Genomic DNA, 144,179 nt, shown 5'->3' with positions numbered 1-144,179 from the left:
TTACAGATGGGCACCTATAACAAAGGAAAATATAGTTCATATATAACATGGGTGGTGCCATTAGAATTCGGTAACATATAAGAGTTTATTTAAAGAGACATTGATTGTAGTTGGGTGCTTAATAGAAATTCATCTTGCTGGTTGACTACAGTTAAAAATAAGTTGAAATAATTCCATTAAGCACTGGAATTAAGGCGCTGGGTGCTTTAAGCTGCTTAACCTTAATTAAATTTGTTCTCTTTAATTGCCTGTGTCGCTCTCCTTCTTGAAGGCTTGTTTGAAGAGCCAGGTTTTAAGTTGTGTTTTGAAAAATTTATGATTGCGCTGAAGTCTGAGGTCAAGGGGCATGGAGTTCCATAATGTGGGACCAGCTAGAGGCCAGTTTTACATTCAGACTAAGACGTACAAACAGCATAGTACACCTCGGTGAAGATTTGATGTCATTTGCAGTGAGGAAAGTCTCACAGAGATGAGATTTCTATTATGTTATCTCACCCTAGCTTGAAGGTACCCTGTTATAGAGTCCATCAAATCTTCACCGATGTGTACTGTGCTGTTCGTACATCTTAGTCTGCATGTAAAACTGGCCCCTAAACCACCACTTCAAACTATTAGCTGGCTCTCCTATAGGTATATAAATAGTTGAATACAGGAAGGCCTCCCCAGAGACTCTCTTTCTACTCCTTTAAGAACATAAGAAATTGCCATGCTGGGTCAGACCAAGGGTCCATCAAGCCCAGCATCCTGTTTCTAATAGAGGCCAAACCAGGCCACAAGAACCTGGCAATTACCCAAACACTAAGAAGATCCCATGCCACTGATGCAATTAATAGCAGTGGCTATTCCCTAAGTAAACTTGATTAATAGCCCTTAATGGACTTCTCCAAGAACTTATCCAAACCTTTTTTTTTCCCTCCCAAGCCCAGTAATGGCCGAAATGCTGTCCGTTGGAGCGCACTGTACTGTATTGGCCCGATAGTGAAGCAACTTCTGGGATCCCTACCACAGAACTCACAGCCCCAACATGTTCAAAGATCACAAATTTCTATCATTTTAAACAAGATATGATGTAATGAGAAATTCATCGGTACCTATTATCTTGATTTCTCTGGTTACCACCAGATCTATTTCTCCAATCTTCTACAACAGGGGGTGGATCCGCTGGGCGCTTCAGGTACTCTTGATATTCCAGATCATCTATTGTGAATCGATGGCCAAACATCTCTTCAAAATTTGGAATGGTATCTGATGTGGCAGTCATCCTGAAATATAGGATATATAAATGTAGTTGCAAAGATAAAAAGTAATTGACATCTTCTACAAGCAAATCTACTGAACATGGATAATTTTATGAAGTAAATGCCTTCCTGAAACTTGTATAAGAACTACTGTATTCTTTTTACTTAAGTTTCATAAAATATTGTATTTCTAAAATATTTAGAATAATAATTCAGAAGTTGCTGACACTTGGTATTGGACTAGATAGTATAAATGATCATCACATATTCCAGAGTTCTTATAGTTAAAGATTCTACAAATTCAGAAATGGAACCATACTGAATTTGTTTGGTAGCAGACAAACCAGGTTCACTATTAAGTGCAGAAAGAACGATTGATGAAGAGTATGCAAATTGCTATTGGTGTCTATAAGGCCAACAGACAGTGAAAACAGGACTTGATTTAAATATTGTGCAATACAGTGTAATTATTAACAATTAACCTAAATACTGTTAAACAGCAGCAGAATATCTGAAAGAGACATACGAGTACTCCAGCACCTGGCAAAAATTTGTAATCTCATTTTGAGCAACATGTGAAACAAAAGCAGACCACGCTCCTTCACCAGACAAACATTCGGCAAAGGAAGATCAAAGTAGTCTGCTCATGAACAAGTTTGAAATTTCCACTCCTCTGCATGAGCAAAGATGTTTACTATCATGGAGTTTTCTTGGGCACAAGATAGGGATGTAAATACAGTTTTTGAAGTATCTGCTTAAATGATTGAAATAAGAGTTAAACCATTAGCAGGATATTGGAAGGTACAGGGCCAGAGTAGATCCAGCAACTGAGTTTAATGGCAAGGTGGCAGCAGTGAAACGGCAGCAGTTATTGTAGTTTGTCATCATGGTGCCGCCCTCTGCTCTGCCAGGCCAGACGTGAGTGGTAGTGGCCCTGCCCAAGGGCAGAAAGCACCAGAGCCAACTCTGGGTTCGCATCACCTTTGCAGCACACAGCACCTGCCTCCATAACACATAGTCCTAGCATCCAGCTCCTGCTGTGGTAAAGAATATATTAAACAGTTAAATGGCAAGGCTCAAGGCTGAAAATGGTAAGATTAAACTCATTGGTTAGCCATTTATCATTTTAAACCTGAAAATGCTGAGAGGAATGCTTTTTAAATAGGTTTAATCCTCCTTTGCCCATGGCTGTAGTGTTTTTGTGGTTCTCAGTCTGATCTGATGACAGACTCTTAACTCCCCCCCCAAAATTGTGGTTTTCAGTCTCAGCAAAAGGCCAAGAAGGGACCGGCTTCAGCTCAGGAATGAGACCTTAAAGAGAGGACAAAAATCAATCAAGCAAGCTGTTTTGCCAAATACCTCTTCACTAAACAAGCATTTAACCAATAAGGCACTTTTTTAGGCCCTTTGCAATGGGCCTAAAAATGGTCTAAGATAGTGGTTCTCAACCACAGCATCTCAAATATTTGACAGAAAGCAAGCCCTTGTTTTTAATAATAGCCATGTGTGCCTGCCAGCAGAGAGCATCACGGAGCCAGATACTTGATCTCTCTCAGGCCAATGCAATATTAGCACAGGAAAAATGTGTGCTCATGACTGAGCACCTGCTTTTCTAACATGCACCCATCCTCCCCTCCTGGGCGCACGATGGAGTAGGCAAATAAGCCGCTGTGTTAAAAAGGAGGCACTAGGGCAAACTGGGCGTCCCTAATGACTCCTCGGCATCAGGTGTCCAGGGGAAGTGGCTGTGCACAGGTTAGGAAAATGGACTTTGGTTAATTGAGCATCCATTTTCCTAACCTGACCACCAACCAGAAAGACTTTTAAAGATTTTTTTTGTTTTTGTTACTCCTTTTTTCAGTTTCTCCAACTTAATATTGCCACAACATTAAGTCAGAAAAGCAGTATTTTCTGCTTTCGTGTTAGCTTTTGGGGCTCATCAAGATTTAACACCAGCTCCAAGGTTGGTGTTAACTTTTGAGAGTAAAAACGTGTCGAGCACATTTATTTTTTACATGAGGAGGGAATGGCTAATAGCCTCAACATGGCATTTACATGTGATGAGCACTAGTACCTACACACATTTTGGACACGCTAATCCCCTTATTACATAAGGGATTACATGGATATGCATCCAAAACGCACATCCAGCCATGGGCTAACGCCAGCACACAGTGTTGCATCACCCTGTCTGACTCTCTCTCAAACTCATAAGCTCTCTAAGGCAGATATAATTTAATACAGTGCATAATGAGGATGTTAATTATAATTATCCTGTCTTCCCCAGGAAATAAATAATAACGTATTAGATGAAGGAGAAAGGGGGGGGGGGGGGGGGAAGAAAGGGAACGTAAGGCAGGGGCTTAACTACAGAAGCATTTCGCTCTCAGGACTAATTTTTTGCCAAATAGTCACTCGGCCTACTGCGATTTACTGTTGCGTACTTCTTACAAGAGCTGGCATATAAAATTTAAAAATAAAGAGAGAGGGGGAGAAGCACCAAACTATTTTTTGAAACTACCATTCATAACTACTTGTTTTAGTCTTTTCAAGACCAGGCTACTTCACTGGGTTATTTGCGCTACAATTGATCTTACTTTGAGCTACAAAGCACGTAAAAAAAAATCTGGCAACGCTGATCGCCAAAGATCAAGTCGAGCACCACTGCTCCGACTAGGCTTGAACTCGAGAACAGATTTAAAAACCAAACGAAAAACCGGAGTGACTATGTCCCTAGCAAAAGCTTTCATCCTAAATAAGGATAAAAATCCTAGGTATAGAGAACGGAGACTAGCATTCGGTGCGCTAGCCCGGCTCTGCCCGAGCAACAGCCATAGCTACCTCCCGCTGCAGAGCAGCAAAAGACGAGAGGCGCCCCCTTCCTTCCTTTAGTGCAGGTACCTCCCGCTGGCTATACGTCTCTCCTGCCTACCTTCTCGGGTTTACCTCCAGCCAGACGTGACCAGCGCACCTTCCCGTCCGTAACACTTGCGGTTCAAACTAGGCCCGACGCGCCGCCGCACCACGCCGTCTACAACTATGTAAGACGCAAGCTACTCCCAAGCAGCCAACCGCAGCTGTTAAACTCCCAGCGCGCGGCGCCGCTCGGCGGGACCCGGATGAAACGGCGTGCGCAAGCGTCGAGTTGGTAAAAAGCCATTTGCGAGCGCAAATTGCCTAGTTCAAAGAATGTTAAATGGTGTGCAAGATGGTACTTTAATTCCCAAGCTCATGTTGAGGTGGTTTTATTACGTGCAGTGCTAATATTAATCACTAGAGTAGGAGAACCGCCCTTACAGGCCAATACAGAGGGGTTGGACACGCAAGCTTTACCCCATATTCATTAAGGGGTAATAGCGCGTCGAAAACGCGCGTCCAACCCCCCCAAGACTAATAGCACCCGCAACATGCAAATGCATGTTGATGGCCCTATTAGTCATTCCCGTGCAATACAGGAAGTAAAATGTGCAGCCAAGCCGCACATTTTACTTTAAGAAATTAGCGCCTACCCAAAGGTAGGCATTAATTTCTGCCAGCGCCAGGGAAGTGCACAGAAAAGCAGTAAAAACTAATTTTCTGTGCACCCTCCGATTTAATATCATGACGATATTAAGTCGAAGGTCCCAAAAGTTAAAAAAAAAGTAAAAAAAAAAAAAGTAAAATGGGCCCGTGGCTCGAGGGTTGAAAACCGGATGCCCAATTTTGCCGGCATCCAGTTTCCCTGTGGCTGTCAGCGGGTTTGAGAACCGACGCCAGCAAAAATTGAGCATCGGCTGTCAAACTCGCTGACAGCCACCGCTCCTATCCAAAAAGAGGCACTAGGGACGCTCTAGTGTCCCTAGCGCCTCTTTTTATCGCGGGCCCTAATTTAAATAAATTAATTTGAATCGTGCGCACAGGAGAGCGGGCGCTTGCCCGCTCTCCCACGATTTTTACTGTATCAGCCCGTTAATACATAAGGTTAGCGTTCGTGTTCTAAGGGGAAAAGCGGGTATTTTGTGGGGAGAATGGATGGCAAAACAAGTGCACTTGCTAAAGACAATTAATAAGAAGCTTTGAATGTGTTGTCAAAGCTGTGGGACAATTTTCAATCCATTTATCCAGATAAAATGACTTGTCTGAACATTTTCTTCTACTCTGCTAAAAGTAAACGGGCATTCATAGTGTAGGGTATAGTTTGACTACTTAATTTGGGGCAAGGGGTATGGAAGTCAGCTTGATAGTATTGGGGGCATGAGTGAGGGAGTTAATGTTATCTCCCTCTCTCCACCCCTTTACTCAGATTGACCATAGTTCCGAGGACACAAACCACAACAACCTAACCTATAAAAAGGCATTACAAATATTACACCAGGCCTTTGAACACCAATGTATCTCTTATTGTAAATGTTTTTAGTTTGTTTTTATCTATTAAGTATGTATGTATGTTGTAAGCTGCTGTGAACTGACACATGGAATATGGGGTTTAGAAGAATTTTCTAAATAAATATTGGGAAATCAAAAAAGTTGTACTGCTATGAATTCCTGCACAGAATCTATTCGTTATCAGAATCCCTCATCTCAACCATACATGCAAAACAGACACCTGTGGCAATGACAGAAGATGCCACAAATTAGAAATAGAAATGTATAGTCAAAAACAAGAATCATCAAGAAACCAGAATCCTCATGCAGTGTAACACTGGAAAAAGAGAACCAGCCAGGTTCTCAGGATATCCCGAGGACTGTGCTTAGAAGCACTGCCCTACTCCACCCTATTCCATTCCATATACCGTCTCTCTCTTGCTCTCTGCCCCATCACCCATCTCATATATACTATCCCTCTCCCTGTCCCCACATCACAGCATATATGTCTCCCTCTCCTTGCTCCACCACCAAAGGTCAAGTGTTTTCAGTTTTCTCCATCTACCCCAGCACCTAATATTTTCAAACTTCTCCTGTCTCTACCCTTCAGTGACCGCATCCCTTACCCCCCCCCCCCCCCCCCCCCCCCGCAGCTGGAAGAAGCAGCGCTTCATAGCACATCAAGCTTCCTCTACTGCAGGAAGCCAGACTGACCCCCTTGTAGCAGAAGACACTGATGCGCTATGAAGTATTGCCTCTTGTGCCATGGAGGCAGACCTGGCCCAGCCCAACAGGTGACGCTGGCAGTACCCGGGATGCACCTCATCTTACAGTGCAGTTGCACAGCTCACCCTGCCATAGTGCACATAGTTATAGCTGGGTTATAAAAAGAGCCATTCCTGTGGGTATGTTTAAGTCAGGCGAGTAAAACAGCCTGCTCACACTTGATTTTCAAATGTGCAGGTGTTATTTTGCCCCTGCTCGGCTACAAAGGGCCAGTGAAGGCATATTAGGCTCCCTAGGCGAACCTTTCTGCCAGTTGGTCAGGGGAGTGTGACGGAACAAAAGGGGTCCTGAGAGCTTGATGGTCATTTTCTCAGACTCAGTTTCCAAAAGTATGCACACAAACAGTGCACACATAGTTTGCAATTACACGGGCTACTTAAAATTTGACCCCAACACAATAAAATGAACATAACAAAAGTCCCCAATAAAAACCTTCTCTCTCCTGATTTGGCCTTGGCCTCAGCACTTGCTACCCCAACAGCATCTTTGTCCTAAGACTTGTTACCCACTCGGGTGCACATAAAGATCGCAATGTTTCTTTTCTAATAAAGCATTTAGCTTTATTAGATTCCCACATAAGCACTGTTAACAACCATGGAGCCCAAACCTCCTCTCGTGGAGACCTTGTGACTTTCAACAGTTCCCAAACTGCAAGGGAACTGATGATCAATCAAATTCCCTTAGCTCCATTCCCTTCCACCAATCAGGTGTAGTTAAGTTTTGCACAGAATTTCACATGTGAAATTTTACTCATGCATAATGAGTTGATTTGCATGAGTTTTCAGCTCATTAAGCGATTTTGTATAAGTTTTGTGAACGGCTTCCCAAACACAATATTTAAAAATAGCAAATTGCATGTGCAAACTTTTTCATGTGATTTTGCACGCTATTTGTCTTTTTTTTTTAAGTGTTTACTTAAGCCATAGGCAGGCAAGGTATCACATAATTGTATAACATTCAAAAGTACAGCACAAACATTAAATCCCCACACTGCAGCAGAAAATACCAGGTCCTGTCCCTTTAAAACTTTGCACCAACAATAACAATTTTGGTAGTAATCACAGAATAAGGGGGGCCCAGTACGGGGCATTTTAACAGGTGAAACCGCACTTACGAAGCTGCTCTGCACACAGCTTCTTTGAGAGGGAAGATGATTAACAAGAATCAGTGTGGTTTCGGGAGCAAGTCCTGCCAGACCATCCGTACAAGTTCCTTTGTGAATGTCAGTCACCATATGGGAAGCATGACTCGATATGGTGAATTGGATTTCACTAAAGAGTTTGATACAGTTGTGCATGAAATAACTGATTTTCAAATTTAGAAAGATGGGGTTTAATGGTAATTGTGACACTGTGAGCAGTCTGAGGTTAGCCAGAGAACAGATTCAGGCTGGACCCTGGCTTTTCTCTCTTAAACTTCTTTGTTATTAACAAGAAAACCAAACACAAGCAGCTCTGCTTACCTTCGCAGTTCACAAATTGACGACAGCAGCATAAGTCACAGTTCAGCAGTATTAGTCTTCTCTAGGCTTCCTTCTCTTCCCTGGGGCCTTGTGTTCTTCCTGGGCCTAGCTTCTTATTCCCTTCTAAAGAGAATGCCCTCAGAGCAGAACTCCCTGTAAGTAGCTTAAGGTGGACAACTAAATGCCTGGTCCTGGCTTTTATTGAGGGTCTAACATACACTCCTTCACAGTAACATATGCAAATGTTGTAGAAACTGGTTGAATGGACAGTTACAAAAGGTACATATTATGTGACAGGTGTCTGTGGTGGGACCGTTGTTATTAGGTATTTTATCAATGAACTGTAAAGGAGTAAACACAATATTGCCATTTTTGCAGATGACAAGCTCCGTCTTATTGTAAATATACAGCAGAACTCACTGATTTTACAAGACTTAGATAGTTTAGGCAGATGGCAGATGAGATTTCATGCGAATAACCGCAGGGTGGTGCATTTGAAGCTCAAGAATGGGCTGATAAAATATAATCTGAATGTGGCAATACTTGCTAACCCTAACAGGGATAGGTAAATTAGCTGATAAACTGGGTGGTGGCAGCCATGAAACCGTGAGGAGGGAAGCAAAGAATGAGGGTGTCATCCTACTATTGCATAAGGTGTTTATCAGAGAACAGTTTAAGTGCAGAATTCAGTGTAGCTATCCTCAAAAAGTTAGAAAAGATATAAAGAAGGGCCAGCAAGGTAATAAAGGGGACTGTATGCTAAGATTGTCCAAACTGGTGTTATATGCATTAGAATAAAATCATTTAAGAGATGTAACTACACTACACATCCTAGGAGCTGGAGGAGGTATGGGTCCTATAGAAATATATTGCACACACAGAGCAACTATGCCATCCAGGCATACTTAATAGCAACCACAGAGTCAAATACCCAAACAGTGATGAAGTGTGAAAGAAAGCGGGCGTAATCAGTCTCCATCCTTAAACTTGGACATGCATTCCAACAAATAGAATGAATGAGAATTTGTTAGCACATGTGGGGAAAGAAGCAACAGAATTTGCAAAACAAGATTTTAAATCTCTTTAAAGTTGTAAGGGTGTCTCCAAAGTGTCTTTTACTGTATACAGAGATCTTCACAGATCTATTTATTTAAAAGATTTTGTATACCGTCGTTTGAAAACACATCACAATGGTTTACAGAGGATAACATAAAAACACGGGGTATACATCAAAGTTTATAAAATAAAATTCTTACACTAGGAGGAGATACAGCTATTTAGAAGGAGATACAAACATAAAGACAACCTTTGGTTCTTGATATTATTGACCTGTCTTTAGATTGTCTGAATAGGCTTGTTCAAAAAGCCAGGTCTTTAAAGCTTTTTTACATTTTTTAAACTCGTTTAAACTTTTAAACGAGTCTTAATTCAGCAGGCATGGTTTTCCAAAGACTGGGTCCTGCAATAGAGATGATTCTCTCATGCACTAATAGGTCTGTCCGCTGCCACCCTCAAGCCCCTCCAGCTCCTCCAGAATGCAGCCATAAGATCACTAATAGCAAAAAAACAGATCACATCACGCCCCTACTCAAACAACTCCACTGGCTACCTGTCCCATTCCGATCTCAATATAAGATCCTCATGCTCATCCACAAAGCAGTCCACAATGACAAGACCAGATGGCAACAAGAACCACTGCACCCCTGCACCCCTACAAGGAACCTCCGCTCATCCAACACAGGTTTACTTACAACTCCCTCCATTAAGGAAGTTCATCGAGGGTCCACAAGAGAACGCGCTGCATCAATAGCAGGCCCCCACATCTGGAACAACCTCCCGGCTCCTCTCAGAACTGACCCCTCTACGCCTTCCTTCAGAAAGAATCTCAAGACTTGGCTCTTTAGGAAAGCATTCCCTCCAGAAAATTAATCCCCGGCTCCCCCCCCCCCCCCTCTGCCATTGTACATAGTAAGTTAAATTCAGAACATATTTACTGTTAGTAAAGTTATTATGTAAAGCAGGTATGTCTTTATATTTACTCGCTTAATCTGTTATACTGTATCATGTCACCAAAAGGCTTGCCTTTAGACATCCTGTTATATGTAAACCGGTGTGATATTTCAAATTGAATATCGGTATAGAAAAATGAATAAATAATAAATAAAATAACGTGAGATGGGCTGTATTTACCGAAGGGATCTGAAGTAGTCCTTTGTATGCCGATTTCAGTGTTCTGTATGGAGTGTGCAGTCGGATACAGATGCAGGATACAGTTCCTTGACACTCCACAATGGGAGGTGTCTTGGCAGGGAGTGTTTTAAGAAAACCATTTAGCCCACTGATACATTTGTCAGCTCATGGGCCTGCCCAGCGAGCTGCTGCCCTCACCCCAGCAGCTGCTCGACGTTGCCAGAGGCCTCCTGTAGCGGCAGAACGGCATCATCGCTGCATGCCGCTGATGCAGCTGTCCCAGCCAGGCCCCGCTCCTCCCCATAGGAATGCACGCTTGCATGTGCACACATAATATAGGCCCCTGGAAACTCTGAGCGGCACATCCCGAGGATGTCAGCCTTATCGGGCTATTTAAATAAAGACCTTGCAGCATTAATTTGCCTCAGCAATGGGTATCCTGCCTAGAGCAGTGTGTGTTGCTCCTGCATTCCTGGTTGTCCTCTGTTCCTGTTTGTTCCTGATTTCCTGGTTGTTCCTGTGTTCCAATCTTGCCTTGCCCAGCCTGACTCATCCAGTATCTCCTGTGTGTTTTCGTCCGTCCTTGGCCTGATCTCCTGGACCTGATGAATGCATATAACACCAGTTTGGTGTAGCTGTGTTTGAAAAGGGATTGGATGAGTTCTTGGAGGAGAAGTCCATTACCTGCTATTAAGTTCACTTAGAGAATAGCCACTGCCATTAGCATTGGTAACATGGAATAGACTTAGTTTTTGGGTACTTTTGGAAAGTTTCGGGACCTCCGACTTAATATCACCATGATATTACCATGGTGATATCACCATGATATTAAGTCGGAGGGTGCACAGAAAAGCAGTTTTTACTGCTTTTCTATGCACTTTTCCGGTGCCCGAAGAAATTAGCGCCTACCTTTGGGTAGGCGCTAATTTCTGAAAGTAAAATGTGCAGCTTGGCTGCACATTTTACTTTCTGTATCGCACGGGAATACCTAATAGGGCCATCAACATGCATTTGCATATTGCAGGCGCTATTAGGTTCGGCGGATTGGACGCGCGTTTTCGGCCCCTTACTGAATAAGGGGTAAGGGAAAACACGCGTCCAGTGGTGGGTTAACAGTGCGCTCCGTTGGAGCGTACTGATCTGTATCAGCCTGTATGTAACTATGATTCTAATACTAAGAAAAATAATATAGCAGTAATCAAATTGGAATCAGGCTGTGGACTGCATGTTTAGAACCTCAAGAACATTTTTTTTAGCAGGTTTAATCCTCCTGCTTTGGCAATTGTTGAAACATCATCATCGTGTTTCCAACAGGAGTGCTGACAGGGCGTTAATCTCCCATATTGTTCAGGTTCTCAGTCTTGATCAAAAGGCCAAGAAGGGATCATTCTCAGCTCATGGTTCACACGCTTCCCTTGGATCTTAACTAAAAGTGCTGAAAAGTGATTGCATAGAGTGACTTCTAATAGGTGTCAGGCATCTGTGGGTGACCTGGGCCTGGCCACCGGCAGTTCAACTGGGAATAAGTATGACACAATAATTGATTCTTCCCACGTGCATATCTGACTTGCAACAACTTGTGTTGCCTTTGTTTTCTAATTGAATCCAGTTGCCTATCTTGCTTCACCGGTTGGTGCTGGCCAGTTTGATTATGAAAATCATAAAAGGGTGTAGCAGACTAGAACATGTGTGCCCTTAAATGTGAGCACTATAATTTGGATTCTGGAGAAGGATTGACTCATCACAGCATGCAACTCAATTTTCCTTTCTGTAATGCAGACAAATGCTGTCATTTCCAGTGTGTGTAAATTAACTTTTATTCTTGTAGTACTAATTACATTCTTCTTACTGCTATTTTTATATTTTTCCTGGAGAGGAATATATATTTTTTTTTACCATATTTTTTTAGTTCGTTTTGGACATTAACATCAGTAGGGCTGTGAAAATGGAGGAAGTGGTATTCTCGGGCATGTGAAAGAATAAGTGTAAGGAACAGAAGGGACTACAGGCAATTAATGCTACTCTCAGGGAACATTAGAAACTGGTGGGAATGCCAGGCTTCCTGCTACTCTGTCTTTGGGGAAGGTTAATAGGCAAAAAGTTGGGATTTTATAATAAATAATTTCTTCAGAGCTCTCAAAGGAAATGGTTGCTCATAGCTCTGATAAAGTGCTCTCAGGTGTGATGATCAAAAAAAGTTTATAAAGTCTGGAAGGACAACGACCTAGAGCTACTGGGAGAAAAAATGCAGGGAAGTCAGATGATGATGGCTGAAATAGCAGAGGTAATGTAATGGAAATATAAATACACATAAAGTAAATGCTTCTTTGCTGATGAGTTGAGATGGATTTTCAAGATGGTAGCCACAGGTAGAACTGAATGAACATATATGCACCACCCCCCACCCTTGGTCTGGACTATATTACCCCTATGCTTGGGGTGGGGAGTACCACATGAGAAATTATATATACTAAACTATTATCTTCGGGTTCCTAGCCTAGGTGGGGGATGAGACAGGGTCTCCGGTTACCTCGATACCACAATTCTATGCCTCCCCCAAACAACCTCTCACTTGTGGCACCACAGACCAGATAAAATCATCACACCAGAATAAAACAGTAAGTAACCCTTTTACTGGTATTGTGTAAGTAGACAGTAAATCCAACCAGAACATTACATGAAGTATAATATAAAGTTACAGTTTTCTTATTTTAAATCAAGCAATACAAAAATAACACTGGGTATGGCCTGTTAGCCAGGGTAACCAATATACTCATATGGATAGCAAAAAAATAGGGAATGCTAATAGAGAAAGGTGGTGGTGTGTGTGTGTGTGTGTGAGGGGGGAGGCAGTGAAATACACATGTTATGTTATGTTAGGCTAACAAAAGAACATGCCTAGTTAAGACAAACAGATAAAATCAATATGTACAGTATTCAATCAAAAGAATTAAAAGCAATTAAAATAACATTAATGGATTCAAACAAAGCTGAACATCAAAATAGAGTTCACATTTTAGGTGAACTCTTTTTATAAAAAAGCGTGAAGAAAAAGAAAAGTTTTTAATTGCTTTCTGAAAAGTTTGGAGCATTGAATCAGATGTAAATCATCTGGCAAACGATTCCAATACTCTACTGCAGCAACAAAGAAGGCACATTTGTGAAACTCCAGTAGTCGTACTTGACAGATACCTCGCCAATCGGACACTTCGTGGTAGTGACTCTCCCGCTTCGGTGGCTGAGTGAGAAATTGCAACTAATGGGTTTTCAGATGTTGATAAGAGGGTCACTAACAGATGTTATCAAAGTACCGACTGAGGGAGGAAAAATATGATGCTGTTCTTCCTGCTGGGTCTTCTTCGAAAGAAATATGGGACAGAACCCAGCCAGGCAGTCACACAGGGTTAGAGAGGGAAGACAGGGTCTTTAGACAGGAATAATTCAGATGGTCTGCAGTTAATTATAAACAAACTTTAAGTGGTAACGGTTCTTTCTCACACTCTACCAAGTTCGCAAAAATAAATATGCAATAACATCCACACTGTCAATATCAACAATTAACACTTTTCTTTTCTTATATTTCTACAGTTATCTGCAACTTTACCTACGAAAAGAACATACTCTTTAATTTAAAAGAGTTTTTATCAGATAAGTTGGCCTCTTTAAAATAAACTACTTTACTCTCTTGTAAAGTGTGTTTCTTTACTGCTTTTCCTTAAAGAAATTGAGTCTTTGTATTTTCTTCAGGTGTTACAGGCATAAAGTATAACCACGGTCTCTGAAGATGGTAAGTATAAACTGTTATTCTCCTTTGTTATTTGATGTTGGTGTCTCTCTTGGTTTGTTTACTTATATATAATGTGTCTTTTTGTCTCTATTGTAGACTGTAACTCTCTGTAAGTGGGGGGTTTTTTCTCTCCTTTATAATATTTGAATCAGGGTTGATAAGTACTATAGTCTCTATTTTTTTTCTAGCATTCCTTGTGTTAAGTATTGAGTTGCATGCACTTAGCTGTTTCCTTTGCTCTGCAGTCAATCTTCGTCCCCTCACTAATGCTTGATAACGTAGCTGGCTAAATTGCTGTTAGGGATCGTAGCTTTTGCAACTGGAGGGACCCTGTCACCGGATCCAATTGGGGAGCATAGTATTCTGGCTTGACTTTGCGCCTAACTAAACTTTAAATAACAGAAATAGTGTTTTCCTAATTACACTGGCACCGACAATATCTTCCGCAAGTGTTCTAGTTGAGATCCCTCAAGCTTGGTGTAGAAGCCTCATTGAACTCGGCTAGCTAAGTGTGTGAAATAAAAAAAAATTGAATTTCCCTCTCTTTTATCTAAGCACAGAGGAATTCCTTCAGCGGTTTCTTACATGTATTGTACAGAAATTATACACTCTCATGCTCTCTCTTTGTACTCACACACTTACTTCAGGTCAGTGTTTTCCAGACTAGGTATTTAAATAATATGAAGGCTGAGCCAGTTTCTATAACCCTCTTAGGATTAGACTATAGCTTTATACTGTGCTCTGTAGTACAGATATGATATCATACCACTGCACTTATATCTGGTTTTTTTCTTAGTACACTCACAGTTCTGAATGTTAAACTCAGCACTAGTCTGTTCCAGTATTTGATTTGTTTCCCTAATTTTCAGGTAATATTCTCACACTAGGTGGGAGATGCTGATTGAAATACTGAACTCTATATCTTTTTTTTTTTTTTTTTATCAGTACAGCTCTTACAGTGGAGTTCTGGTACTCATTTACCTTACTAGCCACTTGACCAACAATTTAGGGAAATTGATCCTTAAACCCAATATTAGTTTGCCAGACACCTTGTCACAGATTACTGAGGCTGTCTGTTTCTCCTTTCACCAAGGACCCAGTTATCATATGGCAGAGGTTCTCTCAGGAGATAAACTCCTCTCATGGACTTTAATTTCTCTTGTTCCCCTTGATAACAGAGAAACAGAGATATAGTTGGGATATACACAGTGGTATAATTGGATGTGTGAACAGAAATTCACTTCACAGTCACATTTATCAGGTTCAGATAGCACATGGATTTTCTATCAACGGCTGCAAAAATCACATGCGCTGCAGCCAAAATTATTATTCTTACAGGATTAACTGTCTTTCCCCTGACTCTTACCTGGAATATACTGACTCCACCATTAAAACTATCTGTACACACTCGCCTACACAATACTCATACACTCTCTGTTGTGTACCTTTTAAAGTTTCTGAGCAGACTCTGGTAGAGCTGGGACATAAAAACCCTTTTGCTCTATCTCTCTCAACTGCCATTCTCTAACTGAAATCCCAGCTGCAACAACTGACCTGTCAGCTTAGCATGTGGCACCTCTGCCCTCACTGTTCCATCTCTCACTGACTGGATCCTCACTGTCACAACTGTCCTGTCAGCTTAGCATGTGGCACCTCTGCCCTCACTGTTCCATCTCTCACTGACTGGATCCTCACTGTCACAACTGTCCTGTCAGCTTAGCATGTGGCACCTCTGCCCTCACTGTCCCATCTCTCACTGACTGGATCCTCACTGTCACAACTGTCCTGTCAGCTTAGCATGTGGCACCTCTGCCCTCTCTGTGTCCCCTCTCTCTCTCACTGACTGCATCCTCACTGTCACAACTGTCCTGTCAGCTTAGCATGTGGCATCTCTGCCCTCACTGTCCCATCTCTCACTGATTGGATCCTCACTGTCACAACTGTCCTGTCAGCTTAGCATGTGGCACCTCTGCCCTCTCTGTGTCCCCTCTCTCTCTCACTGACTGCATCCTCACTGTCACAACTGTCCTGTCAGCTTAGCATGTGGCATCTCTGCCCTCACTGTCCCATCTCTCACTGATTGGATCCTCACTGTCACAACTGTCCTATCAGCTTAGCATGTGGCACCTCTGCCCTCACTGTCCCATCTCTCACTGACTGGATCCTGACTGTCACAACTGACCTGTCAGCTTAGCATGTGGCACCTCTGCCCTCTCTGTGTCCCCTCTCTCTCTCACTGACTGCATCCTCACTGTCACAACTGACCTGTCAGCTTAGGATAAGGCACCTCTGCCCTCTCTGTGTCCCCTCTCTCCCTCACTGACTGGATCCTCACTGTCACAACTGTCCTGTCAGCTTAGCATGGGGCACCTCTGCCCTCACTATCCCATCTCTCACTGACTGGATCCTCACTGTCACAACTGTCCTGTCAGCTTAGCATGTGGCACCTCTGCCCTCACTGTCCCATCTCTCACTGACTGGATCCTCACTGTCACAACTGACCTGTCAGCTTAGGATAAAGCACCTCTGCCCTCTCTGTGTCCCCTCTCTCCCTCACTGACTGAATGCTCACTGTCACAACTGTCCTGTCAGCTTAGGATAAAGCACCTCTGCTCTCTCTGTGTCCCCTCTCTCTCTCACTCACTGAATCCTCACTGTCACAACTATCCTGTCAGCTTAGCATGTAGCACCTCTGCCCTCACTGTCCCATCTCTCACTGACTGGATCCTCACTGTCACAACTGTCCTGTCAGCATAGCATGAAGCACCTCTGCCTTCACTATGTCCCCCCTCTCTCTCACTGACTGCATCCTCACTGTGACTGTCCTGTCAGCATTAGGCAGTAGAAGAGGACTGGAAGGCTCATCTGCATACTGCTCCCAGCAACCCCCGGGAGAGGACTCCAGAGGACACAGCAGGCGATCCAGGGATTGAACTCCACAACCCCAGCTTCCGGAGGTCCCGCGCCCCTTGCAGTAGAAGAGGACCAGAAGGCTCATCTGCATTACTGCTTCCAGCAGCCCCCGGGAGATGACTCTAGAGGACACAGCTGGCGACCCAGAGATTGAACACCACAACCCCAGCTTCTGGAGGCCCCTCACCCCTTGCAGGAGAAGAGGATCAGAAGGCTCATCTGCATACTGCTCCCAGCATCCCCCGGGAGAGGACTCCAGAGGACACAGCAGGTGATCCAGGGATTGAACACCACAACCCCAGCTTCCGGAAGCCCCGCACCCCTTGCAGTATTGACAAGTATGTACTAGTTTTATTAGACTACATGACAGTATACATTTCTACAAGATATCAACCAGCACATTTAGCTACTTAGGGGTATTAGTCTCCACAAGGTATCACCATATAGAAAAGAAAGGATCTAAGGATCTCTTGCAATTTTTCTGATCTGAAATGATTACCCTCCCCTGTTTCACCTTCCTGCCATACCTCATGTCTCACCCATGTGAAGAAATGCAATGTGAGTATTGGCAGTCATAAAATGTTATAAAATCAGCGTGTCCACGTGCGCGTGCCGGGAACCGCACGCACCTTTTAAAATCCATCCCTTATTGTTGAATTAACATTAAGATTTTTCCTGACTTATCTCAGGTCCTGCTCCAGATTCTAGTCCTTATCTTCTCTCTCACAACCCACACTTATTCCCTCATACTATCTTTCTCATACACACACATACATGCTTTCTCTCACACACATACACTCTTGCACACTTCCTCTTACACACACGCTCTTATACACATTTCCTCTCTCATACACTCATGCTCATACATATTTTCTCTTATACCCACAGGCTCCCACTCTCACATATACATTCTCTTTGCACACACACACATTCTCAACTCTACAGGCTCCCTGTCACGCACTCACATGCTGACACAAACACACCCACACACATACACACATGTTCTCACTCCACAAATTCACACACACAGTTTTTCTACATCTCTCTCACTCACACACTGGCTTTCACTCTGGACTTCCCCCTTCTTTTCTGGACCTTTTCTTTGGCTGTCAAGCCTCTTGTTTTCTTCATGGCCTGACATCTGCTGAAAGTAAGCCGGGGCACCAAAGAGAAGATTTTGGGCACACACTCCATATGCCCAGGGATAACAATGCCCCTCACTTCAAGTACTGACCCAAGTCCACGCAGTTCTCTAACAGAAACCATTTTGGTCTTTTCTGGACACTGATCCCAGTTGATGCAAGCAGCCTGTTCCTACTAATACCTAGAAAACCCAACCCAATATCCAAACAACAATCCTGAAATAGAATCCAAAACAGTCCTGGTAAAACAAAAAACTGCCAGAAAAACCATGTGTGAAATCACATAGTCTCAACAAGCTATGCAGGTCTGAAACAGTTGGGGCCCCTTGACATAAGGCTATTTGAGATTATTACCATTTTCTGTACGTCATCATGACAATCCATCCCAGCAAAGTCACCACCCATTGCTGGCCCTCACTGCTTCCTTTTTTCTTCTCACTGGGTAGTCAGTGGTTTGATCATGGAGCCTCTGCACTTCTACTGACTGAAATTGCCAATATTTATCGTTTTCTGTAACCGAGTTTGGCAGGATATAGCATAGTGTAAAGCAGAATACTCTGATGCAACGTTTTTTTTTTAATTGCAGAAAATGCCACCTATTTCGTTTGCAATGCCTACAAGAAGTCTTGAAAGAAGAAGATTTATTATTGCTAAATACTATTTCACCTCCAGCCCTTGCTTTATCCAAGATTCTAATTTTGTCAACATAATTGTATAGTCTCATCATCACCATACACGGATTACCATCCAAGCCCCGTGGGAGGCATAAAGCCAGCCAATGGGTCCGTTCGGTTTTCACGTGACTGCCTAGTACCTCCAGGCCAAACGTGTCAAGAATCCATTTTGAAAAGAAGGCCGCAGAATCTGCTCCTTGCTTCCTCTCATTTGTACATTTTTGCAGTGTTGTGAGTTCTCTATATCATGTTTTTTTTTTTTTATGACCTTGGCTAGCCTCCTCTCCATAAAATTCACCTTCTGACAGGCCCCGATCAACAATTCTTTTAAATTCTTCCATGCAGACTACTGTTTCGATCGATCTGGGAGGAGTTGTTTCGCACTGATGACACTAACTCTGCCACCTCATCAACCACCACTCCTAGCTTTGAATTTATAGCTGAGGTGAGTTTCTCCTCTGCTGCAGAGTTTTAGTTATGCCAAGTGGAGTCAAGGTGGCTAGTCATTCCTCTTTGAAGAGTCCTCTTCAAGGCCCATCTTTCTGCTAAAGTTTTTTTTTTTACTCAGTTTTTGAGCCTTGGCCACATGAGCCCATAGCGCTGGCAGGGATTTCCTTGGATGCCTCTTAAGATATTTTAAACAGCTCTAACCACAGCATTAGGTGATGAAAAGATAATTCAGCTTGGGCTGAGAGCGCACCTCTTACCCCTATCTGCTATCACTCAGCACATCACATGACCCTGAAATAGTTCTGTAGTCCTGCATGATTATAATAAAAATCCTGTTGCTCTGATGTACACTATCAGCCTACTCACAAGATGTCAGCTATTATCCACCATGTGAATGTAATATTTGTAGGACATCTGACAAAGAAAACTAATTGTGTCATTAGTCTGCTGCTTGGCACATTAAGTTTTCTGTTGATAATTATATCTCAGAAATGGGCTGCATGGCTTAACTAATAATTCATCGGGTACTTTAAAAAGCAGAACCATTAAAATCCTCCTGTTTAGGATACATCCTGTTTAGGATACATATTAGTGCATGGTGTTTTTTTTAAAGCACCTCCTATGAAGTCATGCCCACCATGACAAATTCTAAAGCAAATCAGGGTGTTGTTGTATTGAACCCTCCTCACTCCTATTTGCAAACAATACACAGGAAAGGAGATTTACAAAGAAAAGTGTTGTGGATGGAATGAAAGGTACCCAACTTTTATTCCAAGAATATGTGAAAATATAAGAAATATAATATACCGGAGCAAAAAATAGAAAAGATTTATGAATAAGATAGAAAAAGAAGAAACAGGGTTAAACAACAGGCAACATAATATTTCAAGACTGATCTGGCAGGAGCTCCCCTTAGGCAGAGACTCCATTAGTCCTTGTGTGCTTGGTGCCTCCACATGGGAAAAAGGATGTTAGTGGGTGGGATTTCCCTCCCAGAAAAGCTGAAAAGCAGATGGGACTAAAAAGAGGACTGGCAGTATTTACAAGAATGCATAATTTTTATTAGACTACATACATTTCTACAAAACATCAAACTGAATATTTAGTTACTCGGGGGTATTAATTCCCCACAAAGTATCGCCACGTAGAAAAGAAAGAACCTCTTACATTCCCGTTGATTCAATACAGTTTCCCTCCCCACTGTGACCCAAGTCTCATCCATGTGAAGAAATGCAACTGAGCCAGTGAGTACTACAAGTCATAAGGGGTGGGGTTGGGGGGGGGGGGGGGGGGGGGGGGGTTCGATCCATCCAAACATCTGCTGTCATCTCCTCTGCTCCACCTCCACTCCACTACTGGGTCCGTTCCTCCTGGAGGACCAAATTCTCTCTCTTGATCTGCCAGTGGTGTTCAAGGCCTCCCAGGGACCCAACTCTGCCTCTTAATTCATTTCTGGGGCCCACACCCTCCTGGTAGACCCAAATCTGCCTCCCCATCCACACCCTCCTGGAGGATCCAACTCCACCTCTTAATCCGCCGTAGGCTTTCACATCTTTCTGAGGAACTCAAGTCACTCTGTGCACAGCCAAAGTTTTGAGGCTTTCTTCCTCATTGGGAAGGGTTTCCCTTACTATGATTTATAATTAAACAAGGCTCTTGGCTTGCCTACTATTCAATGATTCCAGCTCAGTTAAGACCATGGCTTGTTGTTCAGCTTTCACGCAGCTTGTGGGAATTCTTTTCCTTAACCACAAAGCCAAGACACAGGCAGCATATGAACGCAGAGAAAGTACAATCTTTCCTATCCTGTCTGACTTTTCACAAAAAATCAGATGGCCAAGAATTCTGACCCCCCCCCCCCCTTCCCTTATTATTGAGGGTGAGGATCTGTTTATTTGATAAGACCATCTTTCAATACATTTCCAACACAAATTCTTCTTAAGAGTCAAATCTATAATATAGGACTTTTTGCCTTTATTTGTTTGTGAAATGACAGTTGACAGTAATCAAGCAGTTAAGTGTCAGGGGGTTGTCGTATGCAGAGCCCCCTAACCCAAAATCCAGACCATACCTGGACAATAAGAACCAATAACCTTTTAGGGTTGCTGTGGCAGCTCGTGTCACGTTCACTCTTCCCGTCACAGTTCGTTTCAATGGCACCAGCAAGCCGGTGGTGGGTGGCTTCACGTTGCAAAGCATTTCCCTCTCCACGCTTTCCCTATTGGTTAATCGACCAAAAGAGTCAGCTCAGACGGGAATAAACAGTCACCAATGACAAATTAAAGAACACGCACATTTCTGCTAGGGTAGCTTAAGGGTTACTGTTCGCTTTACAATGTGAAAGTTAGGAAGGGATCAGAAAGCAGAGAACACTTGTGTCTGGGAACGGCCACACTCTTGTCAGCTTCATTAAGGCAGGCGGTGGGCAGTTACGACGATGACAATAAAATCATGAAGACCTCCCTCCCTTTCCATATGGTGCTTAATTGTCTTAGGATCCTCCTACCTAGGCGGTCCTAACCTCCTGGCGCTGATCGGGCAAGGCTTATGACAGCCCTGTGTAGAAACTGCATTGATAAAATGCCAGGTGTAAACATAACATAAGATGAGCAACTAACAGAACAGATGAACAGGTTCCAGAAAAAGATGTGAAAACTAGATTTTAAAATGTATTAGAACCATAAAAGAAAGAAAGCGTAGGCTTAAGCCCAAGTCACTGGTGTACCGAGGGGGGGAGGCAATGCCCCAGGGCACAGGGTCATGGTGGGGGGGGGGGGGGGTGTTGATGGCCGACATAGGGAGGCCCATGCGGCCGCCGGTGGACCTCATCCCACCGGCGGCTGAGCAGGGAAGCGTGCTTTTTCTATGCTGTATGCCGGCCGCGCAGAGCAGGAAGATCTGTGGGGCCGTGGTGGAGCTCATCCCATCACAGCCTGAAGAAAAAAGTCACCTCCAAACCTCCAGGTGCTCCTTCTCCTTCCTGCCTGCATGGCTCCGGAAGGAAAACATTGCGGGAGCCGCGCAGGCAGGAAGGAGGAGGAGCGTCGGTCTGCGTCCAGAAGAGGAGCAGTGTTTGAGTCAGGGCCGCTGCGGATCCCACCTTGCGGTGGCCCAAGAAGAGGAGGCCCAGTGGCGAGAGGGAGGCTGAGGCCCTGTAGAGTGTGTGTGTGTGTATGTGTATGAGAGTGAGTTGAGAGATTGTGTGTGTGTGAGAGAGTGAGTTGTGAGACTGTGTGTGGGAGTGAGAGCCTGTATGTTTGGAGAGACAGCATATGAGAGCCTCTGTGTGTGAGAGTGAGACAGCATGTGAAAGAGACAGTGTGTATGTATGAGAGACAGCATGTGAGTGAGAGCTATGCATGAGAACATGTGTGTGTGTGTGTGTGTGTATGTATGAGAGCGTGTGAGAATGAGAGACTGAGTGTGTGTGAGAGAGACAGCATGTGAGAATGATAGCCTGCGTGCGTGTGAGACAGCGTGTGAAAATGAAAGCCTGTATGTGTATGTGAGAGGGAGACAATATGTGAGAATGAGAACATGTAAAAGTAATGGGCAAAAGACAAAGAAAGGGAAGGTGGGAAAAAAAGCCTGGGACCAACTGATTAGAAAACTAAGATCAGACAGCAAAGGTAAAAAAAAAAAAAAGAATTTAATTTTTAGTGATTGGCATGTGTTATCTTGGGAATGTGCAAGAGTAGCACTTTCTTTCTGCTGATCATGCTATGTACGAGATCAGCATGAAGGAACTGGAAGCCCCGCAAATGTTTAATACCATGGGGCCTGCACAGGGGAGGCAGCAGAATGAGCTTCAGTGCCAGTAGCAGCGATAAGCATCTCTTCAATAGCCATGTGGCAGCAATGTCAGGCAGCAGAGGAACGAAAGAGGCTCCGAGATTGCTGGCAAAAGAAAGAGAGGGGGGTCTGCCTTCAGTGTGTGCATGTGTATGAATGGGGGTCTGCCTGGGTGTGTGTGTGTGTGAATGAATGGCTGCCTGCCTGAGGGTATGTCTGTGTATGAGAATGAATGGGTGCCTTCCTTGGGTCTGTCTGCATGAGTATGGGTGCCTGTGTGTGTGTGTGTGTGAGAATGAATGTGTGCATGCCTGGGGGGTAGGAGGGGGCGCAGTGTGAGAATGAATGGGAGCTTGCCTGGGTGTTTGTATGTGAGGGAGCCCCTGAGAGTGAAAGCATGTGTGTGTGTGTGTATGTGACAGTGTATGTGTGAGAGAGAATGAACATGCGAGTATGTGTGTGAGAGAGAGAGAGGATAAAGTTTGTGCACCCTCCTAACCCCCTAATCCTCGACAATCTCAGGGTGACTGGAAATCGAGTTCCCAGGTATGGACAGCAGAGGGCTTTTTTAAAATCCTTATTAGTTGTAATTATTGGGTGTTATTTGATATGTGTGTTTTGAAATATTTTATTGGTGCTTGGGAATTTAAAAAAATGGATATAATTTTAATTAATAGAAGTTATTATATTTGTCAGTAGTTTTAAAATATTTTTATTATTATGGTTTTACTATTATAATTGATGCTTTATGTTGCTTAATTTATTTGTTTTATGAGGAATGGTGGTTCTGTTTTTCCACTGTTACACACAGAGTTTGGCTTCTTGGGGATTCCATTTAGTTTTTGTCTGCATATTGGCTGGTTCTAATTTGTAATCATTTATTCTGAATTTGGTGAAGGTATATCTCTGCTCTTTCCGTGTGACCAAGATGAAAGATTCTGCTAGCATGTAGTATCTGTTTAGGGATCTATAGCAATCAGGTTTGTTTTGTTTCCCCAGTAGGTGGTGTATTAGTATTCTGGGACCCACTGTAATATTTACCTATGCTTTTTTCACAGGTAGGGTTCTTGTTATTTGAGTCCTTGGTGTTACTACTGTTAAGTTATGATAGATTCGCTGATTTTGAGAATCTTTTTTGCTGGGTTTTTGTGTTAGTTCACAACGTGTCTGGCAATGGAAGGTGTTTGTGCTGCTATTACTGTGAGTTGACACCAGAATTTGGAAATATTTTTTTGGATGTGCTGTAAGGGAAGCATCCAAGCTCCATTGTTGGGGGAATTTCTGTGGATGGACAGAGTGTTACAGAACTGGAGGTGCAGGATTTATGTTGACATTCTTTCCTTTCCAGTATACATTTCAGACTTCACTCTCATAGCCATATATAATTAGTTGAATGAGGCTATCAAATAGTTTTAACAGTAGTTTTACTAGAAGTGTGAAACTAGCCAGCTTTTTTAAATTACACACCCTTTGGAATTTCTTATTAAGACTTGCTTTTTATAGATAATTTTAAAGCAGAGGGCCATGACACAGAGGTGGGTGTGATATGAGAAAATGTCATTTTGTCCCCTCCCTTCTTCTGTCTAGAGAGACCATTGATTTTCTGTGACCTTAAGCATTAGTATAAGAAGGGGTGGGGGTGCTGGAAAGGCACACAAGTGCATTGCCCCCCGGGCACCGGAGACCCTCAGTAACGTCACTGGCCCAATTCTAGAAAAAAGCATGTGCTTTTTTTTTTTTTTGGAAGATTAGCTGCTTGAAACGAAGCTTACAAGTCACAAGTTCCCGGGAGCGGAGGGCTGGTGCGGGCTCGCGGCCGGGGGAGATGAGGAAGGCCATGTGGGCAGGCACGGGCACGCCTCGAGCCAGACTCGGTCGCGAGCGGGAGCCCCCCCCCGGCCCTGGGTTCCTCCCCGCTTCGAACGTGGGAGGCAGGCAGGCGCGCGCCGGCGTTCTCGCCGTGCTGCCGCTGTCAGGATCCCCCCCTCCCCCCTCGGTACCAAGGCAAGGCGCGGGAGGAAGGAGCTCGTCGGCTGCAGCCCGGCGCGCGCTTGCCGCTGAAGAAGGCGCTCGGGACGCGGCTTGGGGGGGGAAGAGGGCGGCATGGCAGGCTGGCGCGCCGGCGCTCCTCGCTAGCGGGGGGGGGGGGGGGATTTAAAAAAAAAAAAAAAGACGGGCTTGCTCCTATTTTCAGCCTCTCACGAGCGGCAGCGCTAAGTCGGAGCGCGGCATGGATTTAAATAGCAGCTGAAGCGGGCGGGTGGGGGAGAGGAAACTGCACGCATGAAGTTGTGAGCGGCCGTCGGCGCTTCGGGGGGGCGGGAAAGGAGGCGGACGCAGCGGGACCCGTTCTGCTTAGTGGAAGGAAGCCGGCGGCTGGACTGAAGTGGGAAGCGATGGGGTAAGTGTGCGGTGCGGGGGAGGCAGCCAGGGCAGCTGCTCGCCACTTTTCTCCTGACATCCTTAACCGAGGGGAATCTCTTCTGCATGCCAACAGCTGGCAGCCCCTAAATAAGGGATCTTTATTTTCTGCTCCGCTTCATTTCGGTTCAGGTGGAAGGTTTTTTTTGTTTTTTTTTAAGGTACTAAATCTCCCCCCTCCCCCTTTTCAGGTTCTCCTCTGAAGGCAGGTCGCGATTGATGTTTTTGGGGGTTTTTTTTTTTACCTCTTGTGCCCTGGCGCCTGCTATTGGTTCCGAGTTGCAGATTTAAACTGGTTTCGCGCATTGCTTGGTGCGAGCGGTCAGCCGCGTGCGTTTCTGTTACAAGCCCTGCTCATTTCTTGGAAGCCGTAATGACCGATTTCGTGCAGAAAGTTTTTTTGAATGTTTGACAAGGGACTTGCACCTCATTTCTTTTCCTTGGGTGTTTCTCCACGGTAAACTAAAATAATCCAATGATTTGCTTTGGACCCTGCTTTTAGGTGGTGATTGCCTTGCTGGAACCTTTGGGTGGCAATGTAGATTTAGACCGATGTGGATAAGCTAAATGATCATCGAGTCTAAATTGCTGGCGACGCCCGTTTTGTTATAATATAATTGGATTATAATAGGGATAGAAGATTATCGGGATTGCTCTTGCTGCCTTTCAGCGACCATTGCTAACGGATTAGTCGGTATTTTTTTTTTTTTATTTGTGCACGAAGGGTGGTAATCCCCTAACCTTCAATCATAAGAGGAATTTTAGGGCTCACCGGATTAACTCCAGAGGAGAAAAAAAAGTTTTAAAAGAGACTTTGGGATGCAGAGAACATGCAAAATTGGTGAATGCATGCGCTAAGGAATTTATCCTCTGATAGTCATGGAAGCAAAGTGGAATGCCTGGGATGTGTAGAGGAATGTTTTATTATATCTAGTCCAGCTGGCTTCTATATTTCTGTACATTGCTGTCTCCCTGTTGGAAAACAAATCTGCAGTACACAGGTATAACTTGTATTTCAGAATATTTTTGCGCTTCTCTTTTTTTCAGACAAAATTGGGAATGTCAGCGGGTACATGCATGTGATTATAAACCTAAATTTAGGATAAATGCCCTCCCTTTTTAATTTTTTAAACGACCCTAAACTGTAAAATGGAATATAAAAAAAAAGTTGAAATCCGGATGAGTATCAGTTTCTACCCCTCTTGTGCTGCTTGCAACCAGATACAGGACTGTTGTGAGACATATATGAAGGTATTGATCTCCCTACGATTAAAACTCAACAAAAGGAAAAGAACCTTGTTTCTATTAATAGCTAGGGACTTTGAAAATAGAAATGGACAGGGGGGCAACCGGAAATGCCATAGAAGTTTTACTCTTTTGAGCCAAACTTTCCTGACTAGTTAAGATGGTACATATAAACTGTATTGTGAAATTATTATTTATTCATGAAACTCTCTCTAACCCTTTTCTGTAGTGGATTAGATTAGGAGGCTTTACATATTGCCTACTGTGGATGAAAGAACAGGTTGTTCATGTTGCACTGAGTGCAAAGTCGCTTTATTGTAAGTATAGCCCCCCTCCCCTCCCCCTCTGTTATCGGCCATGTTGGTATGTGGTAGGCATACCTCACAATATTGGCCTAGCCAGAGTGTACTGGGGATGCGCCTGCAGAGTGTGGTGTTTTTTAGGAGAGCCAGGGAGCTGCAGAAAAGTGGGGTCTTTTGAATGGCAGCTGTCTGGTAGAGCTCGGAACATGCACAAACATACGTGACATCCCAGCTGGGTCTCTGTTAAAGAGCCAACTATTGGAAATGAAAGTCTGGGTTTCTGTGCGTATGGAGACTGTATGTGAAAGATCTAACTGGGAGTATAACATTTAATACTGGGGGGGAGTTGAGCTCTGCATGCCAGTTGAACTGCTAGCCAGAGCTGATAACATCATGCCATGCTGTTAGATACAGAGCATGAATTGGGAGCACAAGAAACTGGATCGGTTGTTCTTAAACTGTACCGAACACAGAGGCCAGTATAATAAGGTGAACTTGGAGGAGAAATCCATTAACGGCTATTGATCAAGTTTACTTAGGGAATAGCCACTGCTATTAATTGCGTCAGTAGCATGGGATCTTCTTAGTGTTTAGGTAATTGCCAGGTTCTTATTTATTTATTTAACACTTTTATATACCGATATTCATGTAGAAAATTACATATCACTTCAGTTTACAGTATAACAATAACATGCATGTAAGAATGCTTTATGTTAAACAAGGGATAAAATAACTTGGAGCGGTGGAACTGGGATCAAAGAAACGAATAAATAGGCTCTTTCGTGGAGCCAGAGATTAGGTAGACGTAAGTGCATAGTGAGTTAACTAAGGGTTGGAGTAAAAAGGTGCATAATTAGATTGATTGCAGATTTGGAAAGCTAACCTGAGAGCTAGTCCGTTAGTATGTAGGCTAGAAGGATCATCTGCATGAATGAAAAGCTGCTTGGCCTGGTTTGGCCTCTGTTGGAAACAGGATGCTGGGCTTGATGGACCCTTGGTCTGACCCAGCATGGCAATTTCTTATGTTCCATTTGTGCATGTAACTTTACTCAAGATATAAGAGATTTTAAGCACACAAAAAAAAGTGCTCCGTGTAAATCCCATGTTAATGAAGAAATTAGCTATTGCTCCCCAAAACAGGGCGGTGTGTTTAGAGTCCTAAAGGCTTAACTCATGTTTTCTTAATGCTGGAAAGTTAACTTACATTTCTGAGACTATGGTGTTGTGCCAGCATGGTCTCGGACCTCCAGGTGACCCCCAAATCCAGAGTGCACTGGTGCAGCACCATCATTGGGGCTAGCGTTTTAATCTATCTTCACTCCTGGATCAGAGATGGTGTGAAATTTTCAAGCCTAAAAAACTCAGCTAAGTATTGGGGCAGCAGAGACACCTTAGTCAGACATGTGGAATTGTTGTATGTGCAACTGTCTTATCATTATGTAAACTCTTTGGGAAAGGCACTTACATAGCACAACTCTTACCATCATGCAGCACTCCCTGTATATGCAAGTGTCCATTGCTGCCTCCTCATGCTTCTCTGGATTTCTGTAAGATCCGGGAGAACAACTGGCAGCAGAACTACTGGCCAGGCAGGAGCTGCTTGACGAGCAGCATGATGGGAGGGGAGTTGTCTGGCCTTATGCAGCCAACCATAGAAGGTGACAGCAATAGACAGATGTACATACAGCAAGTGCTGCACAGTGGTGACAGTTGTTCTATTGTAAGTGCCTTCCCCAAAGAGCTTACACAACACAAGAGTTGTACATATAATTCTGCAGCAAAAGTGCTTGGCCCAAAAAGCACTTCAAGTTCAAGCCTATCTAGTGTGTCTTTTTAGTTGTTTTTATGCAGAAAACATGATTTCTGTATGCTAACACCCTACAACTGTTATCAGAGCAGTTAAGAGGTTATGAAGGTACTTTACTCAGGGCTCAATGTAATAAAACATAAGAGCTAAATTATAGCTTATATTTTCTTTACTCAAGTGGTAAAAATTGCGTAAACTGCCCAAGCTCAGCTTGCTCGTTGCCCAAAATGCCTTGCTGTTGGCTACATTTAATATGGCCAATGATATAAAAGAAGGGTTCTCAATCTCTAGTGCTCACCCAGCTGGGTGGGTCCTGAGTACTAGTTCAGAACCCTTGCTTTATATCATTGGCTATATTAAATAGGCAAGGCATTTTGGACAAAAAGCAGGCTGAGCTTGGGCAGTTTTTGTCTTTCAGAACACGGTGCATTCTGAAACGCTTAGTTGCTCAGAAAATTATTTGGGATGGGAATAAAGTCTATTTAAGCCAAGCAATTAAAAAATGTCTTAGAATATATAAATCCAGAGGTAAGGGGGTAATTTTATTTTTTCCTTTTGTGGAATGACAGGTTCCCTACTCGATTAAAAACTAAAGTCTCAGTTCTACAATATGTAATAGTCAATCCTCCAAAATTTTACAGAATCAGGGCCTAGATGTGTAAAACAATCTTATCGTATCCTCTTCAGGATGGAAAATGGCTTTAATGGATATTTCACACTTTTCAGTTGGTGAGAGCTGGAATCAATTTCTCCAACAATTTTTGATTCACTGCTCTTGTGAATTGAGTTGTTAAAACAGTTTCAGTTGTTCACAGGTCATTAGTGTTGCAGTCTCTCTCATCTTTTTCAGTTTAATGGCACTCTCTGTCCTTCATGGTTAACTTAAATTTTTTTTTTAATTTAAGGTAGTTTGTAAATGACTGAAAAAACCCCCCTATAAACAAATGGCTGCAGATAGGTACACACGAAAATGATGAGCTCATGTCTGTCCCTGAAGGCTGTACTACACTTCCCGAGTTGCAGAAAACCTCCAAAGAGAACTTGAGAAGCAGCATGGAGGCCATCTGTCTGAAAAACTGTTCAGTTATTTTATGTGACATGTTTTTGATTTAATGAATTTGCACAAAAAAAAGGGAAAAAATGATATAATAAACCAGGGACCAAAATGATTTGCCAAAAGCCCAATGGTACCTCCAGTATTTCAAAACTGATTTACAATACCGTAATACACAGCTCAAAAGATACCTGTGTTGGAATAGCTACTTCAGTCCCTTATTATGCAAACAAGTGCAGAACAAATGAAGAAGGTTTGTTCATAGAAAACTCGAGATCCCTATATGACTGTTGAGATATGGGTGACTCAAGTGTAATCACAACATACCAGCAAACCGCTTGTAACCATCAATCAGTTTGCCGAAAAGTTTTTTTTTGTTGCCTTAAAAGTGTAAAATGCAGATGCGAAAAAATCAAATTCAAGCGAAACCAAATAAATCTTCACTCCCAAAAGTCTGAAGATTGTAAATTAATTGAAGATAAAATGACTTGTGTGACTTAGCTTTATAGCAGAAACTTTTTTTTTTGTGTGTGTATATATATATAATCATACTCCTAAACTGGGACAGAAATAAGGTTCCATGTTCCTAAAGCCAATTATCCTCCTCCAACTGGATGTTTCAACAGCACGTTTGAAGAGGCAGCTAATTTTGCACCATTCTTTCGTGGCTTGCCGGCTACCTGGGCGGCTTTCTTAAGTAGGCTCAATGCAACCAGTGATGGAAAGCTTCTTAGTTGACATGTTCACCAAGGCATCCAATAAGCTGTAAGAAACTTACAAAACATAAATGATTGCCTTTTAAATCCCCATAATACTAGCGATATATTCACAAAAACCATAATGTAAAAAATCTCCAAAGATGACCAAGCTTTGGTCTTAGCAGGATGCTAGTGGTCTACCTCTATAATGCCAAGGGGTCAAATAAAAAGAGATTACTTTTGCCTCTACCATCTCCATTGGGAGGCTGCATCACCACCCTTTCTGTGAAGGTTTTATGAGTCCCACGGTTTCATCCTGATCCTTTGTGCTTTCAACTCAACTAGGACCAGGGCAACTACCTAGGATATTTTCCCCCTTATTTTATATCCCCCCTTCAACTTATCTAGCCTGGTCATCTCAAAGACAAACCTGGGCCAGGTGGCCTTCACCAGTTCTCCTTCTGGAAACTTGCAATTATGGGCCTTAAATCTGGCCAAATTTGGGGGCGTGGGGGAGAAATCCGTATAGTTGCAAATGAAGGCTCATGGCGCTGTAGCCCAACCTTCCATATGACCTGGAAGGTCGAAGGACTAAGAAGAAATTGCTGGGCCAAAAAAAAAAAAATACCCAAAACAAAGCTATAAGCCTTCCCTTGACCTAGCAGTTTCCTCCTGCTCCTTGACCTTGCAGCTCAGTTGGAACCAACTTCTAATTAGGCTACAGCACTATGAGTTTTCGTTCACAGCTATCTGGGTTTTTTTCTTCCTACCTTTTTATATATTCGCTTCTCAACTCAGCTCAGACATTGTAGCAGTATTCTTTAGCCAGGAGCAACACACTAGGTGCTTCCTCAGGAACTCTGCAATTGTAGTTCCTAAATCTGGCAAATAGGTTGTCAGTTGTGCAATGTCTGGAACCCCCTTCTCTCTCTCCACTGGCTGCCTCCTACAGCATGCCCTGCTTTTTCTTTCAAAATTGCAAACTTCATGCATCAGTTTTTGGGCCATTCTAGATGAGGCTCACCTATTAAAAAAACAAATGCCAGACTGGGACAGACCAAAGATCCACAGAGTCTGGCATCCTGTCTCCTCCAACAGATGAATCAGAGTCTCTTGGGAAAAAGTATCCAACAATTCCTGGTGAGGAGATCCGTTCCCTGTTCACTCCCACTTCTTGGCAGTAAGAGGTGGTATTCCCCAGGCCTACCTGGCTAACAGTTGGTAATGGACTTATCCTCCAGAAACCTGGCAAACGTTTTTTAAACCCAGCTATAGTACTAGCCTTGATTAGAACTCCTGCAACATTTCCTATTTGTCCACATCACTCATAATTTTATAAACTTCTATTGATTCATCTCTTGTCTGTGTACCAAGCTAAATATCCCTTGCAAGTTAAGACTTTCTTCAGAAGAAAGGGCCATGTATACCCCTTATCATTTTTGTTGCTCCTCTCTTAACTTTTATCTAGTTCTGCCATATCTTTCAACATATTGTCCACAATGTAGCCTTGTTCCAAATTTCTGAGTGATGATTGCTAATGGAGAACCTAGTGTTGTGTACAGATATTGGGATTTTTCTTTATGTACATCACTTTGCACTTGCCGCGTGATTTAAATTAATCTGCCATTTCAATGCCTGGTTCTCAAGTCTTGCAAAGTCTGTCCTGCAGTTCTTCGGTTTGCTAGTTGTTTTCACCATTTTGAATATCTTTGTCTCATCTGGAAATTTGATCACCTTGCTTTTTCTTTTCTCCCTTTTTTCAGATCACTGATGAATATGTTAAACAACACTGGCCCCAGTACAGATCTCTGGGGCACTCTAGTATTTATTTATTTTATTCAAAAGTGTTTATATACTGCTTTTACAAACAGAATTTAATCAAAATGGTTTATAATATAAAAAGAAAAAATACAAGAGCTAATGTTCATTCATCTAATGTAGATATACACCAAAACAAGGAAAAACCCCCAAAAAATATTTTTCTTGTGCTCCACTACTCAAAATCTATATATCATTCAGGAAAAATATTGTTTAATGAACTTGACCGTATCGGCAAGCCTGGTGACGCGCAACCCCTCGGTTTTTTTTAAAGGGAGCCGTCCGGATTTCCGTTTGGTTGGAAGTGAGACGAGCATTGTCCATGGTGAAGGATATTGTGAGAAGACGGTCCCTTTAAAAATTGGCGGGAAAGGTCTAATATTGTAAGCTCCTGAAGAAGCAAAAGCGAAACATTGGCCGGGTGTCGAGCTGACACTTTTCTGTCTATGGGATGCACATAAATTTAAAAATTGCAAAAAAATTGCAAAATTATAAAATCGAACATTACTAAGGTAACTTGTTCAATTTGAACTAGACCGTAAATGATGAGAAGTCCGGACGGCTCTCTTTAAAAAAAAAAAAAACTGAGGGGTTGCGTGTCGTCAGGCTTGCCGATACGGTCAAGTTCATTAAACAATATTTTTCCTGAATGGTATATAGATTTTGAGTAGTGGAGCACAAGAAAAATATTTTTTTTTGGGTTTTTCCTTGTTTTGGTGGATATTTATAATATAAAAACACATTCACTACTGTCCACTGGGAAAACTGACCATTTAATCCTATTCTGTTTCCTATCCTTAAACCAGCTACCAGTCCACAGTAGGACATTGTCTCCTATCTGATGATGATTTAATTTCCTGAGAAATCTCTCATGAGGGATGTTATCAAATGCCTTCTGAAAATACAGATATCCCATATCAACTAGCTTGCCTTAATCCATTAGGTTATTTATACCTTCAAAAAATTCTAATAGATTAGTAAAACACAACTTGTTTTGCTAAATCCATGCTGGTTTCCCCCTCATTAAGCTATATTTATTCACATGCCCATCAATTCTGTTCTTGACCATTGTTCCCATCTCTGCCTAGCAGTGACCTTGGGCTCACTGGTCTTTAGATTCCAGGATCATCTCTTAATAAAAATTGGCTTTGGTTACTGTAAATTGTAAATGCGTGAATCTGTGGTGTCATCTGCCAGGCCCTTTCTCGTTCCCAAATAACACAAGAAGACAGTTTTTAATTTTCATAGACTAATTAGTACTTTGCTACCCAGCAAATTTTTGTAAAATGAAAGTGAAGATAGCAAAAGCAGAAAGCGAGTATTCTCAATTCTATTCCTATATAATATGGGATACAAAGAAGGAGATGGAATAGTTTGGAGATAAGATCACATATTTGCCTGTTTCTAATTATGCATGGTAACAAGCTATTAGATCAGCCATGTCCATATCTGATGATCTTAAGGTGGCCAAACAGGTGGACAGAGCAACGGTAAGAGCCAGAAAAATGCTTAGCTGCATAGGGAGAGGAATGGTCAGCAGAAAAAGGGAGGTGATACTGCCCCTATAATATGTCTCTGGCGAGATCTCATTTGGAATACTGGGTTAGATTTTAAAAGCCCTGCGCGCCGGCGTGCCTTTTTTGCATAGGCCGCCGGCGCGCCCAAAGCCCCGGGACACGTGGGAGGGGGCGTGTCTGGGGGTGTGTCCGGGGTCGGGGGCAGGCTGGGAGGGCGGTCCCGAGTCCCCCGGCACTGCGGCCTGTGCCGGGGGATGCCGAGGTGGCGCATGCAAGTTACGCCTGCTTCAAGCAGGCGTAACTTGCCCAACAAAGGTAGGGGGGGGGGGGATTTAGGTAGGGCTGGGGGTGGGGTAGATAGGGGAAGGGAGGGGAAGGTGGGGGGACACGGAGGGAACGGAGGCAGGCTGCGCTTATGTTTTTAAGATCTACCTCACTGTGTACAATTCTGGAGACTGAATCTTCAAAAGGATATAAACAGGATGGAGTTTTTCCAGAGGGAGGCTACTAAAATGGTCATTGGTCTTTGTTCTAAAGCATATGGGGATAGACTTAAAGATCTAAACCAGAGCTTTCCAAACTTTTCATGTTGGTGTCACACTTTTTAGACAAACATAATTTCACGACACAGTAATTCAGTCTACTAGCAAACCAGAGGTTAAAGGTTAAATGAATAAAACATATTTCGACAATTTATGTATGTTTCCTTAAATATATACATACATTTTTGTGGATTACATAATGTTACACCCACACTGACCCCCAGGCAGCTCTCATTCATTCTCATACCGCTCCCTCCCCACCCCCCCAGGCATGCGCCATTCATTCTCTCACACACACAGACCCCCAGGCAGACAGGCACCAATTTATTCTCACACACAGGCAGGCACCTGTTCTCATACACAGATACAGCCTCAGGCAGGCACCCATGCATTCACACACATACACCCCCAGGCAGACTCCCATTCATACACATGCACACACTGAAGGCAGACCCCCCTCGCTTTCTTTTGCCAGCAAACTCAGAGCCTCTCTCATTCCTCTGCTACTGCTGTCACTGCTGCCATGTGGATATTTGGGGAGGTGCTGATTGCTGCTACTGGCACTGAAGCCCGTTCTGCTGCCTCCTCTGTGCAGGCCCCGCGGTATTAAATATTTGCGGGCTTCCACTTCCTCCATGCCGATCTCGTACATTGCAAGATCGGCATAGAGAAAGTGCTACTCTTGCACATTCCCAAAGATAACGTATGCCAATCACTAAAAAGTAATGTTTTTTACCTTTGTTGTCTGATCTTAGTTTTCCAATTGGTTGGTCACAGGCTTTTTTTTTCCACCTTCCCTTTCTTGTTTTTTTGCCAATTTCTTTTTCAGGGTCTTTTTTTTTTTTCTATTTCTTTTCTCTCCATCTGTCTTCTTCCCTCAAACACACAATCAGGTTCTCATTCTCACAGCGGCCCTACTACTGGGTTTCCTCCTCTTCTCGGGCCATCGCGACATGGGATATGCGGCAGCCCATTAACGCTGCTCTTCTTCTGTACATGGCAGATGCTCCTCCTCCTTCCTGCCCACGCGGCTCCGGCAACGTTTTTCTTCCGGGGCTGCGCGCACAGGAAGGAGGAGGAGTGAACGTGACCCTTTTCTTCGGGCCGTGGTGAGGTAAGCTCCACCACGGCCCCGCCGATCTTCCTGCTTTCGCCGGCCATGCTACTATGTGGACCGGGCGACACATCTTCACACTGCAGGTGACACACTAAGGTGTTGCGACACACAGTTTGGAAAGCTCTGTTCTAAATGTATACCCTAGAGGGAAGGCGAGATAGGGGAGATATGATAGAGACATTCAAAGATTTCTATGCTCAGGAAATGAGCCTTTCTCAGTGGAAAGGAGACTCTAGAACGAGGGGTCCTGAGATGAGTTTGAAAGGGGGTAGACTCAGGAGTAATCTTAGCAAATATTTATTTATAGAGAGGGTGGTGGATGTGTAGAACAGTCTCCCAGTGGAAGAGGTGGAGACAAAAACAGTATCTGAATTCAAGAAAGCATGGGATAATTACAGGGGATCGCTAAGGAAATGAGAATTATAATGCTAAATTGATTTGATGGATGGGCCATATAGTCTTTTTTTTTTTTTTTTTTTTTGCCATCATGTTTCTGTGACTTCACTGCATTAATCATGTATTGATTAGAAATTGATACAATCATCGAGGAATTATTTAGTTTAAGGTGCCATCCAGCAAACTCTGGCAGGTTCAGTAACTTTCTTGACTTTTTGAGCAGCTAATTATTTTTTATTTTTATTTAGATTTATATTCCACTTTTCACACTTTTTTTTTTCCAGTGCTTCAAAGTAGATTACATTCAGGTACTATAGGTGTTTCCCTATCCCCAGAGGGCTTACAATCTAAGGTTGTACCTGAGGCAATGGAGGGTAAAGTGACTTGCCCAGGGTCACAAGGAGCAACAGCGGGACTAGAACCCTGGTCTCCTGGTTCATAGTCCACTGCTCTAACCACTAGGCTACTCCTGCTGCTTTATACACATCTGTGTAATACCTTCTTCAACTCCCTTGTTCTGATCTCATGTCTTGCTCATATGTCCTTATTTTGTACCAAAGATTCTCTCCACCTCCACCACCACTACCTGGTTACCAGCCTTTAAAGTTAGAGAACTGGCATTTTCCTCCAATAGCAAAAGCATAACTGTACTATTCTCTACAAGTTCTGTATTCAAAGAAAAAGAGACAAGACTTGTCTGAAAATACACAAATTCCAGCAATTGCCATCAGTAGGGGAGACCCCAGTAATGTTTAGAAGTCTCCAGTTGCATTTCTTTACAGCTACTCTGTAGCCCTTAAGTACAGCAGCAAACTTTAATCATAGATTATTGATTACCAGTGCCATATCTGCAAATTCATATTTGAGTGCCTTTTAGTATTCTGAGGTGAATTCCATCATGTCCTGGTGATTTGCTAGAGTTTTATTTTGTCAATTTGCTCTTGCACATCTTCCAGAACATAATTGATGATGAAATGGAAATAAGAAAAACTGTCCCATTAAACCATGACTTTCTATAATTTCTGTGATATTCATCTTTCATAGTTTCTATGAATTTTCCTGTACTGAAGTCAGGCTCACTAGTCTATAGTTTCCTTTATCACCCCTGAATTTAAAGATTGGCGAATCTTCAGGTACAATAGATGATTTTAATATTAGGTTCCAAATTACTAGTAATAGATCTGCTGTTTCATTTTTGAGTTCTTTTAGGACTCTGGGGTGTATACCATCTGGTCCAGGTGATTTCCTACTCTAGTATGTCAGTCTGTCATCTTCCAGATTCACCGTGATTGGTTTCAGTTCCTCCACATTACCATTAAGTATAGTTTCCAGCATGGTATTTTCCAAACATACTCCTCTGTAAACACTGAAGCAAAGAATTCAATTAGTTTTTCAGCCATGGCCTTTTATTCCTTAAGTGCCCTTTTACCCCTCTCAGTCATTTAAGAGTCCAACAGACTCCCTCAATGGCTTCTTGCTTCAGATGTATTTAAAAAAAAAAAGTTTTTATTTTGAGTTTTTGACACTATGGTCAACTTTTTTTCAAATTCTCTTTTTGCCTGCCTTATCAATGTTTTGCATCTAACTTGCCAGTTGGGCCAAGGGATTTAAAGGGGGAGGGAGATATGGCCCGACACACCTCTGCTGCTCTCCTTCTATCACTGATCCGTGTGAGAGGGAGTTAGAATGTGTTTCTAGTTACAATGTGTTGCTGGTTAGCTACTGCTTGCCTAATCTCTTGGGTCTCCCATAACAATTCCACAAAAAGGACTGGAATTTGCAGCTTTTTTTATGTTCTGTTGTGCAAAGTCGATCAGGCCATGGCCCATACTGCCAACCCCATTTCAATGTCTATATAGTATTCCCTTTTTGTAAAGGAAGTAAAATATATACAACATCCCTTCAGGGAACAGGAGTGAAGGAACTAAAATTTTAAATGTATTTAATACTTTTACTAGCTGAGATCATTCTATTTTAATGTAATAAGAATATAATTATACTAGCTCCCCACTCCTGTAATCTGTAATATCAAGTCTGTCAGTCCTCTGGTGAAACTGCAGACAAATGGACAGAATTTCCCCATGAGGCATTCACTCTTACTTTGTTAGCAGATGGATAAAAATATACATGAGTAGGCTAACAGTTCTGATGGTGTAAGCGTGCATGCATACTTTAGCTGATATTCACATAAGGTGCATGTGGGGACCTTGTGTTTTGAAAACCAGCTGAATTTTGTGTGGGATAACAAGGCAGTATATAGAATGCAAAGTTCTTTCTAATTCATTTGGAAACATGGATTTTTAAAGAGTTAAGTGTATTATTCTAAATCGCACAGAAGGGTGGTTGTTTTAGTTATGCCTTAATAGTGTAGTAGTTTTATCTGTGAGATCAGCAGGCAGGAAGTGCTGGCTGGAGTTTTAAAGTTGCATAGGGTGCCAGTACAGACCAGATGAGCAGAGTGTCAACTGCTGACCCTCTCTGCAAGTTCTGTCCAGTCTGATCTGAGGCACGTTGCATGATTGTGCATGCGCACACCTTACAATGGTGGCATTTATTTCCAATTCCTCAAGTGCCGCAAACAGGTCAGATTTTCAGGATATCCCTAATGAATGCACGAGAGAGATTTGCAAGCTTCGTCTCCTTTGCTTGCAAATCTATCTATTTCATTCATTAGGGTATCTTGAAAACCTGACCTGTTTGTGGCACTTGAGGACTGGAAGTGAATACTACTGCTTTAGAAGAAAAGAATAATCTGAGACAGCTTAAGGGAGTGGTTAAGGGTTTGGCTACTAGAATCAAATGCAAATAAATTGTAGCATCATGCGTCTGGGGGTTCAGAAATCCATGGGAGTAATTCTTGATGGGGATGAGGTGCCAATGTCGCCAAACAAAGGAAAGATCATATAATGACCTTAGGGTACAAAAACACTACAAGGTGAGAGCCAGGAGGGTGCATAGGGAGAGGTATTTATAAGTAGAGAGAAAACGGATTATTAGTGAGACACTTATCTGGAGTATTGTCCAAATCTAGAGGCCATGTCTCAAGTATATAAATAGAACAGGGACAATATAGAGAAGGGCTTCCACTGTGGTGTAGAGTCTGCATCTTGAACCCTGTAAAATGAGACTTGAAGTAAATATATGTACCTTTTTTTTTTTTTTTTTTTTAGAAAAGGGGGGGGGGGAGGTATTGAAATAGTTAATGCATAAGAAGCAATAACTTTTCAGTAGGAAATTTTAGAACACAGGGTCATGATATAAGGCTTAAAGAGGGTAGACCTCAGGAGTAACATACAAAGTTATTTATTCAGGGAAAGCATGCTGAATACATGGCTCAGTTTCCTAAAGGAGAATTTCAAGGTCTAAATCATAGCGAATTCAAGGATAAGCTGCTCCAGGTGTTCTAGTTGACTGTAGAGGCAGTACATACATGATTTAATAAATAAGTAAAACCTGACATTGGGTAGGCTCTGCTTTTATTTGTATTAGGAATAGGCCCATCTAATCTGCTTTTCTTTCCTTTTCTGATCTCAGTTTCTGTGTTTCAGAAAAAGTGCAGTTTACCTTTTTTCAAGGACACTTTTCACAAAATTGTGAGGTCATTTGATACGCTGTTCCGAGCATAATTGCTCTAAAAGGTTAACTTTCAGGTTTAAATAAGTCTAAATACGGTTTTGAAATGCTCTTTTACTTCATCAGCTGTGTATATCCTAGAAACCGTGATTCAGTATATTTGTCTGATCTATGTTGGGGGAGGAAGGGACGTGGGCAGAGCTGTAGTTAGCCTATGGCCGATGTGGCTTCGGCCATAGGTGGCCTTCCCTTAGGGGTGCCATCGCACAAAAACTATTGGACTCCAGCCTCCCCTTGCCCTGGCAGTAAATAGTTGTGCGGCCCACAGAGCCTCAAAACTAGTCGATCTTGTCTTTCCTCCCTTCCCTGCTCGGCAGTGAAAAGTAGTGTGGCTGGCAGGGCCTCAAGGAGCAGCAGTGAGGCATGCAGGATGCCAAAAAAGCATTGGCCTTCCCTCCCCATGCTTCAGCATACCTGGAGGCTAGATGAGAGAGTTTGTGAATATGTGACTGACTGAGCATGTGTGAGAGAGCGTGTGGGGTGTGTGTGTTTGTGTATGATTGAGCCTGTGGGGGATGTGTGTGTATTGAGCATTTGTGAGAAGTATGAGCGTGTGTGTGTGTATGAATGAGCATATGCATGTTTGTGTATAGTTGAGCTTGAGAAAATGAACAAGTGTGTATATGTAGGATTGAGCATGCATGAGAGAGAGGATATGTGTGTGTGTGACTGAGCCTGTATGTGTATGTCTTACCATGTGACAGAGATTGAACGTGTGTGTGTGCATACAGTTAAGCATGAGAGAGCAAACTAGCATGTATGTGTGTGTATATGATTGAGCATGTGTGGCAGAGAGTTTGTATGCAACAACTCCATCCTCTCTCCCTGCTAATCTATGACAATCTCAGGTCACCTGGAAATGAAAATTTTCCAGGTATGGACAGGGGATTTTTAAAAACTTTTTTTTTTTTTTTGAATCCTTATTAGTTTTAATTATTGTGTGATATTTTATGTATCAACTGTTTTGAAAATATTTTTTTATTGACTTTTGGAAATGGATAAAGATATGAGTTTTTAATTATTGGATGTTCTATTCATCAGCCGCTGAATATCCCAGTCAAGTTAGCCGGATATGTATATTGAATGAAGGCTCCTGGCACCAGGATCTCTCTACTGGTTCTGATTTTAAGTTGGAAACCCAAAGGAGCTGTAGGAAACTGCTGGGTGAAAATAAAACTTGGAACCCCTTCCATTTAATAGTCTCTTCCAGCTCGTGGTGTCGTGTGTTGGGCTCAGGATGAGGGTGCACTTTTTCACTTGGCCATAGGTACCACATAGCCTGGCAACGGCTCTGCTCATGGGGTACGTAATCATCAGTGTGTTAAATGTGAAAGCACTTCAGAGTATAAGCCACACTCAGTTGCATCTGTAAAAGCAAATGGACATCTTTGAGACAGATCCCTGTGATGACAGAAACTTCACCTTATTGGGTTTTCAAGTATCGACTCACTCTGTCAGCTGATGCTGTGAAAGCTCTTTCAGGAGGTTATGTCTGAGTAGTTCTCATCAAAGTAACAAAAGCATTAATTGCTCTGTGAAGTCTAGATATCAATATAGTAGGATCAATTAATTAGTTTGTTTTTCCCTAGAGGGTTTCTCTTTTGACCTGGCTCTTTTGATGATAGTATATCACTTAATTACTGTTAAACAATTTTTTTAAATTTTGTATTTATTAAGCAAGAACAAACAAAATATGATAGGAAATCCAAACATTTCAGTTTTATGGGATAAATGACCTTAACCAATATTAATCCAATTAGTAAAGCCAATTCTGGCTTTTATTCTGTCCTACCTGATCCTCCGGCACACCAATTAGGTGGAAAAGTCCAGACCCACAATGTGAAATCGAGGTACGGTAGGTCGGGAAACCAAAGATATAGAAAATATTTATCGGTCCCCCCGATATGGACCGTGTTTCAAAAACCACATCGGGGGCGGAGACCAAATCAATATCTTGAAACAGGTGAAGAAACTTAGTTAATGGGATATTTTCAAGATTCTGCAGTGTACAAAATATGAAGAGATTGCCTCACCATGAAATTACAGTAAAGCTCTCTGTGAACAGCATACACTGTGGCCTCTGAATTTGGTTTCCCGACTTGCCGTACCTTGACTACCCGATCCTCCAAAAGACGTACTCTTACTCATCCTGGCATCCAAGCCACAATGACACGGAACCTTTCAGTCTGCACTGACCATTCTGTGATTGCTAAATGTTCCTGGTTTAAAATAACATACTCTTGGTATGCTGAAATAGGCATATTTCTCTTTTAGATTTCAGAAGAGAAGACTTTCTGTGTAAAATAGTTTGAGATGGGGAGCATCACAAAGGAACAGTCATGCAGTTCCTTGCACTGGAATAGTCTGCTGTGCTTTTTTTTTATCTTTCTAGCATCTGCATGCGTATTCCCGAAAGACTGAGACTATTACAGGGGTGGGATGCTGTTTGCATGAAATGGGATTATGTGTATGCCAAAGATGAATATTTAGTATCTCCTGCAGTACTTCTGAGACCAGGTTCTGCTGTAACTCTCTCTCTTCTTTTCACCCCCCAAAATTGTTTTTTTAATGTGACTTTGTGTGATTTAAGCTAATGTGTGCAAGGGTCATGCATTTCCCCTGAGACAATTAAAAAAAAAAAGAGGGTGGCAGATTGCCTTGATAAATAACATTATATGCAAGACCACATGGGGCCCTCTGGCTCACATTAATCTGGTAATTGTAATTGTTTGGAGCCTTATGGCATCTGACCGCAAAAAGGCTTTTTCATCCCAGCTTGATGCTAACTACAAAGTGAGCTATGGGTGAGCACTTTTGTGCTATATTAATCACTGTTGTAGTAGGAAGCCTATTAAAATTCATAGTGATGGAGGGAGTTACTCACTAATTGGAGATAGCGGAGGGGAATCGCAATATTGGGCAAAATTTTTTCCATTGGTAGGGTGTGGGGGTTTTTTTCTTTTTTGTTATCAGCAAAAGGTGGTGTATAACTTTTTGTCAAACATTGATTTTGCTTCTCTGTCTGTGATAAATGCTATTCAAACTGATAAACTAAACAGAGCTAATTGTATTGATTTCAGCAAAGTTTGGCAGTGTCATGAACCTTTTTTTTTTTTTTTGTTTTAAATCTGTGTCAATACTGCTGTCTGCTAAATATAATTATCCAGTTTACTTTTAAAAGACTGTTCACTCTAGCAGCTGCTGGGTGACAGAGGCAGCATGGGGAAACAGCTTTTTTTTTTTATTCTGATGCCTGTGCAGTCTTGCTTATTAAATACTATTTTATTTTGTGGGAATAGAGTATTATGATGTTTGAAAATTTCCATTATTAGTGTAGCACTGGAGACATGCAAAGAACAACTAAACCACAAATAATCATTGAGACCCAGTCAGGGGGGGGTGATTCATGAGCTTTCATATACAGGTTCCTGGGGATTATTTCTCCCCATTTTATATACCCTGGGAATATACTTTAAGTCCAGTTATCACAGCCACAGTCCTCAGCTGGGAGATCTGCCCCAGGGATCTTCTGGAACCTTGAATCAGGTCACTAAATGGCAAGCTTATGTGATACCTGACTCCCCCCTCTTGCAGCATCCCCAGCATGATCTGATGAGTGGAAGACTTGAGCCAGGAGTCAAGCCCAGGCCCTTAACATGTCAATCTACAGAATTGCCACTGAGCTACCACGTCAAAAAATAATGATTTTTTTGATTGAAATTTGTTTACTAACTTAACTTTTCCAAGTTGGCAGGTGTCTTTATTGCTGCAGACTGGAATACAATAAACTACATTGGATCTTTGAAGTTTTCATGTCATGCAATCATAAGAACATAAAATATGCCATACTGGATCAGACCAAGGGTCCATCATGCCAAGTATCCTGTCTCCAACATTGGCCAATTCGAGTCAAAAGTACCTAGCAAGTACCCAAATTTTAAATAAATCCCATGCTACTAATGCTGGCAACAAGCAGTGGCTATTCTCTATTGATTAATAGCAGTTTATGGACTTCTCAAAAAACTTATCCAAACCTTTTTTAAACCTAGCTATACTAGCTGCCTTAACCACATCTTCTGGCAACAAAACCCAGAGCTTAATTGTGGTAGTGACCTGCAAGGGATAATTTAAATTGATAAAGCCAGGAGCAATCCTGTGTTTTAAATAAAAGGCTGAGTGATTTTTAATGTGAAGGTGTCTCCTGCCTATAAATTAAAAAAAAAAAAAAAAAAAAAAAGCTAGGATTGGAAGGGAGGGGAAGTCAAATACACACAAACTAAGCCTTTACATGTCTTTTGGCTAACTTTTTATAATAAACACACACAAACTAAGTTTTTTGTTTCCGCCCCCCCCCCCCCCCCCACCTTTTGACTTGCTTTTTTTTTTTTTTTTTAAACAAACAAAAACACACTAATGAATATATCCCATAGTTTACCTCTCCCCAAAACCTTTCACGTTCTTAAATTTCCCAAAGCAATACTTACTGATCCTCTTCAGTCACCAGCAAGATAATCCTCTCTTTCAGTGCTTCCACTGGATTTTGGGTTACTGAGCTTTTCCCCTGCAATATATCTTGGGGCCGATACAATAAATGCGCAGAAAACGGGCGCTCAGTGTTGAGTGCTCATTTTCCTAACGTGTGCCCAGCCACCTCTTTTGGGCTCCTGATTCAATATTAAAATGAGGGAATGTGCTAAAAAGGAGGCGCTAGGGACAAATGTGCATCCCTAGCGCTTCCTCTGCATCAGGTGCACAGGAGAGGTGGCTGTCAAGCAGGTTGGGAAAACAGATGCTCAATGTACGAACGTCCATTTTCTCCCACTACCAGCATATACACGCACAACATAGACAGCCTGGACCATGTATCTTGTTACGATACTATATAGGAGGAATCACAGAACGCAGGAATTTTCTTTTTTTTTTTTTTTTTTCAATGTGCCCTTGAGCGTGGCATACCCTTACGCCAGCCCTGGGCTGGTATAAAATTTGCCGCATTGCAAGGGCACATTAGCTGCACGGAAACTTATTGGATTGAGGGGATTAGCTAATAGCCTCATCTACATGATTTTCCATGTGATGAGCACTATTAGCTAGTCTCTGATTTGGACAAGCTAATCCCCATATTGGATCAGAGATGTGCATCCAAAACATGTGTCCAATTGCGTGTTAAGCTGTGCGTAGCGGTTAGTGCATGGTATTGCATTGCCCCCTTGTGCTTCTACGGCAAGTTAGTACAAAACAATCCCTTTGGTGATTTACACTTTAGTTAACCTGAGTGACTCGCTGCTGTTCTATTTAACAAATGTTGGTACCTACTCAGATCAATCACATTACTTGAACACCTTTTCAAGGTGAGTAACTGACCTTTTTCAACCTTTTTACTTAGGTATTCGCAACCCTAGGCTTTTTCCTACTTTTTGGCTAGCTTTTTATAACAAACACACACAAACTAAACCGTTACCTGCCTTTTGACTTTTTATAAAAAGCACAGATATTGTGAAATATATGAGCAAAAGCACTTGGTTGTAATTTTTGTTTTATTGGTGAGGATGTCACTCACCTATTTTATTTATTGTGTATTTAGATCACGCCTTTTCATTGTAGCTCAAGACAAATTTACATTTGGGTACAGCAGGTGTTTTCCCTATCCCCGGAGGCCTCACAATCTAAGTTTGTACCTGAGGCAAAGGAGGATAGAGAGACTTGCCCAAGGTCACAAGGATTTGAACCCTGGCTCCCCCGGTTCTCTGCCCACTGCTCTAATCACTAGGCTACTCCTCCACTCTTTTTAGGTATCTCGGCTCTATCTGCGCATCCTGATGACTTCCAGCTTCTAGGCCCCAACATATTTCTTTGCACTGCAAGCTGCATGCCTCAAAATGTATCAAGTGTCTTTGCCACAATACCTTCTGCTCTCCTACTACATCTATAATTAGAATTTGTTTAACTAGTAATACATGCTTTGTGGTATTCAGTTCATCTCTTAAACATTTGAAAGGCAGCTTGTTCATCATTGCACTGCTGCTTTGACATTGTAATAAAGAGCATACTAATCTGGAAAATTTTTGACCGCTGTTGGTAGTGTATGGCTTTCCCACTATGTCCAAAGCTGTTATCAAGTAAAATATGACTCCTTTTCTTTACAAATATGGAAACATGACGGCAAGTAAAGACCATACAGTCTGCTCAGCCACATCTTCTGCATTGCTTTATCATCGATTTCCTCTCCCTTAGTTCATTTTTGCTTGTCCCATGCTCTCTTGAATTCAGATACTGTCCTTTTCTCCACTACCTCCATAGGAAGACTGTTCCATGCATCCATTACCCATTCTGTAAAGACATTTCATTGTTACTCCTGAGTCTGCACCTTTCACACTCATTGCTTGACCCCTCGTTCCAGAGCATCCTTTCCATTAAAAGAGGCTAAACTCTCTCTTCTGCATTTATTCTTTAGCGACATTTAAATAACTCCATCATATCTCTCCTTTTCTCCCGGATATACTTATTTAAATCTTTGACCCTGTAAGCTTTATGATGACCATTGACTATTTATTTTAGCAGCTGTCTTCTGGACCATCTGTTTGGTTTATATCCTTTTGAAGGTGCAATTTCTAGAGCTGTACACTGTACTTCAAATGAGGTCTCACTAGAGACTTTTATACAGAGGCAAAATAGCCAGCAGAAAAAAGGTGATATTGCCTCTTTGTGTTTCTTCATTGGAGTGCTGCATACAATTCTGGGGACTGCATCTTCAAAAAAGATATAACCAAATAAAACGGTCCACAAGGAGGCTATTAAAATGCTCAACTGTTTTCATAAAGCATATGGGGACAGACCTAATCATCTAACATATAGGTCATATTATTTTTATATTTGTCACTTGTTTCATGAGATAGCTATACACAGTTACACAGATGATGGCAGAATAAGATTAACTTTGTGCAGCCGCTCTGCCTATACTTTGTCTACATTGCTAGTGGTGAGTGGAGTCGGGGGAGTAGCCTAGTGGTTAGAGCAGCGGGCTGCAAATCAGGGAAGCCAGGCTTCAAATCCCGCTGAAACCCTTTGTGACCTTGGGCAACTCATGTCACTCTCTATTGCCTCAGGTATAAAATCTCCCATTCTGTGCCAACGGGGAAAAATGCTTAGTGAATCCACTTTGAAATGTCACAAAAAAAGTGGAATATAAATAACATTTTGGTTTTTAAAGTGGCCTCCACCTTTCCACTTTTGATTGATTTCATTTCTTGCAGGTACTTAAAAGTTCCAAGCCAGTGACCTGCATAAAATAAGCATTGCACATTGCAAGGATATATCCCAGCTGCCAATCGTTAGAGCATGACTGCTTGTAAGCTTGCTCTCCTTATCCAGGATGACTTCCTCGTTTTGTTCTGTACTGTCCTGGCTAGATGAATATACACAATCTCCCACTTTAATTTATACCCAGCACTGCTTCCCAGCCTATCCACAAAGGTTTGTAGTAATCTAAATAGCTTCTAGTACTTTTGTGGCTGTTGCATGAACATCTGGCCTCCCAGACAGACCTGGTTTATGTGAGTGCCTGTGTTTCCACTAGGGCTTCTAACATTTTGTATTACCCAAATTGCCATTCATTCTGGCGGCCCCTACACTTTTTTTTTATTTATTTGATTATGGCCCTCAGAACACTTGCCACCAGGTCATGCTTCTGCTGTTTGTTCACTTTCTGCATCTAATCACCCTCTGTGCTTATCCCATGCCAGCTTAAAGTCTGTCTACTTACTGTTTTTTATACTTCACCTGCTACAGCAGGGCATTCCATGAATCCGCCACCCTTTCTGTGAAAAGTAAAACAAAAAAACAACTTTTTTTGATTTTAATTCTTGAGTCTTAAGCTGTTCTAGAACTTCTTGCCCATTGGAAGAAGCCTGCGTGCTGGCACACTTAGGTTATTCTGCTGAGATGAGTCTAGGTATTTTGAAGTGAGGTCTTTGGACTGAGAGTGAATGAGGGAACATGAGTCTGAAGAGGCGCTGGAGAAATCATTTAAAGAAAGCCTTTGCATCTGCTCCTTGGCTGTGCTGGACATAAGTTGACAATGGTGCCTCAAATCAGAGGTAGTCAAGAAGACTACTATAAAATGAAGATGCTTATGCCATTAAGACCATTGTTAACATCTGTATTGTTTCAATCGTTTTGCAGTCTCTATTGTTTAGCCATCTGAGCTACTGCAAAAGTTTGTATATTGGGCTTCCTGAGAAGCATTTAAAAGCTTTAAAACTATTGTAACATGCTGCAGCAAGAATTTTAACTGGGATGAATCGAATGGAGCACAATACTCCTGTCCTTATAGAATTACATTGGCTCATGATATGTAAGAAAAAATTGTGTTAATAGTTTCAAGTTGTTGCATTCTGCTAATTGTTATAGTCTGGTAAATGTTGTGCAACTATATGTCCCTAGCAGAACTTTGATTCTAAAATACAAATTTGCTGACTATACCTCTGTGAGGGAGCATATAAGAAACTCTCTCAGAACACCTTAAAGGACCGGTCTTTTATTTTAAAGAAGAATATAATTAATATTGTGATGTGTTAAAGTATTTTTAATGTTTTATCTATCTATATATAGTAATCCACATCAATTTCTACAGGTTCTTACTCTGTCTTGTATATTGTGGTATTATCTTGCTAGTTGCTGTTTTTAAGAGAGGAACACAGGACCCTATCTACCAGACTTTCTGGGCATGGTGTAATCAGTTTCACAGTCAAGGGTAATCAAGCCAAGCACTACTAAATTTCAGTTAGACACAATATTGTAGCACAGCTTACCTGGTTCCTGTTTTGGCTAAGTTAGATGCCATCTTATTATGAAGGACTACATTTGGCAGTGCTCATGAAGTTTGGTGAAAGAGGTTCTTATTATAAGAACTGATGCTAGTGAAAAGATTCTTTGATGCCCTCAGAGGAGCAAATTCCGGTGGTTTATTATCGACCATTTCTCAGAAGCAGGAAGTTGGAACTTCCGAAACACGGGCCGCGTTGGATCAGTAGTCTTTTCGATCTGTATGGGAGATCTTTGTAACGGGGCATGGCGTCTTTTTACACTCATTGATGGATTTCTTTCCCCATGAGTATTTAAGATAAGTACAAAGTTTTACTAATATATTTAAAGAGAAAAAGTAAAGTTTTTGGATGGCCATTAAAAGAGAAAATTTTCATAAAAATTATTGGATGGTAATGGTGAGCGGGCAGACCTATGATTATACATTTCAGACAGCAACAGTGGTTGCAATTAAGCTTGCAGCAGTGCATATTGCCTATTAATATGATGGTCTTGCCCATGTATAATAAATTATTGTTGCGTCAATATATTCAATTATAAACTAGAAGGATTATTTGTAGTATGAATGTTTGGCCATACATTTGCTTACAAGGTAAGACTTCAATTAACTTCTCTGCATAGGGTGATACACTAGCTCCATGTTAAAAGGGAAGGGCTAAGCCAGGACTGGTTTTATGTCTGCAACATTATATGAACTTGTAAGTTCAGTTTAAGTGCATACAAGTTCATAGATATTGTGGCTCAGCCTGTCTCTTTTTCATACAGCACTGTATGAATCATGCAGCACCTCGTGAAAAAGTACTGTCACCTCCAATAAGTGAGCCTTTGATTCCCATTTGTTATCCCATGTTTTAAACGGGATTAGGAAAAGGTTGCAGTTGTTAAATTTAATACAGATGGTTAAGGTTGGGGCTGCACCTAACACCAGAACAAAAAAGTCAGATAAAAAGAATTCCAACACCATTAGGTTGGCTGCTGGTATTGCGTATTCAGGCGCAGAAGAGAAGACAGCTGCAGCAATATGCAGTCTACAGGATAAAAGGTCGCAGTGTGTCATGGCCCATCCTAATCCACTTACTCTTGACAGATACTGATAGGACAACGCTGCTTATCGTATGGCATGGTTCTCTCTCACACCTCTAGTCCTATAAATCTTAAACACTGCTTCCACCTTCTGTTCTTGGACTATTTTAGGAATCTGACTTATAGCTCTTTTTGTTTTTTTTTTTTCCCATTAACAGACTGGAAGAAAACATCATAATAAACAAAGTTCCTTGTATAGCAGAAGGAATTTTTGGGGGCCAGAGGGCAGAAGTACTAATGGTAGCTCCATCAAGCACAAACCATCACAGTCATCAACTTATGACTTCAAAAAAGGGAGGGGGTGGAGAGGAAAGAAGAGGGTGGTTCTCCTAAAAATCCTTCACAATTCAACTTCCATCTATCGTGAACAAAAAGACTGTTATTACTCTGTAATATGCTCTGAATCGAGAGACAGCAGTGAGTCCTGACTGAATCCTTCAACCAGGCTGCAAAGCCTAAAATCATCTCCAGGAAGATTTGTTTCTTCACTTTAAAACACCCAGGAAGAATCTTACTGCAGTACACAGAAAGGAAAACCACAGAGCACACACTCCTTGTAGTTACATACAATCCAGAGCTAGAAAAATAATCATAAAAGACCTACAGCCACTACTCTTAGAGGATGAGTCACTGAAAGAAATATTCCCTGCTCCACTGGTTCTGGCCTTCAGGCAACCATCTAATATGAAGCAAAAAAATTAGTGAAAAAGCAAGCTTCTAACAGAAGCTCAGAAAGAAGACAATAGCACGTACCCCCAGCAATGTGCCACACTGCGGTCTATGCAAGCACACATTGCAGGACCTCTCGGGAAAGACATTCAACATAAGGGGGATCCTGTTTATGCTCTTCATCTGAGATATCGTATATATTATTCAGTGCAGAAAGTGTGAAGAAGCATGCTACGCTGGTGAGACAGGTCAGATATTGAATGCAAGAATCAATTCACACTCACTCACACTCTACAGTGAAGACCCAAATGACACCTCCGTGGGGGGAGCCCTTTTTCAAAACCAGATCACCGCCTCAATGATCTTATGATTTGGGATAATTTAGTCCTGTGGGAATTCTGCGCTACTCAGAGTGCAGAATTCCCCTTCTGCGCAGTTGCGCAGAATTTGGCGGGCCCCAGCTTGCCGCGAGTGGAGGTTGTCCCACTCACAGCAAAGATGTAGCAGGCCTTGGTGAGAGAGAGGGGGTGTGTGTGTGTGTGTGTAAGACTGTGACCCTGGGGGGTGTGAGGGTGCATGGATGTGGTGCCAGAGAGGGAGCATATGTGAGGAGATTGTGAAGGAGTGTGTATATGTGTGAGAGCTTGTGTGTGTGTGAAAAATGGATTCTGTGTATGTGAGGGTGACTATTTGTGAGAGAGGGAGCCTGTGTGTATATGTGTAAAAAAGAGAGCGTGTATGAAGGGATGTATGTGTGAGAGAGAGGGAGCTTGTGTGTGTGTGGAGGGGGGGGGAGAGAGTGAGAGAGGGAACTAATGCAGGCATGTGTGAGAGAGACATAGGTAGCCTGTGTGAGGGTGTATGTGTGAGAGAGAAAAGGGAGCCTGTGTGTGTGTGTGTGTGGGTGTATGCGAAAGAGGGCTCCTGTATGAGGGTGTGTGCGCAAAAGAGAGAGAGAGAGCCTGTGTGAGGGGCAGAATTGAGAGGGGAGTCAAACTCTAGGAGTGGAAATAAAGTGGAAGGGGTTGAGCCTAGCAGGGAAGGGGAGAGAAGTGGTGGATTTGGTTGGGGGGGGGGGGGGGGGGTGCTGAGAGGGCAAAGTGAAAGGAAACTGGCCAGGGGAGTAGGGAGAGAGGGTGGAAGACATCTCTTACAGTGAACTTCTAGGGAAATTCTGCTCAAAATATTTAAAACTCTGTATCTTTAAGTAATAACCTATTTCTATATTACATTTTAAATTATATTGTGTTATTTTGACCCAATATAGAGTTTGCAGAATTTTAAGTTTTTATGTGCAGAATTTTAATTTCTTTTGCACAGAACTCCCCCAGGAGTAGATGATTAAAGGAAAATTTAAAACAATTCAAGCACTTAAAAAGACTTAAGAATTTTTTTTTTTTTTTGATGATCAAACACTTCAGAACTGACAAAAAAAAAAAGGACTAACAAAGACTTTGATTTCTTAACCCATTATTGAGCCTTTAAATGATTTTCTGCCCCATTCTTCCTCTTCATACTCCTCCTTGGAATGGCTTTTATGATTCACTGGTTTTCTGGTAATGTCATTTTGTGCTCATTGTATTCAGACCGGAGGAAGAGAGTAAGAGCTCTCTCTAAAGGTTTTCAGAAAAACCCACTGGTAATGCAATAAAAAAGGTATTGCCTTATCCAAGGGTGGGGGTGGGGGCAGATTGTTGTACTGTGATTTGAAGCCTCATGGTAGGAGATATCTAACTTAAAAAAAACAAACCCAAAACCAACTTTTTTCCCTGCTCTAAATGGAAGGTGGGTGTTTTTGCTTTTAGGTGGCAATAATGGTAGGTTTTACAAAACTATATATATTTTTTCATTAAGTGTCATGGACAGATAAGGAGAACCACTTATTCCTTCCTTAGGCTGCCTTAGGAACAAACGGACTTCAACTGCATAGTAAAAGGTTTCTCTAGCTCCCCCCCCCCCCCACACACACACAAAGAAAAAGGAAAAAAGAATGATCAAGCGCCAGTATTAATTCTCCAGACATTACACGCCAGTGGTGCCAGTGTTTTTGCTTGTGGTATGAAATGATGAGTGAAGGTCATGTATGGATGTTCTTTTCTTTGATGCTTTCAATAATTCACATTAATATGTCTTTGATGTCTGTGTTTGTTGTCCCTTTTGTAACTTTTGTTTTTCCTGAGGGCTGCTGGTGGGGGGGGAATATCTCTCACCGCACCTTGGTGCAAAGCATCCTGACAGTTGTCTGGACTGTTTTTTATTTTTTTTTTTTTGTTTTGTTTTGTTTTTTTTAAAGCTCCATATTTCCAGAAAAAAAAATCAGAATGCAAATGAAACTGTTCAAATCAACAGGGTCGTTCCTCAAAATGCGTTGGGGCCTTTTCGGGCCCTAACGCCTGTGATAATGCCTTACTACGCGTGCGTTGTTGTTTTTTTTGTTTTGCATCGTGAGTTGCGTACGCAAATTTTCAAAATTTAGTCAAAAGGGAGGAGTTTGGGCGGAGTTTATGAAAATGAGGGGCATTTAATGCATGCGATAGCGTAATACATGTTATAACGCTGAAAATCACTACACCTATTTTCCTGGCGTTGTGCTGTGCAATATGCCTGAAATGGGATTTGCAATAATTATCTCAAATCCCGTTTCGGGCAGGAGAGGGAAGAGGAGTAGAGTAGAGAGAGAGAGCGTCTGGGGTGGCACACATTTGTCGTTATTTATACCACTATAGGAGGGTCATCTAGTAACTCGAGGTGAGGTTTTGGTGGTGGTCTAGGATTTTGGGGGGGGGGGGAGCAGTTTAACATGCACGGTCAGTTATGAACAGCACAGTACACATCAGTGAAGCTTTAATATGATTTGGGGTGAGGAAAGGTACACAAAGAGGAGATTTGTGCTATGTGTTCTTGCCCTAGCTTGATGCGCACTCTACTTAGCCGCTATCAAGCTAGGGCGAGAGTATATTGTAGAAATCTTCCTCACTCCAAATCACATCAAATTTTCACTGATGCGTACTGTGCTGTTCGTCCCTCTGACTGTACATGTTAATCTGCCCCCTCCCCAAATGTAGGCATTATTCATGCAAAATTTTTAGCAAAATGATGATGAATCTAGGCCCAGATTCCCTAGCCTACGTAGTCTTCAACTCTGGGTGCATAAACTTGTAACAAGTTTCACTTCTAGCTTGTAGTTTGGAATGAAAGCGCTGTTTAAAAATGCAATTTCCAATATGCTCATACCCATGCAAAAAAAAAAAAAAAATCAAACATAGCCTTATCCCCGACGTAGGCTTGTACTATGCACCTTCTCCTATGGTTTGCTATGTATAGATGAAATCCCTTGTGCACAGTAGTATCGGCTTACAGTGTATTCATTAATTGCTGAGGAACAATGCTAAGATCTGCCCATGAATAATCTCCCGAGATAATGAAGAGCACCCCTTTGCATGGGGGTGCCTACATTTTATGGGTAAATGTCCTGGTCTTCCCGGAGCAATTCTGACGCTTGTACTGCTGATGCTGTTCGGCACCACGTGCTCAGGGTTAGGATGGCACTGGCAATGCGTGCGTCTGTTATTCATGAAGCTGCCTCTCATGAAATATTTACAGTTTGCAGATCTAAAGTATGAGAGGTAAACATAGACATGACATCATCGTTACCTGCCAACGTGCTCTAGACCTGTGGTTGTAAAGAGGGGAGGGGAGAAAGCAAGGGCTGCAGTGCTACACTTGTTTCACAGATACATTTTATTTCATGTCGGTCAAATGCCTGTTCACACTTGGTTACAAGGGTTAAGACCAATGTTGCAGCTTTTGATTTCAAGTGGCATTTTGCTTGCAATGCATTGGCAATGATTCTTCCTACCATTTTTTTTTTTTAATTAACCCTTCAGTACTTTTCCAGTTGTAAGTGTTAGAAATGGAGAAAGGCCTCCGAGGATCTCCTTATTAGTTTATTACTGCATCTGATTCCCTATGCAGAAAGGATGCACAGGATAAAACGCTGCTATTGCAAAACGGATTCACCACTTCAGAATGTGAAAACTAAGGCATAGCACAAGTGAATAAAGGCTTTATCTAGTACCATACATAGAAAAGCCTCAGACTAACAGTGCTGATCATCACTTTGATGGCATGTTCTTCTGGAATTATGTTCACAACAATTGTTGGCTTGTTTTTTTGCTTTCTGTGAATGCCAGTGGGTGGGTGGGTTTTTTTTTTTTTTTTTGCAATGGAGTGCTTATATGACATAATTAATGCCCAGAGTACATCCTGCACTGGAGGAGAACATAAGAATATGAGAAATACCATATTGAGTCAGACATAAGGTCCAAGCCCAGAAGCTGTCTCACAGTGCCCAATCCAGGCCACAAGTGCCCAGCAGGATCCCAAAGAAGAGGCCCAATCCTTCTTGCTCATAACCAGCGATAAGCAGTGGCTTTCCCAAGATTACATTATACTGGAACTAGAAAAGGTGGGTTATAGGACCTGTGCAGAAATGAAGATCTGGGTTTGGGTTTTAGATTTAATTACTCACCTTTCAAACTCTCACTCAAGATGAGTTACATTCAGGTGCTAAAGATGTGCAGAATCCAGATTTCTATTTTGTATTGGTTCGTTTATTTGTATTATAGGGCAGCTCCATTCGTTTGTTTCAGATGAATTTAAATTTATTTTTATTTTTATTTTTTTTTCATTTCTTATTAAAGTCAATGGGGCAATGCAGCCTATTCTGAGCTTCAGAAATGGGGTTTTCTAATCAATTCTAATGGAACTGATGGGCAGATATCATCAGAAGAGAGAAGAGAACTCCAAGGCACCAGCAAAGTGGCACGAATAGCCTAAGGCACCGCAAAGGGGAAAAGGGTACCCGCAGTGGCAGGAGTTCTCCGAGGAGCAAAGAGTGTCAAGAACACCCCATGGCTTTAAAAGAGGGCACCAAGAGTGGCATGAACATCCTAATATACCATGAAGGGAGGGGGGAAACAAAGCATCAAAGGTGGCAGAAAACCCAGGCACTGCCACCCTGTAGAGTCCTGAAACCGGCAAGACCCTTTTAGAAGTGGTGATGGTCAACCGATAGTATGCCAAGGGGCAAAGGCTTACTATGGGCTGGCCAGCACCATTTTGAAAGTGTCACTTTGGGCCACCACTGGACCACTAGGGCTACCGAGATGGGGCTTGGGGGTCTGGATTTATTTATTTTATTTTTTTAAAGGGAAGAGGTATGGAGTGGGACCTTGCTCTGGACTTTAAATTTTCAAGGTTTTCAGTTTTTTCATTAGTTGCCAGAAGGGACAGGGGGGGGTCTTGGTACACTTTGAGGGGGCAGGGCTTATTCATGCCCATTGGCTTTTTAAAAAATCATTGCAACTGCACAGCCTGGGGCTGCTGTCACATGGGTTTTCCAGGGCTCTGCTTATCTGCGGTATTGCAGCTTAGTAAGCAGGGCCTTAAGTTTGTACTTAAGGTAGTGAAGTAATTTACCCAAGATCGCACAGAGCATTGTTGGAGAAACAGGATTTGATCCCTGGCTTCCTTGAATCTCAGGACAGCAAGGGATGGTGAAATACAATATGACAGAGGCGGACTATGTAAAATTGCTATGAGAACTGTACCAAAGTCCGTTCATCTTCAGTCTATAAATTGGGAATGTTTTGCAGTAGATTGTGTTTGCATTTTTATTATTTTTAACAACTTTTTGTTCATGTCTGATGGGATATGTGTCTCTTTTTAAAAAAAAAATCTTTCTATGTTTTGACTTTTTTGCTGAATACATGTGGTGCATCCCACAGGTTTTGTTTTTTTTTTGTTTGTTTTTTTTTAGGGGGGTGGGAGGTGGGGGCAAAGGCTGCTTCCTGTAGCACTTGCTAGCAGCAGCACCCTGTCTTGATAGAAAGACTGATGCAGTTACCAGGCTGTGCAGCTTGAGCCTGAGAAGCTGTGTTTGGTCCTTGAGAAAACCTATCTTTTGCTGGCTGATACTTGACATTTGAAGAGGTGGCACTGTGTGTGCTCAAAAGCTCATACAGATCATGTTTTCGCTCATTCCTGCTTTGGTCCAGTAAAAAGGTATTGCTGATGGCATAGAATTAAATGTCTTGAGTGTGGAATTGGATTTTCAAATGGATAATCGGGTGCACCACCTCCAGCAGCGAGCGCGGCACAGAATAGATGGGCATTCTGAAGGTGTTGGTGGTTTCGGTAACTGGAGATGCTTGTGTTGCTGAATACTATGCACATCACCTTCCTGTTGCAGGTGTAGCCCCTGTCCTTGTCTTGGTTTGGGCATAAGGGTTCCTGGGATAAGCCATGGCCAAGAGCAGATTGCTATGACTTCCTAGGGTACAGGGGAGGAAAGGAGCCTGTGTGTGTCTCGCACTCTCACTCTCTCTCTCTCCTTAGGGATTTTCCTCTCTGGGGCTTTTCTGCCCATCAGCCCAGTCACTGTCGGTAAACACCACATAGACACCAGAACTGCTGTTTTTCAAAACTAAAAGTTCCTTTCTGGTTCTGATGGCAGGGAAAAAAAAAAAAGTTCAAAGACGTGACACACCGATGGCTAGTGCACCAAGTGGTAAAGCAGTCCAGAAGTTTACAAATACATTTCAGTCACTTTCAACAGCAATCTGCTGCAATTCTGGGGACAGGAACCCTCCTCCCTTGGATCTTCATGGGTACCTGCTCTGAAGGCAGCTCTCATCTTTTCTCTCAGCAGCTTCTCCAACTCTGCTGAGCTTTTAGCTGACTCCATTTTCAAACAGGAGCTCCTCCGGACCCTTCCTCAGCTGGGTAGTCTTTCCTCTTTCAAATTCCACCAAGGATAAAAATTCCTTCTCAGTGAACAGTTTTCTAAGACTTCTCCCAAATCAGAATCCTCTCTGCTTCCTGACCGCGTCTTCACTTCAGATATCTTAGGGTTTCTCCCTGGTGAACCCCCAATAACATTTCCTTCCTAGAAATCCTGGGAAGCCCCAGCCGCACTCGTCTGGATAGGATCTCTTCCTTTTCAGTCCCCTCTCAGGCGAGAAAGGGTTCAATCTGGTGCTCTCCCTGTGTAGGGAGAGACCCTATTAAGTACCCTCCACAAGGAGAAGCCCTTGCACGCTTCAGGGTTAGTCCTCTAGAGCTCTCCCTGCATCACATGGGTGCAGGAGTTTGTCAAACCTAAGACACCTCCCACTGAGGAGGGTCAGTTCTCCTTAGCCATTCCTTTCTATACTGACCTATACGGCTGTCTACATAAAGGCTCCTATACTACTATTTTTTTTTTTCTGCAAGGCTTGAAATTGGACAGAAGGCTCCATGTGGCCAGCAGCATGGACTTCCTTCTGCTGTGCTGCCAGTAGCTGTGCTCAAAACCTTGCAAGATAAAAATCCCCCCCAAATCCTAAACTCTCTTGCTTGCAAAACCTTTTTTTTTTTTTTTTTAAGTTCACCCCTGTGGCTCAGGTTGTGTGGTGGGGATAATCTGGTTTCAGATTTCCCTCCCCCCCCCCCCCTCCCCCATGCATTAAGACCTGTCAGGCCTGGATGCACGGAGTAAGGAAGGAGAACAGCCACTACAGTGGTGGCCCCTGCCAGCCAAGGAGTAGTGCTGAGGGCTCGCCTCAGAGGAGGTGCGTTGCAGTCCTTGGGCAGGTGAGGAATTGCTATCTAGAGATGGGAGCGTCAAAGAGAGGAGGTTGTGGGAGATGGGGATATGGGTGTGAGGAGAGAGGGAATGAATGAAGAATTAACACAAATTGAGTAGATACAATACAGCAGAAGTTACTTGCTTGCAAATGAAGTATGAAATAATACATTTGGGGAAATATATTCCATGCAGCATGTGTGTTAACTGGTTTAATACCAAGATGTGGGGCTTATGTCACATGTTAGCTGTTGACAGAGATCCCATCTTTATTTAGAATTAACTTGCATATTTACCTACATGATTGATACAGAGTTTACGGGGCAAGCAGCCATGTGCGGTTAAACACCTTTTGAGGGGAATGTCAAGCAGACATCTAGTTTAGCAAGGAAACAGAGAGGGATTCAAGATGAATGCTTTCTCGTACTTGGCTGTAATGGCTGGGACTGCTTGATGACATTGGGTGGGTGGAAGCTTATGTGCGATGTGATGCTTGTCACACTGGATAAATGCCACAGCATGAGAGCACCACAGTGAAGCTTGGCTAATGCTTCTGCACAGCAGAGTTGCTAATTTGGAAACTGAAAGCAAGTTGAAGCTGTGAGTGGGGTGGGGGAAACATTGCACCCTGTGGACAAGCAGGTACCAGCTGTTTACTTCTGCTTCTGTCAGGCCAGGCATTGACTAGGAGCCTAAAATTGTGAAGAGATGTCTCATTTCTTTTTTTTTTCAAATTTAAATTTTATGGTGTGTGAAAGACAGAAATATGGTCTCCATATATGGTTTTTTTTAACAGATCCTTTTGTTATTAGCAAGTTCATGAGTTGGGGTGGGGGGGGCAAGAGAGTACTGAATGGTGCAGTGTAAATGTTCTATGATAAGAAAGCGATGACATTAGAAACATTAAGAATTACCATATTGGGTCAGATCACAGTTCCTATGGCGCACAGCATCCTGTCTCCAACCATTGCCTATCCAGAGAACAAACCCAATTGTTCTTTATTCTTAACCAGGGGTAAGCAGTGGCTTTTTCAAGTCTATATGACTAGGTTAATAGTGGTTAATGAACTTTTTTTCTCCAGGGTCTTGTCTAAACCCTTTTTAAACCTAGCTATGCTTTCATCACATCCTCTGGCAACACATTTCACAGTTTAATTGTGTGCTGAGTGAAAATATACTTTCTCTGATTTTGTTTTAAATGAGGTCCCTATTAGCTTCATGGAATATCCCGTTTTTCTAGTTCTAGTACTATTGGAAAGAGCAAATAACCATTCCCTATTTACCCATTCCATCCCATTTGTGATTTCATAGACCTCTCATATCCCCTTTCAGCCACCTCTTCTTCCTGTTTAGCCTTTCCTCATAAGAGAGCTACTCCATCCCCTTTATCATTTTCATTGCATTTCTCCATACCTCTCTAGTTGTACTATTGTATATCTTTTTTTCTTGAGATGGAGCACCCGTAACTGTGCACAAAGCTCAAGGTACAATTGCACCATAGATTGATAGAGACAATATGATATCTTCTGTTTATTTTCCATTCATTTCCTAATAATACCTAACTTCTATTTGCTTTTTTGACCACTACTGCATATTGAGCCGAGGGTTTCAAGTATTGTCTAATTGACTCCAAGATTATTTTTTCCTGTGTGGTGACATCCAGCGTGGTTTGGATTATTCTCCCCAATGTGCATCACTTTGCACTCGGCACATTGCATTTCATCAAGCCGTTAGACACCCAATCCGTCTATCTCGCAATTAGCTCATGATTTAACTACTTCAAATAATTTACCGTAGTTTCGTCTGCAGATTTGGTCACCTCACTCGCTTCCTTTTCTGGATCATTCATAAATATATTAAAAAGCACTGGCCAGATCCTTGGGGTATGCCACCATTGAGAGAATTGACCATTCAGTCCTACTCTGTTTCCAGAGTTACCAATCCGCAATAGGACATTGCCTCCTAACCCATGAGGTTTTAATTTCCTGAAGAGTCTCTCATAGTGGACTTTGTCAGATGCCTTTTGAAATCCAGATTACACTGTATCAATTGACTCTCCCTTCACATATTTATTAACCCGTTAAATAATTTTTTAACGGGTTTGTGAGACACGACTTCCCTTTGCTAAATCCATGTTGGCTTTGCCCCATTAATTTATGTCTATCCAGTGATTTTCTTCTTCAGACATGGCTGGCAAAAACATGGTAATCAAATAGTGGTGTATGCTCAACCAGCAGGTCTCGCAAGAAGAAAGCAAGTTGATCCAGTGGCCTACAGCAGTGGTTTTCCAGCTTATTTTTTTTCCCCACTTTGGAGAGAGTGAGAGAAAAACACGCAGTCCCTGTGACTCAAGCAATATCTTCTGAAATGCTCCCCTTCATCTTTATTATTTGAAAGCTCAACTGTTCTCTGTAACTACTTCATGTCCAATAATTAAAATTGGCCATTAATGTTACTTGTAAACCATTAACAATATAAAATAAGCTGGGGGGGTGGGTTTGTTTTGTTTATAGTATTTATTTCACTCATGTTTAAATTGAAGGGTGGGCCTGTCTGGATCAAAAGCTAAAAGTGCTGCCCCCATATCAGGTCCATTCTGTCGGTCTCCCGGTGTGTCAGTGCTCACTCTCTCCCCTTTCCCATTTGGATTTTGAATTTAATTTCTCACTTCTTCGAAATCTGAGCTCTAAGGAGAGATGGTCCCAGCACCCAGTGATGATCTCTGGCGCCGCCCCTGAATTCACCGGCTCAGATTGGCTGCTAGTCATGTCGGTTGGGTAAGGACAGCAGCACCCAGCCTCTTGAAGTCTCCTCTCAGATTCTTTTAAAGGCACACACAAAGAGCATGCATGTAAACTGTGGACACATGGTATTAGATGTACAGGCTGAATTAGCACACTGTTTTGTTTTTTTGTTTTAACTTGTGAGCATTAACGCCAATTGTCAAGGCGCTGTCCAACTGCAGGCCTTTCAGATACATGCCTAATTCAGCTGTGTTTTGCTTTAAACTTGGAGTTAAATTGTTTTCTTTCAGTGGCCTCAGGCTTGGATGGGATGTGCCTACAAGAAATTTTAATTTTTATAGTTCCATCTCTTCGTAGACAACAGAGTTATTGATGACACTATCGCAGACCTTGCTATGTGTCACTGGCATTTATGGATTGAATGGGATATCCGTGGATGGGTGTCTATGTCTTAACACGTGTGGGTTTTTTTTTAAAGTAGATGTTCTTTCTGCGTTTACCCTTTCTTTATTATGTGAAAGAAAGGCACAAGTGAATTATTTGCATCTAGCTAGGAAGTGCGTGCTGCCTGGAGCACAGTCTGTCCCAGTACATTTCATTATAAACCAAATTTCTGCTGCAACTCACACCTTCATGTACGTGGGTCAAATCTCTGACGTGCTTTTACTAGACAAATTTAATTTTATTTATTTAAAAAATTTGTAGTCCACTAATCCGAAAATCTTAGAGAATAACAATAAACACAAAATACAAACAATCAACAAAATATCTAAAAGTACAGGACACGAATTAAACGTTACAAAAAATTAAAAAGGTAGATTCCAAACAATAGGCAAAGCAGCATAGAAACCCACAATAAATCTGCAGTGAATCTGCCAAACAGAAGTTACAGCACCTGGAGCCTAGATCGTGCCAGTTACCAGCCCTCACTGACCTGGGAAAGCTTGGGAGAAGAGAGGATTTGAGCTGCTTCCGGAAAAGAAGCAAAAGTCATTTTCTGATCTGATTGCCATGGGTAATTAGTTCCGTAAGCTTGGACCTGCTAAACCAAAAAATTGTTTTTAGAAGAATGGTTAATCGTATTTGTTTTGAGTTAAGGATATCTAATATCAGCTGAGAGGAAAAACGTAGTTGACGACCTGGGATGTATTGTCAAATAGAAGATTGAATACTGAGTGGTAGAAGTCAATGTGTGGCTTTAAAGACCATGGTTAGAAATTTCACTCTCCAGACAAGTGGGACAAGAGTCGGGGGTGGGGGTGGGGAATGTGATCGTGCGGGGAGGAACCCGAAATCGATCTAGCTGCAGAATAATATATGGGGAGGGGGTTTCAAAATGTAAAATGTGTAAAAATAAAATACATAAATATAACCCTTCAAGGGAAGGGGCAATCATTGGGAGAGACGCCCTACACTGCCTTTCTCGTTGTTCTTGATCCTCCACCCCATCCCCCTCTACATATATTTTACCCAACTCCTGAATTATACTTCATGCATCTGACGAAGTTGTCCTCGAAAGCTCATGCCTCAATAAATTAGTTAAGTCTATAAGGTGCCACCCACCTCTTCCCAATTTTGCTACACCAGCCTAACACGGCTATCCCGCTGAAGGTTTTCACCCATATGCTAAGTCGCATTGGAGAAGTGTATTTCCTGGTTGTACCAGATCAGTGGTTCCAAAACATTTTTATTTGTTACATAATTTTAAGCTATAGAATAGTAACAGTAACCAAGTTCTGTTTTTCAAACTGGCTGACTCGGAGATCAGGTACATTTTTATATAGTACTGGCATTTAGCTCCATTGCGTAAGGAGTTTAAAAAAATACTTTTGTTTTTTTTTCTAATAAAACGTTATGCTGCAGTGATGAGCCACATTTCAATGTATTGGACCTGAGTAAGGGAATGTTAACTGCACAAGCTAGTCAAGAAATGTAAAAAGGTATCACCTTATGTATATTCCTTTTTGTTATGTAACGTTTAAATACACCTAAAGCAGAAACATTAGGAACTTTAGGAAAATTCAGGAACCTCAAAATGCTCCATCTGATTGAATTTTCCAAATTATGTGTTTTAGCACGCAGATTAACATCATCCTTCACAATCGCTTGGTGAATCTCTTCCAGCTTGTGAATCGGCTGTTCGACCTCCCCCCAAACATTTATCAAAGTCCTTCAAATGAGTTTCACGCCGCACTTCTTTTTTTTTTTCCTTTTTTGCAAGAGTCTGAAATTTGTGCAGTCGGTGACTTACCCAAGTTCCATGATGTCACTGCAGATCTCCCCTAGCGTAACCTGAGCCGGTCTGGCCAGCTCAAAACCTCTCTGGGACGCTGACCCAACTCTGTGTACACAACTCCGGGGCTCCCACCCTATGCTCCAGAGGCACAGGTAGCACCGACCCTACGGGTGAGCTTGCTCCTTGACACCGTGACTCAACTGCTTCCATCACTCCGATGGCTGCATCTGAGGCCTCTACGGAGGAAGCACCACAACCTCGACCACCTGCAAGGGTCCACAGGGAAAAGTCTCTTCTGTCCTCGAGGTTAAGTGAATCACTTAGGTCAAAGAGAGATGGTGACACCCCAGTGACGCCAAAACCTGGAACCTGATGGTGTGTGCATCACAAAGGAGTCCATCCACCCTGCTAGAGGTGAGGCGAGGTGACGGAAACCTCAAGGTAAATCTGAGGACCTTTCTTTTTCGCTTTACCATTCTAACAAAAATGAAATTGCTTACATAATAGGAAAAAATGAGTGGAGAGACTGGAACACTTGAGGCACACAATCTTTACTGTGATGCCATCTTGACCCCGGGTTGTTTTAACCTTTTATTTCTGTGCATTCAAGTGAACGAACATGGCAACTGCACGACTTTTATACGGTGTTTCCTGGAAAAGCAGCAATATGAATTCATGCATCTTCGAACGGCTTTAGAAAGGGACATATGAGGCATTTGCTATTTGTCTATAGAAATCTGTTCCTGTTTTGAAGCCTCTGTGGTCTATTTAAAGCAATGTAGGAAAAAAAAAAACAACCCTACGGCTGCGAGGAAGCGTTTACCCTAATCCACTGCATTCTAAAGAAAGGAAAAGGAGAAAATGTAGAGGCAAGGGGGCGGCAACCTTGTCACTTAATGATCTTATTCAGCAGCTTCCAATTCACAGATCTTCTGAACACAGTGCTCTGTTAACTGGGTGGCTGCCTCCCACTGCTTTCATCCCCGCACAGTCCTAGTTGCACATTTTACCTCAATCCCTTCTCACTTTCCACTGAGGGGCTCTGCTCTTAGCCGGCTTGAAAGTATATATAGTGCTTCTGCTGGATTATGATGTCTTTTAACCACAAAAACAGATGCTGAATTCTAAAGAGGTGCAGGTTTTTTTGTTTTTTTAACTTGCACTGTGAGTATAGCCACTTAAAATGTGATTTTGTGGAATTAAATGTCAGTGGGCCTAATTTGTTAGGTTTTCTCTGTGTACACAGTGGAAGAACTCTTGTTTAAAATGGGGGGGGGGGTGTGTGTCCCCACTGAGCTCCTCCTCCGTCTAGTGCAGCGGTTCTCACCCGGTGTGTCGCCACACTTCCTGGTCCCTCGCTGACCCAGCTGCTCCCCCTGCTCCAGTGAAATAGGAACTCATCTTCCGCCCGGGCTTTAAATGCTGAAAGCTTGGGCCCAACGTTGGCAGGACAGCTGGAGTCAGCGGCACCGGCATGGTCTCTTCTTCCTACCACCCCCCCCCACCACCACCCCCGTGGCCTGGAAGAGGAAGTGGTATGCAGCAGCCGCACACGCGGGAAGAAGAGACCATTGCTAGTGCGGGCAGCATCAGCCCGAAGAAGAGAGGCGCGGAGCAAACATCAGCCCCCCAGACCAAGGGGACTTCTTTCTCCAGGCCGCAAGGGCTGGAAGTGGAGGAGGCTGCTGCTGTCATTAGTTTGGTGGGAGAGAGAGTGAGTGAGCAAACATATGTGTTTGAGATCCTGTGTATGTGTGTGAGACAGCATGTATGTGAGTGATTGAGTGTCTATATGTGTAAGTGTGTGTGATTGAGATCCTTTGTGTGAGAGAGATACACTTACGTTTATGCGATAATTGAGAACTTGTATATGTAAGTGAGAGAGATCATGTGTATGTGTGAATAAGTGAGAGAGAGCTTGTGTTTGTGTGTGATTGAAAGCGTATGTGTGTGTGTGAAAAGACGACAGCATGTGTGTAAATGTATGATTAAGAGCCTAAATAAGTGAGAGAGAAAAGGCATGTGTATATGTGCATGACTGAGAACCTATGTAAGTGAGAGAGAGAGCATGTGTATATGTGTGTGATTGAGGGCCAGTGAGAGAGAGAGAGCTCGTGTGTGCCAAAGAAGAGAAACTTGCAAACCATCCCACCTCCTGCTAATTCAAAACAATCTTAGGGCACCTGGATATCAAACATTCCCAGGTATGCAGAGCAAAGCATTTTTTTAATCATTTTTCATTATTGGGTCTTTGTATATGCTATTTTGAAATATTTTATTGGTATCTAGACACTTTTGATATGTGTTTAATTATTTGATATTCCATTCATCAGCTGTTTTGAAAGAATCTGTTTTTTTTGTTAGTATGGTTTTACTGCTATTGATTTTATATTTCTTGATTTGTTTTGAGTTTCTCTTTTTCCTTTGTTACACTGCATACAGTCTCTCAGGCTTGTTGCGGTTTCCAGTTCAGTTTCTGTCTGCATGTTTCTAGTTATGCTTTATGGTCTTTCTGTTCTTTGTTAGGTGAGGGTCAGCACATGTGACTGAGGTGAGGTTTTCTGCTGGCGTGTAGTTTCTGTGTAGGCTCTATAGCAGCCTGGCTTGGTCCATTTTCCTAATAGGAGGTGTATTGGTGTCTTAAGGCCTGGTATAATATAATATTTTTAGTGTTGCCCTAGGTAAAGTAGTTACTGTTTGAGTGCTGGCAATTGGTGTTTTGGTATGGGATGTTTACTATTTATGTAATTTCTGTTCAGACAGAGTACTTTATTTTTCCCTTGTGTCATTCTTAACAATAAAAATAATACTGGACCTTTTATTTTTTATTTCCGCTGTGAATTGTAATGAGCAGTGTGTCGCACATGAGCGTGGTCTGTCAGGTGTGTCACGATGGGGAAAAAGGTTGAGAACCACTGGTCTAGTGCACATAAGTTTAAGTCATCTAATGCATAGTGCGGAGAATTCCTAAGAGGAGCTGTAGTTTACTGCAACGCAACTGAAAAAGAATCAGATTATTTATGGATTTATTCTGCCAGTTGACTTTTGTCTGGGACATTAGAATTCATCCTGTTGACATCTGGCGCGCTCTCTCTTTTTTTTTTTTTTTAATTTATTTTTTGTCAAGCAGTTTTCTGCTACTTATGGGCTTTGAGAGCTCAAACAAAAAATAGCCTGTATTGTACTGTGGTGCCGTCAGCTCTCATTTGCAATTAACTCAGGTTTTTTCCCTCCTCAGGGCCGGTGCTAGTGTTTTTTGCTGCAGTGTGTGAAAAATTACTGTGCTACTCCCCCCTCCGCAATTCATTCAGCGCCTGTCCCAGGCCCAGCAAATAAAGCCCAGCTCCCTCCTGTAATCTATATTTTTACAAACTGATAAGCCCCCCCCCCTCCCCGCCCAGAACCAATGGATAGGGAAGGGTATTAGGTGCCCTAAGCAAACATTACAGCCTGGCACACACGCCGCCACCCCCCCCCCCCCCCCCCCACATCCTTTACAGACACACACACAAATTATGCATTTATAACAAATTTTACATGAAAAAGAACATTCAAGAGTACAGTCTTCTGAGGCAAAAATATCACTTACAACCTGCATATTATATTTAAATGCACTGCTGTGGTGCCAACCAGAAAGCTCTGCAAAAAAAGACACTTGGAGCGCCTATGGAATTAGACTTTTTGTAATGCGTGCTGGAGCAACTGGGGGAATGGAGAGGGAGAGAGAGACAGACTGGAGTTGCACTAGTGGAGGGAAAGAGTGAGGGACATGGAGGGAGAGAGACAAACTGGTGGGGATGGAGCGGTGAAAGGAGATAAAAGGGGGCTAGTGAAGGGGAAGAGAGAGATTGGTGGGGATGGACTGAGAGAGAGGGAGAGACTGGGGATGGATTGGTGAAGGGAGAGAGAGAAATTGGTGGAGATGGACTGTGGAGGGGTGAGAGTGACTTACAGGATGGACTGATTGGGAGGGGGGTGGGGGAACGACTGGTTGGGATGGACCAGGAAGCAGAGACAGACTGGTGGGGAAAGGGAAGGAGGGATTTTTGAGATGGAACCACAACGCTAAAAGGGAGATGTGGAGAGAGGTTTGGTGCACATGTCCCTCCCCCGCCCATGGTAATTTTATTATTATTTTATTTATTTTTTTATTTTTTTAGAAAATCTGTGGTAGGGAAACCATCCTACTATTTGGGATGCTGTCAGATAATTGTGACCTGGCTTGGCCACTGCTGGAAGCAGGATAGTGGCCTTGATGGACCCTTAAGTCTGGCCCAGTATGGAAATTCTTATCTTTTTATGCAGATACAGTAGTCGGATACATCCAAAAAAGTAACAATACATCAATAATAAAAAGAATGCATAATAAAGCTTAAAAAAAACAGGTGTATCAATACATTTAAAAAATGCATCAGTCTGGAACCGTAGCTCAAAACCAGCCCACCCTTTCACAAGGGAAATAAAAGTCTGTCCACCTAAACATTTATCATAGTTACTACCCTTAACAATCCACCTCGATTAAACCCTCCCACAACCTCACCTTCCCCAGTGTCCCACCCGGACTCAGGCCCAAGCCCTCCACTTGCTTCCCCTGCAGGATCGATCTTATCCTGCAGCAGGGCTTTTGCCTAAAAAGATTCCCCTGCATGACAGTGAGGCAGGAATGTGGCGAGCAGGTGGTAGGTATCAGCTGGGCTGCAGCGAGCTCAGTGCTGGGGCTCTGGAGCCACTTTCCTCTGCCAAATGAATTTATCTAAAATGATCCTCCAACATTTCAAATCATGTTTTGTTTTGTTTTTTTAATTTAAAACACATCAGTTAGCGGGAGGGAGGGAGACGGACGTAATGCATTTTCATAAAGGTGAAACTACGGTCTTACTTTCCTGGTTCATTATTTACTCCAATCAAAAAAAAAAAAAAGTTAACATTCTTCTGAAAGTATTCTACTTCCCAAAATAACTTTAAAAGCTAGAGAGGTGCTAAAACAATGCTAGCCATGATTGATACGGTAGTAAATTCCAAGCACTACCTGTGGAGAATTTGGCAGGCCCTGGCGTGCCGCGAGCGGCGATCAGCCCGCTCACAGCAGTGAAGGACCGGATGCCAGCCCATTCATGGCGAAGATGAAGCCGGCCCAGGTGTGCTCACAGCAAAGATAGATCATAAACTATTACCATCAAGGGAACGCCCTGATGCGTGGTTATGTGGCATGACCACTCTGTAATCATCTCTTTGTACAGCCACCGTCTTTATTCTCAAAATAATCTTTTTTTTAAATTCTTTTTTTCTTTTTATTGATTAATTGTATGGTTACTACATATCTAGACCTTGATTTTTCTCTCTCCCTGATGGTCAGGTTGACCCTCTTAGAGCTCTTACACTTCTTATTGTTAATTCTTATCGATCTTTGTGCTATGGATGGATTCCTGCCACTTCTATTGACTTTTTTTTTTCATGGGTCAAAGCTGCCTGCCCACGTGTCTGCTTCAGGGATCTCGAAGATATTTTTGTTGTAACCACGGCGTGGTCTCACGGACTCTAAAACACACTTATTTTTTCTTTCGAAATCATTCTTAGACGCGACGCCTTTCCTGAAGCAGACAAGTGGGCAGGCGGCTTTGACCCACGAAAAAAAGTCATTAGAAGTGGCAGGAATCCATCCATAGCACAAAGATCGATAAGAATTAACAATAAGAAGTGTAAGAGCTCTAAGAGGGTCGACCGGACCACCAAGGAGAGAGAAAAATCAAGGTCTAGATATGTAGTAATCATACAATTAATCAATAAAAAGAAAAAAAAGAATTAAAATTATTTTGAGAATAAAGACGGTGGCTGTACAAAGAGATGATTACAGAGTGGTCATCCCAGATATAGCCACCGCACATAACCACGCATCAGGGCGTTCCCTTGATGGTTAGTAGTTTATGATCTTTCAAAGAAAAGGGGAAACTGAGGTTCTGTTGTTGATAGTTAACACAGCAAAGATAGAGCAGGCCTCAATGAGAGTGTGTGTGTGTGTGTGTGTGTGCTTGCGTAAGACTGCAGCCTGGGAGGTGAGAGAGAGAATGTGTGAGGGGATATGGGTGCCAGAGAGAGGGAGCCTATATGGAGATTGTGAAGGGGTGTGTATATGTGTGAGAGATTGGAAGCTGGTGTGTGAAAAGGGGATTGTGTGTATGTGAGGGTGCTTGTTTGTGAGAGAGAGAGAGCCTGTGTGAAGGTATGTATGTATGTGTGTGTGTGTGTGTGAGAGAGGGAACCTATTGTAGGGGACATGAGTGAGAAAGATGGAACCAGTGTGCAGGGGTGTGTGAGAGGGACATAGGTAGCCTGTGTGAGGGTGTACGCATGAGAGAGAAAGGGAACCTCTGTGGCTGTGTGTTCCTAAGAGAGAGAGAGAGCCTGTATGAGGGTGTGTATATGTACGAAAGAGGGGGGGGGGGGTTTGTATGAGGGTGTGTGTGCATGAGAGAGTAGAGATCCTGTATGAGGGGATGTGTGTGTATGTGCACTAGAGAAGGAGCCTGTGTGTGAGAGAGAGGAGGACAGAGGGAGCCTGTGTGAGGAGTAGTATTGAGAGAGGGATCAAACTTTGGGAGTGGAGATAGAGGGGGGGAAAGAGTGGAAGGTGAAGAAGTTGGGACCTGAGAGGGCAAAGTGACTGGCCAGGGGAGTAGGGAGAGAGGGTGGAAGAGATACTCTTACAATGAACTTCTAGGGAAATTCTACTTAAAAATATTTAAAACTCTGCATCTTTAAGTAATAACTTTTTTCTGTATTACATTTTAAATTAATTGCTTAAAGACTGTCATGTATATTGTTGTTTTGACCCAATATAAAGTATGCAGAATTTTGTTTTGTGTGTAGAATTTTTAATTTTTGTATGCAGAATTTTAAATGTTTTTGTGCAGAATTCCCCCAGGAGTATAGATGCAGGATGCTTTTATACCAGCTGTTCCAGGAATCTCTCTGGAGATGCTATTCTGTATGGTGCACCCCTCCCTCCACTATCTAACTACTGCTCCTAGCTCAAAACAGGTTAGGAACTAGAGCCATTCAATGGTAATCCCAAAGGGGTTCCCATTATATCTATAGGTAGACAAATGTACCCCCACACATTTTGGGAACCATCATAACTTAATGTAATTTGTAAAATTTCACATTGCTTTTGACTATGAGCATTTTATGGCAAAGTTTGAGTGCGATATTGGTGCTCTCGATTATTTGCAGGCCTTTTTTTCTTTGGCATGGTGGGAGACTGTTATATTTAGAAAAGCACACCAGCTATTAGAAATGTGAATGCTTGTTTGTTATCTAACTGAAAGACTCTATATGTGCCACTTTGCAGAAAAGAGTCCTGATGTTTTTAAGGCTGTCACGTTGCTGTAGCATCACGGGACCTAAAATTGCTTTGCTACTGTTGGCATATGGTTTAGCTAAGAATAGATGCAGATTGCAAAGTGAGTGTTGGAATGCTGACTGTGAAAGTAATTAAAGTGTGCTGCTTTTCCACTCCAAACTCCTCTCTCTTATCAGTAAGATTAGGTCTAGTTTTCAATGTGTTGTAATCAATGCGCTTCTGCTGTATATCAGCTTTCCACAAGCTCATGCTCATCTGTCACCCTCTTTATTGCAGAGAACAGCCTATCTTTACCACAAGAGCTCATGTCTTCCAAATTGACCCCACCACCAAGAAGAACTGGGTTCCTGCAAGCAAGCAGGCTGTAACGGTTTCTTACTTCTATGACAGCACAAGAAATAGCTATCGGATTATCAGTGTGGATGGCGCTAAGGTAGGAAGCAGACATTTGATATGCTTGTTGATTGAGGGACATGCAATGCCATTGGGTGAAATCAGGTGATGCACATGAAATAGCAACCTAAGGGGCCTGTTTACTCAAGCGTTTCTTCCATTTTATGTCTAGGAGAAAAATGCTTAGTAAATTGGACCCTAAGAGAGGAATTTTGAAGATGCAAATGCATTATATTTAAAGTGTTAAACACATGCAGAATTTAATTTGGTACCATATCAAATCCTCTCACACCCATGCAACGAGTGAGCGTGGAGGTGCTGTACAAAAAGAAACCTTAAGTGATGTGATCACATTTACCTAATTAATCAGTCTAAAATCATAATCCTGTCCCTGGATTTCTCTAACTCTGGAGTCATATTCAGTGCCACACAGTCTGTTAAGTTACACCTAGCTGGCTAAATGGCACTGTCTGAATATTCGGCCTTGTTGACTGGCTGCCACTTAGCTGGCTAACAGTTTATCCAGCTAAACAGTTATCCCTATAAGGGAGGGGGTGGGGTAGGGGGGCATTCTGAGGCAGAGCTGCTTATCCAGAAAAGTGTTGATATTCAGCTTAGATAGCCGGATAAGTCTAGAACAGCTATTTGGCTGTCCTACGGTTAGCCAGATAAATATCTCTGCCAAGCGAAGCCCATCCATTTTGCTCATATCACCTATTTGGATGCTGGACAGATGTGATGATACTTAGAAAATTTGAAGCATGAAACATACTTTAGAAACATTTTGGGTTTTCTTTTTTGAAAATTGTGTATTCTAAATGCCAAGCATTTTTACAGTTTTATGTTGCTAATATTAAGAAGCCGATATTCACAAAAAGCTGAGCACCTAAATTTAGGAACCTATTTTCAGCTGAATTTCGGACCCTAAATTTTGAGCTGAAATCTCAAATAAATGTAATGTCCTAAACGTTGGACTGCTATTCATTTTGCTAAATTAGGTGCCTAGTTCTGAAAATCAGTGCTAAGCTCCTAACTTTGTTTTCCTGCCCTAACTCCACAGCTGTAACCACCTACTTTAGAATGCTAAATTTAGGGGCCTAATGAAACTAGAAGCTTAAATTTAGGGCCTTATCCTTAGTACACTTTCAAAAGGTTCAAGTTAGGAGCCTAACTCAAAAAGACAGGAGCCTGAACCCTTTGGAAATTGACCCCAAAGTTCTTGTTAGGCTAGGAAGTATAGTACGATTACATAGTATACTTTGTAATTAGGACTGTTGTGGTGCCCATCCCACTTGCGGCTAAAGACGATGGAGACCGTGTGAGCGTGTATCTGTGATTTGGAGCCTGAGTTAGGATGCCCGTGTGAAGGGGTGAGTGTGTGGATGCAAGGGAGAGGAGGAGCCTGTGTGAGTGTGTATTTGTAAAAAGAGAGATGGAGCTTGTATGATATGCGGGTGTGTGTGCGAGAGAGAGAGAGGGAGCCTGAGTGAGGGGGTGTGTGTGTGTGCGCTTGAGATAGCAGGAATCAGCATGTGTATGCGTGCCTGAGAGAGAAGGAGCCTGTGCGTATGTATGTCTGAGAGAGAGGGATCCAGTGTGTGTATGTGTGTCTGAGAGCATGCGGGAGCTTTGAAAGAACATTTGTGTATGTCTGTGTGTGTGTCTGTGTGAGCATGAGAATGAATGTTTGTGTATATATGAGTGTCATTTGTGCACCTTCCTTCTTCTCCCATTAATCCATAACAATCTCATGGTGACCGGAAGTCAAAAGTTCCCAAGTATAGGGAGTGGGTGATTTTTTTTTTTTTTTTTTTGTAATTAAAGATTTTTATTAAGCAAACACTGAATCCAACATGATACAGAACAGAATAGGATATAAGAAATATAAACAATATCATGACGATATAACAACTGTTACTGTATGGATAAACACGAGAACCCACAACAGTATGGGTAATGAATGGGAATAGATTCACATTCTTAAGATAGAATCGAACAATAGTTTTAAATCCTTAGGCCTCCCCTCCCACCCCCCTCCCCCCCCATTGCCTCATGTATATAGCAAATGTATCTTAATACTCCTAAGTGTGTGTGTGGGAGCCATCACTGGAGTCTGAGATCATAATACATTCTGAGCCCAGTGAGGAAAGGTAATGAAAACCAGGAGAAGTGATCTACACTGCAGGGATAGGTGCTTCTTGCGTAGATTTCCATAACTGATAGGTTTGCCAAGTCTTTTCAAACTTAGGTATGTTATGATGTTTATAAGCTGTGATATGGGACAATAAATATATTTTATCCACTCTCTATGTTGTATGCCTGCTTTTGTTGGTACTAATGATGATTTCCATGCCCTTGCTAACTCGCATCTGCTGGCTGTCAGGATAATATGTGCCAAACGATTCTGGTCTACTGAGATCCCTGGAAATTTGACGCCCAACAGAGTATGTATGGGGTTGAGAACAGTTAATCCCGGAATCATTGCTTTCAGCCATTGGAATATCTCCTGGCACAGCGGGGCAACCCCACCACATATGTAAAAAAGAGACTACCTCCGCAGAAGCCCGCCAACATTTATCTGAAACATGGGATGCAAATTTATGTAGTTGAAGAGGACATACATACCACCGATATAGCAATTTATAGGAGTTTTCAATAAGGGAGGTAGCAATGTACCCTTTACCCAAACTCCGAAAAATAGACTTCCAAAGTTGGGGTGTCCAATCAATCTGTAGGTCTTTTTCCCAGGCCTTCTGAAAAGCGGGACTGACCTCCTCTTGAGGTGCTAAAAGCCGATAGGTCACGGAGAGAGCCTGTTTAGAATCATTGGCTTTATGACAGATCTTCTCGAATTTAGACATACCCATGTTAAGATGCAACATAAGCATGTTGGCTTGTGCAAAGTGGGCAAGCTGTGCATAGGAATAGGCATCGGACGAGGGTAAGTCATATGTTTGTTGTAGATCGTTAAATGACCACAATCTCTAAGGTCCCCAGATGTGCTCCCAATTTTTGATCCCCCCCTCTGTCTCCACACCTGAAATGCTGCACTCTCGTAACCAGGCAGGAATACTTTATTTGTATATAGTAGGGGCAGGAGTAGCATGGTACTCCCGCCCCCCTACTAGACATGACTTGAGTTGGTGCCATAATGTCAAAGAAAGGAGGGAAGATGGGGGAAGGGTTTCGCTAGGATTGACCAGCCAGGAGCCTTTGGGCTGCCACAACAAGTTACATAGTGGGGTCTGTCCCAACTAAACTTGCGGGTGTAGTACCCATTGCTTAGGTTGCCTCGTAATGTGCCACTCTACCAAATGCTTAAGTTGAGCAGCCCAGTAATATCTGGCAATATCAGGGACATGGAGCCCCTCTTGGGACTTAGGAAAAATAACACTCGCCGAGCCACCGGGTGATTTTTTTTTTAAATTCTTACTGATTTTAATTAATCAGGTTTTATTTGATCTGTATGATGTTTTGAAATATTTTATTGGTGTTTGGGAAATTTACAAAAATATATTATGAGTTTTTAATTAATGGATATTATTCTGTTCAGCTGTTTTGAAATATTCTTTTTAGGAGTTTGGGTTTACTATAATAATTGATGCTTTATATTGCTTGATGTTTTCTGAGGAATGCGGAGATTCTGTTTTTCCATTGCTTTACATATGGAGTCTGACTTGTTGCGGTTTCCAGTTCAGGTTTTGTCTGCACTTTTCCATTTATACTTTATGATCACTTTATTCTGTATTTGGTGAGGATCTGTCTGTGTTCTGCGTGTGTGAGTGAGGTTAAGTATTCTGCTAACATGCCTTTTCTATGAAGGGATCTATAGCAGCTTAGCTTGTTTTGTTTTCCTAATAGGAGATATTGGTGCTTTTGGGCCTGCTGTAATATTTGCAGTGCTACATTTTCATAGGGAGGGTTGTAGCTGAGTGCTAGCAATTAGTGCTGTTTTGGGATGGGAGGTTTATTATATTGTAATTGTAGTTTATTTTGCTCATGGCTTTCTGAGGACAAGCCCACACGTAATATACGTTACAATAGTCCTAATACCGTATATGTTCCAAATGTCGTCTTGACTTTTATGCAGGGTTTTCTGGTTGATACCACAGCTATGCATGTAAATATACGTGCTGTTATATTTTCTACAAAAGACTGTGCTTTGACGGCCCTTTTTCATGTAAAATCTTGTATTATAAATGCATAATTTTAAATTGTGTGTGGAGAGGGCCAGGCACAAAGCTGTAAGATTCACATAGGTTGTCTAATACTCTTGCACTGGCTCTGATTAGAAAAAGAATACAAATTAAATGTTTAAAAAAAAAAAAAAATGGAATCAGAAAGGGCCAGCACAGCACCAACGTCAGCAGTCACACTATACCCCTCCCCCCCAGCACTCTTTTTTTCTTCATTTCCATCTTTTAGCCTTTAGAGCCCCGCGACTCCGTTAGGGAGCAGGGCACAATGGGGGCGGGTAAGGCAAGATAGGCAAGGCTGGGCGGGGAGGGGCAGGGGGAGGCGAGTAGAAAAGGGAGAGCCAGCGCTGGTGGCCTCCCTTTTCGACCGGAGCAGAACAGCTTCATCCCCTCCCACCCTCCCGTTTATTAGGATAGCTAGACCCAGATTAGAGGGCCAGATCTTCTGGCCCTGTCGCAGCCCTTGGCGTTGCGTAGAGCGGCTTCATCCCCTCCCACCCTCCCGTTTATTAGGATAGCTAGACCCAGATTAGAGGGCCAGATCTTCTGGCCCTGTCGCAGCCCTTGGCGTTGCGTAGAGCAGCTTCATCCCTTCCCACCCTCCCGTTTATTAGGATAGCTAGACCCAGATTAGAGGGATAGATCTTCTGGCCCTGTCGCAGCCCTTGGCGTTGCGTAGAGCAGCTTCATCCCCTCCCACCCTCCCGTTTATTAGGATAGCTAGACCCAGATTAGAGGGCCAGATCTTCTGGCCCTGTCGCAGCCCTTGGCGTTGCGTAGAGCGGCTTCATCCCCTCCCACCCTCCCATTTATTAGGATAGCTAGACCCAGATTAGAGGGCCAGATCTTCTGGCCCTGTCGCAGCCCTTGGCGTTGCGTAGAGCAGCATGGTGCCTGGCACAAGCAACAACCCCCCCCCCCCCCCCCCGCATTTAGGAGGATCGAACAGGCGGTTCGGACTGGGCAAGCGGCCTAACAGATCTGGTGCAGTCCCTCGACGCTTCAACGGCCAAGAGGGAAGAAGCAGGAAATGCTGAGGCGATGAGAACAAACGCTATGGCTTTAACGGCCAGGGGTCAAAGGACAGCTCCATGGCTTATACGGCCAAGGGGTGTGAGCCCGCTTCAGCTGATTTTCATACCTTCCACTTTTAGAAGCGGGCGGGGGGGGGGGGGGGCTCGCTGGTCACTAATTTAGTTGTGATCTGTTATGCAGTTTTGTATAGTTGCGATGATGTTATAGTTATGCTTGCTAATTGCTGTATATTCAATGTCTATGGGCTGCGGCCAATTTTGTCCAATCAATTAAATCTGCTTTTCGAATGAAGACATGCAAGTGCGCTATGTGTGGGAAGTGTGAGGCGGGGAGGGGGAGGGAAGGCAAACGCAGCCTTTACACTGCCCACATTGAGGGATCCACAGTGTTTATCCCATGACCCTTTTGAATTCTTTGACTGTTTTATTTTATTAAATAAATTTCATCAAATAAATCTTTCAATTAAGTAAGTGCTCAAATAAACTGAAAGCACGACACAACACCCCCACACACAAGCATACAAACAACCTATACACATCTAAAAATATATTTTTTTAAACAAAAAAAATCCTTCATAAAGAGTTATTGAAAAGAATGATGTTAAAATTTAAATCACCAAGCAAACATCGTGAGTCAGCAGGCCAGAAATGAAACCTGACCAGGGACAATGTGGAACAGCACCAAAACTTGAGTTTTGTCCCTGTTTGTATATTCTGTAACCTGAAATTTTTCTCCACTTATTTTGTATTTTTTCCTTTCTTCTTTTTTTATTTATTTAAAAATGTTACTACATTAAACTGCTGCTATCCTCTGTGGATTACAATAAATAAAAGATCAATATTCACTTTCAAGAAAACATGTAGCCATCACACAATTCAATAATCATTAACATACAGTTAAACACATGAAATAATAAAACAATGTCAGTTGTAAAATAAAATTTAAAATGTAATCCCTGCTTGTACCAACTCTTCATTCTACTCACTTAAGGTAGGATAGAAAAGGGCCTGCTTAAACAAATGTTTTTAATTTCGTTTTAAAATTTGACAATTCTGATGCATCCTTTAATTCCTGTGGCAAGGTGTTCCATAATAGGTGAATTTTCTCTGTTGTGAGCCTATGAGTCACCTGTAATTTAATCTCCTTGAATGAAGGGATAAATTAATGATTTCCCTGGAGAATGCAGCAATCTACTAGTGATATCTTTGGAGGAGGTCTTTCAAATATTCAGGGCTACCTTCTTCTTCATAAAGCAGTTTGTACATCATCATCAATATCTTGACTTGTATTCTAAATGATACTGGTAACCAGTTGTGTTCACCTTGTATACAGCCAGTAATCATTCTAGTTGCATTTTGTATTAACTGGAGCACATGTATCAGTTCTTTCAGTAATCCCCCTATATAATGCATTACAGTAATCAAGTATACTCAGTATCTATGCCTGAACCACAGTTCTGAAGTTGGCCTTAGATAAATTACATTTTAAACACCTCACTAGACACATTTAACAAAAAGAGATGCATTTTTAGTATTTTATTACTCTGGGGATGCAAGGTAAAGGAGAAATCGACAACAAAACCCAGATCTCGAACGTGTATCAGGAATGCATTAATTACTGTTGTTTAGTGTTAGACCACTGAGCTTTGGAATCTCATCACGGTCAACCCACAATACTTCCGTTTATTCTTAAACTAAGTGACATACTACTATTTCTCTTCCAAGAGTCAATTTGTGAAATGCAATCAGCCATACGCTGCAATGCTAGAATGATATTCTCTCCAATAGCCAAACTGAATATCATCAGCATTAATTTTCCATCTTATGCCAAATGATTGTGTCTGTTTCCCTAATGGATGCAGATATATATTGAAGGGTACGATAGATAGTGCTGACCCTTGGGGATACCCCTGTTTTTACTGCCATCACCTCTGAATATTCATCTCCTATTTTCACCTGTTGAATTCTGTCAAACAAGAATGAACCAATCTATCTTAACTCTTCCCCCTACCCTTATTGATGCAAGCCATTTTAAAAGCCATGGCTGCTGATGTCAAAAGCTGCAGACACCTAGTGGTTAGAGCAGTGGGCTATAAACCAGGAGACCAGGGTTTGAGTCCTGCTGGCGCTCCTCGTGACCTTGGGCAAAGGACTTTACCCTCCGTTGCCTCAGGTACAAACTTAGGGCCTCATTTTCCAAGCCGCTCGCACGTGATACCAGGATGGGGGCGGAGTCGGCCCCGGAAGAGGAGGAGTCAGGGCGTCACCGGGGCCGACTCTGCACCAACGCCGCAGACAGCGAAAAGGTAGGTGCCTTTTCGCTGCCTATTTCACTCCCAATAGCTACACCTCCTATGGTGGCGCTATTGGGTGCGAAACCGGCAGCGATCGCACCACGACGGTACGATCGCTGCTGTCTAGCGCAGGCCCGCCCCCCCATTTTGGCCCCCCGCCCCTCATCTTCTAAAGTATCGCAGGCCTGCGATACGTTAGAAGATGAGGCCCTTAGATTGTAAGCCCTCTGAGGATAGGGAAATACCTACAGTACCTGAATGTAATCCACTTTGAAGCGCTGAAAAAAGTGCGAAAAGCAGAATATAAATCTAAATTAAAAAAAAAAAAATCAGCATGACAACGGAACTTCCACTATCCATTTGGCAGAACAAGTAGTCTGTTATTGATTTACTAAGGTCTCTCTACTATGTGGCCCTTTCTAAAGCCATGCTGATGTTTATCTAGTATATTCATTTCATCCAAAAAAATTTTGCAACTGATGTAATAAACTTTTTTTTTTTTTCCTATTATTTTTGCTAACGAAGGTAAGTTCGATATACGACCATAATTAGCTAATCCAGTCAGATCTTGGACAGGATGAATTTTTTTTTTTTTTTTTACTACCAGGTGCATACATTGTTCTTTTTAAAATTGCTGGGACCCTGCCGTCTGTCAATGATGCATTAACTATATTTGCTATTGAGTCGTCAAAAATATGTCTAAGATTTTTAATCACCCAAAAGGGGCAAGGATCAGATGGGGAGCTCAAGGATTTTATGAAGAGCAAAGGTTTGGTTATAACATACATGAATATATGTGTGCATTGTATAAAATAGGCTGAACGCGCATACATGTGTGCACAATTTTATATGGACGCATGCATGTGTGCGCAAATGCTGCCTCTACCGAGTAAGTGGGGGGATTTTAATAGATGCGCACGCTGACAAAATTACCAGTTTGTTCCCAGTTCGCCCAGGTAAAGGATAGAACTTCCTAACCTCTCTAATTAGCCTCCTTTTTACCCTGTTGGCCCCTACCCTTAAAACCCTGCTAATTAGCCTAATTTTTTTTTTGGTTTTGTTTCAGGACTTACCCACCATCCGTAGCAGAAGTAAAGTTGCATGGTAGGGCACCCCGGCACACGCTTGTATGCATAAGTATTTACGTGCTGGTTTCATTCATAAATCCTGGAACATCCATTCCCCATCCAGACCACGCCCACACCCCACCCCCTTTTCCAGAAAAATTTGAGTGTGCGTACCGGGAGGTACACGCAGGCGCCTTTTTAAAATCTGCATGGCGCATGCCGGCCCCACTTCTGCGTGTATCTCCCAGTTTTGGTACGCGCCGGGCTTTAAGAATTCTCCCCATATTGTAAAGGTGCTATCACGTCTAAAGTTTGAGATGTTGATGAGTAAAACTGTTCAAGTAGTAAGTAGAGTAATAGCCAATTGTTCCATGGGAGAAGAATTTTGCTTATTGTGACTTTCAAACCTTTCTTTATCAATTAAACTCCTATACACATTTTCCTTGCGGTTTGAGCAAAAACAAACTCTACAAAGAGATTTTTATTTTAAACTGCATCATTAGATGATCTGACCAGGGAATCTTGTAGTCATGTTTGTCGGCAAGCAGACCTCCCTTCACCCAGCATTCTGGAACAAACAGCAAATCTAAAGTGCGCCTTGTCTCATGGATTGGAAAATCCAGTGAGAAGAACACAGATAATTTAACACATTTTTGGGGAGATTCATCTGCATGTATATTAGTCACATATCACTATAGAATTTTTCAAGGTGAGATACAATCCTGCTATTAATTCTGTAAATTGAGTAAGAATTTGCTCTTTGACCTGGAGGACGGTAGATTATACAAAGTGATCATGAGACATGTCTTTAGGACTAGTCCGTCACAACCCAGGCAAAAATTGTAACTAAAAGTTGATACGGCCAAACTTGACCTATATACTATTTTTTTTTTTTAAATTTATATTTTATTTATTTTCAAAATTATAACAAGAAAAACTTGTAAGGAATACAGAAACAATTATCAGGAAATGTATCCACATCCATATGTAATTGACCAATATATACACATGCACTAATAATTTTAAACTTTCAACTGTGTTTTCGTTGGTAAATGGGGGGGAGGGAGAAAGGAGAAACACAGGAAATCATATACCCTTTTGCTGCTGTTTAGGCCTCCATTTACAATATATCCCCTTAACTATAGGTTATGTCCCTCCTTCAGGAACTGTCTCAGTTGCTCAGGCATAAAGAATAAATAGGTATTACCCACATACTTTATAACACATTTACATGGAAGTCTTAAAAGGAAACTTGCCCCCTTAGCCAAAACCTCGGGGCGCATGGTAATAAACATTTTCCTCCGCTGTTGGGTAGCCCTAGACAGGTCTGGATAGACCCTAACTAAGGCTCCCATAAAGGGAGTATTAATATTTTGAAAATATGCTTTCATTATCTGTGTCCTTTCTGGTTCCGTGAAAAAAGAAACAAAGAGAACTGCCCTTTCTATCACTTCCATATTTGAATTTTCTAGATACTCAGTTAAGTTTGCTAAATCAACCCTGTTATCCTCATGAGGCAATTGAGAAGAATCTCTTCTTGTAGGCAAAAATAATACTTTCTTTAAAGAAGGTTGAGATTCTACAGGGATCTTTAGAGTCTCAGCTAAGTATCTTTTAAAAGTCACCATTGCAAGTTCTCCCATTACTTTTGGAAAGTTGACCACTCTTATATTCATGCATCGCAGGTGATTTTCAATCGATTCGATTCTTCTCTGAGATATTATTCGATCCTTCATAAGAGAGGTGTTTAAATCTTGAACCTGTTTGATTTTATCTGAAATATCTTGAATAACCACAGCTTGCTCATAAAATTTATCCTTCTGTTCTTTTTCCACCGCGTCCATTCTTTTATCAATACTCCCCCATCTGCTGAGACTGTTCTCTGAGGGTCCGGGCATTAACAATCATTAGGTCCCAAAATGACTCTAATGTAATTTCCGCTGGCTTTTTAAACTCCCAGGGCAAAAGAGTGTCAGTTCCTACCTCCTCCCGTCGGGGCCTCACGCCCGATGTTCCTGGCAATTCGACATCCGTCCCAAGGTTTCCCTTCTCTGGAGTCTCTCTCACCCAAACTCTGGGTTTGGCAGGGCAAACACTCCTGTCCCTGCTCCTGTGTTGTTGGTGGTTCCTCCACTCTGCGTTCGCCCGGCCAAACTTGGGTCGACAAACACAGTCCCACCAGCATCAGCAAGTGGAGAGCTACACAGCGGCGCACGGGGATCGGGGGGGCTCAGAGTAATTTCGCCTAGCGAGATTCCCGCTCCTTTCGAGATATCCGCAGCGGCGTTTGGCACCCCCGACTGAGCACCAAGGATCGCGAAGTCTGTTATAACTCTCTGCCCAGACAGGCCAGGTAGGTCAGGAGGAAAGACTCTAACCTTACCCTTCCTCTTGTGAGGCATTTTCAACAAATTCAACAAGAAAAGAAAAACTTAAGATAATTGGAGTGCAGAGCAGCTCGACTCAGCTTCCCTCAGCAGCGGCCCGACCTATATACTATTAACACCTCATCTTGTTCTCTTTCCTAGAGCATTACTCGTATGTAAAACCAGGTGGGACCCAGCTCATTTAAACTCCTATCTACATCACTATGCCACGATTCCATTCAACAAAGGATGTCTAATTTTCTTTCTACTATCAAATCAAATATAACATGAACTTCAGATCTGGTTTTTCATCAAGTGGATAAACAAAAAGATGGATGGGAGCAGAGGTGTGAAGAATTCAAAATACTACAATAATATTTTGAAATTAATTCTCTGGGCTATAGGAAGCCTTTTTTACTTACTACTGACCATGCATTTAAATATCTGTTCACTAAATTCTCATCCCATTGTAATCATTTCTGAGTTTGCATAGGTACCATCATCGGGTGCAGCAAGAATTGGTTCCTTCTCCAAGGGAGCTGTCGCGTGCATAATAGTGTCCCATTCCTAACACTATTGGAATAAAATCACCTCCTGGTAACCCATTCCTACCAGCCTCCCCACACATTTTCAGGTCTTGTACCAACTCTACCAGATACACCAGAAAAGCTAACAATACCTTGTGCATCCCCTGCTCTTAATCCTGCCAAGGATAATTATACATTTTGAATAGTTAACTAACCTGTCCAAGGATAGTCCTGTGGTCCCTCCTTTGAATTTGCTTAAAGTTTTGCTTGAAAGGACAATCAAAGGGACGTGCCTTTAGATGTGACCTGCTAAGCAGAATCCACCTGCGAACCCACTCATATCAGGGCATGTCGGGCTTGGTGATGTCCCCATAGAGGGGATGGGGGCCAAGCTCTGTGTCCTCAACAGTGAAGTGTTGGTATTCAGCCCAGGGAGCTTTTATTTGCACTATTTCTATAGCTTTAAAGTGCTGGTGCAGCTTTTCTCTGGCTGGAGTTAAAAAGTATAGCTGGGGAAAGTAACAATAACCAGGTAGAGAATGCTGACGAGAGGAAGTATGTATGTATGTATTTTTTGAGGCAGAAATGCAGGTACTGTTCAGGTTCCTTTCTTCTCCCTCTGATTCAAGTGCAATGTGTATTTTTTTTTATCAGAATAGTATTTTTATTGGTAACGTCAAGCAGCTTTACAGCTTGGGTCCGGCGCATGGCTGAAATGGTACAACTGGAACGAATGGACTTTCTGTTGGGCCGCCGAAGCCCGGATAAGGTTTATTGTGCTTGTTGGGCGGCCTTTGTGTTGACAATGCCTAAAAATATGCAGGATGACTTACGGGCGAATGGGTACACGTCTGACTGGGCAGTTCAAGGGGGGGAGGGGGATCCATAAAGTGTGTGTGTGCGTGGATGCCTGTGGAGTGGATGTTGGTTGGGGGGTGGGGGTGGTAGGGAGGATGGGCTTCAGGGTTTATGTAGGGTTATTGTGGAAAAAGGTGGGTCAGGTGGCGGCAAACCAGAGGTTTTCATTGTTCAAATGTTCATTGCATTTCCTTGTTTACTGTCATTATTGTTCAGGCTGTTTTGTGAGCGATTTGGTGCAATGTGTATTTTAATCATTATATATACTACCTTGGTAACACGTATAAAATTGTCATGCCAGTAAAGTAATCTGAATCTACTTTAACTCAAGCTGTAGTTTTAACACATTTAGATTATTGTAACTCGATATTTTCTGGACATCCTAAATACCAATTGTGGAGGTTTCAGCTTGTTCGAAATACAGCAGCAAGACTAATTACAGGGATTTGAACTCATGAGCATTATTCACACCTCTGCTCCCATCCATCTTTTTGATTACATTCACTTATACTCTCCTGTTAAGCCCCTTTGCTTCTCTCAACAAGCTTTTCTCTAAGTTCCAAAGAATGTTACGTTCATGATAAAGAAAATAGTGATCCTCTGTTTTGGTCATTCCATGCTGTAATCGCTTGGAACAATGGATGATTCCATGCTGTAATCTCTTGGAATAATGGATGATTCCATGCTGTAATTGCTTGGAACAATAGAATGCTCTAATCTCTTAAAACAATGGATGATTCTGTCGCTTTTTGAAAGCAATGCAAGGCACTCCTCTTTAAGGAAGACTTTAGCTGATATATTTTATACTTTGGTTCATGTTGTGTCGTGAATTTTTTGAATTATTTTTGTGCCTTTTTGTGCATGCTTTATAGCTGATAAAATCTATAAACAAAAAAAAAAAAGAAAAGACAAAGGAAATGGAAATCATTTGTTTCAAAACTTAGCATCAAAAAGATTTGTTTATCCACTTGATGAAAAACCAGATCTGAAGTTCATGCTTCAGCACAGTCCAAAGACTCAAGGAAGTGAATGGCTTCATCATTTTCCCAATGTTCCTGGTAAAACAAATCCACAATCTATTCCTTTAGTTGTTGAATGTTTTCCAAAGCTCCCTTATTTATCATTAACCCATATTCTTCTATTACAGTCCCAACAATGGGCCCTGTTTGACATAATCAAAGGCTGCCTCAGGTCAAAATGATCCAAGGTCGGTCACCATGCACGTAAAGCTAAAAATCAAAACAGAGCCATGAACAAAGCAAGAAAAACAAACAAAATTTTGTTTTGTTATGCTATATATGTTGACAGTAATCCACTGTGATTGGTGGATCAGCGGAATAGAAATTGTGGAAATAAAATTAAAGACAATTATTTCTAAAGAAACAAACCTGCTTTGTTTAATTGTTTAAAACATTTTTTGCTATAGAAATGGCAAACCACTTATTTGTATGCTTTTGTTTTACCATTGTTGTGGTTGATGCCTGCTTAGCCATTTTTGTTTCTGTGACTTGTGCAGATCTCCTTCAAGGAATGTATATTTAAGTACTGACATCTCATCTCCTGTGGCTTTTGGCACAGATCCCATCCCAATTTGCTTGCCTTTCTCTGGATGGCCTCCACAGCCTCCAAAATTGGCCGCACTATCCTATGTGAGATCTCGACAGTGACTTGCACAGTGGCATTAACTCCTCCCCCACCCTCTTTTTTTTTTTTTTTTTTTCCTGCTGGTTTTGCTTCTCTCTAAGCATCCCTGCTGTAGTCATGATTGTGCCATGCTGCTGGGGGTTTCGGGGTCAAAGAGACGATTAAACTGAAGATTATCTTTGATGTAAAAGGCCAAAAGTTAGCTGTGTTTAGTAATAAATCATTAATGAGGGTATAGTTTGCTATGGTGAAGTAAACAGAAGCAAAACAACCAGATAGTTGGGTAGAGACTTCTCAGTGTGTCATCCCTGCCAGACTATTTCTTTTAGCTAATTTTAAATTTGATGGGCTAAACCAGTGTTCCCTTTTTATTTAATTTTAACATACTGGCACAGAGCAGGAGAGCACACTTCATATATAAAATCTGCTATAGCTCAGGTGAAATGTTTGTAAAACTGCTGTGTAAAAATGTTTTGCAACATATTTCATAAATACTTTAAAATAAAAAAATATATGAATTGAAGTTGGATGATAAATGAATTGTGAGTTTTAGAGACATTTAAAGCACCATAAGACGATAACTTTTAAACAAGACTGCACATACAATATAAGTTATTGCTTAAACACATGCAAGCAGGGTTAAAATGCTTTTGCAGCTTTTATTATCAAAATCAATTTGTCAAGCCTTAATACCAGGTCAAACCAGGAATACATTTCTTTTAAAAGCACAAACTGACAGCATTCCCCACTTCTTAAAAAATCTCACACTGATTAAATAGTAGGAAATTCACTGGAAAATTGCACAAAATTAATCTATACCGTATCCTAAATAAAGAGCTGCTCAGGCTTCTGAATAGTGTGGGTGGTGAAAGTATATGCTGTCTTAAAAAAAAAAAAGAAAAAGAAAGCCTTGTCAGATGTCAAAGCAGAAATAAGAGGCTGTGGTTTCGTCAGAGAGAGCTGTAAAAAGATGTAACTGCCTTTCAGAATGGCGGTACTTACGAAGCAGAGCTGTAGGAGAGGTTTCTCACAATGTATATGAAGGGTCAGGATAATACACATAATTTTGTATGCATTTTTTTTTGTTGCAGGACCTTGAAAACTATTTTTTTTTTTTCATACAGATTTCTTCCGTACCTTCTTACCCCCAAAATATTTGGGATAATTCCCACGAACATTTTGAGACATATCTGCTGTTGCAAAGGAATAAAAGCCTGTGTTTCTATTAGTTAGAGAGTAATGTGTAAGTGTATGATCTGTTAAATTTTGGCAAATCAAAATTTATTTTTAAGCCTATAACATCAAAATGTAAAAGGAGGTATAGAATTTTTGGAAAGGGACTGCTAAAGTTGCCCAGTAGCTGTCGATCCATGGAGACAAATGATCAGCTATAATGTATAATTGAAGGCTAGCTTGAAAGGACAGAGAAAACATTGGTCCTATCTGTTCCCACCCTGCCCTTCCCTTCACCTACCCACCCCATCTCTTGCTGCTTTTATTATATATATATATATTTTTCATTTTAAAGTTTTTATTGATACAATGCAAAGCAGGTGATGGAAATCACAGTACAGTCATATTGAAATATTAATGGAAATATCATTAAACTGTATATCCCCCCCATGTCCCTTCCTCCCCCCCTGTTCACTATCCATAATCATGGTAGCCTAAGGCTATAACTTTCAGGAAGAATATCGAGAGGCTGGATGATAGCAGATTCATACATGTATCATATAAATGAAGAAAGGTAGTGGTGATAATAGAAGACATCAGTCATAGGGGAATGATAAGCTAGTCAAAGCTTCCGATATCTAAAATTCTGCTGAATGATGACACCATTGTGTAATAAGGTTCCTCACTCCAAGTTTGGCATGGTATCTTGCCAGGTCAATAATGGTTCCCAAATGGCCTGGAAGGACGGTAATCGGTTATAACGTACAGCTGTAAGCCGCTCCAGGCATTGCTGTTTAAAAGTGCCGAGTTAAAACAGCTTGAAAGCAGGGGACCTCCGGACTTTTCCGGCACCTTGCTAATTCGCAGCGGGCTGCAATAAACATTTGTTGGCATAGGCGATGTTGATGAAAAGTAGCATTTTGGATTTGCAGGCCAAGAAACACAATGCTTGCATCATAGACATTCCTCACCTTCACTATTCGGGACGCCCACTGTGTGATAGCCCGCCAGGAGTGCGTGACTGGAAGCCATTGCCACCAGATATGAACATAAGTACCTTTATTCCCGCAGCTCCACCAGCAATTTTCAGACTGTGGTGGGTATGTGCAATGGAATCTAGTTGGAGTGAGGTGCCATCGATACAATATTTTAAAACAATTCTCTTGAATATTGGCCGATATTGAGCATTTCCGAGTACTAACAAAAATATCTTCCCATTCATCGTCCTCCGCAGATCGGTATTATAAATAGTTTTGTATAGCAATAACCTAATTTCTTGCAGCTTTACCCAGTTAGATAAAATGGTCCTGTCCTCAAACCCCACTAATTAACCTACCTTTACACTTTAGATCTTATCTTTTGTTTTCTTTGTACTCTTGTCTGTCTTGACTAGCCTGTAAGCTCCAAGGAGCAAGGGCTGTCTCTCTTACGTGTCTCTCCACTGTGCTGTGTATATCTGATAGTGCCATACAAATAATATAAAAATCAGGAACGTTCAGATGGTGATACGCAAGCAGCTACTGGGCAGAGAGAGAGGCACACAAGTATTGTTTTATTTAATCTCAAATTTCATGCTTTAGAGGAGATCTATTATTTGGTATAATTTGGAAGAAGGGCACAACACAACTCAAATTTATCTGCTTCCGGGTTTTTGTAGATGACGATACATTCTGGAGAAATGTGCAATGCTCTTGTGGAAGCCAAAGAAGTAAACTTTAAGACCCTCATGCATGTGCACATGTGCGATTATTTTCCAGTGCACTCACATTGACTTACCGATTTTTATAACATGCGTGCAAGTTATAAAATTGGCTATCCACGCGTACATGTGCATATGATTTTTATGTTGACGCACGCATGTGTGCACGAATGCTATCTCAAGCACATAAGTGGGGGGAATTTTAGTAGGTACGTGTGATCACGCAATAGGCCTTTTTTTCCAGTTCGCATCTCAGTAAAGGAGAGGACTTCCTAAATCCCCTAGCTAACTTTCCTCCCTTTCACCCTAATACTCGCACACCGTTCATAGCAGAAGTAAAGTTATGCAGTTGGAGACCCCGATGCGTGCTTGTGCACGTAAATACTTACATGCTGGATTCATGCTACAGACCCAGCCCACCTACGGTCCTGCCCATGCCCCGCCCCTTTTTCAGAAAACCATTTTTATGCGCGTACCGGGAGCCTTTTAAAATCTACACAGCGTGCACTGGTCCGAGTCCCGCGTGTATCTCACGGTTTTTGCACGCGTAGGCCTTTGAAAATCAACTGGTAAGAGGGGAGATAGTATAGAAAGAGTAGGGGTATTTGTAAAATTCTTACTTGTTGTTTTGCCCAAACACACATCTGAGGGTTTGTTTTTTTTTTTGTTCAAAATGTATATGTACTGTGTGTAATAGCTTTCAATTAAAGTTGATTCTAGACTTTCTAGAGGTGTAGGCAAAAGCCTGATTTTTTTTCTTCCCCTCGTCAAGTTGTATTTCTAAAACTAACCCTTTGGCTACCCAGCTATTGCCCTCTTCCCTGATTTCATTGCCTGTGAAGGTTTACTCACCATTTCCTGTTCGGGGGAGGCAGGGGGAGGGGGGGGAGGGGATCTCATAGTCCATGGTGGAACTTACTGTGGCTACTCTCCATGATCTCTGTCTATGCATTGGATCCTGTTGGCTTCTAGCCCAGGGCAGCAGTAGTAGGAGTGGCTATGAGGAAGGGAGTAGGGAGAGTGCAATGGCCGTACCACAAGCCGTAGCAGTACCACTTGGGAAAAGGGGGAAATATTTCCGCTATTTCATCCTGCTCTTTTAAATGTGCTGCAGATTTGGAGAGTTGGTGGGGGATCTGGGAAATATGGCAATGAGAATCTTTCTTTTCTCTTTTTTTTTTACCTTTTTATAACCTGCCATTTGTTAGCTTAGCACCGACAACCTAAACTGCCAAGCATCGGTTAAAGAAAAATACATTTTTATTCTGGTTTGTAAATTAAGAGCAAGGCAACCCTATGATAAACACAGTTGCCCGGGGAAGTGCAGACTGAAATAATGTCATGAGCATTACGTCCTTGATATGAAAATGTTATGACACTCTCTCTCTCTGACTCTGGCCTACTGAACTCTACAATGGAGTTCATCACTGCAGCTGCTAGAAGGTTGCTAAGTGGGGAGGAGGTTTGAATGAAAAGGGAAAATTCAAAACCTGTGTAGTTGGCCTGATTGTGTACTGACAGACACAGATGAGATGATAATAGTGAGGGAGGAGGGGATCTGAAGCTCTGCCGCCAATGGAAATGTGAGAAGCTAAATCGGTAGACTCATTACTCTTTCAGCTCCCTAATAGAAAGTATTTCTGGGAAAAATATCCACATGAATGAGGTCTCGGGGCTTGAAAACCAGAGGGCAGTTTTAAATGGCTCACATTGTTTACAGTGAAGTAGTGTGGCTGCTGTGTTAATCCTCTTGCATGCACGGAATAAAGGTTGTTAAAAAGAAAAAAAAATGGTGATACTTTTCGTTGGAATGACTAAATACATTTCTTGACTAGCTTTTGGGAGCTATTATTCCCTTCCTGAGGTCAGAATAAAATGAGCAAAAGATTATATTGACCAGAACATATAAATGAATCATAAAATGCATTCCAGTCATAGTGTGAAGGAGGAAGTAGGGGGTTTGGGGGGGGATGTTTGGAGAGATATGATGGGTGATCAGTAAGTGACAGGCACTATAATTTTATGCGCACTTCTAGCTCGCATGTATTGTAGTCTGTTTTCAAAGGCTAACAGCCGTTCGTGAGTGGGTGGGTGGGTGCGTGCGCCAAAAATGCCGGCGTGCTTCTGCAGCTTAATGCAGCTAGAAATCCGCCTGTGGTTCTACAACACCTGGACCTTTCACTGCAGCGAGAGGAGGCATCCCCCCATGGCCTGTTTTTTGGGGGGGGGTGGAAAACCACGCACGTGGATCGCATTTTCAGATCTCTGGTCGCACTTTTCCAGCAAACTTCTACCTACACAGAAAGCAGGCACAAGGGACCGCGTGCACGTTTTCTACTCAGAGAAATTACACATCTACCCGCACTTAGAATTTAGTGCGAAGCTCGCAGGCAAAAAGTACACACAGGCTTTGTCCCAGAGTGAGCAGCTTGAAAATTGACTCCTCAGCCTGTGTGCGCGTGCGTTTGTGTAATTTTGTCTTTACCTGTTTCCTTCTCTTGCTTTTGAATTTCAGATAATGTGGAATGGCTTGTAGTGGGCTGTGGTGCTACGAGTCTTTATTTGCAATTACTCAGTTTATTTCACCCCCATGTTTTTAAATTAAGAAAAAACAAAACCCACTCGGGTTGCGGCTTCAGGCACGTGGGCATCCCAAGTCCGACCACTATGAGGCTAATACTCAGAAAAGCAGAGAACGGATAACTTATCCGGCTAAAGTTAGCCAGATGAGCTTTCATGAATATTGAGCAGGATAAACGTCCCCCCTGAATATACCTGAATAAAATGACCTGGCTAAGTTTACCTTGATAACTTTAAACCTAATCAGGTTTAAAGTTATCAAGGTGTATTCAGCTTATAACTAGATAAGTGGGTGCAAAATATACATGAATAAAGTTTCCTGGCACTTAACTAGTGACTATCATTATAGCTGGTTAAAGTAGAGTTGTCTGGCTACACATATCTGGATAACTTTAAACTTGCTCTGAGGCACATCAAGGCTTAACTAAATAACTTATTCAGCAAACTGAATATTGGACTTAGACAAGTTATTCAATTGTTAATTTCCCCAGTATGCTTAGTATTTATCAGGATAAAATGTATCTCCTTAAAGACTTAGCTGGATAAAATATATCTGTTTGGCTGGGCCAGATATTCAAACCTTGGGGTTTATCTGGCTAGTTCAGGTTATCTGGACAAGCCCCTTTTTGAGTATTGGCCATGTGAATATCTATTTTCTATGTGTGTTCATTGCACACTGACAAAGATTTCCACCCAGAGGGTGTGAATGCATGACCAGTCAGCCTGAGGAGCAAGAGTCGGGCTCAGGAATCAAACCCAGTTCTCCTATGTGCCGCTGGGCCTATTTTCAAAATGTTGCACATGAAAAACTGTAGTATATATGTATGAAAGTAGGTTCTGCATTTTATAGAAGTTAAAAAAAAAAAAAAAAAGTACGTATGTTCATTTTCATGCACAAATACATGTGTGTAAAAAAGAGGGTCAGTCTTTTGAGCGTTCTGGGGCGGACGTAACAGTTTACGCGTGTAAGTTGCTATTTTAAAAGACTCACACGTAAGTTTTCCAATTTTCTTGTGTATTTTTACACCTAATTATCTGGCGTAAGTGATATCAAATGTGTTTATAGTGTAGTAGAGGGAGGTCTGGGTGGATTAGGAGGGGACTGGGGAGGGGTGGGAGGTCTGGACTAGGGAGTACAGGCTGAAGAACCAGGAGGGTCTTGATTACCTGTAGAAGGACTGGGGGAACTGGTAGACTAATTGGTAAACTGGCTAATTTCCTCAATATGCGCATGTTTTAAAATTGGCTGACTTGCGTGCGTAAATCCTTTCATATTTAAAATATGCTTGCATATATATTTAAAACAGGTGGGAAACGCATGAATTCAGTCCATTGAGATATGCAGTTTCAATGCATTGCATGTATTCACACATAAGACCATGTATGTGCATTTGTTGCATGATAGAACATAAAACGCACACGTATCATATGCGCGCATTATAAAATACTATAGCAGATATGTATGTGGCCGCGTACCCATATATATGCCGCTGCATGCACCTGTTTGAAAGTTATCCTCATACTAATTTCTGTGTAACCCTAGTTGTCAATACTGTCTTACTGTATTAGTAGTGATAGGTTTCAAACTCAGATTCCATAACTCTTTGCAAAGGAGTAGGCAAGGCTCATTTCTTATTTGTGGTGCGTAACCTGCAAATCCATTCCCATGGTTACAAAAACCATGACACAACCTACATTTTCAGGTAATCATTTTGGTGGACGCTGTGGAATATTTCCTTCAATGTACTTGAATATCGTTTTAACGAAGATGGCGAAGGGGGTAACAACATTTTGTACCTGTGTAAACTGATTGATTTACACATTTTAATGGATATGGACCAGAAATTAGTATAAAATTATAACAAACAAAAAAAACAAGTTACTTGAAAGCAAAATTTGGAACAAGTATTGTGAAACTCCAGAGTGAAATGTGTTGTTGTAATTCCCGGCTGTTCAGTGTATGTTAATTAAATGCATGTATAGTTTGATTCACATAAAATAATTCAAGAGCAATTATCCCACAACTGAACCAGCTACATGAAACTCTTCCCCCAACCCCTTAAAAAAAATAATAAAATTAATGGAACGTGTCTCCTAATTTATCTGGGCCTAAATGTGTTTGTTTAACCAGAAATGGTTAACGGAATTTTGTGATAGACTTCCCAAATGAGTTATAGTCTGTTGAATTTTGAAACAGATTGGTTGGTTGTAGATGGCCATTTAGCAAATGTTTCTTTTAGTGTAATTGATAGTTGGAAATTTTCTGCTTCAAAAACAAACCAGGTGCATTGCCGGAATGTATTGTGCCCATGTTAATTAAGCTGTCTCACATGAGTCACTTAATTATTGCATCGTTTGCGTGTTGGACATGTTTGTGTATTCTGCAGGAAGAAACTCCCACTGCTAAACTAAAGAATGCTTTTGAATTGCATTGTGTCCTAGAAGAAAAATCTGCAGTCATAACCTCTTCCCTGGTTCTTAGGATTATGAACCACAGTTTATAGTGGACTGATTTATTGATAAACCACTATTTCTCCTATTATTTTCCAAATAATACATTTTAAAATCAAATGCGTGATACTAGAGCATTATTTATTTATTTATTTATTTAAGGTTTTTTTTCTATACCGACATTCGTTGTTGGCTATCATATCGGTTTACAGGCAACGTGGAGTCAGCAACAGAGCTTTACAGTGTAACCAACATAACTTTTACAGAATAACAGTTTAACAGAAACAGCTAGGCAGATTATTTGTTTAGTGCAGCAGTAATACAGGTTAATAATGTGACCAATAGGGGTTGCGACATAAAAATGTATAACTATCTGAGTTGAATAGTATATTTAATGTAATAATATAATTGGGTGTATGGATGATGTCAAAGTCCAAAGGCTTACTGTTGAACAGCAATTACAATTCAAGTATATTTATACAAGAGAGGATATTTGAATCATGCCCCTGGTATGTATGTATGTATGTGTGTGTGTGTATATATATATATATATATATATATATATATATAGTCGTTCGAACAATAAAATGTTTTATGTTGGGATAATTTGGAGGTCTCTGTTGTGAGAGGCAAATACCTACTGTGATATAAATGTCTGATTATTTCATTTAATTTCACAGGTGATAATAAACAGCACAATCACGCCTAACATGACTTTCACCAAAACGTCGCAGAAGTTCGGCCAGTGGGCAGACAGTAGAGCAAACACGGTGTTTGGTTTGGGCTTTGCCTCCGAGCAGCAGCTAAGCAAGGTAATGAGGCAGCAGAAAAAGAAATGGCACCCTACCCTCCATGTGGTTTACTTGTATGTTTAACAAACAAAAAATAGGCTTTCCACACAGCTCTTAACCATCCTGACGAGGCAATTAGATGCCTTTGCAGTTTATGAACGCTGAGGTCCTAATACTTGCAAATTGAAGGAAGGCCCTCGCCCCCTTTTTTTTTTTAAATTTTCATTTAATGGGCAGATGCTGGAAAAATTATGGCACTATTAGTGGGGAGAGCATTTTTATGTTCTGGAGCTCCATAAACAAACTTTCCATTTTCAAAATCCACACTGAAAAATGCAACACTTTTTTTTTTTTCTCAACACGTGCAGTGAGGAAAATGTATGATGCACCCTGCGGAGGAGAGTACACCTCTCTTTTTTTCAGAGCGATGAATGATTGCCATAGTAACCTTCCACCTGTAAAATACTCAGAGGTCTGCACACCCCAGCATTCATTGTAAAATAATAAAAATGGACGCACATGAACAGCTTCAGGGATACTTTTTTTATATATATTTTTTGTTGACCCGGCAGTTTCCTCCTGCTCCTTTTGGGCCTCCAGCTCAAATCAGAGCTGGCGCGAAGATCCGGCATTGTAAGCATTCATTCGCAACAGCTCAAGGATTTCTCCCTTATTTTATCTTTCCCACCCCAAAGCACTGTCTGTCTGGTCCTTGCAGTGATATTCCTGGGCTGGGAGGCCTTGCACGGGAAAGGTTTCCCGGAAGCCTGCAACCATGGGCCCTGAAATCAGGCCACTGTGTCGCCCTTGAAGAGTGACCATAACTCTCTCCCCTCTCGGGATCTGTGCGTGCTGCTTCCATAGTAACATAGCACTGAAGGCAGAAAAAGACCAAATGGTCCATCTGGTCTACCCAGCGAGTTTCCTATGGTAGCAACTGCCATTCCGTGTTGGCTAACCCCAGGTTTCTGTTAAGGGTAGTAATTGCTGCTCCGTGCTGGCTACCCCCAAGCCTTATATATTAACAAAGCAACATTTTGACTGGGTGAGGAGCCTTCTTGAAAATTCAGACACTGCTGCTTGGTTTGCTTTTGAACTTGGCCGTAGAAGCAGTCCTGTGCTTTTTCCCTTATGTCTGCGGATCAGTACCCCATAGACCATTAAAGTCAGGGTCCGTGTTGATTGTTGTCTGAATCCAACTCCTTTCCCTTCCCTCCCCCACTCCCCATGCCTTCAAAGCGGAGAGCAAAGTGAAAGTGGAGAGCAGTTGCATCAAAAGCATCAAGGCTTATTGGTTAAGGGTAGCAATCCCCATGCATATTGTTAAGGTAGTAACCACCACCAAGCAGGTTACCCCCAGGCATCGTTTTCTTCATTTCCATCCTTCAGCCTTTAGTAATTCACAGTGTTTATCCCCTGGCCCTTTGTCTGTTTTTGTGTTCACCTCCTCCTCCTCATCTCCAGCTCCAGGCAATCCAGGGAGCGGATTCTCTAACTTGGGGACTGAACCGAGGACTTACCTCATGGTGGTGCACAGCTCTACTACTGAGCCACTGGGCCGGCCTTTCAGGAGATTTTTTTTTCCCTTTATTTAACTGGTTTTTTTTTCCTTTTTGATGTTTACAGTGAATTGGATCAGACAGGTTGTCAGAAGAGCTGTTTTAGCCTGTTCACTTGTTTATGCTAGAGTCTTTGAGTTCTGCTCTGAGTTTCTTCCCTTAACTCATTGAGGTTTTTTTTTGTTTTTAATAACTAGGGGCTGCACCCCTGCTTGCTTCGCTCACCTACCCTGCCAGTGGTATCTCCGTTCTAGACTTTTGTGTCCAAGCCTGGGTGGAAAGTGCAAGGAATGGCTGGGTGGGGCCAGTGACGTTAATGAGAAGACGGGTGGGGAGAGAGCTATAGAATTCTTATCCTTGCCCTTCCTTCTTATCCTTTTTGATTGAGTGTATGTGGATGTTAATGGAAACCCCCCCCCCCCCAAAAAAAAACCTGCATTGGAACTTCAAAAAATGTATTTTATGGCTCCATGACCTTGGAATATACATTATAGATGTCTTTTTACTTGCTCTGTTGGGGTGGAGAAATGGGGGAAGAGGTGTGTGTGTGTGTGTCGGGGGGGGGGGGGATGGGTTGGAAGGCTTGTAGGGAGTGTGAGTGCACTTTTCCCCTTGCACTCTGCACATTCTTCTCCTACCCCTCTTCTCCCCACTCGTGTGGCATGGTGTGTGTGTACGGGATGTATACGCAGGATTGTGAGGTATGTGTGTTCGGGGGGGGGGGGGGGGGGAACCAATCCCCAGTTTCTGCATACCCTTCCTCCCTCAGATTCCCCTCTTCCCTTTGTAAGTTAGTTCGGGGAGGAGGGGGATAAGTGAGTATGTGTATATACGCTTTCCACTTATTCCCCTCCCCTTTCTCCCCTCCTCTTCCCTCATGTGTCTGTGTTGTGGGAAGGGGAGAGGGAAAGGGTGTGTATCCAGGGATGTACTCTTTTCCCCTTGCACTTGCCACATTCTCCCCTCCACACTCTGGGTGTGTATGTTTGTTGTGCAAATTAAGGGGGAGTGAGCTGGGGATGTGCACACTCCACTTTGCTCCCCACCCCTCGCCTCCAGTCATGTGTGTGTGGGGGGATTCTGTGTTTGTGTTATGGGGTGGGTGCGTGATGGGGAGTGACTGGGGGAGTGTGTGTGAGTAACAGGGTATGTGTGTGGAATGTAGTGTCTGGGAGTGATTAGGAGAGTGTAGGTGGAGTGACTGGGGTGGGGATGTCGGTTGGGTATTGGGGAGTGACTGGGTGTGGAGGATTTGTGTATTGGAGTGTGGAAGTGTCAGGGAATGACAGGAGGTGTGTGGGGAGAGGAGTATGTGTTGAGGGATGTCGGAGAGTGGGTATGTGATTGTGTGGGCTGACTGGGAGAGAATTGAGAGGGGTGCAGGTGGGGAGTTATTCACGTCCCTCTTGCATTCTCCACTTGCTCTGTATTTCTTCCCCTCCTGTGTGTGTGGGGGCAAGAGTGGTGGTGAGATTGGAGTAAGAGTGAGTTGGGTGAGGAGTAACACTCCCTCTCTTTTGTGTGTGTGTGAGAGAGAGCATAGAATTGTGGGAGCAGGAAGGGGTGGGGTTGATATGTGTATAATTGGGTTTGTAGGGGGAGGTGGGCTTGGTAGTGTGAGGATGCATGTGTGTGAGTGAGAGGTTGGGGGTGTGTTGGGAAGGGGTAGGGAAGGGGTAGGGAATGTTGGAGTGTGTGTGTGTGAGGACAGGATATGGTGAGGAGGGGGGTGTATGGTGGTATGCAGGAGGGGTATGTGCATTCTCCTCATCCAAATCCCCCTACTCTCACAGTCCCCCCTCTCCTCAGTCTTTCGCAGCCCCCACCTTCTCACCTTTCTGCTTGTCTCTTAGTCCACTTTCTGACTCTGACTCTGCTGGTGGGGTCTGAGAAACACCACCTGCTCTTCTGCTGGCACTGCCACTCCTCCCTATTGCTAGCATTGGTGGGGCCTAAGAACAACCACTAGACCACCTACTGCTACTGCAACTCTCTCTCTTGTGCTCTTGGGGCCCTGAAACCCTCACCAACCTTTCCTCATGCCCGCTCCATTGCGGGTCTCCCAGGAGCTTCCACCAACCTCTTCCTGGCCAGCACCACAGCTCCTCTTTCTCTTGTGTTGATGGGGCTTGGGAAACCTACCAGATGTTCTGCTGCTGGAGCATCAAGGTTTTTTTGTTGTTGTTTTCTTGTGCTGGAGGGACCTGGAAAACCTCACCAAGCCCTTCCACTGCAATCAGTGTTCCATTGGTGCCAGCACCAATGCTGTGCCCTCGCGGGCTGCAGCCCCACTGCAAGTGATGAAATTGCATGCGTGCTTGCGCAGATGCCATGCAATGATCATCTGGAGCCATTAATATGTTTTATAATAGAGAGAGATTACCAGAAAATGGTCCAAACGTTAGAGGTGTGCAGCCAAAAATATTAGGATCACTTTTATTTTGGCTAGTATTTGGGATTTTCATTCTGAAAATCCAGTTTGATTCTATTAGTTTTCAGAAATTATGCCCGTAAATGACATTTTACGTACATAAGATCAATTTTATGTGTGTAACCTGTATTTGCCCACATAAAATTAAATATTTATTTATTTATTTATTTATTTAACGTTTTTCTATACCGGCATTCATGATTAGAAACCACATCATGCCGGTTTACATGAAACAAGGGGTGAGAACAAGATATGAAACAAACAAGTGCAAAGAGAACAAAAGTTACATTACAACAAGGGTCTTAAACTGGGAAGAGAAAATAGAATAAGAGAGCCGAACAGTAGGGATTACATTATTTACATTATAATGTGAGTTCTCTTGTATAGTTTGCTGTCTCTTGTAAAATTGCTATCGTTTAGTTCGGATCTGGGAAGGCTTGTTTAAATAGCCAAGTCTTAAGCCTTTTTCTAAAAGTCGGTAGGCATGGTTCTTGTCTCAGATCCGGACGGATAGAGTTCCATAATGAAGGACCGGCTGTGGAAAAGGCTCGGTCTCTGAAAGTTAGGTAGTGAGTGGTTTTGGTTTGGGGGACGCGGAGTGATCCTTTGTAGGCTTCTCTGATGGGTCTGGTGGATGTGTGTTGTTTGAGAGGAATTTGTAAATCGAGCATGTAAATCTCCGAAGCTGATTTGAATGAATTCACATCCCTACCAAAAGCATCAGTAATGTCTCTGTCCCTGGGTCTGGATCTCTGTGGGTTCTAACAGTAGAAGCAAGTCTCTGCCTAGAGGAGCAATTTATTCTCCATTCCTCCTGGCTGGACTCTTTCATGCTCTACAAAAACCTAAAGTTTAATTGCCAGAGGGTCTAAAGCTATTGCAGATATTAAAGGGTATAGAGGACATCTTGTCTAGTTCCCCTGCATGGAAATAAAATCCCTAGTAATTGTCCCCATGGCGCTTTTGGTCAAGTGAATGCAAGATGTGTGTTTCATGATAGGTTGCTAGGTGGTGCTCTTCGCTTCATGGTTCCTTTTGTCCAAGCAGTACAAGAAGACACCTATTATACCATATGAGAACATTTCCAGAACCCACGGGCTTCCCTACTGATTAAAAAAAACAAAACAACCCCCCCCCCAATTCTGGTGCCCGCAATAGTGTCAACAGTCTACTCAAACAAGAACAAGTAACAGTGAAATTATTTACAGTACAATTCAGTACCATTTCAATTTATATTCCCCCCTTTCTAGTATAAAATGCTACTCAAGGTGGCTAGCAGCAAAAATGTCAACAATTAGAATCAATATACAATCAAAATCAAACAAGTATAAAAATACAAATGCAATTAAAATCAATAAACTAAATGTATCCATAGCTAGTACTAATAACATCGGCAGGGCATAAAGTATAGCAGCCGCCAGCCTGGCTCATACTTCTCTCCCTAACCGCCTTTACACAGAGGGCCAAAGCCATAGCATCGCTCCTTTGTCGCTCGCCAAAGGTCAAGACCATTTGGCTTACCCCTCTTCCAGTGACCTGCCCCCCCCCCCCCACAGCAGGGCCAGCTCTCCACCTTGCCACCGGATTTTGCTTAATAAAGCAGATTGTGCTTTATTTAAATAGATTTGCTGGGCTAAAGATTGATGGCGTTAATAGCTGTGTATGTGCAGATTTTCGTCAGTCTTCCCTAAACCTAGGCTTACCATGGCAACAACTGCATTACACAGTGCCAGTGCTTCCTAAAGAAGCCCACATGTTAAATGCAGAAAAGTGAAATGTTTGGGTAGGAGAGGTATTTAAGGAATATTTTCCCAGTTTGGTTAAAACTGCAGTAACTCTTCCTTCTCTCTCTCTCTCTCTCTCTCTCTCTCTCTCTCATTTTTTTTTTAATTTATATTCCGCCTTTCGTGAGACTTCAAAGTAGATTGCATTCATGTACTGTAGGTATTTAGCTATCCCAAGGGGGGCTTACAGTCTCTGAGAGTTCAAGGTGTATCACAACTGATATGATGGTGCAGCTTGCTCAGTAACAGTGTGTTGACAGGTTTGGCATATTGGGTTAATATGATTACAGATAGGTACAGAGGGTACCGTGGTTAGATACATGTTTGTGAGGATACAGCAAATGCATAACTAAGGGGGTCATTTACCAAGCTGCGTTAGATGTTTACTGCGGAATAAATGTCTTGGTGCAGCGATAAAGTAAGGTAGTCATTCCCCCCTCCCCCCTCCCCCCTCCAGTAATGCAAGAATGGTAACAAGCTCCTGTGCATGCAAAGAAGCTCATTACTGGATAATTTTAAGCAGATGAAATAACACAGCTTGCCGCATTATTTTCAGGAAAATCGGCTACAATTCTGTAGCTAACTTTCCCTGGGAGCACTGGGACGCTAACGGGCAGTTATTTAAAGGGCCTAAAGTACCCCTCCCTCAAGTGTGACAAAACCTCTTGTGAGACCCCTCCCCCCACTACACCGCCACGCCTTGAGGCAGCCTCAGTAGAGGGAATTTAAAAAAAAAAAAAAGCACAGAAATAGTCATGTCACAGGCCCCACCCCCTCTAAAATAAATAAATAAATAATCCCCCCCCCCCCCCGGCCTCCAACGTAACTTCCCCAATCACCCTACCTGGTCATACCTTTCTTGTAGGCTCCAGACCTCTGGAATAGTTGTGGGAAAATACCATGGCTTAGTAAATGACCCCCAAGGTGAGATAATATCTAAACAGTGCAATAAGGTATAGATATCAATAACGTAGGAGCTCTATACAAAGCCTTGGTGGGTTTTATGCCAACTTATCCTTGCTGTAAAAGCAGACCATGCATATGTGGCAGATACAGTTTTTTTTTGGATTATGTCCAACATGGTTAGTAGTGTCTGTGTTATGAGTTGATGTCAAATGCTGATTCACAGTGCCAAGATTTATTTTGACCAGTTTCCTGAAGGGTAGGAGATCCGGAGCCCATCTAACGTGGGACGGTGAGGAATTCCATAATGAAGGGACAGAACCTGCGAAGGTCTTCTGTCTGGTTATCATGAGGGGACCCCCTAGACGTGCCTGAGTTTGTGTATAGGTGTAAACAGGATGAGAGGCCTCCGTAGGTAGGTCAGAATCTTGTCTTTGAGTGATTTGTAAGTTAGGGTTAGTAGTTTACATTTTGTGCAGTAGAGGGTCAAGGATGTACAACAGGTCACCAAGGCCTTTATTCCGTGAAAGTTCACAGGTGTGCAAAAAAACCCCAAAACAAAACTATGTGCAAGAATAAATCTCTGCAAATCAGAGCCAGATAGCCCCTGAAACCATCTAAAGATATTTGTTTTGTAGCCTGGGAGGGACTGCCAGAGGCCCTAAGTAGCTTTATCTATTTGTCTGTGTATGCAGCTCAGGAATTGTGAACTTCAGCCTCTACTGTGCATTTTTTTAAATTTATTTTTTAAAATAACTTTTTTTTTTTTTTTTTTAATAAAGAAGGTGTTCAAAGTCAGTATTTTTATGTGCGAGCGAGAATATAGCAGCATATGGCATTGCCACTGAAATGCTGTCCTAATCCTGCAGAAAATGTGCAATCAGTGTGTAGATGCGCTGTCTCTGGTGTATATTCTCTGCATGGTCCCCCGCACATACTGTCTGTAACCCAGCCTACGTCTTGGTATGCTGCTGAGCTAAAAAAAAAAAAAAAAAAAAAAAAGACAGGTTTTGTACATTCGATAATGAAATGTCCTTTCCTGCTGCAAATGCCAGTCTGAAACCTATATATATATATATATATATATATATATATATATATATATTTTAAATCTGATAGTTCAGCATGAACATTAATAGCATGTGTGGGTGGGGGGCGGGGAAAGGAGCAGGGTGGCACAGAGGTCTGCTCTTCCCACATATTTAAATGCAGGATTTTGCAAACAAAATAGCACAGGTTTTTTTTTATTTTTTGGGATTGCTTTTCTGTGCGCTCTGTTGTGCATTGTTTCTGTACATTTTAAAAGCTATTTTCCGAGTAAATCTAAGTTATGATTTGAACGGTAGTATTTTGTTCTATTCTGTGGCCAGTTTTTGACACCTTGTACCAGCACCAATGAAACCAAATGAGAAAAACCAGACTGTGATAATTATTGATTGCATTCTTAACATGAGGATTATATACTGAGTCATAACGTTAATAGGAAGAATTATAAAGGCTCCCTATAGAGTTCAGATTTTGTTTATTTTTAGAACTATTTGTGTCAGTTGGGGGAAAAAAAAGGTGGTGGAAAAGCAGTTGAGAGAATATTGCTTTTTATGTTTAACAATTTTTATTGGTTTTACACAAAAATACAGAACAAAGAGGGTGTTTCCTGAGCCCTCCAAAGGTTAGTCAAACCAACAAACAGATACAACTTTTCTCCCCCCCCCCCCCAGTCCCCCCCCACCCCTTCCCCCCTAACCCATTCCCCCCTGAAATACAGTATAGTCCATAATATTGAAGACAGACGGAGTGGCCTGGCAAAATGTATGGATCCAGAAGCAAGTCCGAGTAGAAGGCGGCAGTCCCCACTCAGTCATTCAGCGCAAGGCTACGCGCCCGAGGAGGAAGTCGCTGAAGATAGGGATTCCAAATGCTGGAGAATAGGTGGCGCCGCCGCAGTGAACCCCGAGCCGCCATACTCTCCATGGTCATCATGGCATGTAGTTGATTCCTCCACCCCCAAAAAGATGGGGGCTCCGGGGAACGCCAAATCAACAAAATAGTTTTTTTTCCCCACCAAACTAGCTTTTTGTAATAAAAGGCGCGCACCAGGATCTCGAACTCTAATGGGGGAAATGCAACCAAACAAAAACCACATGGGCGAAAAAGGCAGAACCACGTCCAATAAATCTGTCAGATAGTCTGCTATTTTACGCCAAAATTTGCGGACCGACGGGCACGACCAAAAAGCATGGGACAGCGTGCCCACCGTCCCCGGACAGCGAACACAGGAAGATGAAGCAGCTACGGCGGAATTATACGCCATCTGGGGAGAAATGTACGCCCGACTTAAAAATTTAAATTGCATTTCCCTAAAGTACATATTAGCTGAGATCCTGGCGATGCGCCGGAAACAGTTGCGTAAAATCAGGCTTGTAAGACAAAAGTCCCCATCCCTATTCCACCTCTCTACGAGATAGGAACAAACATCCATCCGGAGCCGGTTCTGCAAAAATTTATAATAACTAGATAAGGAAGGAGCCCTAGACTGCTCAAAGTGAAAAAGGCTGTCTAGTGTAGTAAACAGGGAAAGCTCCTTAGTCGCCGCCGGCAGAGTATTCACATAGTGGCGGACTTGCAAGTATGGGAATATATGGGGAGCCCGTAAATGGTACAAGTCTCGAAAAGCCGCAAACTGCATGAATTCCCCTTCACGAGTCCACAGATGTCCCACGTGGGTAATGTCTTTGGACACCCATTCCTTAAACATAACGGACTGAGACCCCGCAGGGAACTCAACATTCCCCCTGAGGGGTAAAAAGTAAGCACATGTGGAGGGGACTTGTAAAAGCCGGGTAATACGTCGCCAAGTAAGCCGAAGAGGTTTAACCAATGCAGCCTGGGACACAATGGTGGGAAGGCGATTGGAACCCGCCTGCAGCACATAGGCCGGAGCCAGAGGATGCAAAAGAGCTTGGTCCACTGATAGAGAGGTATAATGGGAGGTCTCCATCAGCCAATTACGTAGAAGCCGCAAATTGCAGGCTAAATTATAACGACCAAGATCAGGCACCCCTAAACCACCCATCCCCCAAGGATTTTGTAGCCACCGTAAAGGAAGTCTAGATTTCCCGCCCCGCCATAAGAACTTGCGCAGGGAGCGCTCCAAGGCAGCCAAATCCTTACGTTTCAAGAGCAGGGGTACATTCTGCAAGAGGTAAAGCCATTTTGGCAAGATGGTCATTTTAAAAAGCGAAACACGCCCCGTAACCGAAAGGGGGAGGGACCCCCAGGTTTTCAGAGTGTTTTGGGTCTGATGAAGCAAACGGGGTACATTGGCTTGATATATGTATTCCGGATTCCCAGGCAAATGAACCCCTAAATAACGGAGGTCGTCACCCGCCCACTGTAAGGGGAAGGGGCCTACCCAAGTGTCCCTCAGGGTGCAAGGGAATGCCAATACCAAAGATTTGGACCTATTAAGTCGCAGCCCAGAAAACCTCCCAAAATCTTGAATCAAACTCAGTAAAGGGGGTAGGGACGAATGAGGTTTAGTGATGAAGACTAAAAGATCATCGGCAAAAGCAACTTGCTTAAAAATGTCATCGCCCATGCGAACACCTCGAATCTCTCGAGACCCATTAATAGCAAGTAGCAGAGGCTCTAACTGTAAAAGGAATAGGAGAGGGGAAAGAGGGCAGCCCTGTCGTGTACCCCTGCCCACCGGGAAGGGGTCTGATTGCGCCCCATTAGCCACTATACAAGCCGTCGGATCACTGTAAAGTAGTTGAATAGCCTGGAGGAAGAAACCTCCAAAACCCAATCGTCGCAAGACATAAAACAAGTAGTCCCACTCCACCCTATCAAACGCTTTTTCAGCGTCAAAACTAATAGCCAAGTATGAGTGGGACATCCATTGACTCGTCATAGCACTCAAGATTTTCCGAATATTATTGAGCGCATAACGTTGGCGGACAAACCCCGCCTGATGCTCCCCCACCAAAGCCGGAAGGAAACCAGCCAATCTGTCCGCCAAGATTTTTGCCAGCAGCTTGTGATCATAATTAAGTAAAGATATCGGACGATAAGATTCCGGTAGGAGGGGGTCCTTACCAGCCTTCGGGATCAAGGTGATATGTGCCAAATTCGCATGAGCCGGGAAAGTTCCCTGAGCCACCAAAGCGGAGAACATCAAAGACATCGGCTTGGCCACCTGATCCGTCAACAATTTAAAGAATTCCGCTGTGAACCCATCCGGTCCCGGGGCTTTAAAATTTTTTGAACTTCGAATTGCCAGACGTATCTCCGCCTCTGAGATGGGAGCGTTCAGCCTAGTACATTGATCCCGGGTCAGGCGAGGAAGGGACACTAGATCACAAAACCGCTGGCAAGCGTCCGGATTCCACCCTTCCGAAGCATATAGGGAAGAATAAAAATCACGAAAACCTTTCAGTATAGAGGGCGTGTCTCTGACCACTGCAGATGGGGATTCACGCAGCGCAGGGATAAATCTACTGACCCCCGAGGACTTAATAAGGTTAGACATCATTCGCCCGGTCTTGTTACTGTACTGATAGAGTTTAAATTTATAATAAAGAAGGCTTTTCTTTGCCCTCTGGTGTAGAAGGGAATTAAGAGCATGCTGCTTAGACAGATAGGTCGCTCTCGTTTCCTCAGATTGGGCACGAATCAACCGACTTCTAGCCAGGCGCATCTGGGCATTAAGAGTCATAATACGATGATTAAGGGTTTTCCGGTGATGAGATACATAAGAGATGATTTCACCCCGCATCACTGCTTTGGCCGCACTCCAAAATAACACTGGGTTAGACTCATGAAGCGAGTTATTGGCCGTATAGTCTTTCCATTTGGTGCAGATAAACTCTGTAAATTTCTCATCTTGGGCAAGAAAGTAGGGGTATCGCCAAATTTTGGGGGAAGTGAAAGGAGATTGAAATCCCATATCAACCCACACGGGGGGCATGGTCCGAGATCACAATACTCTCGATACCCGCCTCGACAACCCTATGAAAGGCGTGGGTACTCACAAGAAAGTAATCTATGCGTGAAAAGGAAGAATGCGCCCTGGAAAGGTGTGTAAAATCACGCTCAGTGGGATGTAGGTCCCGCCAAACATCCATTAAATGGAGGCTAGATTCCAGCATCGCAGGGCCCCTACCAACTCCCGCATCCCGCCGACGACTCTGAGAAGCATCCAATTGGGGATCCCTAATGGTGTTAAAATCCCCCCCAATAATTAGAATATCAGACAAATAGGGAATTAAATGGGCGTACAAACTACGATAGAACCCAGGATCATAAGTGTTGGGGGCATACAAGTTACAAAGTACTACCGTTTGATTATAAAGCTCGGTCACCAGAATCAAGTAGCGTCCCTGGGGATCTTTTATTTCTTTGTTTATAACAATGGGGAATTGCTTACGAAAAAGAATCGCCACGCCCGCGGATTTAGAAGTGGCGGAGGCGTACCTCACCTCCCCCACCCACATGCGCCTAAGTTTTTCGTGTTCCTCGTCCGTAAGGTGGGTCTCTTGTAAAAAGGCCACCGCCAGCGACTGTTTCTTCAAATGAGAAAGTACTTTGGTGCGTTTAATAGGAGAGTGAAGGCCGCACACATTCCACGAGATAAATCTAGTGGAGTTACTCATACCATAGAATAGAACACAGGATGTCACAATCGGTCAGAGTAATAGGGACGGCAGAGGCCCTCCCAGCCGGGGCCACCACCGCCAACCACACCATTCTCCCGGATCCAACTAAACCACAGTAGGTACACCTAACTCCCAACCCCTCCGCCTGCCGAAACTGAAATATTATCCGACATGTCACCCTCCCCCCCTCCCCAACTCCCCAATTCCCCACCTTAACCCTCCCCTCCCCCACACTCCTCCCCTGAGTTCCCCCCCCCCACCCGTACTCCCAACGCCCTCCCACCCCCCACCCCCCACTCTCCCATATCCAATCCCCTACTGATGTCTCCTTCTAAGGAAGACATGAGAATCCCGTATTGATGAGTCCGGGAACCCACTCTTATATAGAATAATATACAAACATACAAACCAGTAATACACCACAAAAGAGAACTGGCAAATACAAGAAGCAGGCATGGAAAATCAAACACAACCACCCAGCGCTATTACATTGGTACCAGAGGTGAGAAAACAGTGTGTTGTCAAAAAGGTGAAGTACGTAAAATAGGAAAAAAAATATGAGTACAAGAAACAGTCTCCCCCACAAAAATCAGACCAAAGCGCCGCGTCCTCAACAAAGGGAGGGGCACGGCTACCAACAATGGTAAAAGGAGCACACATAAGTACAATAAACAGTCTCCCCCACAGAAACCAGACTAAAGCGCCGCATCCTCAGCAAAAAGAGGGACACGGCTACCAACAATGGTAAAAAAGGGTCCAAGGAGGAATTATATTAAAAAAAATAAAATAAAAGTTTAAATGAAAATAAAACAAAACCCGCTTGTCCAAAGGGGCCGCTACGGGCTTCAAAAGCGCCCTTAGTAAAGAGAGAAAAAAAAACACATGGCCAACTACACCTCAGCAGGAGAGCCAAGCCTGAGAAAAAAAAAACCCCAGACCTGCCAACTCGAGCGAAAAAAAAGAAGAAAAAAAAACATAATGGACCAAAAGGCCCTCTGACAAGCCTGCAGACCTACTATGCAGTCCCATCGGCACAGTAAAAATCAGAGCTGGGGTAATCCACATCAAATCCAGTCGTCCCTCGCGGAGTCAAAGGCCCAGGAGCTCCAAAACAAAAACCCTGAGGTGCAGCCCTCCGCTCCCAGCGAAGCAGGCAGAGCAGGAAGAACTCTGCTTCTCGATCGCCCCATGACAAGGCGAGTTATTTATTCAGAGTGTCCATAAATTCCTGCGCCAGCTCCGGGGTCTCGAACAAGGGTGTTTTATCCGCGTGCCAAATTCGCAGACGCGCAGGGAACATCAAGGAAAATTTTATCCCCTTGCGGTGTAAGGCCGTACAGATAGGAGCAAAACCACGCCGGGCAGCAGAAACGGACGCTGAAAAGTCCTGGAACACCCTAATTTGGGTACCTTGATACTTTAAATCCGGCTTATTACGCGTGGCCCTCCAAATTTCGGACTTGTGCGCCGAATTTAAAATTTTTGCGATCACCAGCCTAGGCCGCACTGAGCTCGGATTTCGCGCCCCAAGCCGATGGGCCCGTTCAATAACCAACGATCCCTTCAAATGTGGCAAATCCAGGACATCAGGTAGCCAGTCCGACAACAACTGGCATAGGGATCTTTCCTCGACATCCTCCTTAAATCCCAAGAATCGAAGGTTGTCCCGCCGCGCTCGATTCTCGAGTTCGTCAACCTTTAACTGCAGGGCCTTAATATCTTTGTCTCGAGCGGCCATGAGGGTGGCGCACGCGGCTGCCCCATCTTCTAATCCTGAAATCCGCGATTCTGCCTGGTCAAGCCGGGGTGGAAGGGCCGCTAAATGTTCCCTTACCTCCCCCAGTTGGGATGTAATTTGGGACCACCGCTCGTCCAGCGCTTCGCGAATCGCCTCCTTTATATCCGCGATCGTTAAAGCCGGGGGGGAGGGGATGAGCTCACCATCGCCGCCAGCCGCCATTTTGGAGTCGGGTGCTTTAGGTCTCTCTTTATCCTTTTTCCCGCTCTTGACGGACATCACCACCCCCGATCTTTGCACCGAACGAGTGCCCAACATGCACTCTGTCCGGAGGTAAGGTCAGAATCAAATTCGCCGGGGGAAACGCGGTATGATGGGCCTCGATGGGCAGAGTGGGTCCCGGAGCCTGGAGAAACACGTCTCACCGGCTCAGCTCATCACGTGATCTTCATATTGCTTTTTAAAATGTTCTTCTTTTGTCTTGTCCCCTTATTTATTTTATAATATCCTTCATTTTTTTTTTTTTTTTTGGGAGGGGGGCACCGCTCCTTCCTCTTCCTTGGATGGCACAGCTGGGTGACTGACCCGAGGGCTGAAGCGGCGCTGACAGGGGCGCTCGCCATTTTAGTGGAAAAGCCGTTTTTTTTTTTTCTTCCCTCCCTTCCTCAGACCGCAGCCACGCTGCCTTCAGGCCTCGCCCGGGTCCGAGCAGTCCAGATAGACGTGACACCCAAACCTCTGTTCCCCTCCCCCCCCCCCCCCCCCCCCCGTGCTGCAGCATATATAGCATTGGGATTTTATTATTGAAAACCTTTCCAGCCGCCCATCTAAAATTCTAGGCGGGAAACAAATTATAGATGTGCTTAAACACCTTTCAACACGTTTCCATTTCTTGTGCCATAGGGCACTATTTACGTGTACTGTGACCTGCGCATTGCTTCGTTTCGCATCCAAGGCTAACACCTAGAGAGGGTAATTTTCAGAGGCATTTCTGTGGGTAGAAGTGTTTCACCCGCACAAACAGCCTTTATAATATAGCCTGTTATAAAACTGCCTGCCTGATATGTAAGTAAACCTGCACATATATGTCATGTTTGTGCATAGGTTTACTTACAGTTTAAATATTATATAGGCTTATCGTATGTATTAGCATGTGTTTTTATTAATAGGTATTGTACAATTTGTTCTACTGTAAAACAGCTTTGATTCTTGTGGTATGGTAAGCCAATAAACTAGATTAGATTTGGATTTTATCAATTTACGAATCGCCTAACACAAAAGAGGACTAGGCCAAATCCGAGCTCCAGGAGAGTTACAATTCAGCTACTGGAGTTATTTCCCTGCTCAAGGGGACTTACACTCTAAGACCCTCATTTACTAAGCATTTTTTCCCATTGACACAGAAATGGGAGAAAAGCCTTATTAAGTCAGGCCCTATGTTTATACCTGAGCAGGTGCGGATTCCGGGTAAAGATCGGCCCGGGGATTTTCCCCCAAAACCGGCCCAGAAGATACCCCGTGGTCTGCCGAGCGAGGCTCTGTCGCGGCCACGCTCGGCAGACCACGTGACCAGAGCGACCGGCCCACAGGGGGATGCCCGATCCCCCGATAGGCCAATCCGCCCCCTGTACCTGAGGCAGTGGAAGGTGTAAGTGACTTGCACAAGGTTCGCAAGGGACATCTGTGAGAGAAGCAGGCTTTCAACCCAGGCTTCCCTGGTTCAGTCCGCTGCTGTAACCAGCAGGCTACTCCTGAAACCTGAGCGGTGGGGCTGTCCCCCACCTCATTTTTTTTTTTTTTTTTACAATTTCAAACTGCAATCAATATGTTAAATGCAAAATAATGGTAACCTTAGATGGATCGTCATTGCCACCACCTTAAAATGACCCTGAAAAGGCCAGCTATTTTTGTGCGTTCCAGTTCCCCCACTTGCGTCTCTTGGGGTGCGGGTAAGGGGAGGAGGCGAGGGACAGGGTTTGACCTTTTATGTCTCTGATGCTGAAAAGGAAATCGAAAACATTCAGAAAATGCAGCACTTCATTTCTGTCTGTATTCGTGCTGCTCTGCAAGCCGTATACATGGTAACGTGCACAGGCTCCGTGGTGACTAGATCCAATGTAAAGAGACGTTAGCTGCAGCGTGAAAAACCAAACCAAAGGTTAATACAGATCGGTTTATCATACGCCTCATACCATGCGGATTCACCAGATCAAGCAATCGTATATGGTCTTGTCCCTCGGTGGTTAATTCTATCGAAATAAAATTTTGTTTCTGTCTTTTTTTTTTTTTTTTTTTGGTCCCTGTGCCTGTAATTCTCCAGAGAAGCCACGCCTGGAGACAGGGGGGTTGGGGGAGCAAAGTAAACAGCCCGCCATGACCGTACTATTGTGAGAAGCACCAACAAACTGATGATTTAAAAAAAAAAAAAAAAAACCTGCAAAGTTTTCACAATGATAAGGTGTTTCAGATTTCCTCTTCTTTTTCACGTGAACCTCCATTATGCTGACCAAAAATGGGATGCGTTTGATTTGGTTGGCTGTCATGAAATTACTATCATCATTGGGAAAATGAACGCTACGTCGCTGCCCACTTTAAAACTTGCTCAAATGTTCTGATGAAAACTCTTTTTGTGAGGCTATCGGGCCATTTGTTACTAAATTCGTGAGCACCTTTCTTCAGGAGGGACATTTAGCTGAAATCTGCCTCAGTTCGTCCTATTTTTTAGAAAGGCCCTCTTAGATCCTGCAGAATTTATGAATTATTGCCCAATCTCTTCCCTTCCATTTTTTAAATCAAAGATAGCAGAGAGTGTTGCAAACATTTCTTGATGAGTATTCCATTCTTGACTATTTTCAATTTGGTTATTGTCTGGCTCATAACACCAAGATCTTACTTATTTCTAGTTTAGAAGATTTAGGAAGGGCTTTGATCATGAGATGAGCTTTATTCTTGGTGGTGTTAGGCATCTCGCCTGCTCTCATGATGTTTTGTTGTATCATTTGAGATATGTGGGAACTTTTTTATGCTGTTCATTCTTGTTTTTTGTCTCTCTTCAGGATCATTACCAAAAATTTTCCTTGGGGAATGTCACATCTTTGTTTTTTTTTGTTTTGTTTTTTTTTTTTAACTTTCCAATTTGTCAAGCAGCAAACCTGGGAGTTGGTTTTAGATTGTGCGGATGACATCCAGGTTTTTTCCCCTATTGAGACCACAATTCCAATGCACTGGCAAAGGTTACGCACCGTCTTTATATGATTAAGAAGTGGATGACTTAGAATCTGAAGAAAACTGAAATTTTGTATTTAGTGCATTTTCCTAGGTTTGATATCACAGCCAATTTATTACTTGATGGTATTCCTGTTATCCCTTTAAGTTTTTAACCTGGGTGATGTTCCTGATTCTTCAATTTCACTTTGGTCTCGCATCAGGACTATGGTTAAAAAAAATATCTTTTTAAAATTACTTTTAATTCGTGAAGCTTTTTTAACTGATTCTGATTTTAGGACTATTGTAAATCCCTAGTTATTTCATCTCTGGACTATTGCAATGCTCTTTTTCTTGGTTTATCTGCTTCTAATACTAGAGCATTGCAGGTAGATCAGAATGCAGTCGCCCGGCTTGTATCTAGAACATGGGTATAGGAACGTACAACTCCGGTTTTGTTTGCATCGCACTGGTTGCTGATTAGTTTTGTGTTCATTATAAGAACTTATACTCTTATTCAAAGCTATTAAAGGTTTAACACCCAGATGTTTTAACTTGGTTAAAAATCTATTTTCTGAGCCATGTTTTTTTTCGCTCTCTTCTGGACGTTCCCTCTATCTGGCAGAGTCTTGAATGCCTGTCTTCAGTTGCCAGACCTTTGTTGTGGAACGGTTTGCCAGAGGCTCTTAAAACTGAGAATTTCTTGTTGACTTTTGGGGAACAATTGAAGGTTTATCTTTTTACTCAAACATTTCCTGATTTGGTTGGTTTTTTTTTACTGTTCTGTGTTAAGATTTTTTTGGAACCTGTGCTTTTTAGGTGCATGTTAGCATAACTTTGGATCATATCTCTGTCCAGCTACTACTGCCTGGTTCTATTATTATGGTGCTATTATTTCTGTATGTTTTTACTATTTTATGGATGTGTTTCTTGTGAACCACTTAGAATTGTGGATTGGAGGGTTATACACTTTTTTTTTTTTTTTTTAAATAAATCACAAAACTACAATAACATTTTTTGAAATTGACATTTTAATGTCAAAGAAATTGCAGTCCTGCATTTTTTGATGGGTTTTGCAGCTAGTTCTTTCTTCCCTCAATCTGAATTTACAGCAAGATCTATGTTTACATATTTTGGGGGTAATTTTAAGACTGCTCCAATTGGTGAGAAGTACAAAGGTAATTTTAACCTGGAGATATAGCATCAGTTTTCAAAAAGAAAGTGCATGTGTACTGTACTTTCCCTTAGAAAATTATCCCAGGCAAACTAGCTCCACACATTTACACCTACCAACTTGCACAGGTAGTTTTTCAGTATGCGTGTACTACCAACCCCTCGCCAGCCCTGGCCCTGCCTCATATCACTGCAGGTAACAGTAGGCACATAGAGACACAACGCGCATACTTTTATCCGCATAAGGGAAGGGCAGTGTAAAAAAAAAAAAATGAATTTCCATGAGTGAAGCACTGCTTTACCTGTAGAACTGTCTTTCAATATTACCCTTTCTAAAAGGTGAATTTTCAAAAGGTTGCACGCAGGAAAATTAGCATGTAAGTGCATAAATAGCATAACTGACACACATGCTATTTTATAAACTTCACAAATACATGTGTAAGGGTTTGCAAATAAATGTGTTTAAAAAAAAAAAAAAGGGGCTATCTAGTGTGTTCTGGGTTGAGGCTAACATTTATGTACATAAGATGCTACTTTATAAGAAATTTATGCTTTGTAGATTTGGCAGAATACTCGCATATATTTACACCTGCTCATTATCTGGCGTAAGTGATGTATATGTCTTTAATGTGAAATACTGACTGGGTGGGTGGTCCAAGTGAAAACATTCAGGCTGAAGAGGCAGGAGGGTATCAATGACCTACATATGGACTGGGCAAACTGGTAGACAAATTAGTAGTAAAACTGGTAATTTCGTTGATGCGCATATGTTGAAAAATCTGCTGGCTTACAGGGAGGGGGGTTCATGCTTGTAAATTGCGCGTGTAAAATCTCCCCACGCATATTTTTAAAATAAGTACAAATTCAAACGCAGAGCAATTGCGTGCCACTTAGCCAGATAAATTCTGACTCGTGGCTAAGTAGTAGCAAAGCCGCCTCATAAAAGCGCTATTTATCCGGCTATCTTACTTACCTGGATAAGTAGTGCTTTTAAGACCTATCAGGCTACGTAGTGGCAAAACCGCTACTTAACCGCATAAGTCGGAACTTATCCAGCTAACTTAAATATCTCTTCACATGTATCTTTTACATGTGCACAAATGTTGCAGGATAGATTTACATCTATTCCATAACTTGTGCACGTATGATATGCATGGGTCATAAAATATGGGGTAGATCTGCGCGAAGCCATGTACTCATGTAGATGGGTGCAGGCCTCTTAAAGTTATTTTGCCTGGTGTGTTTTTACACCATTGTTCATGGTTTAGTTCACAAATTTTGTATAAAAATTAAAATCTTTTTCTACTGAAAAAAAATTACTGTTCTTTCCTTTAAGCTGTAAGCTTGTAATCTTTAAAATTTTTCAATAACGTATAATAATTGCTGTAGCTGGTTCCCGTGATCATTTTCTGGCTTGGGGGAAAAAAGGATAAATATATTCTTCATAATACAGATAATGTCACACGAAATGTCAGCAAATGTTATTTCTGCTTTTGTCAGTTTGCAGAAAAATTCCAGGAAGTGAAGGAAGCTGCCAGACTAGCAAGAGACAAATCTCAAGAGAAAATAGAGACCTCAAGCAATCATTCCCAAGTAAGTCATTGATTTTATGCAGATAAGATGGTATTTAGGAGCAGATTCTGTGAATATATACATTTCCAGCAGTTAGCCTGAAATATGGGGAAAATTAAAAAAAAAAACAAAAAAAAAACAGTTTGCTAACTCCCTGGCCAGTTGCATGACTGCGGGATTATTATTATTATTTTGCAGCTGCTCCTCATTTTAGGCATTCTGGTCAATGAGAACTAGACTCTGTTGGGCTATGGCACCATGAATCTTAATTGATAACTACCCGGAATTTTATTCCCGCCTCACCTCCCTACGCCAGTGAAGCCCTGTCATTGCAGTGACAGCGCATGTGCACCCCTAGGGCCGGATTTTAAATGCCCTGCACGCATAAATCCGGCTGGATTTACGCGCGCAGGGCCCTCGCGCGCCAGCGGCCTATTTTGCATAGGCCGCTGGCGCGCGCAGAGCCCCAGGACACACTTAACTCCCGGGGCTTTGTAAAAGGGGCGTGTCGGGGGCGTGTCCTAAAATGACGCAGCATTGTGGGGGCATGACGCAGCGTTGCGGGGGCAGGCCCGGGGGCGTGGCGCCGGCCCGGGGGCGTGGTCGAGGCTTTTAGCAGGCATAAATCGTGCAACAAAGGTAAGGGGGGTTTAGATAGGGCCGGGGGGGTGGGTTAGGGAGGGGAAGGTGGGGGGAGGGCGAAGGAAAGTTCCCTCCGAGGCCGCTCCGAAATCGGAGCGGCCTCGGAGGGAACAGGCAGCGCGTGCAGGTTGCACAAATGTGCGCACCCCCTTGTGTGCGCCGACCCCGGATTTTATAAGATACGCGAGGCGTATCTTATAAAATCCAGCGTACTTTTGTTCGCGCCTGGTGCGCGAACAAAAGTACGCACTCGCGCAAAATTATAAAATCTACCCCCTAATTTGGCTGCTACATGTTGTCGTCTTTTGACTGAAGACTCTTCTCCCCGGCCACCATCTCCAGGGCTGAGAATGCTGCCTTTACAAGCATGCATAGCCCCAGCCAGCCCAGGACTATTTCTTGATTTTGCACTGACCTGATGAAGTACATCTTGCAAAATCTGGTCACTTTTATTACTTTTTATTGAAATAACATCACTTGCAGCTCCTTTTTTGCTGGCCTTTATTCCTATGTATCTGTTGACTAACATGGCTAACTGCATTTACTATTTTGCTGATGGAAATCCGTTGGTAAGGTGCTTTTTTTTTTCTCTTGAAGGTCCTGAGTTATGTAGTCGCTCGACAAGCACTATAAAGCCAGACTATAAATTCTTTTGACTATAGAAGAAACCCTGTTAGAGCTTCCCGTTCTATTTTTAAAATAGTGGGGGTTTTTTTGGTTTTTTTTTAAAAGAAGTCTGTAAGAACATAAGAAATGCCATACTGGGTCAGACCAAGGGTCCATCAAGCCTCCCTTTTAGACTTAGCACAGTGGCTTATAGTTTAGCTTTAGGCTGGTGAGCCAAAATAATTAAAATAGTTTAATTTGTTTTACGTCTAGAGATGTAGAAAGGATGTAGCCCATTCTTGTGAGGCTTTAGAAACAAACATCAGTGTGTTCATTTGTGTATTTCTTTCATGGTTACTGATATAAGTTTTTAAGGAATACATGCTTGTAATATCCTGCATCCTTTCATGGTGTGTGTGTAAATAACCTGCTTTTTAAGGTACGTTTTATTCAAAGACAGGTGCGATGTGTGTGGCTTTTTTTTTTTTGAGTAGTCAGAAGTTTCAGTTTGACATTTCTGAGCCCACAAGGTTGCTAGCGGTCAGATTCATGATAGTACTGCTTGTAGCATGTTACCATGGTGTCCTATTTGTGTGCCAGCCTCCCGCTGGTGTCAGTACAATGCGTGCAGATGAACTGCAGAGGATGCTTTTTTATTTCACATTAGGTTCGATGGACTTTTTTGTTTTGTTTTGTTTTCCTAAGGAAAGCAAATAAATAAGTTAAACTATTTTAATGTAAACAGGAGTCCTCAAAAGCAGAGTCATTTTGAGTAAAAGTCGATCCTCTGACCTTGAAGTATCCTTATTGTGCCAAGCCAGCACAGTGTGCATAATACAGTATAAGTGTTCGGTTTCAGAAACCTTATAGTACTGAGATATGGCAAAAGATGTTAAGGACAGTTCAGTGGCTTTTCCTAGTCATTTCCCCTCTCTGTTTTGCAGAATCTACATAATAATTTCATAAAACTGGAAATTTTTTTGTAATTTCCAGTTTTATGTACATTTTTGGTTGAGTTCTCTTGTAAGTGCATATATCTTGTGTAGTTTCCTGTTGCACAAAAAAGTGTTTTATGTTTGTATTAATGTGAGCCTAGTTTAAATTCTTTTGAAGATACACTGAATTATTTTATTCTAATTATCTTGATTGTGAAATATTTTCAAGGCTAGACATTTTGTGTGGTTTTTTTTATTTTTACCTTTTTTGATCTTAGAGAAAGATTGTACAATACTACTTAGATCTTACATTTCTTAAATATTATGTCACATGGAAATTATACTTTTGTTACAAAAAATATATATACATGATGTTTTTTGGGCTTGCAGTTTCCTCCTGCTCACTTAAACCATGGCTGGGATCCTGGTGCCATGAGACTTAATTTGCAATTAACTGAAAAGCTTCAATTTTTCTTTTATTTAAATTCATCCACATAGCCCAGCCATTGCATCACCATCCTTAGCTAGGGGCCAATGCACCCTAAGCTCAGTCACTAGGTAACACAGCTGCGTGGTGGTTGAGATTCCTTCCATCCACATTGCCTAACTAGCCCATGGAGCAAAAGCCTGACTCGAAAATCAAACCAGGGTCACTTTCACACACTGCCAGTGAGCCACCAAGCCAGGTCAAAATAATTTTTTTTTTCTTTTTTTTTTTGAACTGGCAGTTTTCTGCGCCTTTGTATTTCCAGCTCATTTGGACCTAGATTGTGATAAATTGCAGTAAGACCTTGTGAGACTGGAAAATTGGGCATCCAAATGGCAGATGAAATTTAATGTGGATAAGTGCAAGGTGATGTATATAGGGAAAAATAACCCATGCTATAATTACACAATGTTGGGTTCCATATTAGGTGCTACAACCCAAGAAAAAGATCTAGGCATCAAGGCATCATAGTGGATAACACATTGAAATTGTCTGTCCAGTGTGCTGCGGCAGTCAAAAAAGCAAACAGAATGTTGGGAATTATTAGAAAGGGAATGGTGAATAAAATGGAAAATGTCATAATGCCTCTGTATCGCTCCATGGTGAGACCGCACCTTGAATGTGTGTACAATTCTGGTCGCCGCATCTAAAAAAAGATATAATTGCGATGGAGAAGGTACAGAGAAGGGCTACCAAAATAAGGGGAATGGAACAGCTCCCCTATGAGGAAAGACTAAAGAGGTTAGGATTTTTCAGCTTGGAGAAGAGACGGCTGAGGGGGGATATGATAGAGATGTTTAAAATTATGAGAGGTCTAGAATGGGTAGATGTGAATCGGTTATTTACTCTTTCGGATAGTAGAAAGACTAGGGGGCACTCCATGAAGTTAGCATGGGGCACATTTAAAACTAATCAGAGAAAGTTCTTTTTTACCCAACGCACAATTAAACTCTGGAATTTTTGCCAGAGGATGTGGTTAGTGCAGTTAGTATAGCGGTGTTTAAAAAAGGATTGGATAAGTTCTTGGAGGAGAAGTCCATTACCTGCTATTAAGTTCACCTAGAGAATAGCCACTGCCATTAGCAATGGTTACATGGAATAGACTTAGATTTTGGGTACTTGCCAGGTTCTTATGGCCTGGATTGGCCACGGTTGGAAACAGGATGCTGGGCTTGATGGACCCTTGGTCTGACCCAGTATGGCATTTTCTTATGTTCTTAGAGTTGGGATCTGCTGCCATGAGCCTTCATTTGCAACTGTTCAGGGATATTTCCTCTATTTTATGTCTCCTATTACTCCCAATAGATCTGGCCATTGGAGTAATGGTCCTGGTTCGGGGACCATTACTGAAATCTTGGGCCCTGATTCTGGCCAGTAGGTGTCACCTTTAATCAATGACATTGACTCCCCGCCCCCCCCCCCCCCCCCACCATCTCTGAAGCTGTGACTGCTGCCTCCGTAGCATCCCCAGCCAACATGGGGTGCAGAAGACCTGACTGTGATCAAACAGAAGGCCTTTCACATAGAAGTGTACAGTATTTGCAACCTAAAAGGTGAATTTTAAAAGCCCGGCATGCACCAAAATCGGGAGATGTGTGCGCATGCAGGGCTTACATGCGCCCGCTATTTTAAAATCCACTTAAGTGTGCACGTATCTCCCGCTGCGCGCGTATTTCATGAAGAATCAAAAAGGGGCTAGGTGTGGGCAGGGTTTGGGTGTTACGGGGCGGGGCCAAGAGATGTGCTTGCAGATAACTTACGCACCTGAGCAGCGCACCCAGGTCTAGTGCCATGTAACATTACTTCTGCTATGGAGGAGGTGTACGTTTTTAAAAAAAACAAAAAAAAAAAAGTGATTCCTGAGGGGTTTTAAAGGGTCTGGGGGGGAGTGCAGGTTATTAAAACAGGGGGGGTTGGAGGACCTAGCTCTACACGAGGTGAACTGGTGGATGAATTGGAGAAACTGTCTTGGTGTGGACATGCGCCGATTACAAATTTCCCTGATTTATGCTGTCAAAACCTGACTCGCACAGTTGGGCACACCTGCTAGCAAAATGAGGCGCACACAAACACGCACCAAGGCTATTTTATAATGCATACGTGTATGTACGTGTATGTTATAAAATCGCCACATCCCTGGCTGCATGCCGATGCACACGCACCAATGTGCATCCATGCGCCTCTGTGAAGGTTACTGTCTAAGCTGGCACACCACCTCATACTAGATGTATGTTGAGTAAGATGCTTTGATCGCTCATTGAACCAATAATCTTGGATTACTTGTCAGTTGTGATTTACTTTTTGTTCAACCAATGCAGAAATATTTTAAAGATGTAGTACATGAAGTTTTGAGATGAGAACTTCCGTCATCTTTGGAAAGAGAGAGAGACCCTATGTGGTCTCAAAACATCAATTATTTGGTTTATTCTTCTGTGAGTACAATAGGAGGTATTGCAGCCTTCAAAAATTATAGCTGACAAAAGTTTTGTGATATGTGCCACAGGAATCTGGACGTGATACACCATCATCAACTCGGGCATCAAGCGTAAATGGAACAGATGATGAAAAGGCGTCTCATGGCAGCCCTGCCGATGAACATCTGAAAAGTGAGAATGACAAGCTGAAAACTGCACTAGCACAAAGGTTTGGCAGCATTTTGCATTTGGACATTTGCATTCCAGAAGGGTGTCCGCAGTTATCTGGGGGGGGAGACAAACTCTCTATAAAATCTGTTACAGCAAAATGAGCTTATTCCAATTTAATAATACAAGTGTCCTTCTTGTGAAACGCACATTTCTCCATGAACAAGCAGGATAAGCTCAGTCGCGCTACTGGCTGATGTCATCAGACAGAGCCATGTTGGAAAAGCACTGTCGGAGCTCAGGAAGACCTAGAGAGACCTTCCCGCGCATGTCCTCGCACTTTTTCTTTCCGTTCTTGTGAACGGGCGTGAAATTGCTCTGTCAAATATTTTTTCCAGCCACTCGTCAGTGTTTTCCCTTTTTTTTTCCTAGAGACACTCTAAAAATAGAGTTAAGTAATAGAAAAAGATTAAATAGTAGCTCCATTTTCGTATTTTCAAAATTGAGTTTACTCGCTTCATTTTCTTTCAAAATGTTAGATTCAAAACTGGGCTTCAAGCAGAAGCATTGCTAGGTACTTAAAAGACCCAGGGCACAGGTCCATAAGCCTTTCTAACCCTCCTCTCCTCCTCCCGTGCCCCCCCCCCCCCCCCCCCCAAGATTTTGTATTTCATTTTAGGCTCCAGAGCGATAAGGCAAGTAATAGGTTTTGAAAATAAACTCAACAATAATGATCAGTATCTCCTTGTCCTCTACCCCCCACCACAGAACAATCTCATAAAAACACATAATTGGACATCACACTTTTAAATATTAAACTTACTATACAAAAGTAGTAATCAAATTCTTTGTCACATCAGTAACACAAACTCCCTCCGCTATCAGACACATTGTGAAACAATACAAAACCTTGCAGTAAATGCACTCAGACCTCACTCATAAAGCAAACCAGAACATTAGTAACTACCAGACACAAATGCCAACAATCCTACCCATGAAAAAGTAGCTGTACAAATATTACACCAGGACTTAGAACACGAATACACCTCCTACTGATAAATCAAAACAAGAAATTGAGGGTTTGTTTGGAGGAGATGCTTTGAAGGTGTTAGTGATGAGTGCTTAGTGTCTTTTGAAGACTTTACTGGGGGGGGATGTTACTGCCGAAAGATATTTGCGGCTGAAGAAGTTCATTAGTGAAATATGTTGGGTGTTTCGCCTTTGCAAAAAGCTGCTACGTGAATTTTGTTCTATTCACGTCTTGATACAAATGATGTTGGAGAACTTTCACCATTGGCTGCTTATATTTTAAATAGTTTGAGTGGCCGCACAACTCTTGATTTACCGTATTTTTTTTTTTTTTTTAACTGTTAGATTGTGCAAACCTTTTAGCAGGTTGGTTCTTTCACCAACCTTCGTTTCAAGAAATTCTAAACAGATGCTTCAAATTCAAGGTTGGAGCTCATCTGAGGAATTTCTTTTCTCAAGGAGCATGGTCACTAGAAAAGAAGTTCCTTCATATCAACTGCCTAGACTTGAGAGTAATCTTGAGTGTTCTGAAACTGTTTATTCCATGGTTAAGAATAATATCCAGATAGAAAAACAACAATGTTTTATATCCACAAACAAGGGGGATCAGGATCTTGCAGCCTTCACCTGGAAACCTAAAAAATTTGGAAATGAACAATTTCCTAAGGACATTTTCTTCTAGTTATCTTCCAGGAGACTAAAATCAGATAGGAGACAGACTGTTGTCAACAACAACTGCATGAATGGTCACAACACAATCACATAGCTAAGGAACTTTTTCAACTTTGGGATACTCCTTGATTTGACGCATCTGTTTAGAATTTCTTGAAACTAGGGTTGGTGAAAGAACCAACCTGCTAAAAGGTTTGCACGATCTAACCACCATATCAGAGACTTGATGGAAGCAGTGGATATTCTCACTTTGACAATGATTAGATATGTTTGTTCCATTGAAGCATCAATAAGACAGTCACGTACAAATAATATAGCTCAGCAAGTGGACTGACAGATTCTCTGACACCAGATGTTAACAATCATATGCCTGCCAGAAGAGCCACATTTTGACTGCTTTACAGAACTTCATGTGGTTTAGATCCATGCGGATGTCAAGAGGAAAGGTGTTTCAGAGGAGTGGAGCCTGATATGCAAAGGATGTATCTCTGGTAGTATCTAACCTGATGATTGACTGAGAGGGAAGGTTTCTCTTTTGAGAGGAAGAAGGGTATGGGACAGGGTATAGAGGATCAGGCGTTTTGAAAGGTACAAGGAAAGGCGAGAATGGAGGTCATGAAAAATCAGGCAGAGCATTTTAAATGTAATCTGAGGTTGACAGGTAACCAATGTAATGACTGCAAGATTGGGGTTACGTGGTTATATTTTTTTTTTCAAGCCATAGATAGCCTTAGCAGCTGTATGCTGGAGAAATTTTCTGTTGTGAAGGGGAAACCCGAAGAGAGGTACAATAGTAGAGAATGAGACGAGAATGAGGTACAATAGTAGAGAATGAGACGAGAATGAGAGGTACAATAGTAGAGAATGAGATGGGATCTAAGGAAACTGGAAGAGTGGTCGAAGATATGGCAGCTGAGATTCAATGCCAAGAAGTGCAAAGTCATGCATATGGGGAGTGGAAATCCGAATGAACTGTATTCGATGGGGGGGGGGGAAAGGCTGATGTGCACAGAGCAGGAGAGGGACCTTGGGGTGATGGTGTCTAATGATCTGAAGTCGGCGAAACAATGCGACAAGGCGATAGCTAAAGCCAGAAGAATGCTGGGCTGCATAGAGAGAGGAATATCGAGTAAGAAAAGGGAAGTGATTATTCCCTTGTACAGGTCCTTGGTGAGGCCTCACCTGGAGTACTGTGTTCAGTTCTGGAGACCGTACCTTCAAAAAGACAAAGACAAGATGGAGGCGGTACAGAGAAGGGCGACCAGGAAGGTGGAGGATCTTCATCGGATGATGTACGAGGAGAGATTGAAGAATCTAAATATGTACACCCTGGAGGAAAGGAGGAGCAGAGGTGATATGATACAGACTTTCAGATACTTGAAAGGTGTTAATGATCAAAAGACAACGACAAACCTTTTCCGAAGGAAAAAAATCAGCAGAACCAGGGGTCACGATTTGAAGCTCCAGGGAGGAAGATTCAGAACCAATGTCAGGAAGTATTTCTTCACGGAGAGGGTGGTGGATGCCTGGAATGCCCTTCCGGAGGATGTGGTGAAGACCAGAACTGTGAAGGACTTCAAAGGGGCGTGGGATAAACACTGTGGATCCATAAAGTCAAGAGGCTGCCAATGAAGAGTGGGTGACTCGCCAGAATGATGGCTACTGCCTGGAGTCAATACCCTTATTAAATAAACATACACAGGCTTACGGTGACTCCAACATCGCTCTAAGCTTCAACAGCAAGAGGAAATGTGGAAAAAAGGATTCACACTCACAAAGAGGGGAGTAGCTGGCTTGTTACGGCGGTTACTACCCCAAATCAAATAAGCCTGATACTTCACTTTCAATGCATATACAGCAAAGTTCTCTGATTCAACGGCAGGGGAGAAGAAAAACTGATACTTCACACATCCAGCAGAGCTCTCTGCTTCAACGGCAGGGGAGAAGAAAAGAGGGTTCGCACTCACAAAGCGGGGAGTAGCTGGCTTGTTACGGCGGTTACTACCCCAAACCAAATGTGCCTGATACTTCACTTTCGATGCACATCCAGCATGGCTCTCTGCTTCAACGGCATGGGAGAAGACTTATACGTCACACATATCCAGCATAGCTCCCTGCTTCAACGGCAGGGGAGAAGAAAAACAACCAATAAGGGCTAATAACATAGTCTGGGTAAAACAAATAAGCATGGGTGCAGCTTGCTTATTGCGGCGGCTACTACCCCTAACGAATCAAGCTAGATATTTCACTTGGATGCAGCTCCATCACTGCTCTCTACATTAAAGGTGGGGGTGGAAGGGAAATAGAACCAAGAGCTAAGAGAAACAGATAAGTATGAGAGAAAATATGTGTGAAGCTTGCTGGGCAGACTAGATGGGCCATTTGGTCTTCTTCTGCCGTCATTTCTATGTTTCTATGTTTCTATATATTGTGGAAATTATGAAAGCATGAATTAACAATTTTACCCCTAGATTAATCAAAATGCTATAATTTTCGCAGGGATAATGTCCGTGATAAGAAAAAGGGGCATGGTTATAATTTTAGAATTATTGCGCGTTATCTTAGCGCTTCGCATAGGTAGTTTATACTTCACTATTCGCATAAGGCCAGATTTTAATACCTACGCGCGGGTGTAGATTTGTGCGCGCAACCCAGGTTTTGGGGCCGAGCCCCGATGCCTTTCCTTGTTCCCTCCGAGGCCGCTCCGAACTTTCCTTCCGCCCCCCCCCCCCAACCTTTATTCCATAAGTTGCGTCTGCCTTCGGACAGGCGTAGGTTGCGCGCGCCGGCTGAGTGCTGGCACACTATCCCCCCCAGCACAGCTGCTGTGCTGGAGGCCTCTGTCCTGCCCCGCCCCTGCCCCTTTCACAAAGCCCCGGGGCTTCCGCGCATCGCTGGGCCTTTGCAAAATAAGCTCTGTGCGCGTAAATCCAACTGGATTTACGCACATAGGGCTTTTAAAATCTGCCCCAAAGTGTCCTTACTTAGAGAGAGAGAGAGACTCCTTTATAAGGCCTTCATAGTAGTCAACTATTTATATCGCTATAGGAGGGCCAGCTAATATCGCAAGGTGAGGTTTTGGGGCCAGTTTTACATACAGAGTGAGACGTACAAACAGCACAGTACACCTCAGTCAAATTTGACGTCATTTGGAGTGAGGAAAGTCAGACTAAGATGAAGTTACTTCAGTGTTCTCTCACCCTAGCTTGATAGTACCCTGGCAGAGAGTCCATCAAGCTAGTGTGAGAGAACGTTGCAGAAATCTCATCTGTGTGTGACTTTCCTCATTTCAAATGATGTAAAATCTTCACAGAGGTATACTGTGCTGTATGTACGTCTCACTCTGCATGTAAAACTGGCCATAAAACCCTACACCACCACCAAACCTCACCTCAATTTACTAGCTGGCCCTCCTATAGCAGTATAAATAGTTGACTACTATGTGTGCCACCCCAGAGGCTTGCTCTCTCTACTCTACTCCACTCCACTCCTCTCCCCTATCCGCCTCTCCCACTCCCCATGCCTGAAACAGAATTTCCAATATTTATTGCAAATTGTGTTATGGCCGTTTCGGGCATATCACACAGCTTAACGCCAGGTGTAGTTATTTCCGGTGTTAAAAGCATGAGATAGTGTGTGTTATGCTATTGCATGGTGCGATAATGCCCCTCATTTTCATTAATCCCGCCCCTTTGAATAAATTTGCCAAATTTGCATTCACGCTGTGCACCGCGATAACTATTGTGGGTGTTAACACCATAACACACTTTGATGAATGACCCTGTTAGGTTGTAAGAATCCAGAAGTGGGCGTAAACAATGAATGTAACAAAGGAAAAAGAATGATTTTTGAGCAATGTTAGAAGTGTAAGGAACCATGGAGAGCTCTGAGTCAAGTTGGACTCCAAGGGCAATGACTGTTTTTTTTTAGTTGAATGGGAATACCAAACATTGATGGGGGGCACAAGCTGGTCAGTGGCCCAATGATGGATCCACAAAGCTTCAGATTTGTCAGGATTGACCTTTAGTTTATGAATGGGGGACATGCCTATAAGAATCAGATATTATTTTTCTTTACTAAACACACAATTATTGCAACCAGTGGCATAATAAGATATTTTTGTTCTCTGGGCTTGCTCACTTGCTTCCTTCCTCACCATCCTCCAGGGGTTCTCATGCTGTCGTTCCTCCCTCTTCATCTCCCGCCTCCCGCCTCCCGCTGTAAGCCTGTCTCTGCTGCCTCCCCTCACCTTGTAGCTCTTGAGGTGGGAGAAGCTGTTGGGGCTGGTCGTAGGAACTGGCGAGCACGGGGTTTGAGCCAGTGCACTCACAAGCCTTGCCCCACCTCCTTACGCATAGGCTTCCTGACTTGAAAAGTTGACCTGGGTGCAGAGGAGAAAGCAGGGTCTGTGAGTGGCCGCTGGCTCAAGCCCCGCACTCGCTGACTGGCTACCGCCACTGCCACGGAGACCTAGGACCTGCCTCAACATATTCTCCTGCTTTAAGAATGACGAGGTGCATTATGTACCGAGAGGCAAGATGGCGGCATAGCAGGAGGCAGGAACGTTTGGTGCTCCTAGCTGAGACCTTTTTTTTCCTGAAGCTATTATGCCTGCTAAGCAAAAGGGTAAGGTGAGGATTTACCCGGTTGAATCCTTACCACCCATGACCCAGCTGGAGATAGACCGTTTCCTGTCCGCTTCAGTAGTTCAAGGAACCAAGGAAGCCGCTGAGAGTCCGTGTGAGGGAGAGCACGGAGCTCTCCTGGAGGAGGTATCCTTGAGCCCCGAACAGCGTCAACCTCCAGCGCAGCGCGATGCCGAAGCTGAATCAACTCCGGCGCTGACTGATGACGCGGCGAAAGCGTCACGGCAGGAGGGGGGAGAAGCTCTGGCTGATGAACGCGCGGAAACCTCCCAAAACGCCGTGGAAGGAGTGGAGTTCGGCGGGAGAGGGAGTGAGACGGGGCGCCAGATGGCCGGAGGGCTGGAAGAAGAGAGGCAGTCTCCGGAGGATCGAGCCCAGATTACAGCAGTCTCTGGAGGTGAGTCGGCGGTCAGTTTTCTACGGCCGCAGACTATTACACTGGAAAGTCTTTGGGAGGTTATGGTGGGACTTGGAGCTTCTATGAATAGACTTGAGAAAAAAATGGACTCCGTTGCTCAGAATACCCAAGAGAAAGCGCAAGAAGTCAAAGAACAGATTACACAGATGTCTACTAGAATTGGTGTGACAGAAGATAAGATTAAAACTATTCAAGAACTAAATGGGACTATAATAAGAGAACAAATATCTTGTACCAGGAGACTGGAAGCAATTGAAAATAGTGCAAAATACTTAAATATTAGGATTTTAAACTTCCCTAAGATAGCGGGAGAAATTCCATTTACTACTTTGAAGAGATTTCTAAACGAGGTTCTTTCTTTTTCACCTGATCAATTACTGTCTGTAAATTCATGTTACTTCATTAATAAGAGAACCTCGGTTGTAGAAATTAATCAGCTTAATATTCCCGCTAACTTGACTAGTTTTCTTGAGAGCTCAAGTTTCGATATTATAGAGAGGGGTACTCTTTTAGTATCCTTCATCTATAAGCAAGATGTTAATTCAGTCATGAAATCCTATTTTAGGAAGTTCCCTGTGAATTTTCACAGCCAGCCAGTGAAATTATTTCCAGATGTGGCCCAAGCCACTCAAATAAGGAGAAGGCAATTTCTTTCTTTGAGACAAAAAGTTACTGATTTGGGTTTTTCTTATGCTTTACGATACCCATGTAAATGTATTTTAAGAAAAGGCAACGAAGTTTATATTTTCTTTCAGTTTGACCAGTTTAAGAAATTTGTAGAAGCCAGGGTCCCAACTACTTCTTCCCCAATTCCGACCAATGTATAAGGGTTAACTATTATAGTACCTGGAGAAAATAATGCTATGTAATTGCCCTGTTTAATATTAATAATTGTTGTTTTTCTTAAATTCTCTCCATAGTTTGCACTTGCCTCACCTATAAAGTTTTTCTTTAAATGGATTATTGAGAATTATATAAAAAATCAATCCTAGTATATTTTGTATGGATATTGGAAGTAATTTTCTTTATTTACTGAAATCATATGTATAACAGAGTATGTTATGGATTTGATTATTTCTATTATATAATGAAAATCTGAATAAATAAAGAATTAAAAAAAAAAAAGAATGACGAGGTGAGAGGGAACGGCAGTGGCAAGGAGGGAACTGAAGCTCTGCACCCGTTTTTCCAGGCTGTGCCTGGGGTGGATTTCCTGTCCCACCTTCCTTAGGCCGCTGGCTTCAAGCTTTATTTTAGAGCAGGGGTAGGGAACCTATGGCTCACGAGCCAGATGTGGCTCTTTTGATGGCTGCATCTGGCTTGCAGATAAATCTTTAATAAAAAAGTAAAAATCTAACAAAAACCCCCACCCTCCTGATGCCCCCCCCCAAGACCTCCAAAATTAATTTACTACAACCCCCCCTCCTGACCCCCCCCAAGACCTGCCAAAAGTCCCTGGAGGTCCAGGAGCGATTCGGGAGTGATCTCCTGGACTTGGGCTGTCTCCTGCCAGTAGTTAAATTGGCGTCGACAGCCCTTTGCCCTCACTATGTCACAGGGGCTACCGCCGCCATTGGTCGACCCCAGTGACATAGTGAGGGCAAAGAGCCGTCGGCGCCATTTTGACTACTGGCAGCCGACAGCCTAAGTCCAGGAGATCGCTCCCGGACCGCTCCTGGACCCCCGCTGGACCACCAGGGACTTTTGGCAGGTCTTGGGGGAGGGCGTCAGGAGAGTAGGGGGTTGTAGTATATTAATTTGGTAGGTCTTGTATGGCTCTCACGGAATTACATTTTAAAATATGTGGCGTTCATGGCTCTCTCAGCCATAAAGGTTCCCGACCCCTGTTTTAGAGCATGAAAATACTTTTATTATGCCTTCTGAAAGTTTCAGAAGCCTAGCAGTTTTAAATACAGATCATATGTGGATCATACAGATAACCTCCTTTAGAAGGAGCTTGTAAGCATTATAGACCGTACAAAACAGTAGCATTATAGAGTGTAGACTGTATTTCACTTCTTCCTCACATAGGCTTCCTGCTGCAAAGTGGATGGACTTCAGGCATTCTGAGATGCCTTTAAAGGCCTACATCACTGTGTCTGCTCGATGTAAAATTGGGTAATGTAAGTGGAACAAAGTGTCAAATGCTCTCGTTTCTTCATGCACTCTTTCCCTTTCAGCTCCATGAATGTCAGGAAATGGGAAACTGAACTGCAGACGCTGAGGGAAAGCAATGCTCGCTTATCGGCTGCGCTGCAAGAATCCGCTGCCAGCGTGGAGCAATGGAAAATCCAATTCCTGGCGTCTAAAGAGGAAAACGATCAACTCAGGAATAAGGTGACAAGGGGGGGATGCAGGTTTATTTATTCTGAAGAAGAAGAATTTAAAACAAGCTGCTGTTTCCCTGAAATAAGTAGCACATTTAAGTGCAAAAGGGATGTGGAGGGGGCATCTTTGGAAGATCAATCAGCAAAAGCTCCTTCCCTTCTCCCCCCTCCTCCCCACAAAAAAAAAAAGAATTAAATGCAAAACTTTACAAATATAGTTACAAAAACTGGTATTCAGGTGAAAAGTAAAATGCAAATACTGTAAAACTTTTTTTTTTTTTTAAATCCTTTGTTATATTGTTTAAATATCCAGGGTCACCCATCAAATCATATAGTACTGTAAATAATTATTAAATTTATTTATATTTCCCTTACAGTTCCTGTTACACCCCACTCTCCCCCTTTCTGCTCATTCCATGTTATTTACCCCTGTTTTTTGTAACTGCTTCCCCCCTTGCACAAGTTTAGTTATACTGTTCATTGCACCCCTTGTTCTATGTGAACCGGCATGATGTGACTTGTTCATGAATGCCGGTATATAAAAAAGCTAAATAAATAAATAAATATCATAAATCCATCATAAATCCTACAGCTCAAGAGCTCTCTCATCAGCAGGTCCAATCCTTTGGAACTCCATCCCACCGGACTTAAGACAAGAACCATGCGCTCCAACTTTTAGGAAAAGACTAAAAACTTGGCTTTTTAAAAAAGCTTTCCCAGATCTGGATTAAATTCCCCACTCATCATCAGCATAAACACAAAAGTTAGGAACTGTAAAAAAAAAAAAATAAAAAAAAATCCCACTAACTTCACACGCAGTCACGGCAACATTTTATTATACTTCACAACAATATCTTATCTAATCATTTTGCTACACATCTACATTTTATAATATTATACATATTTATTAATTGATACAGCTGGTTAAAATGCTTATAGTCGTTCTACAATTCTTCTCCTTTCATATCCAAGTTATTTTTCCATGTTTTTTGTAACTTTCTCACATCCAAAATATTGTTATAATATTTGTTAAGTTTCATACTATATTTGTTCTTGTATTGGGAAATGTTCTTTACTTTGTTACTCTCTGCCTTTACTCACATTGTTAATTGTAAACCGGGTTGATGTGATTCCTATCATGAAACTCGGTATAATAAAAATAACAAATAAATAAATAAATAAATAAATGACAAATTATTTTTTTTCCTGAAAATTGCCTGACCAATAAATAGTAAAATTATTGTATTTTTTTTTTTTTAAATTTGTTTTATTGGCTGTATGTCACTTCTGGACTAAGCTTTTAGCCCATAAACAGAACATAGCGGGGGAACTCTTCCTACATCTGGTGCTGTGCGCGATCTAACTGGAACTTATTTTAGCCTGGGTGCCATCTAATATGCAAGCTCAATGAAATCCTGCCCTTAACAGCTTACAGACTAAGTGGGTACCTGAGACAGCTTGGAGATCTGACAGCTTTGCCAGGTTCACAGCAACAAGTGTCTGGCAGGAGCAGGCTCCGAAGATCAGATTTTTCTGGCTCCTAGCCCGTTACCTTAAGCGCTGGGGCCACAGATCTACATTCAAGTTAGTTACTGTTTATTTGGAAACGGACGGGTGGTGACACATGCAGAAAAAAAAGGGTTGAAGTAGCACAGGTTAGAAACTTGTGAGCCGTTAGCGCCAGTCGTCAAAGCTCCAGCCTTCGCCACTGACCATGAATGTTTATGAAAGGTACACAGACGTCCAGTAGCAAAGGCTGGAGTCTTCATAATTTTATGCCATTATGCACAAATCTCAAACCTGTACCATTTCATGCGTTTTTCTGTATATGTTAATATTTAAATTGTTAAATGTTGTTGCAATTTTTGTTTAACTTCCCGATATAGCTCTTTTCTAGACATCATTCTCTTATCGACTAAAACCTGTCTCGTTAAATGCACGTGTAAAGATATTGGTCTCAAACCAATCTTTCCATGTTTTTAGTGTATTACTTTGTTGGCCATAATGCTTTGGACACCTTCACCGAATATCGCAGCAGGAGGGGGTAAAACGGAGATTCAAATGCATAAAAAATAAATAAAGATCCCAAATGAATATGCTTGTGTGTTCTTGGAACGGTTTATGGCTAAACAGAGCTCCAAATCTACTGCAGTGATGCACTTAATTAGTGTAAAGCATAATCTTAGAGTGACTGGTTTGACAGGTGTGCTCGCTTGTGTGTTTTTTGTCAGATTGAAGAGCTGGAAGCACAGTGCGATGAAATAAACAAAGAAAAGGAAAGAAATGAAAACCTGAGCGTACGACTTCAAGAGCTGGAATCTGAACTTCAAGACAAGGAGCTAGTGAGTGGAAAATCTTCTCTTCGTGTGCTTGAAGTCCTCCTATAATTTGCTGTATTGCTGCCTTAGTTGAGGAAGTCTGGGTGGGTTTGGAAGGAAGGGTGAGAGGCAGAAGCTGGGAGGAAGAAATTGGTTGATTCAAAATGTTGCTTATCTTTATATTTTGGGGGTCCATATTCAAAATATTTGTCCAGGTAACTTCAGGAGTTACCCATTCAAATGTTTTGGTTTTAAAAATCCCGCCCCCCTTACCCTCAGCTCTCTGTTATAAATTTCGTGCAGGTAACTCATTGCACACACGCTCCCACTCACACACTTCTGAGGACGAGGCTTAACTCTGGCTGGTTTACACTAAAAAAAAATAAAGGGAAAATATTCAGTATTATCTGGGTAAGTCTGGTTGTGCCAGAGGCTATTCTAAAGGTATCCAGATAATCTTATCCGGTTAACTTTGATTTTAGCCAGGTGTATTCAGTGAAACACGTAAGCAGTTATGTTCTGCTGAATCTCAGAGAAAAGTTATCTGTGTATCTTAACCCGAATAACTTTCTCACTCCCCTGGCTTACTCAGTAAGGTCCACCTTCTTGTTTATTTATTTATTTTATTTATTTGTTTTTATATACCGACGTTCATATGGTATATCACATCGGTTTACAATAAATAAGTTATATTATCAATAAAACTAATCACAATAAACATTAAATACAATAAAATCAACATATCATAAAATACAATTCAATATCTTAAAATTCAGTTAAAAACTAGAATTCTTATAGACCTGAAAATTGGTTAAATGAGTTTTGTTTTGTTTCACTAAGTGGAAATCGGCGTGGTCTCGTAAACCAGAATTACTTGTTGACCTATTATGTCTCTGTGTCCTTTTTAGAGGATAACTTCTTAAAAAAAAATTGGGTCATGATGGGTTAAAGTATATAGTCTGTAATACATTTTAAAAACATGTAATTCATGTTGTCATTTTGTATATTTTAGCGTGCATTGCAGGGTATCAGTGGGGTTAGTACTCTAAATTTTTGTTTTTAGAGGTGGCCAATTCCGCTGGAGAGAGAATTTTAAAGGTGTTGATGCCTTTGGACGCCAAATGAAAATAACTACGAACCTGAAAAACCTGACGACTTGGGTTCAGTGATGATCTCTAAGCACTGACTGTGCTAGGGATATGGGTTGAAAATCTGAATGCGGAAGGCAGTGTGCGTGTGTTTAGCGTAGATGCTGGATTTTATTTTTGGAAATGTTTTCTCTTTTTTTGAAACATGTGCACACTTCGTGCAGAGGCATAATAGCGAAAGCCGTGTTCATCCCCAGAACAGTATATGAACCAACAGAATGGAAATTCTACTACTGAAACGCCGCTGTCCATGAAAGGAGTGTCTGTAACTTTTTGCACATGTTGCATAAGGAGGGGGAATATCTGCACATATATGCAAATTAGGGATTCAGAATGTGTGACAGAAATTTCTTACAAAACTTATACTAAAAGACACCGGTATCTTTTAATGTGTGCCAAGTCTGAGCAACCCACAGTGCACCCTGCCTCCAGCGGCACAGAACAAGGCGAAGCGAGCTCATAGGCAACAGGCCTCTGGGATTTTTTTATAAGGCCATAGAACATATTTATAGCATTTTATGCATAGGCAGGGTCGAGTTTACTTTTCACGTGCCCCTAGGAGCAGGGAAAGTCCCCCTTTGAAGCTATATCGGAGACCTCCATGGCAGGTACACAATTGTGATCTGGAGTAGGGGAGTCCATTAGCTGATGGATGCTTCCTCCTTCATCTGTAGCCACGCTCTCTTCCCCTCTTGGTTCTGCCCCCTTTAAAGTTGCATGGTATCCTCCAGGCAGCTGGCACCCTTAAACCAAGTGCCTATTCTGACTAGTGGGAAATCTGATACAGAGTATAGTTACAAAGATTCCATTAGTGTATGCCCAGCATAGGTGATTAGCATTCTGGAAACATTCTTACTGTACTCCCAGGGATACCTGCAAAGCAGTCTCTGTGTACTGGCATGATTTGGCTGTGGTAGGATCTGAACTGTACTCCTTGAATGTTAGATTTAAAAAATGCAGCTATATATTTTTTTTGCATAATAATTTTGATCTTTCTAAAATAGAAAATGTTTATTTTTATTGCTAATAAAATAACATTTAAATTCCACATTCCCCATCATCACCACTCCCCTTAGAGTACTGTGCATTAGACAGATGAGAGGGGAAATGAGTGGATTGCAGAGAGACTAAAAAAATGTATGCTAACTATGAAAAAATCAGAATGCGTTAACCTTTTAATTGCAGTAATAGGACAGAACTATCAGTTTCTGACAATAGTGCTCTCTCTGAGGAATAATAATTGGGTAAGGTTAGGTGAGGATAGCATATTTTTGTAAAGTCCATATTTAAAAGCCTTTAGCTGGATAACTCAGAAGTTATCAGGCTAAATTAAAATGTGGGCACTTATCTGGCTAAGTTCTAGAATTTAGCTGGATAAGTTAGGGGCATTCCGGGAGCACAAATGAGAAGAGGAGTTAGCTGTCTAAGATATCCGGCTAGCTCTTATATTCAGAATTATTTGGCTAACATACTGGGTGATGCATCAAGCCACGATAGTGCTTTAACGTGTGTTATATCACATATATCGCACAATATACTTGATAATTTGCATCACCTCATCAAGATTCCCTTCCCTATTACAATGATTGTTTTTGCATGCAGTTTGCATGCATGAATAATGCAAATACATGCTAAGGTCATTACTAATCAATTTAATGTAAATATTTTATCGCAGCTGACTGAAAAGGTGGTCAGCCGTGATGAAATAACTTCACCTATTTGAAATGCGTTAATTGCACGGCGGGAAGCCCAGGACCCTAATGCGAGTCTCCCGCCACACATTTAAAATGGCAGGGAAAAAAAATCACAGCAAACAGGGAAGGTTGAGTGGGGGACAGTGCTGATTCCTGTCTCAACCAGGGCTGCCAGTTCAGGCGGCCCTGACCCCCCCCCCAAAATGTAAAAAATGTAGACGCACAGCGATGGCTCCCTAACCCCCTCCCCCACCCAAAGACCACCGTGGTCCCAGTCACTCCCAAAAAAACTGTGGTCTTGGCCTCCTCTTGATACCCACCTCCCCACCCCCCAAATCAAAAAAATAAATGACCATGTGGCCGAGGTCTGATCCCTATATCCTTGTCACATGGTTGGGGCAAGGTTAGGTCGACACCATTTTGGAAAATGGTGCTGCCCTGGCAGGGTGCTGGGGGTACCTGGGCACTGATGTGGGAGTCTCACCTTAAATTAAGGTTTGGGGAGTGCAGTAGGGGTTTCGAGGGTGGGAGTCAGGTGCTGCAAAGGGGGGCTGTGACCCTTATTTCTTTATTTTGACTTTGAGGTGGGAGTTGGGTATGGGAAGGGGACTGGGATTGGGATTGGGACCCTATTGTCAACTTGGAGAGGTGGGGGTGAGTGTCGGAAGGAAGCTGGGGCTCTATTTTTTGTGTGTTAAGTTTTTGGGAAGGGGCCAGGGCCATGGTGGTCTTTGGGGGAGGGCCATCTCTGCATGCCTACATTTTTACATTTTGGAAGGGGCCCTGGGTTGAGATGTGGGTCAATACAGACCCCCGTTCAACTTCCCCCATTTTACCAGGATTTTTTTTTTTTGAGCCAGCGGCTCTTTAAAGCGATGGCGCCCCGTGAGTTTGGGGCCACCGTTGGGTTAAAGGACCGCAACACAAAAGAACGCATCATACAGCCACAATGCTTTTTCAGGGGAGGGGGGCCTCCCTTTCTTGGTGACATGCCCCCATGATAGTGGTACCCGTCCCGTGAAAAAAACATTGCAGCTTGATGTATTTAGGGGTTAGCCGGCTAACAGGCCGATACAGTACAGTGCTCTCTGACGGAGCGCACTGTTAACCTGCCCTTGCACGCGCGTTTTCCCTTACCCCTTATTCAGTAAGAGGCGGAAAACGCATGTCCAACCCGCGGCACCTAATAGCACCCTCAACATGCAAATACATGTTGATGGCCCTATTAGGTATATCCGCGGGATACAGAAAGTAAAATGTGCAGCCAAGCTGCACAATTTACTTTCAGAAATTAGCGCCTACCTAAAGGTAGGCACTAGTTTCTGCCAACACCGGGAAAGTGCACAGAAAAGCAGTAAAAACTGCTTTGCTGTGCACTCTCCGACTTAATATCATAGCGATATTAAGTTGGAGGTCCCGAAGAGTAAAAAAAAGTGTAAAAAAAATTTAAATTGGGCCGGCGGCTGTAGGGCCGAAAACCGGACGCTCAATATTGCTGGCGTCCGGTTTCCGAGCCCGTGGCTGTCAGCGGGCTCAAGAACCGATGCCGGCAAAATTGAGTGGTGGCTGTCAAACCCGCTGACAGCTGCCACTCCGGGTCAAAAGGAGGCACTAGTATCCCTAGCGCCTTCTTTTGCCCGTTTCTACCGCACCACCTAATTTACATACTGAATTGCGCGCACCGGGAGAGTGGGCATTCGTCTGCTCTCCCGCGTTTTTACTGAATCGGCCCGTTTGTCTGATCAGGCCAAAGAGTGGTACTAAAATTAGCCAGATAGTTAGCCAGCTGATTGTATTCATTAGTGCAGCTACACCATTGAATATATTTCTAAAGTTAGCCAGATAAGCTTATCCAGCCAACTTTGCTATCTGGATAGTGACTAAATTTGGACCTCTAATATTACATATTGTAGCAATGTATGATTTCTTTCACAGGAATGCTGATAATTAGGAAGAGGTCCATATTCAAAAACATTTAGCCAGTTAACTCAGACGTTATCCAGCTAAGTGAAGACTTTGACACTTCAGCTAAATTCTAGTTGGATATTGAGTTTGCCGGCTAGAATTTAGCCAGAAAAGTTAGGCGCATTCTGGGGGCGTAACTGGGAGAAGTTGAGTTAGTGCCTGAAAGTTATCCGGCTAAAGTCTGTGATCTATGCTCTAGTAATAGCAGTATTAAACTACTGTAATACCATTTACTAGTGACTTCCAAATAATTTAGTACAGAAGTTCCAAGTAGTGCAAAATGTGGCTGCCAGAATTGTCATTGGTCACTCTAGGCAGGAATCGGCTGCATTGGCTTCTGATGAAGTTATGATGTAAATTTAAACTGTTGGTACTGGCCTCTAAGACCTTGTGGGGTTTAGGCCCTTCTCACATGTCTGGTAGGATAAGTTGGAGGTCCTCAATCAAGCATGCATATTCCCAGTATTGTCATCTACTCCAACCTCCATCAGCTAAGGCCTATCGACATGTTAAGTTACAAAATCGTTCATTTACTATGAAAGTGTCTAAACTCTGGAATGATCTTCACCTATCAGTTAGAGAGGAGACTGATTTGATGCGGTTTTGGCATAAGGTGAAAACCTGGTTAATAGTAACTAAGATGGATTCATTTAAGAAGGGATAATAGTGATGACTTATGTTTTTAGTATAATTGGTTACCATTTTTTATTTTTATCTTTAATTTATGGTTTTATGCATTACATTTAATGAACTATTTTTAGGTACAATGATAGTCTTTTGATACTATTAGCGTTTTATGTGTTTTAGGTATTTTAATCATTTTAGCAAATTGATTGTTTTTATGTATTTATGTATTCTTGATTAATTCAAATTTTTGTAAACTGGTATGATTGTACCAGAATACCGGTATAGAAATTAAATAAAATAAATTATATGCATTTTTATTTTATTTTGTTTAATATTTTGTACATCACTGTGAAAAGGTTTATTGTAAACGTTGGCAAGCAGTTCATAAATTTATATAAATATTTTGATATATTCAGTGGAATGGCCACTGAATAGATTAGGCTAAGTTTATCCAGCTAACTAGTTGAGCCACACAGCAGCTGAGTATGGGCATTGAAATGTTTGTTATAGTAGCTGTGGATATGTGGATATGTCAGTGTTAGGTAATACACACTTCCTTTGTTGAACATGATGGGTCAAGAAATTAACCACCCCCCCCCCCCCCCAAAAAAAAATTGTAATTGTCAAATTATTAAAAATAAATGCAGGCTTGGGCTGGTCTGGTGGCTTAGTGATAAGTGCTGCACACTGCTATGCGGAGGACTGTGATTTGATTCCTGGTGCAGGTCTTCTGCTCCTTGGGTCAGTTGGGACGGGGGATGCAGCATTCACAGCTTGAGGGGGCAGGAGTAGAGGGAGGAGGGAGAGACTTCCAGCCATTGCTTAGTAGTGACCCCTAGTGGCCAGACGTGGGCTCCACATTAGCCAGGTTCTGGAGGAAGCCCCTGTTTGTGATCCCTGGCTGAGGACAATCACTGCTGTGGCTAGGCTGATTTGGGAGTGGGAGGGAAGCCCTGGATAGTTGGGAACGAAGGCTTATGGCACCACAGTCTAATAGAGGCTGGCTTTATATTGGGCTGGAGGAAACTTCTGAGTAAAAACATTGTGTATAGTGGTTTATAATAGACGAATTACTTTTAACCATTTTTCTGTAATAAATACATTTCCCTGTATGTGTGTCTTGCTTAGACTGTAAGCTGCATGGGGCAGGGGCTGTCTGTTATGTTAAATTTTTCACTTATTTGTATGCCATTACTTTGGGAAAATAATGCAGCATGATACAGTTGTCATGATTTTGTTTTTGTCATAGGAATTCGAGGACCTCAGGAAACGGGGAGAAATCGTACCCCAGTTAATGTCAGAATGTAAATCTGTAACGGAAAAACTGCAGGTGCAGTATGGTTTTGCACATACATGAGAAAAATAGGAGTACGCTTCCCTAATATTCAGTATCTTGTGTAATATTTCTCCCCTCCCCCTCCCCCCCACACACATTTTTTTTAATGCAATGAGAGAGCATTCTCCGTTAAAAATTTGTGCATGCAGAAGTCCTGCAAAATAGTCTTCATCCCAGTGTTGAAAGTAATAAGATACTGGCTACTGTAATCACTTAATCTTGCTATTTGAATTGGACACACACACACACACACACACCCCTCCCCGCTGGGATCGTGTTGCCAGCATGAGCTGGCAGATTCCAGGGGGCACTGTATCAGGTTTGCACCAGCTGAACCTCAGGTTGCTTCATCCTGCAGCACTGGTAGTGGCTGCTTCAGCTCCACAAATTCAAATATTTGCTATTCTCTCTCCAAGCTTACTTGCTTAAGAAGTTGCCTTCTTTTAGCGCCATTCAGTCAGCAAACTAAGGGGCCTATTTTACTAAAGGCTTTCTCCCATTTTATGTCTATGGGAAAGCTGCATAGTAAATAGGGCCCTAAGTTTTATTCTGAAGCTTGCTCTCAGAGTGAAAAAAACAAACCCTGAATGAAATCTATGTATTTCTACCTAGCATTTGATAATTTGGCCTATAGAAGACTGTGTTGTAATACAATCTATGAGAATCACTGCCTAACCTAACTCCTTCAGTTTTATAAACAATTGTTTTGTTTTGCTCTAAATGCCCTGAAACGTCAATGTAAAATAATGTAAAGTCCTAATTCTCCTTGTTTTCTCTGTTTCCACTTGTATACTATGGTTGCCTTAGACTCTCCAGTGAATACTTGTTGCCTGGCTAAGAGAAAGTAGCTAGATAATCAGCTTTACACCCAAGTGGATTGTAAGCTTGCTTACCTTGGAGAGAATCTGCTGCTGCTGGAAGCATCCGTTCTGTAGAGGCAGTGGCAGAGCAGTCGACATGTCCCCCTCATCCTATAATGAGGAAGGCCTGTGCTACTAAATGGAAGCATAGAAACGTAGAACAAAATGATAGTTAAGGACCGTAAAGCCCATCGAGTCTGCCCAAACCATTTCCAATTGCAGTTCCATGGATCAGGAGTGGTCAGGCTTTTCTACCCGAGGGCCATCTTGGGTGGCGTTGGAGGCAATGGAGGTTTGAGGAGGGCGAGTGCCCCGGAATCTTGGATTCTAAATGGAGAGGGGGGAGTGCAGAGGTGGGTAACCATAATCCAGCTCACAGTGGCTGGTCTGGTCTGGTCTTGGCCTATTGCAGCTATGGTGTGTCACTTCCAGCTGAAAGCGACACTGCACTGGCCTAGTGGGGAATCCACTGTCATCACTTCACCTCACCCCCAACTCCTCAAAAGCATCACTGCTGGACTTCTGGTAGGGCATCCATCTCCCCTCTCACAGGAAGTCCAACAACGATGCCTTTGAGAAGTGAGGGTGTGGGGTTCTGTGGATTCCCCACTGGAGGTCCAACAAGAAGTGACATCATGTAACTACCGTGTACGGGCAGAAACCAGACTTGCTGCCATGAGCTGGATATGTTTTGCCAATCTCTTCCACAGACCCAACTTGATCTTCAGCTTGCTCTTCAGTGCCATCATTACTTTTTTTTTTTATAAACTTCTACTGGTTATGCTTCCATGTATGCGCCTTAGCATTCCTCTGGCTTTGGCTACTGCGTTATCATACTTCTAGATCATCAGATATGATCACCCTGAGGTTGGTTTCTTGTCTGGTAGACAACCGTATGTCTCATCCCATACTGATCCCTTGGATTTTTTGCACTCAGAATACATGACTCTACACTTCTATATATTGTGCCTTAGCTGCCAATAAATTAATCACTCCAAAGTTTCTTAGATCATTCCTCTATTCCATTAGGCATGTTAACTGTGTTGTAGAAGTTCAGGTTTTCTATTTGCAGATGACACTTTCCTGTTGATCCCTCAGCAATATCACACACACAGATAGTGAACAGAACTGACCCCAGGACATGTCTCTGAGGCACACCACTGATAACCCCTCCCTCAGCTTGAATTCTATTTACCATTGCCTTCTGCCAAACACTCAACAAGTTTCTAACTTAGTCAACTACTTTATGAGCCCCCCTATGCAGGGCCATCATAAACTTTGCTGAAATCTAAGTAAAGCATATCCATTATCCATCTTTTGATCATTCAGTCAAAGAAATTGTTCAGATGTGTTTTGGTGCAATCTGGTAAAACCATGCTTCATTGGATCCTGAAATGTGCTGGATTCAAGAGACTGCACATCCCTTTCCTGTCGTCATATCTTCATTAAAAATGTATCCACCTCTGAGGTCAGATGAACTAGCCTGTAGTTATCAATCTCCTCTCTCTTTCACAAAGAGGTGTAACCTCTGCCTTCTCCAGACTCCCATCACCACATCAGTCTCTGAAGACTGAACGGAACCATCACTGGAGCTGCTAGAATGCCCTGGAGTTCTAACAGCAGCAGGGGGCCCTTATCAAGACAAACCGGCTCCACAACTTGGTTAGGTCAGATAGTCAGCATTTTCTACCTTGAATTTTGAAAGTGTAAGCTTCAGATTGAGACATTTGTTTTGCAAACTGTAAAGCAGATTAATAGAGTAAAAGGTAGTTACGTGAGTAAATACTGGCACACAGGCCAATGAAAAAACAAAACAATAACTTCAGATTATTACCATTACAGCATCCCTTTTGAGGACAAAGCTAAAAATGCCTAATGCATACAACCATTCAAAAGTTAATTTACAGCATGATAAAGCACCTTTATTTATTCTGTATGACTGAGCTGGCATGTTGGCATTGCAGAGACGGGCTTGTTCAGGAGGGCTGCTCCCTGGAAGAGTTGATTCAGAATAGCGTAAGACTTGCTACGGTCTTTCCACTCTATTTACCAGACCATTCCTGGTGATCCCCCATAGTGAGTCGGATTTTTTTTTTTGGATATCCACAATGAAAATACATGAGATATAAGTTAGCATACTGGGTCTCCAGTATATGAAAATGTATCTCTTGCATATTCATTGTGTTATTCTGAAAATCCGACTCACTATGGGGGTCACTAGGACAGGTTTGGGGAAAGCGTGCTGTAGTGTATTTAGCTGAGACAGCTAAAATTAGAAATTTCAGACCTGTTCACTAGCATTGAATAGCAATAGGAAAATGTACAGGCAGAGTGAAAATATTTATAAAAGTAGTATTGTATAACTCATTTTCTTATCCTTACAATGTTAGAACTAATTCATTACCATTTTTAAAGAATGAACACAATTAGTATTCATTTTTAATCCACCTTCATGTTACTTGCATCAGCCGAAACTGCAGCATCATGTTATGAAGTATCTCTTACCCGTTATCTGCATCCTGACCTATCATTGGTCAGACTAAAACAAAAGAAAAAAAAAAGCAAAACAGCCTCCGTTTACAAAATTGACTCCATGGGATATTTCAAGAAGGAAATCTGCAGTGTAGGTGGTTATTTTGAAATGCATCTCTTCCTCTATTGATTTTTCCATGCAACATGTTTGTATAGTTTGCACTTTTTATGCTTCTCAAGCTCAAGTTTGATCTGCGGCTCACTAAAATTGCATGGTTTAGCCAAACCTTGGCTATTGCCCTATGCTACACTTCATTGCACCCTTTAAGATTGTTTGTTGACTGCCTCCTAGTCATTCCCTGTATCAAACAGTTGCAGATGTCTCGAAAAGCCTGTTATGGGGGCAATTTCTCTGAAAGGGATAGCTTTTATGCATGCATACCATGACGAGAATCAACTTCACTTGTAAACCCCAGAGTGCGTTGGGGGTATGATTTCAATCTCTAAAATCTACTACTAATGTCCTTAATATTGGGATTGTGACAAACAGAGCCTCTTTTTGGCGTTCATAGGATGTAATTACGTACATGCACCTAAGGACAATGGCACCCAGTACAACTGTATTTCTGTATATTTCTGCCGCCATTTCTTGGTCTCTGATACATCTTTTGGTACTCTTATCTTCTCTCTCTCCTTTTTTGTGTTAAAACCAGTGGTGCTCATATTTGGTCCTTGAGACTCTCAACCAGGTCTAGTTTTCAGAATAACTTAAAAAAAAAAAAATTGACCTGACTTTTTTTTTTTAATACAAATATATCTCATGAATATTTGCTGTGGAAATCCTAAAAATCAAATGTGACTGAAGATCTTGAGAATTATTGAGCTAGTTAGCACCTGCAGAAGGCACGGCCAATAGTTCACCAGGAGTAACTGGCTAAAGTTTTCAAAATATGAATTAGTGTTTTTGTTTTATTGCATTCTTTTGCCCCTATTCCTGGGTTGTCTTTTTTGTTTTTCTTCTTGGGGGAGGAGAAGCCAGAGGGGAGTGGAATTCACTCTGTTCCATTTCTTAGATTTTCTCATTTTTAGAATACTTGGTCGTCTTGTGTGTGTGCTGTTTCCTCTCCTTCTCCCTTCCATCTCCACCCATTTTCCTGATCAGCGCTCCCCGAGTCAATGGGGGTTGCCTCCTTCGTGCTCCAGCAGCTGCTCCCAGGTCCCTTGCATTTCTCTTCTGTTGCTGGTGGGATGAGCTCTGCCAGCCGCCTCCGGAGCTTCTGCTAGTACTGCAAGGCGTTTTCAAAACTCGTGGGCTGGCACTTCCTGTTTGATCTTATGAAGCCTGATTTCAGCAGCCAGGAAGTGCCGACAAATGTGAGCTTTTAGAAAACTCTTGCTGTGCTTTAGTGGGAACTTTCCATGGTTAAAAAAAACAAAACAAAACAAAAAAAAACCGTGCCCTCCCTAAAAGTTGTGCATGAGGCAGTTGTCTCATGTATGGCCTTGGGCTTGGTGCTCCCGAAGCAGCTCTGTGATTCTGGTTAGCACGGATAGTGAGCCTCTGCTTTCACAAATTAAGTTTACTACCGGTACCAGGAGTATTTGGGCAGGTGCACCACGGCAACATCAGCTTGATAGAGGGGAGGAGAGCAGGTAGAGGTGGCATAATGGTGGTGGCCTGTGAATGAGAGGGAGGGGAAGGGGAATTTAGCAACATCTTGTAATTTATCCAGCCATGGACTTGTCGGAAGCTAAATTGCCATTTAAAAAAAAAAAAAAAAACACCAACCTTTCCACTATTCCTATAATGTCCTACTGTCCAGCTCTTCTAAGGTAATATTCCAAAGGAGGATAAAGATGGCCGTGAAGTTAGCATGTTCCCTAAACTTTCTTTGACCAGCCTGGTATTGTGCTGGAATTATAGTCTTTTTAAATGGGCATCGCTGTATAACGCAAATTCACCACCTGGACAAATAAATTCATTTGTAATTTTCCTTCAGGCTGCTGAGCAAAAGAACAAAGACCTCGAAGAAAAAGTCAGAGCTCTGAGGATGGATGTCGAGGAGAGCAAGCACAGGCAGGGCCACCTTAAAACTGAACTGAAACATTTTTTGGAAGCGCTGGATGGAAAAATCGAAGAACTGCACGAGTTCCGACAAGGACTGTCTAAACTGGGAGTTGATAACTAGACTTGCAATGGATTTCCTATTAATGCAGGGGTCTAAATTATGACGGTGTTAATCCCAAATATGTGTTTTTCAAGCTATGACTAGAATTTTCCACTTGTCTGCACTATTTTTTGTACATTTGGGGGGGGGGGGGGGGGCGGACGGGGTGTTCACAGTTTGCTGTGTGGTGGAAGCGGTGGTGCTGCTTACCAGGTTCTCTTCTGTTTTTCCCCCACTCCTGCCTTGCTGGTTTGTGGGCAGGTGCAGGAGTCTCAGGACTCTGGAACAAGGGTCTACTTTATATGAATGTGCAGGTATTAGTTATTGAGAAATTTATATACCATTTAAGGGCTGCTCCAACCTTAGGAAACTGAAAACCAGTATTTTCTATCTCTCATTATTGATTTTTCTAAGCAAGGAGGAGTATTTTTCTGCCATTAGCGGTCTGGAGCTTCCTAGCAGGAGATGGATTCTTGTAGCAGCTGACGGCATGTAAAATGAGTTCCAGTTGAGTAATGTGAGTAAATAAAAGTCAGTGAAATGTAATGCACAAAATTTATTTATTTGTTTTGTTTAGATTTAGCTTGTGTCTTTTTCTTAGTAGCTCAAAGAGAATTGCTTTCAGGTACAGCAGATGTGTCCCTGTCCTCAGAGACACTTACAGTCTAATAGGGATGTCCATATATTTTATTTTTCATTTCTGTTTTTTCTTTCATTGATTGACATGAAAAACAAAAGAAAACAAAATGTCAGGGCAACCCCACTGCAAAAAAAACAAAAAACCACATACCCGTCTCCTGGGGCCTCCCACCATTCCCTCCCCTGCCTGCCTGGATCTGCTTACCCCAATTTCTCTTGCTTCACAGGGCTGGAACGATCCCCGGTCACTCCTGCTCTGCCGGTATTACAACTGAAAATGGCATCAGCAAACCGAGTCTGGCGTCGTCATCAATTTCTTCCATATAAGAAAATGAAGCTGGCCTGAGCCAAACTGGTACTATAGTTTTGTGACACTGGCAGAGCAGGAGCCACTGGGAGCCCAGTCTCCACTGGGAGCCCAGTCTACCATGCTTACCACATGGGGCTCCTGCCCCATGAGGTAAGCATGGGCGACTGGGGGTGGGGATTGAGGGAGGGGCTGCTGTTTGGCTTTTTTTTTTTCTGCAGCAGTAGAGGTGACCTAACATTTTTAAAACAAACTAAATTTTATTTGTTTTTCTTTTTTCATTTTTAAATCAGAGATTTTTTTTTTCTAGCAAATGCACACCCCCTACAAGCATTTTTCCCATGAGAGAAAACCTTAAGGAATCTGGCCCTTAGGGGCCTATTTACTAAAGGCTTTTCTTCCATTTTGTTTATAGGAAAAGCTCTTAGTGAATCAGGTGCTAAGTTTGTATCCGAATCATCAGAGGTTTAAGTGACTTTCCCAAGGTCACAAGCAGCATCAACAGGATTTGAACCCTGCTTTCCCTGGGTCTCAGCTTTCTTGCTCTAATCACTTGGCTACTCCTGAATTTTGTGCATTTTTTGACCATGAAGGCATGTTTTTGTGTTTGTTTTTTTTTTGTATGAAGGTACTACATACGTGTGCACTTACAAACTATGTAACATTGCTTCAGACCGTGCTGAAGCTTCCATCTAGCTAGGTGCTTGTATTCTTCAAGGAAAACTTTTGCCAGGTTAGTTACCAATAGAATCCTTAGACATGATATTCCACTGCCTAGAATCAGAGGCTTATTTGAGGTCTTGCACTTTGTCATTGTTTTGTCTTAAGCTTCACTTCTTTCTCACAGGACAAGCAGGATGGTTGTCCTCACATATGGGTGACATCGCAGGATGGAGCCCAATCACGGAACACTTTTGTCAAAGTTTCCAGAACTTTGACTGGCCCCTACTGGGCATGCCCAGCATGGCAGTAACCCTGCAGCCAGCAGGGGTCCCCCTTCAGTCTTCTTTTTTCCACGCAGCAGTAGCCTCGCTGTTAAGGAGCTCTGCAGAGATTCCTGACAGGAATTTTCCTCACGGAATTACTAAAAGTTAATTTGCTCCACAGGGGTCCCTCCTTTAACTTTTCCAAGCCGCGGTACTCTGGTAAGTTTTTACCCGTTTTCCGTCGATTACCATCGAGTTTGGCCCTGGCGGACTACTGGCCGTCGACCGTACCGCGGCTCAATTTTTTGCCGTGGCGTCGGGGTTCTGTTGGTACCCAGACTGTAATCACACCACGTCCATCACAGACTCCCATAAAGTCTGTGTAATGTGTCTTGGATGAGAGCATGATGT

General features: G+C 42.5%; 2 protein-coding genes across 5 annotated transcripts in view; one reads left to right on the top strand and one right to left on the bottom strand.

Moving 5' to 3' along the window:
• Nucleotides 1-4,338, bottom strand: part of RAMAC (RNA guanine-7 methyltransferase activating subunit) — a 10,234-nt gene extending 5,896 nt beyond the window's left edge. The window contains exons 1-2 of one of the 2 annotated variants that reach the window (XM_029575017.1): nt 4,185-4,338; nt 1,092-1,262 (exon numbers count right to left, since the gene is read on the bottom strand). In XM_029575017.1, the coding sequence (XP_029430877.1) occupies nt 1,092-1,261 (170 nt within the window). In that variant the 5' untranslated portion in view covers nt 1,262; nt 4,185-4,338. Of the gene's footprint in view, nt 1-1,091; nt 1,263-4,170 lie in introns of both variants that reach the window. The other variant, XM_029575016.1, reaches the window with a different exon arrangement.
• A 20,668-nt stretch (nt 4,339-25,006) lies between these two features.
• On the top strand, nt 25,007-142,442 carry HOMER2 (homer scaffold protein 2). 3 transcript variants are annotated; one of them, XM_029575247.1, is made up of 9 exons: nt 25,007-25,179; nt 70,147-70,303; nt 92,833-92,964; nt 112,893-112,985; nt 118,138-118,277; nt 127,162-127,318; nt 129,540-129,650; nt 136,310-136,390; nt 141,729-142,442. In XM_029575247.1, the coding sequence occupies exons 1-9, from the start codon at nt 25,175-25,177 to the stop codon at nt 141,915-141,917; spliced, it is 1,065 nt and encodes a 354-aa protein (XP_029431107.1). In that variant the 5' UTR covers nt 25,007-25,174; the 3' UTR covers nt 141,918-142,442. The 3 variants fall into 3 exon arrangements, with proteins under 3 accessions (XP_029431107.1, XP_029431106.1, XP_029431108.1); XM_029575246.1 differs by lacking the exon at nt 25,007-25,179 and adding an exon at nt 25,511-25,656; XM_029575248.1 differs by lacking the exon at nt 25,007-25,179 and adding an exon at nt 25,998-26,200.
• Nucleotides 142,443-144,179: the final 1,737 nt, after the last annotated feature.

The sequence above is a fragment of the Rhinatrema bivittatum genome, chromosome 13 (genome assembly GCF_901001135.1).
Source record: "Rhinatrema bivittatum chromosome 13, aRhiBiv1.1, whole genome shotgun sequence".
NCBI lineage: Eukaryota > Metazoa > Chordata > Amphibia > Gymnophiona > Rhinatrematidae > Rhinatrema > Rhinatrema bivittatum.
This window is presented reverse-complemented; position numbering and strand designations above follow the sequence as displayed.

Coding starts and splice junctions, on each gene's coding strand:
- HOMER2 (XM_029575246.1), top strand. CDS start 25,604: ATGTTTGACAAGGGACTTGCACCTCATTTCTTTTCCTTGGGTGTTTCT. Junction 25,657..70,146: donor TCCTTGGGTGTTTCTCCACG/GTAAACTAAAAT, acceptor TCTTTATTGCAG/AGAACAGCCTATCTTTACCA. Junction 118,278..127,161: donor AAAACTGCACTAGCACAAAG/GTTTGGCAGCAT, acceptor TTTCCCTTTCAG/CTCCATGAATGTCAGGAAAT.